The 132,500-nt window shown below is 40.8% G+C and overlaps 5 protein-coding genes and 1 pseudogene across 7 annotated transcripts; 4 read left to right on the top strand and 2 right to left on the bottom strand.

Annotated features, from left to right (window-relative positions):
* The first annotated feature begins 4,452 nt into the window (after positions 1–4,452).
* On the top strand, positions 4,453–19,290 carry LOC133995138 (ARF GTPase-activating protein GIT2-like; annotated as a pseudogene).
* A 3,144-nt stretch (positions 19,291–22,434) lies between these two features.
* On the top strand, positions 22,435–25,911 carry LOC133995399 (glycolipid transfer protein-like). The gene is made up of 5 exons (XM_062434782.1): positions 22,435–22,585; positions 23,088–23,146; positions 23,830–23,963; positions 24,055–24,205; positions 24,896–25,911. Exons 1-5 carry the CDS (start codon positions 22,483–22,485, stop codon positions 25,076–25,078), a joined length of 630 nt encoding a protein of 209 aa, XP_062290766.1. The 5' UTR covers positions 22,435–22,482; the 3' UTR covers positions 25,079–25,911.
* A 3,152-nt stretch (positions 25,912–29,063) lies between these two features.
* LOC133995773 (protein FAM222A) lies at positions 29,064–38,529 on the bottom strand. The gene is made up of 2 exons (XM_062435251.1): positions 38,406–38,529; positions 29,064–30,472 (listed from the first exon to the last, which is right to left on the bottom strand). The coding sequence occupies exons 1-2, from the start codon at positions 38,527–38,529 to the stop codon at positions 29,064–29,066; spliced, it is 1,533 nt and encodes a 510-aa protein (XP_062291235.1).
* Positions 38,530–55,792: 17,263 nt separating this feature from the next.
* On the top strand, positions 55,793–73,097 carry cplane1 (ciliogenesis and planar polarity effector 1). Its single transcript, XM_062434552.1, has 50 exons — positions 55,793–55,901; positions 56,112–56,260; positions 56,362–56,494; positions 56,576–56,695; positions 57,185–57,421; positions 57,578–57,677; positions 57,755–57,911; positions 58,018–58,121; positions 58,434–58,616; positions 58,879–59,128; positions 59,231–59,431; positions 59,609–60,387; positions 60,500–60,690; positions 60,816–60,896; positions 60,981–61,145; positions 61,362–61,526; positions 61,610–61,841; positions 61,943–62,079; positions 62,170–62,387; positions 62,473–62,637; positions 62,731–62,878; positions 62,955–63,064; positions 63,151–63,300; positions 63,404–63,515; positions 63,830–64,145; positions 64,261–65,358; positions 65,583–65,728; positions 65,811–65,896; positions 65,988–66,037; positions 66,193–66,463; positions 66,538–66,912; positions 67,006–67,689; positions 67,784–67,965; positions 68,073–68,160; positions 68,262–68,340; positions 68,569–68,703; positions 68,936–69,004; positions 69,119–69,207; positions 69,351–69,588; positions 69,707–69,963; positions 70,080–70,167; positions 70,309–70,488; positions 70,749–70,791; positions 70,924–71,055; positions 71,144–71,324; positions 71,414–71,469; positions 71,551–71,718; positions 71,910–72,031; positions 72,156–72,436; positions 72,631–73,097. The coding sequence occupies exons 2-50, from the start codon at positions 56,180–56,182 to the stop codon at positions 72,784–72,786; spliced, it is 9,789 nt and encodes a 3,262-aa protein (XP_062290536.1). The 5' UTR covers positions 55,793–55,901; positions 56,112–56,179; the 3' UTR covers positions 72,787–73,097.
* A 763-nt stretch (positions 73,098–73,860) lies between these two features.
* LOC133995278 (WD repeat-containing protein 70) lies at positions 73,861–114,233 on the top strand. The gene is made up of 18 exons (XM_062434615.1): positions 73,861–73,912; positions 75,401–75,451; positions 75,551–75,634; positions 75,734–75,839; positions 75,959–76,172; positions 76,620–76,679; positions 76,868–77,001; positions 78,021–78,174; positions 81,953–82,029; positions 89,236–89,410; positions 98,850–98,949; positions 99,354–99,438; positions 99,539–99,677; positions 106,500–106,600; positions 107,276–107,355; positions 109,051–109,167; positions 111,903–112,065; positions 113,390–114,233. Exons 1-18 carry the CDS (start codon positions 73,888–73,890, stop codon positions 113,475–113,477), a joined length of 1,953 nt encoding a protein of 650 aa, XP_062290599.1. The 5' UTR covers positions 73,861–73,887; the 3' UTR covers positions 113,478–114,233.
* A 4,895-nt stretch (positions 114,234–119,128) lies between these two features.
* On the bottom strand, positions 119,129–122,484 carry gdnfa (glial cell derived neurotrophic factor a). Of its 3 annotated transcripts, none has more exons than XM_062435026.1 (3): positions 122,280–122,484; positions 119,489–119,710; positions 119,129–119,458 (listed from the first exon to the last, which is right to left on the bottom strand). In XM_062435026.1, the coding sequence occupies exons 1-3, from the start codon at positions 122,482–122,484 to the stop codon at positions 119,148–119,150; spliced, it is 738 nt and encodes a 245-aa protein (XP_062291010.1). In that variant the 3' UTR covers positions 119,129–119,147. The 3 variants fall into 3 exon arrangements, with proteins under 3 accessions (XP_062291010.1, XP_062291011.1, XP_062291009.1); XM_062435027.1 differs by having other exon boundaries at positions 119,129–119,434; positions 119,492–119,694; positions 122,396–122,484; XM_062435025.1 differs by having other exon boundaries at positions 119,129–119,710.
* Positions 122,485–132,500: the final 10,016 nt, after the last annotated feature.

The following is a 132,500-nucleotide window of genomic DNA, read 5'->3' as shown; positions in this document are numbered from 1 at the left end:
AAAACTGAAACGGGCAATGCAGAAATAAAACACAACCAACCTCTTTCTTCACATTGCGCAACAATCTCTGACGCGTCTCGGACTCTGTCACAGGAGAAACACACAATTAATAAAGCCTCTCATGAGCTGTATATCGTTAATTAATGATGATGAAATTCTCACGACAGCAAAAAACAATAACGGCGGCCGTACCTCCCATCGCTCCTGCAGGGTGTATACCGGCTGACACGCACAGCTTTTTTTGCACAATGTCTGGATAGTGATGTAGACAACACTGCTTTAATTAAAAATATATATTAAAAAAAAGGCAAAGAGGCTCCGAGATGTACGATGTGTTCTTAGCGACTAAATCAAACCTATCTGCTACCTCTCCGAGAACCAACACCCCTTTAAAGTCACAGTAACCTATTATACATTAACAACGTCAACACCTACACATTCCCCCAAGGAAAACTCACTTCTGCAATATTGCAATATTCAAGAAGTATTGTGCATCATTTAAAAATATCTTTTTTCAAGTTTCTTTGTCACATTTTAATATAAAATATTCAGATCCTCATCCCCCCCCCCCCCCCCCCCTACAGGTGCATCATTGTGTATGTGATAATTAAATAAATTAAAGTTAATGAGCCCCAGGTCACACCAGGCCTCATTAAATTAAGTTACTGTAATTAAAAAGTGCAGGGAATAACAGGAACACTTCAGTATAATGCATATAGCCTACAGTACAACCACCCCCACAATAGGCTATATACATGCAGTATAATGCTGCTCCCCGCCATTATCCTCCCGGGTCAAACTGACCCCGTCTGTTTTGACTGTTCCTTCTTTCCTCCCTTCCTTCCTTCCGTCTGTCCTTCCTCCCTCCCTCCTTCTCTCTTTCTTTCCCCCCCATTACCTTCCTTCTTTCCTTCCTTCCTACCTTCCTCTTTTCCTTTCTCCCCCCCTCCTTCCTTCTTTCCTCCCTACCTTCCTTCCTTCTTTCCTTTCCTCCCTTTCTTCCTCCCTCCTTTACTTCCTTCCTTCCTTCCTTCCTTCCTTCCTTCCTTCCTTCCTTCCTCCCTTCCTCCCTTCCTTCCTCCCTCCCTCCTTTCCTTCCTTCCTTCCTTCCCTCCTTTTTCCCTCCCTCCTTTCCTTCCTTCTTCCTCCATTCCTTCCTTCCTCCCTTCCATCCTTCCTTCCTTCCTCCTCACTCCCTTCCATCCTTCCTCCCTTCCTTCCTTTCCTTCCTTCCTCCCTCCTTTCCGTCCTTCTTCCTCCCTTCCTTCCTTGACTTGAGGACAACAGGAGGGTTAATATTTCATTGTTGAAACATAACTTATGGCATCACTTCACTTTTTTTAATGATTTGTTTGGAATCATGTTTTTTCCTTTCATTTTAGCCCATTATATTCTATAATACTGATGTTGTGTATATCAGAAATATGCAAAACCATTTTATTTCTGTTTACCCTTTGAAATACTATTATTACACTGGAAACTGTTTACAACCTGCTTTGGTAGTACTGTACTTAATTATAAACTTTTCATAAAGAAAAAATTGGCATTGGCAATTGGTGCATTGTTGAGGCTATAGCTTGCTGTGTTGTTGCACTTACCTGTACTTAACCCTCCTGTTGTCCTCGAGTCAAGGAAAGAAGGAAAGATGGAAGGATGGAAGGAAGGAAGGAAAGATGGAAGGATGGAAGGAAGGGAGGAAGAAGGAAGGAAAGGAGGAAAGAAGGATGGAAGGAAGGAAGGAAGGAAGGAAAGATGGAAGGAAGGAAGGAAAGATGGAAGGAAGGAACAAAAGATGGAAGGATGGAAGGAAAGATGGAAGGATGGAAGGAAGGAAAGATGGAAGGAAGGAAGGAAGGAAGGAAAGATGGAAGGATGGAAGGAAGGAAGGAAAGATGGAAGGAAGGAAGGAAAGATGGAAGGATGGAAGGAAAGATGGAATGATGGAAGGAAGGAAGAAAAGATGGAATGATGGAAGGAAGGGAGGAAGAAGGAAGGAAAGGAGGAAGGAAGGATGGAAGGGAGGAAGAAAGAAGTAAAGGAGGGAGGAAGAAGGAAGGAAAGGAGGAAGGAAGGATGGAAGGGAGGAAGAAAGAAGTAAAGGAGGGAGGAAGAAGGAAGGAAGGAAAGATGGAAGGATGGAAGGAAGGAAGAAAGAAGTAAAGGAGGGAGGAAGAAGGAAGGAAGGAAAGATGGAAGGATGGAAGGAAGGAAGAAAAGATGGAAGGATGGAAGGATGGAAGGAAGGAAGGAAAGATGGAAGGATGGAAGGAAGGAAAGGTGGAAGGATGGAAGGAAAGATGGAAGGATGGAAGGATGGAAGGAAAGATGGAAGGATGGAAGGAAGGAAGGAAAGATGGAAGGAAGGAAGGAAAGATGGAAGGATGGAAGGAAAGATGGAATGATGGAAGGAAGGAAGAAAAGATGGAATGATGGAAGGAAGGGAGGAAGAAGGAAAGATGGAAGGATGGAAGGAAAGATGGAAGGATGGAAGGAAAGATGGAAGGATGGAAGGAAGGAAGGAAAGATGGAAGGAAGGAAGGAAAGATGGAAGGATGGAAGGAAAGATGGAAGGATGGAAGGAAAGATGGAAGGATGGAAGGAAGGAAGGAAAGATGGAAGGAAGGAAGGAAAGATGGAAGGATGGAAGGAAGGAAGGAAAGATGGAAGGAAAGATGGAAGGATGGAAGGAAAGATGGAAGGATGGAAGGAAGGAAGGAAAGATGGAAGGAAGGAAGGAAAGATGGAAGGATGGAAGGAAAGATGGAAGGATTGAAGGAAGGAAGGAAAGATGGAAGGAAGGAAGGAAAGATGGAAGGATGGAAGGAAAGATGGAATGATGGAAGGAAGGAAGAAAAGATGGAATGATGGAAGGAAGGGAGGAAGAAGGAAGGAAAGGAGGAAGTAAGGATGGAAGGGAGGAAGAAAGAAGTAAAGGAGGGAGGAAGAAGGAAGGAAGGAAATATGGAAGGATGGAAGGAAGGAAGGAAAGATGGAAGGATGGAAGGAAAGATGGAAGGATGGAAGGAAGGAAGGAAAGATGGAAGGAAGGAAGGAAGGGATGAAGGAAGGAAGGAGGGAGGAAGGAAGGAAAGAGAGAGAAAGAGGGAGGAAGGAAAGAAGGAAGGAAAGAAGGAACAGTCAAAACAGACCTGGGTCAATTTGACCCGGGAGGACAACAGGAGGGTTAAAGGGTGCTCCCTCTGTGATACATTTTTATATCACATGGTAGGCCTACATGTAATTTGGGTCATCACTGCCATATTAGGTCAAGAAACAATTGGATGAGAGGCAAGGAGTACTTATTATACTGCTTCTAACAGCAACATGAAATTAAAGGGGAATGTAGGTAATGTTCATGGGCTGCAGACACCACACAAACTCATTTCCTTAATCAATGCATTAATAGACCACAGGACACACAGTCTAAATCAGACAGGAAATGATAAGCTAGTGGTTATGGCTAGGTCTAGACACTTATCTATAACTGCTGCAAGGCTGGTCCAAAGATTGAGAGCTGTGAGAAAAATCTTTGATTCAAATTAATCTTTCTTAATGATTCTTGTACAAGCAGCAGTCTTGTAATTGGAGGTATTGTATCATAGCAGTAAACAGTATGTTGCAATGAACTCTATGAAAAACAGTGAAATCTAGGAGGATGTGCAGCTATGTTATGCAGACTTACAGTATAGGTGTTAAAGGCAAATCAGAAAGGAGGAAGTATAAATATGGTGAAAAAACAGATTAGTATACAGTCACTGGCCACTTCATTAAGTAAACCTGTGCAATCTAATTCAATCCAATACAACAACTCTTCCATAAATTCTACTTTTTTGAAGTTTACACATTTTCAGTTGTTGTTTACATTGTCAAAAAGTGATAATTCTACTTTATGTTTATTACATTACATTATTACATTTTTGTAAACGATGATCTTTTATTTATATAAGATATTTCAAGATGAATCATGGTCGCACCACATGACTTTTTTTTTAAGGCCAGTGCCAATTAATCTTGAAAAACCCTCAACTAAAATCACTTTCAAATGTATAATATGAACTTTCAGGTACACAACTTTCTGAATGTTTGAACTACTGCATTAGATATGCTTGTTTTTATTATTCTAAAATTGAGTTGTTAAAAAATCCTTATACGTTATTGACCCATATATTACCACAAAGGTCCATAATACCTAATCGATGTACTGTGTGTAGCAGCAAAGAGTGGAAGACAATCGAGGAATCAAGGAAACGATGAAGGAAAGCGAACGAGGAGGCAGCGCGAGGAGGCAGCGCGAGGAGGCAGCGCGAGGAGGCAGCGCGAGGAGGCAGCGCGAGGAGGCAGCGCGAGGAGGCAGCGCGAGGAGGCAGCGCGAGGAGGCAGCGCGAGGAGGCAGCGCGAGGAGGCAGCGCGAGGAGTGTTGGGATGGGACACGGCTTTGTTCAACAGTAGGGAGGGCAGACGGGCTCTAGTAGTCGCCTTTGCCTGCTATCGTTCACCACTATCTGGCGGACTGTCCTGTCTTATCTTAGTCTAACTGTGTTGAAACGTGTTTTTCTTTTTGTAATTACTCGTCTTTTCTGGACTCTTGAGGATTTTTTTTATAAGGGATGTCAAAGCGAGTGCGAAGCAGAGAGGTCTGCGCTGATTGCAGTGCTCCGGGTATGATGTCAAACAAGCTAGCTTTTTAGCCGTTAGCTAACCAGCTAGCCCTAACTGCCACCTAGTTAACCTTACATTAAATACCTCAAATGATAAATTATTGGCTGGATGGCTAATGCTAATGGTTGTACATTTTCTCCTTGTCGATGTATTTGTCTTTTTTTTATTCGTGTGGTGATATTAGGTTGTCTGGCACCCCCAAAACTCTTGGTTTGAAATGTCTTTTAATTAGTGACAGTTTTTAAGCAGCGAATCTAACATTTGGGCTTCTGAGAAACATTTATTGATAATAAGTTATGCTGTAGAAAACTACAGAGCCAATGCCAGGTTGAATGTGTGATTAAGATTTCGGATTTGTCGAAGAAATTAGGAAGCAACTAGCCACAAGTGTTGCTGTCATTTACGGATATCTTCTTTTGGGCAAGAAGTGATAACCACAACTGCTTTTTAGTTTTAGTCATACATCTGCTGTTAGGCTTATAGGTCAACTAATGCTACATGTTTTTATTACAGAGCCTCGCTGGGCCTCTGTTAACAGAGGTGTGCTGATCTGCGATGAGTGCTGTAGCATCCATCGAGGTCTAGGACGACACAGCTCCCAAGTCCGACATCTGACTCATTCACCATGGCCACCCTCCCAGTTACAGGTGAGGGGGGGCAGGGGGGCAGGGGGGCAGGGACACAACCCCCAAACACACCACACACACCCAGATGCAAAGGGGGGAGAATGTGTTTATCATAAGTGAAGTTGCACAATCAGAAAGTTAAAGGGATGACATTTTTATAGAAGGTAAATTGTTGTTTTTTTTCTTCTGTGCTTACTGGTTTTTAGATGGTTCAGACACTTTATGGCAATGGAGCCAATTCCATATGGGAGCACAGCCTTTTGGACCCTTCCTCTTCAGTGAGTGGGAAACGCAAGGCCAACCCACAGGACAGAGTTCAGTAAGTGTGTGTGTGTGTGTGTGTGTGTGTGTCTGTTTTACGGGTCAATAACGTATAAGGATTTTCAACAACTCAATTTTAGAATAATAAAAACAAGCATATCTAATGCAGTAGTTCAAACATCAGAATGTTGTGTACCTGAAAATTTTAGTGGGGGTTTTTCAAGATTAATTGGCACTGGCCTTAAAAAAAATAAAAAAATAAACCTAAAAATATAGTGCAATATACAATTTAAAGTGAATTCAAAGTGAATTGAGTCCAGTCTGTGGCTGTGAGGGTCCTTTTCTTGGCCCTGGGGACAAAATGAAAGCAAGGCAACTCTGAAACTGACTGACTTAAATTTGACATTCTGTGCTTTCTATCCACAGAATAATAAGATGAGAGTTTATTGACTTCTGTTGTATGTTGCTAAACGTGTCAACAACAAGATCCTTGTCCACAATTCAGGTCTGGTACATTTCTCATTAGTGGAGCTGTTACATCGGAAAAATATAGAAACGTATTAAATATGTGGGTCAATGACGTATAAGGATTTTCAACAACTCAATTTTAGAATAATAAAAACAAGCATATCTAATGCAGTAGTTCAAACATTCAATATGTTGTGTACCTGAAAATTCATATTATAAATTTGAAATTAAGTGATTTTAGTGGGTTTTTCAAGATTAATTGGCACTGGCCTTAAAAAAAGTCATGTGGTGCGACCATGATTCATCTTGAAATATCTTATATAAATAAAAGATCATCATTTACAAAAAATAAATAAAAAAAAAGCAAATACTTTGTTTTCAAACACTTTATATTACTGAAAAAAAAGAAAAAAAAGATGTGAAGCGTGTTAAGTAAATTAATTTATTTCAAGATGAATCATGGTCGCACCACATGACTGTTTTTAAGGCCAGTGCCAATTAATCTTGAAAAAAACACTAAAATCACTTAATTTCAAATTTATAATATGGATCTTCAGGTACACAACATTCTGAATGTTTGAACTACTGCATTAGATATGCTTGTTTTTATTATTCTATATAATTGAGTTGTTGTAAATCCTTATACATCATTGACCCTTACATCTGACTCTTACCTGAAGAATTTTGATTTGTGTCAGTGCTAATCTTTGCATGCTTGTTTGGACTTTGGTAAGAACGCTCTATTGGCAACATTGATTTTCATAGTTGCGGTCAGTGAACAGGTATATGTGGTCCTGTGTACCGTGAACATGATTCATGACCAGTCAGTCACAAGTAACTTCGAGGACTGAAGTGATTTGATCAGTTGGTATGCATATGAAGAAATACACAACAAAACAAAATTCAGTTAAATGAATGCAGTGTATCCTGATCATGTCAGTCATATGGCACCGATCGGACAATATAACAAACAGCATCTGAAATGTATCCTTTTTTATCTTCTATCATTAGTTAATATAAACCTAATTAGTAGTAATTAATGGGTGAACTACATTGAATTATGGCCAATACCAGATGTACATGGACAGAGATAATGACAAAAGCAGGGGGGAGATTAGAACAAATAAAAAAAAAAAAATCTGTGGGGCAGAGAGATGTGATGTGATGAGATGTAGTCACCCACATTCGCTGCCAGGTATAAACACTGTGTCGGTCTGGTGTCTGGCTGGTGGAGTAAAGATAAACAGTCAGGCACATATAAACATAGCCGTGCTGAGTTCGACCCTCACACTCAGAGCAACAGGACAACACCAGACAACAGACAGAGAGAGAGAGAGAGCAATGCGTTAAAAACAGGATCCTCACAAGTTTCACAGAATACCAAGAACATTTAGAGTAACTCAGGATTTTAGTATATGGGTCAATGACGTATAAGGATTTACAACAACTCAATTTTAGAATAATAAAAACAAGCATATCTAATGCAGTAGTTCAAACATTCAGAATGTTGTGTACCTGAAAATTCATATTATAAATTTGAAATTAAGTGATTTTAGTGGGTTTTTAAAGATTAATTGGCACTGGCCTTAAAAAAAGTCATGTGGTGCGACCATGATTCATCTTGAAATAAATTAATTTACTTAACACGCTTCACATCTTTTTTTTTTTTCTTTTTTTTTTTTTTTACAAGTTTTCAGTAATATAAAGTGTTTGGAAACAAAGTATTTGCATTTTTTTTTTGTTTTGTAAATGATGATCTTATATTTATATAAGATATTTCAAGATGAATCATGGTCGCACCACATGACTTTTTTTAAGGCCAGTGCCAATTAATCTTGAAAAACCCACTAAAATCACTTTCAATTTATAATATGAATTTTCAGGTACACAACATTCTGCATACTGCATTAGATATGCTTGTTTTTATTATTCTAAAATTGAGTTGTTGAAAATCTTTAGTTCCATGTGTCAAATACATTCAAATTTGCAGATATTATGTCTCATTTCAGTATTGGACACATGGATGTCCCTAGTTGGGTAATAATTTTGTAGAGTGATTACTTGAACATGGCATTGGTGTCTGGATATTCCTGTCAAAACAAGATGAAAAGCATTTAGCTAACATGAATTCTTCACTGTCCAGTATTTCAGCACTTCCTGGTTTCAGTTATGAGCATGTTTTTTTGTTTCCAGTCCCAACAAGACAGACTTCATCAAGGCCAAATACCAGATGCTGGCGTATGTCCATCGGATGCCTTGTCGGGAGGATGATAGTGTAACCGCAAAAGACCTCAGCAAGGTAAGAAGACATTGTTCTATTTTTGTTTTTTGTTGTTGTTAATTCCTCTTTATTTGCCAACTTTTGTACGATGTAGTGCAATATTTGTTAGGAGGCTATGAATCCAAAGGCAGTGTGATGAAATAAAACCAGATGTTTATCTTTTATACAACACAGTTTGCTCCCACTGGCTGTTTGGTTTTTATAACAATATTAAAAATAATAATAATAATAACTTCATTTGTATACCATCTGTCACATAAGAAATGCAGCTCAAAGTGCTTCATGTGAAAAGGACCTAAAAAGAACATTTTTGTAATATAAGATGGAAAATAAACCCACTTGATGACTTAAATAGAAATCAAATGAATAAAGTGAGAGTGCAATACATTCAGTGGTGGTAATTTAAGAACTATTATCCTAAAAGTATTTCGCTGTAATATCGGACCATTTCATGTAAAATTCAGAAATGGCTTGGCCTGTTTATAAATGCATTATTCACCGCTGCTGCTGTCGCATTCAGCCCCTCACATTTTCTCATACTAGTCACGCTAGGACTAGACTATGAAATAGAATAGCCTCTCTGACCTCAGGCTGCCTCTATTTTCACACTCTTCTTGGATTTGTGCTCTGAATTGTATATTATTCCTTAGAAATAGCTGAACCACAAGCCTGAATTGTGATTTAAAGGGGGAAAACTGTGTGTAGGTGAATGCAAGGAAGGTATAAAAATCAATTTTTTGTCTTTAATACACCCTTAAATGTATATTTTTGTGTCTGTGCACCTTTTAAAAACATATTTCATTGGTGTATCCATTCATTGCAATGATGTAATCATGTCACAAAGAACAAAACACAGCAGATCTTAACACAGCAGAGCCATGAAGTTTTCCCCTCATGGTTATGCACATAACAATTAAATTAAAACTACTTGTGATTCTCCATACAGCAACTGCATTCCAGTGTTCGGACAGGGAACATGGAGACCTGCCTAAGACTCTTATCTTTGGGAGCGCAGGCCAACTTCTTCCATCCAGTAAGTGGAATAAGCCAACAAACTAATTATGTTTGGTTGTAAGTTGACTAATAATGCTAATACTTAATTAATGTGTTTGTCTTTTTTGGGGCCACAGGAGAAAGGAAACACTCCACTGCACATAGCAGCAAAAGCGGGGCAAATGTTACAGGCAGAACTGTTGGCAGTTTATGGAGCTGATCCCGGAGCTCTGGACTCCAGTGGGAAAACCCCCATTGATTATGCAAGGTAAAACAGGACTTATGTTTTTAATGTAATGCTTGTTAATCTGTTTATTTGCACTACTGAGGTTTTTGATTGGATACTCTGTACCAACACCACATAATGTTAATTAACACCTTTTATTATCTTAGAGATGCCACAATGTGGAACTAATTGTTTTGAAGCATTGAAGTGCATTGAAAGTCATATTTAGGCAAGTTCAGTGGCCAGCTAGCGATGTGGCACCTATGACCACCATATAGTGTGGTTTCACGCCATGTCAGAAATAGACACACAGCAGATCTCACTGTTGGCTGTGCTACAGGAAATGATATACATCCTTTAGAGATTCAAGCCTGTAAATAGAAACGTACAGATGTGTGAGTGCAATATGCATGCTATGTATGTATTGATGGAAAAACGTTGCATATTTTAAGTGACAGGAAGTTCAACAACTACATAAAGGTTTGATAGAAATATCCCTGTTACAAAACCAGAAAAAAAAACCCAGCTGAAATGGCTGAAATATTTTCCTTGCCTTGCACTACAATGAACACTGGACACAGACCCCAGTGGCATTATCTCAGTGTCTGACTAATTCAATAAGAGTGTGACTAACTGAGGCAGGAAGGGAAGGAAAAACTCTGTAGCACAGTGAGCTAGTTGACTCAGCTTGACTAGTTTAGTTTAGCAAAAGTTTGAACAAAGACCTAGAAATAAAAGATAAAAAATAATATAAAAGGCAATGTACTGTAGCTGACTATGATTTGTCAGACTAGTAGTATTTTCTGGTGTTTCAGGCATTACAGAGGCTTGGTGGTGTCAGAGGTTTTTGCTTTTTCACCATAGTCCACTAACACCAACAGACTTTTTTTTTGTGAACTTTATGGAGCGTTTAACTAATTTAACCTGACACATTTTTAACCTTAGTGCAGTGCTGTATATCTGAAAAACAATCTATTCCTAATATGTGCAGACAAGCTGGGCATCAGGAGCTGGCAGAGCGGCTGGTGGAGATCCAGTATGAACTCACTGACCGGTTAACATTTTACCTTTGTGGTAGGAGACCAGGTAAGTTGCATCATCAGTAACATCAAGCATAGCTATTTCCTGGATTTAAGAAAAAAGAAAAAAAAAAGTTAATTGCTCTCTGTTATGTCCTTGTTGTGTTGCAGATCACAGAAATGGGCAACACTTCATCATTCCACAGATGGCAGACAGGTAATAGCTATGCACCACATCACAGCAGGGTTTTTTTTTTTTTTTTTTTTTTTTTTTATTCCTCTAATGGCGCTTTTCCACCACACAGTTCCAGCACGACTCGACTCGGTTCTTTTTGCGTTTCCACTAGGGAAAGTACCTGGTACCTGGTGCTTTTTTAGTACCTGCTCTGGTGAGGTTCCAAGCGATCCAAGCCGGTACTAAAATGTGACGTCGACACACTGCTGGCCGCTGATTGGTAGTTGTCGCTGGAAGAGTCATGAGCCGTCCCACACAAGTATCAAACCCGGCATTTTTAAATACCGGCAGCAGCGTTATAGTCATACGGCTCAATTTTCTTGCTTTGTGTGAGACAGAAAGCCTCATACAGCAGCAACTACACCACTGCCTCAATGTCCTCCATTGTTTATGTGTTTTGTGTCGCGTATAAAACGAAGTCACGGCAGTTTCGCGGAGCCGTGCTATGACGACCCCGTTAGGTACTTTTTTGTAATGGAAAAGGTCTGTTCTGGAACCGTACCGAGGCGAGGCCAGCCCAGTCTTGCTGGAACTGTGTAGTGGAAAAGTGCCATTAGTTACAGAAATTGAAATGTTGTATTACACAGTGATATTATCAGTTCCAGCAGGCTACTGGCTACTAATCAATGCTATATGGGTTACTTTGAAGGCTGTATGAGGGCAGTTAAATAGATATTCACAAAAAAAAATCACACTGCAAATTACTTCTTCCTCAATCTTTTTTTCTTATGCTGCGTTCTTTTGATGGATAAGAAATAAGTAAGTATATTTGTACTTTGCTATCGTATGTGGGCCTGTTTGTGTGGAATTCTGTTAGCAGGAAAATAAATAATTTAAATCTTTCGCCCCAAAGCAGTCTGGATTTGTCAGAGTTTGCAAAAGCTGCAAAGAAGAAGCTCCAGTCTGTAAGTCATATACGTTTTTTTTCCCCCAGTAAGATCCAAAATAGAGTCTCTCATACAACTTCCTATTCAGCTGTTCTACAGACGAACCACAACAGATCTGCTTTGTTTTGTTTTAGCTAAGTAACCATCAGTTTGAAGAACTCGCCATGGATGTTTATGATGAAGTTGACAGAAGAGAAACAGATGCAGGTAAGATTCCAGGAATGGTAACAAAAACACACAGTACTTCATTTTATATTCACATTTGTCGTGTCTTGAAAGATGTGTGACAAACTACCAGTGATGTGTATTATTATCCTGTAAGTATGTTGTGTTGCTTCTTTTTTTCCCCCCTAGTGTGGTTGGCCACTCAAAACCACAGTACACTTGTAACAGACACCACAGTTGTGCCTTTTCTTCCTGTCAATCCTGAGTACTCATCTACCAGAAACCAGGCAAGTGCTTGCACCAGTTTGAACTTTAACTTCCACATACTGCTTACTGTATTTAACAGTACTGACATGCTGTTGTCACATTTGTTTCCTCAGGGTCGTCAAAAATTGGCAAGATTTAGCGCTCATGAATTTGCCACCTTGGTCATCGATATTCTAACTGATGCTAAACGTCGGCAGTGGGGTAACTCTTGTGATAGTCCCAAAGGTACAATATGTTTCAGCTTTCAGTTTGTAGTTTTGAACTTCTTTTGCTGGCTAATTGACTTTTGGGTTTCAATTTGGGTTTTTATTAATGTTTCTATTGCAATAAATGTCCTGTTAGACTGAACGCAAAAAACAGGAGAAAAACAGAGAATAAACAGTGAGGAAAATCAGAATTGGTTGATGTAAATAAAATGCAGAAAGTCAGCATTGAGTTTTGCATTCAAATGTGCACCATGTGGGCTCAGCTATCGAAGGCCACAATTAGAATCTAGGCCATGTGTGCTGATGTTTGTGCAGGAAAGTGCCAAACACAGATTATTATTTACGGCCTTAATAATGAGAACTTCTGCATTCTGTAAGTTATAGCAAACCACATTACAGCCTGTTTACTTCCTTGTGCATACTTAAGGAAGACTGTTAGGGGCGACTTCTGCATGTGAACATAAAATGTGGTCCTTAGCTATTTGATTTAGACTGCTGCCTCTAGCCAGCGGGGCTTGTTTGATCCCTAATCCTTTGATCTGATGGTCTGCCTTCAGAGAATGTGGAGCTGATCCTTCAGGGAATAGACAGTTGCCGTAACAGCGAGAGCCAGGACAATGACCAGCCAGATTACGACAGTGTGGCATCAGACGAAGATCCAGTACACGAGGCAACCTGTGGGGACAGCTGCAATGATGGGAGGACTAAGGTGAATGTTTTGAGTTTTTTTTGGAATCTGCTAATATTCTGACCCCGATACTTAAAGTTTTTAAACTGATCAACTGATTCTTGTCTTATGTCACCTGTTCTGCTGCAGAGCTCCGAGTCGTCCGACCTCTCTGACGGACCAATAACGGTGCAAGAATTTATGGAGGTGAAGACCGCCCTCACTGCATCAGAAGCCAAAATACAGCAGCTTCTTAAAGTCAACTGTCACCTCAGTGACGAGCTGCGAATGATGCAGAGCAAGGTCAGTTAATTCACATCATCCATAAGCAAAGAGTTTGTTTGTTTGTTTGTTTTTTGCAGGAATGCATTAACACTCAGCATCTGTGCTCTGTGTTGTGCATCATACTCATAATTACATTTCTGTCACATTAATTAGATGGTAGCACATATTAATATTTCAAGATCTATAATAAGGAGCCCTTTGTAATGAATTAATGGTATTTACATCCTCTCAGATACTTATTGCTCTTGTTATTGCTCAAGCATTACAAACAATACGCCTGGTTGTGACATTAATACAAAGGCCAGTTATTGATAACACTCCTCTTTTTACTTCCCCCATGAGTGCTACGTACGAGATGAGTGAAATGCATTTAACAGTGTTAGAAACTAAATTGCAGTCAGGGTTAAAAAGTCATCGTTCTCCATGTCACCAGAAACATGTAATTTGATTTCACCCTTGGACATTAATTATTTATGCCAAATTCATGCCAGTTTGAATGTGTCAGGCATGGCCTCTAACCCTAACCCTATTTAAAATGAAACAGTTAATGCATTTGTAGTTGCAGGGAAGACCATATTTTGATATATAAATTAGAAAAAAAGTACCATAGGAGATTATAATTCAAAACCTGTTACAATTTCAACTGCAAAATACTTCTCTACTAGAGAAAAGGGCTGCTATGTTTCTGGATGGGGTAAAATTCCTGTGCTAATAATCAACAGTCACCAGACTTCCTCTGCTATGCCATTCAGTGAAACAGCAAAACGAGATTGGATGTTATATTTCTTTGTGCCAAAACAGAACAAGGATTCATACAAAGGTCCAATTCAGATGTCAGAAGTATTACTCCTCTCATGATAACCACCGAGGACATTAGACTCGATCATCATTAATCTACAGGACCATTAAACAGCGACCAGTCACCAACCCCCTTACTCTGTGCTCGCAGACATGTCATCGAATTGGGTCCATGACACTTCCAGACTCCTCATATAAAAGTACTGCCAATAGATTTTTTTAAAATTCCAGACATACTTTCTCATCAATCAATTCTTTATTTCTTAGTAGTTCAAAAAAGTAGATTTTCCTACTTTTCCCCAGTGGTATTTAGAAAATGCACATAGTTTTACTTGCTGAGGTTTTGAGGAAATCCTCCTCTGTTATTAAGATTTCTACCACAACTGAATAGCAGTGTCTGTCCCTAGAAACAATATCCTAGTTATTCAGCACAATACATGTACCTTGGGGTCCCAAATAACTGGGGGTTGACCGGATTTTATGAAATGTGGTACTTTGGTGACAGTACAAAGCATTTGTGCCATAATATCGAATGAATTAAATTCTGTCCTCAGTTGCTCCTGCTCGACACAGCACATGCTTATATTGCAAGATGTTTCATCTTTGCAATAGATCAAATTTTCATCCTTAGAAAATATGAGAAGATTAAGCTAACTATGCAGCCATTTTGGAAGATTGCAGCATATCATTTGGTTTTTGTTCTCCACAGCCCAGTTTCTTTCTTTCTTTCTTTCTTTCTTTCTTCTGCCGGCAGAGAGATAGTGTTACACAATGTACTGCCTCCTCCTGCTGGTTTATTTACTCGTCAACCATTCCGCTTTTTCCCTGACAAAGTAACCTTCGTCTACCCGCAGCCCGTATTTTCATGTCATTTCTAAGACACAAACCAGCTCCAAAACATTTTACTAACATGTAAGTTTATCCAACAAGCCTTTTAACACCTCTTAGTCCAGAATCCACGTGTTATTTTCACAGTCTAGACAAACTGAGACAAAGAACCAAACTGTAGGCAACAATACTTTTGTGTTAGCCTGGTAGTACTGACCTCTCCATGACCTCGATGCCTCTACTCTTGGCGCTCTTTATAGGTTTTATAGCTTGTTTGTTGACTTTATATGACATATGACACAATGGTATATACATAATACATAATAGTAGGGACTCTAAGTCTAGACAGAAAGCTATACAAGTGAAGTTTCTCATTGCTCTTTTCAGTTTCTAAGTGCAGGTTTTGTAAATAAGGGCACCGGCTTATGCAGCACTTTCTCAAGGGGTCATACACAAAGTGTCAGCATTTTATCTGCCAAAGAAACAAAATATTTATTGTGAGATCAACGTAGAGGAGAAACCAAAAACAACACCAAGGTGAAGAGGAACTCACAGGAGGGTTTAGCGGTATACTACTCTATTATTGATGTCTGGCCAGGCTTTTGTAAGAAGATCATCCCCCAGCCAGAGCTTGAATTGAAAGATGTTTTGTTGTCCTCAGCTTAACTGCCTGCAAACTGAAAACACATCCCTGCGATGGCAACCTCCCAGCGGGCAACAACACCTCCAGGGGCCCTTTGGTCGACACCTACCCCGAGGAGGTCGAGCCATGTCCATGTACGAGACGGGTTCTTCTCCGAGGCAGTGCCCCCACCGAGGCGAGACGGCTCGGCAAGAGGACGGAGTCATTTTACAACCGTTCCCGACTAATGTAAGCACAGAAGCACCAGTGTTCCTGCTCAGTTGTCCTCACAAGACAAAATAATGATGCCTGGCTTTGGGGCTGGTGTTGGTTTTTCATTCATTGATTCATTCAGTCATTCAGTCATTCATTCATTCATTGCATCTCAATAGAGTATGCTCAACTTGATTTGACCCCTTTCTAGATTGGGAGGGGTCCTTTGGGGACGGCTGCTTCCTCCCTCCCTACCTTCCCCTCTTCCCTGTCCTGGTCGTGGGATGAGAGATCTCGAAGGGTTAAGTACTGAAGTTCCCCTCGGTTCAGAGGCAGCCACAGGGGACGGTGAAAACTGTTCCCCTGCTCGACCCCACAGTCTTCTCTCTCCTGACTTGTCTTTAAGCTGCTTTTTTTTATCAGTGTCGCCTGCCTGCCTGCATGCACCACAGTGCATCTGCTACAGTTCAGTTATCTGAACAACCCTAGCTGTTTTTCTCCACAGGGAACCTCAACCAGAGCTGCTTTGACTCAAGTAAACATCCGAAGAAATGATGAAGTGCTGCAGTTTGAATGATCAGAATTCAGGGTCCGATATCCAAAGATAAATAGATAAAATGGCTCATCACAATGTGCTTATTGGTCTTGGCTACTGTTAAGAGCACCCACAGTTTACATCAGGATTTCTTTGCATCTACTAATACGCACTGCGTTACACCATGGACACAACATGGTTTTATATTTTCTTTCCCTTTCTCTTCATCTGCTTTGAAACCGAAAGTATGATACTGTGAACTTGGCTTTGTTTTCAGAAATGCATGATTCTGATTTGTTTGTGCCTACAGCTGTTCTGGTAATACGTTTGTTTTAATCATACAGTGTATACTTTATCATCTGATTGATGGTAATCCACTCATGTCCCTATAGGGCTGCAGTCTGGAAGGACAGAGCACTATGCTGGAGATCGACTACGACACGACGCCCAACCACTCTGAGCTGGAGGAGTCTGGGTAAGATCTATTTGTATTAACTCTGTACCCTGCTGTGAAATTCACTGTAAACACATTTTTAAAACCAAGACTGTTTTCTCTTTGAAGAAACATTTACACATTTCCATCACTAATATATATAACAAAAATAATCCACAGTTCCTTCAGTAAAACCAACAGATTGGTGCTTTGAATTAATAAATTAAAAAAACATTTTTGTTATAGACCAACTGAGCAGTGCAGGGGGGGGGGGGTTAACATATTGCTGCAGAAGGACTTTGCACCTGTCTGACACAAGCAAGAACCAGTAGCCTCTGGTTCTTTTTCCATTTCTGCACATGTAGTGGTGAATATAGTCACTGCAATTGTGTATTTGTTCAGCAGCTATAAAATAGATTGACCCAGTTTTCTATTTTTTCCAACAAGAAAAGACTAACAATAGCAGGTAGTTGGTAGTTAAGGGGAGTACTATTGTATTTTTTGGGGTATTTTTTTCATAAAGATGTGGTTTAATTCAGTCAGTGCACTGCAAACCAGAATAAATCCCAGTTTTAAAATATGACCACACTTCTAATGGACTGATAAAGTCTGTGTACTGAGTTTCAGTACGTATTGCCGTAATCAGTGATAATCTTTTTTTTCCCCCTAATTTTTTAGCAGCCCCCTTACAGCCTCTGAAACCGTGGAGCTTGAAGAGGAGGGTGAGGAAGACTCCACCCTGCCATGCACAGAGGATGTCATCTGTAAGACGGAGCAGATCACTAAGAACATACAGGAGCTTCTGAGAGCTGCTCAGGAGACCAAACACGAAAGGTAGTTTATGATCAGTGTATAATTTCATGTTTAAGGTTATAATAAAAATATATTAATAAAAGTCATTTCTGTAAATCACAATTTACACCATCAGTCCTCAGGCAGTTTAATCTCAAATCTAAGAATCTATGTTCTCTGTCTGACCTTTTGAAGAGGGGGAAAAAGTGCTTTATCTTCTGTCTCGGCTACTTCTAGGTCAGTGGTTTCTAATAGTCATCCTCAGGGCCCAGGACACTGCTGGCTTTCTTTCATTCTAGCCAGCTAACCAGTGACTGATTTACACCGGTGTAGCAAGGCCAATGTAGCTAATAACCACATAATATAGAAACCAGCAGTACTGTGGTCCCAAAAAACAGGATTAAGAGGTCTTTGTAGACTGGCCTCTATCCTGGTGTCCTAGCGACTGTATGTCTGCTGGGGGTAGGCCCTGTTTCTAATGCAGCTGACAGGAAACACTGCCAGATCACATATTCCCTCATGATCGGCCAAATCCTTAGTGATATCCAAATTTAGTTAATTTGCCATTTGACTTCTTTAATTTAGTAAAATATACTGTAGCTGACATTTTGCTTCATGTTGTCTCCTGGCTTTACTGAGTTCTGGTGGTTAGAAAATGAGTCCTGACCAAACCACACAGCCCTCCCCCCATCTAACAGTGCTCCTCAATGGGCATAAATACTAAAGTATTAATATGAAACTTTGAACAGCACCTTTTAATCTCTATATCTCTAATCTAATGCAGGCTTTCACAGCTTGATAATTGGCTTTTACTGTGAGGATATTGGTCTCTTTGGCCAAATAAAATTGCTCTCAGTTTGAGTGTAAGTCAAGATGTTGAAGGTTGCACTAACACCATGCATACAGTATGGTTAGTTACACCATCAAATACAGTAGATATGCAGTGGGTCAAACATTGAAAATGCACTTTTCTATTTGGTGACTTTAGAAATGTATTGATTTTATTTATCAATATTCTTTAGGACAAGATAGGACAAGTAAATTCCCTCAGGCTGCTCTTTTTTTTAAATGTTCATGTCGAGGAATGTTTACGGTTGTATTGTTTTGTATTGAGGTTTTTAAACATGGCACCGGACTGGTTGAACAACCACTCAGCCTTTTGTCCGTTTCCCACAGCTTTCTGCCCTGTTCAGAAAAGATCTGCATGGCTGTGTCGGAGATGGCTGCCCTGTTTCCCAAGGTAAGATGACTCCCACCAACAGCTTGGCGTCCCACCCCCTGAGTAATTAAAGGATTAGTTGTATGTTTGGTAAACAGCTAAAAGGAATCTAGCGTGACATGTTTAGATAGGTAGCTTCCTTTTCAGTTTTTTTGTTTACCTTTTTTTTTGGATTACTTAGTTTCATGTTTACCCACACACACACACACACACACACACACACACACACACACACACACACACACACACACACACACACACACACACACACACACACACACACAGTGCCCATGAGCCTGTTGACCACAATTAGACACTATTTGTGGACGTTGACGTGTCAGTCCCTTATCAAGAGTCCGTCTTCCCTCCTTTCTCTCACAGAGGCCGTCCTCGGAGGACCGTGCGAGGGTCTCTGTCTCTGCTCACTTCAAGCGCCAGCCGGCTGCACGGGGAGTGCTCGAAGGGCCGCAGACCCACAACCCCTGCCCGTCAGACATCCAGCTGGTCACTCAGCAGGTCATCCAGTGCGCCTATGACATTGCCAAAGCTGCCAAGCAACTTGTCACTGTGACAACCAAAGAAAACAACAACTAAACCCCCCCCCCCCCCCCCCCCCCCAAAAAAAAAAAAAAAAAACACTTCTGATACACCTAAAAATACAACTTGAAACAACCTTAAATGATGTTGCTAATTTCAACTTAATCAGTGTTACCACCAGTTTTTTTTGTTTTCCCTATATTATACATAGAAACATTCACTTACATTCCTTGAGATGGGAAAATCTTACAATGCAAAATTACTGATCAATCAAAAGCTTTATTTATTTTTTTGTTTTTTGTATCATGGTAATACGGAGTAAAGCTGTTATCATTCTTTACCTCACAAGGAGTTAACAGTTTCATCCACACAATTTCCAAAAGTGCAATGTTGTGTGTGTGTGTGTATATAAAACAAGTAGAACAACGAGCAGTTGAGCCTTCTACATTGTACTTTTTATACCATAATATTTTAGTGGACACCAGAGGCCATCAGTTGTTCTTCCTTGAGGTCTGTGTGTCTGGCATGAATGAGCTGCCAAAGAGGACCAAAAGTCTGCAAGACACCTGACATCAAGGATCAGAATAGATGAACGACACCAGGTTAATCTTCCTTTAGCCATTTTAAATGTTTTTTTTGTTTTTTTTAAAAGATGCAACAACAGTATTTAACCTTGAATCATTGTGACAACACTTGCTCGGAGTTCAAATGTTCGTTTAGTAAGCCTACTGTGATTATGAAAACAGCGCATCAGTGCATCGAGCACCGTGTTAAGGCCAGCGACAGTGTGCTAACTTTTATTCCATCCAGCAGCTCCAGCAGGTGATCTCACTGTTCAGTCCCTCCATGCTGGTTGAAGACGTGTTTATAAGTAAAAGTATCAGTCATTTTTTTGGAGTTATAATGTTACAGCCATACTTCTGATGTCTTATATGTGTGTGTGTATGTATGCGTGTGTATGTGTGTGTGTGTGTGTGTGTGTGCGAGAGAGTGCAGTTGTCCTCTACGACCCATGTGAAATCCATTTTGAATCAATTTTAATAGCATTATGCAAATATATAAAAATGTATGTATCAATGTAATTCTTTATCTAAATAATCCAAATGCTATTCTATTTATAGACTGTATGTCATACCTCTAAGAAAATATCAATGTTTATTTTCATAAGCTTTTGTTTTAACATGTTGCTCCTTGTTCTGAGGTTTGGGACGTCTCAGCTGGCAGTTATTTGTAGGCGACTTGTGATTTTTTTTTTTTGTTCATTAAGTGTGGTGCTGTAACTCCAGTGTGTCAAGATGCTGCCTGTACCGCCTATGGTTTACAATCAATGATGAAGTATAAATGTGCCCCTCAGAGTTAAGAGTACCTGTTGTAGAACTTGGGTCTAATGTGTAACTCATTGTTGTGAGCCAGATAGTTTCAAACAGGGGTTGGAAAGAAAAGTTGAATATCCTGCCTTAGGAGGAGAACTGTAGCCAATCCAGTATGAATATGTGACCCCCCCTCCCTTAGTCAGTTAATCCAATTCAGCCTCGTCAAATTGGTGCCTTTTCTCTAGATGTCTTAAAATGCTCTAAAATGGTCTTGAATACAGTATTAATGTCTTCTGTTCACTTTCAAATCTTCAAAAATGATCATTTGTGACTAACTCAATACATACTTGTTAGCTTTTTGGTCATACCAGACCTGTTAAGGCTGTTTTTTAGGGGGCGGGGGGGCCTGACTGCAGTGAATTGAGCAATAGTTCTTTTTATTGCTTATGAATTCAACTTTTCATTTGTAAGGTGGAAAATGTTTCATTTCCTCTTTTTAAAAAGTTAAAGGACCAGTGTGTAGGATTTAATTGCATCTAGCAAAATGCAACCAGCTCATCACCCCTCCCCTTCCTCCTCCTCCCCCCCCCCTTCCCCCCCCCTTCCAAGTGTGTAGGAGAACCTACAATGGCTGTGAAACTCATGTGAGATTTCCTCTCTAGAGCCAGAGCCAGTGTTTGGTTTGTCCTTTCTGGGCTACCGCACAAACATGGTTGGCTCTGTGGAGGAGGACCGGTCCCCTTTTGTAAATATAAAGGCCTCATTCTTAGGTTGGGTAACAAGAACACAATGATTCTCATGTTCAGGCGATTAAATACTAATTAAAACATACTTATATTTCTGCCAAGTCTGTGCCACTAAATGATGCACTACACCTTTAAATCTTGGACCAAACATCCTGATTGGACCATGAGAGCATCCATCAAACTTAATTTAGTAACCAACAATACTAAAATACTTCCAAAGTGGATATATATAGTCACAGATATAGACTAGACATATAAACTACAGTAAAAGTAACACCAGTGAGTGCATGTATTCAGTTTCTTTCCAACCCTGGTTTCAAACTTGACATTTAATTCCTTGTAACCTATAGCCTACCACTGCCTCTGTGGTTGAAATCAAATCCCTGCCTTTAGGTCTAATAAAGTATAATTCATACCTCAACTGAGCTCATTGTCGTGTGTGTTGCGTACGTGGGTCAGTGACGTATAAGGATTTGCAACAACTCAATTTTTAGAATAATAAAAACAAGCATATCTAATGCAGTAGTTCAAACATTCAGAATGTTGTGTACCTGAAAATTCATATTATAATTTGAAAGTGATTTTAGTGGTTTTTTCAAGATTAATTGGCACTGGCCTTAAAAAAAAGTCATGTGGTGCGACCATGATTCATCTTGAAATATCTTATTTAAATAAAACATCATCATTTACAAAAAAAAAAAAAAAAATGCAAATACTTTGTTTCCAAACACTTTATATTACTGAAAACTTGTAAAAAAAAAAAAAAAAAGATGTGAAGCGTGTTAAGTAAATTAATTTATTTCAAGATGAATCATGGTCGCACCACATGACTTTTTTTAAGGCCAGTGCCAATTAATCTTGAAAAACCACTAAAATCACTTTCACATTTATAATATGAATTTTCAGGTACACAACATTCTGAATGTTTGACCTACTGCATTAGATATGCTTGTTTTTATTATTCTAAAATTGAGTTGTTAAAAAATCCTTATACGTCATTGACCCACATTCAGCGTGTTTGTGCATTATTTCCCACCTGTGGGAGAGGGAGGCATTTGGTGGCTGGTAGCGCCTCCCCGCCCATCTGACAAGAAGATAGTTCCGGGTTTGGGTTTTTTTTTTTTTTTTTTTTTTTTCACTTCTGCTGCTCGCGACTGCTGCTGCTTGTGTGTTTCAGCGTTTAATACGACAGGAGGACGACATGTCTCTTTTACTGGATAACCAATTCAAAGAGCTGCCTCCTGACAACTCTATAGACACGAAGCTGTTCCTCGAGACCGTCTCTCATCTCCCGTCTTTTTTTGGTAAGTATATTTACCTCCACCTGAAGTCTAATACAGACAGAAAGAGAAAGCGCGAGACAGCGCGAGGGAGAGAGATGGTGGGTGGACTGTTGCTGCCGTCACAGTTAATTCTTGGCTTACTTGTTTCCTCATGACATACTGATACAAACTACTTGTCACTTGTGTCTTTCACCCACGAGTTGTTCCTGCTTATATTTCACATACAAGTGGAGCTGCTGTGTCATGGTGTGGTGGGGGGGGGTGGGGGGGTCTGAATCAGCTGCGGCCGTTTTTCCTATAGAGAAACTCTTTGTTTACACATTGAACACAGCACACATTGACCTCATTGTGACTTTACTGAGACTATGCATTCAATGCCCCCCCCCCCCCCCCCCCAACCCACCCACCCCCTCGCGCGCTATATGAAAAGGGCTGATTTGTATTCTCCCACCCCTCTGAGCCATGAGTGATGAAGTCATTAATATTTTATTGCTTTACTCTCAAATGTCTTTCTCTCTTTCAGACTGCCTGGGATCAAAAGTGTTTACAGTCATCAAATCAGACATTAATGGCAATATAATGGTAAGATACAGGGGTGTGTGTGTGTGTGTGTGTGTGCGTGTGTGTGTCTGTGTGTGTCTGTCTGTCTGTCTGTGTGTGTGTGTGTGTGTGTGTGTGTGTGTGTGTGTGTGTGTGTGTGTGTGTGTGTGTGTGTGTGTGTGTGTGTGTGTTTCTCATGTTGTGGGGACTCGCCTCCCTTATGGGGACAAAATGAAAGTCTCCGTGATGTAAATAATTCATTTTCAGGACCCCAATTTTTAAAAGAAATCAAATTAAAGTAAGTTTTTAGGGTTAGCTGAAGTTCGGGTTAGGCCTGTGGCGATTGTGTAATGACTGTAAGTAAATATAATGTTCTCTGAAGTGATAGAAATACCACTGTGTGTGTGTGTGTGCCAGGCATTCTTCATGTTCTATTTACACAATCCTGTTATGGGGACTTGCCTCCCATATGGTAAACAAAAAGCAAATCTCCCTTAATGTAAATCATTAATTTTAGGGTGCAGACTTAGTTTAAATATGAGTTAAGTTTAGGGGTTCTGGGTAAGGTTAGGATAAGTCTCCATGAAATGAATGTAAGTCAATGTAATGTGATAGAAACACATTGGGAGTGTGTTTTCATTTAAATGCATGTTGGAACATGATGGAGAGTATCCTACATACAAACTCAACCCAAATGTGTCTTTTTCTTTTTTTTCTTTTTCCAGAAAATTAAAGCAGTATATCTGAAGGATCCTGAGAGGTATGTCACCCTGCAGCACATTTTGGAGGCAGAGCGTCAAGACAATGCTGCAGAATGGCCTAAAATCGGTGCAACATTAGCTCTGATGTGGCTGAAGAGGTGAATGAGCATGCCAGTGTCATTATGTTGAACTTTCAGCTGAAAAACTGTAGCAGAAAAAAGAAAAAATAATGCTGAATCTCTCCTGCAGGGGTCTCCGTTTCATACAGATCCTGCTGCAGAGTATGGCAGACGGAGAGAGAGATGAGAACAACCCCAACCTTATTCGGGTCAATGTCACCAAAGCCTACGAACAGGCGCTGAAGAAATACCACGGCTGGCTTGTTCAAAAGATTTTCCAAGTGAGGAAACTATAGATGTGAAAGAAAAGTGCCATCTTTCGTGTTATTCTTTATCATTTATTGAATGTGTATGTAAGTGTTAACCCTCCTGTTGTCCTCGAGTCAAGGAAGGAAGGAAGGGAGGGAGGAGGGCAGGATGGAAGGGAGGAAGAAGGAAGGGAGGAAGAAGGAAGGAAAGGAGGGAAGAAGGAAGAATGCAAGGGAGGAAGGAAGGAAAGGAGGGAAGAAGGAAGGATGGAAGGGAGGAAGGAGGGAAGGAAGGAGGGAGGAAGAAAGGAAAAGATGCAGGGAGGAAGGAAGGAAAGAAGGACAGAGGAAAGAAGGAAGGGAGGAACGTAGGGGGGAGGAAAGAAAGAGAAGGAGGGAGGGAGGAAGGAACGACAGAAGGAAGGAAGAAAGGGGGATGGAAGAAGGAAAGAAGGAAGGGAGGAAAGAGAGAGGAAGTAAAGAAAGAGAGAAGGAGGTATGAAGGAAGGACAGACGGAAGGAAGGAAAGAAGGAACAGTCAAAACAGACGGGGTCAATTTGACCCGGGAGGACGACACGAAGGTTAAGCACATTTGAAGCTGTAGTTTGTGTTGTGATAATGGAAGGCATCAAATAAGATGTTTTTGTTATATCCTCTCGTGTACTTACCCTGTATTTAACTGTTTTTTCTTCTGTCTAACAATGTGGTTTTTCTTTTTGCAGACGGCGTTATATGCAGCTCCTTACAGATCGAACTTCCTCAAGGCTCTGTCGAAAGGAGAGGAAGTGAAAGATGAGGACTGTCTGTCGAATGTCAGTCAGTTCCTGGTGAATTACACAGCTACTGTAGACGCCATCTACAACATGTACACAAATCTGAATGCAGAGCTGGACTACACGGTTTGATCACCGCTGGACCGGAGGTGCAGGAGCATCCTCCACCCGGCATCCCTCTCAGGTGTTAGTCCAGTATTTTAAAGGTTTTTCTGATGAGATTTTCTTCCTTCCAGTGTGATATTTATTAATTTGATTATGCCTTACTAAATATTAATGCTGTATATTCGGTCTTAAAATGATGCAGATGGTTATTTTTTTTCATTCTTGTATATAATTTCAAGTAATTACAGGATTGTTACAGCAACAGTGCAGCTCTAACTCTTATACAGGATTATATGACTGTGTGTGGGTTGCTGCTTTATTTTTTGACACAAATAACACAAACACTGTAAACACTGTTATGTGGGTTACAGGTTACATCGAAATTGCTGTTAATGGTTCAGATTCAGATGTTCTGAGCCTCCTGAGGCCTGGACTTACCTCTGCTGTTAACCTGGGAGCAGCAGCCTCATGGGTAATTTTACATTTTAACAGCCCATTTCAGTTGTTTAGTAATTGCTGGAATCCACTTAGTGCCTTAGTGTTACTGAATAAAAAAACACAATGTTTTCAAATTAGCATTTATATATTGGCCTACAAGACAAACGCTAACACAGCCAGAGCTTTTTCCTTCTATTGAGGGTTTTACCTGTGTGGAGTTTGTGGTTTGTTCTGCATTTACTTGCTGTGGAGGGTGTGGTCGTTTGTACTGTTCCTATTGTTTCGTGATCTGTTATATAAAATATTTTTTTATTTTAGGAGACAGCACATCATGATAATGACTCATTAATTAGATTGACATTTTCTGTGTAAATACTTGCTGTTTGATTCTGGATATGATTATGATTAAAAATTCTTATCGACATCTTAGTAGTTTAATGACTCAAAATGATAAAAATCACACTCAAAGTTCATGAATTTTTTCTCCAGGTGATGATACTGACTTTCTTTTCGTCTCACTTTTAATCACATTTGTGGTGCAGCTACTGCATGAAATGGTGAAATCATGTTAAGTGATAAAAATCGAACTATACTATGTTAATTTTAGTCTCTGCCAAGTGAGTTCTTCAGTGACTCTAAAAAAACATTTTAATTCATGTATAATTCTGCAAAAGCAGGTTATGCGTTTTCAAAAGCTATTTTGGTGGACCGAAATTTAATTTGCCCCCCAGCAAAAAAAATGCGTTTGAGGGTATGGCTGAAAAAAAATGTTGATAAATCGGAGTTTAACGCTTTTGTTTTTTTCTCCAAACGTCAGCAGTAAATCGGGCAAAAATCCCCTCTCTTCTTCATGCCTACTAATCCCCCAGATCAACCATCCTCTTCCTCTGCCCAGTCTTATTTATCTGAAGTATGTCCCACAGGCTGGAGTGGCTCTGGTTCCTCTCCCAGCGGAGTCCAGCCTCAACTAATCGTCTCACAGCAAGAACAAGAGCAGCACGTCTGTATTCCTGTAGGTTTATCAGCAGAGCGGCCTGGCCTGACTCCCGACAGATAGATAGGATGGAAAAGCTCCAAGGGGAAGACAACACACAATAGGCTAAGGACATGAAATCATTCACAACAAAGCCCTCAATGACAAAGCCACTGACCTTTTAACTCTGAAATATTAGTTACCCTGCAACGAGCTCATCAATCAAATATTGCAGTTTTATTCCCAACAGTGCATCTAATGCCATTATTTATGCCATCTAGGTTATTTGTTTTGTAATAGACTACTTAACATGCGTGTGCATTATACATCTGTGGTGATTTAAACGACATTACTGCTATAGCATCCAATTTAGGAGGACAAATGAAGCAAAATAACGGGTGCAGGCAGGCATACCATATAATATTAACCATTTAGTAGCTGGGTAATAGCAAGCCCATGTCTTAATAATGCAAGCACTAATATTCATGTGGATTTATCTTCAAGAAAAAGTATTTTTCTTATACATAAATGTAATATCACGAGAGAACGAGAAAGCCTGTACATTTTCATTTACATGTGTGTATTGACGGATTCAAATCACTCCTGCCTCAAGCGTCTGCCGTCCATCTAGGCTCACATAATTCACAATGGTAACACAATTATCCCTTCCAAGTTGCATCATTTATAGAGGAAATATTTCAGCTAAAGACTGACTTCACTATCATATTATAAACCGGAGATCCTCAAGTGAAAATTTGGATGTTAATCAAATGAAATCTATGGCTGAAAAAAAACCTTCCTGGCAGTTAAACCTTCCCTTTGCATAAATCCAGGAAAATATCTCATCTTTCACACACACACACATCTCATTTATCATTCATGGATATAATATAACTGTCTTCTCAGTTGCGTGTTTGGCAGATAAATAAAAATAATATGTAATGACACAAAAACTATTTGCTTGGTCTAGAAAATTTCATTTACTTGACAATCCTTATTAAGAAGAGGCAAAAAGGGTGAGGGGGATTGGGGTCATACATTGCAAACGTAGTTATTTCAACAACATACTTCATGAAGAGCGCTCACATGTTCATATATAATAATTGCACTTTATAATTATAGAGACGGTTTTTGCCATAATAACTCAACAGGCCGATATAAATAAATAGTATTACAGAACCAGCGCAGACACACAAAGAACTACTCAGTCATACATTTCACACCGTCAGAGATAAATGATGAAAAGAAAAAAGTCAACACAACCTCCTTAAAATTATAAATGTTACCAAAAAATACAACAAAAGGGCACATCTTGCTTGGCCTGAATGCCACAGTGTTGATTCAGATATATGCAAACAGTCCTAACGCGCTGTGTTGAGCATGACTACCTTAACCCTCCTGTTGTCCTCGAGTCAAGGAAGGAAGGGAGGAAGAAGGAAGGAAAGGAGGGAGGAAGGAAGGATGGAAGGGAGGAAGAAGGAAGGAAAGGAGGAAGGAAGGAAAGGAGGGAGGGAGGAAGGAAGGATGGGAGGATGGAAGAAGGAAGGAAAGGAGGGAAGGAAAGGAGGGAGGGAGGAAGGAAGGAAAGAAGGAAAGGAGGGAGGAAGGAAGGGAGGAAAAGAAAGAAGGAAGGGAGGAAGGAAAGGAAGGAAGGACGGAGGAAAGAAGGAAGGAAAGAAGGTAGGAGGGATAAAGGAAAAGAGGAAGGGACGAAGGAAGGAAAGAAGGACAGAGGAAAGAAGGAAGGGAGTAAGGTGGGGGTAGGAAAGAAAGAGAGAAGGAAGAAGGGAGGAAAGGAGGAAGGAAGGAAGGAAGGAAAGAAGGAGGGAGGGAGGAAGGAAGAAAGGGAGGAAATAAGCAACAGTCAAAACAGACGGGGTCAATTTGACCCGGGAGGACGACACAAAGGTTAAAATCATTTAAGATGTTAAATAACACAACCTTGAGTATGACTGCACTAAAAAAAAAAAAAAAAACATTTTCACATTTGTATGCAAATTATCAAAATATTTCCCCTTTCAGTGACCAGATTTGCATCATATTGCAGAAGCTGGGTCACTGTGCATGTCTGTTAACACAAGAGCCGCTGAAAAGTGAGCAAAAACTAAAATCGAGGAGAAAGCAGCAGCCACAAAAGTTCAGGTAATAATGAAAGAATGTTCCCTCTCACAATTTTATGTAAAAATATACTACACTGTATATTCACCAAAACTGTCCCAGATTCAAGTAATTGCTTTTTAGACGGGTGCCGATTCTTATTTCAATAAAGCAAGTTTCCCCGTTTGTAAAGAGGAGTCGCCCCTCTGCCAAAATATACAGTTGAAATGTAAATGGCAAATTGTGATTAGGTATTAAATGAACAGCAGGCATATTTGATGGCTGTGTAAGATGTGAAAATAAAACAAAAAGTCCATAAGATAAACCTGTATCTTAAGTCATGATTATCATTAACCATTTCAGGCTTGTAACAGTAAGCCTTCTACAAATACAGTACATGCACAAACTAAAAAGGCATGTCTCATTCTCATAGATAGTCTAAACTGACATTGTCTATAAAAAGGTTTTTCACTTCTGTTTCCTGTTGTGTGGCGGCACCGTGTCTTATCTATAGACGGGGAGCTGGATGTGGCTTTGCTGGTGGTGCTCCAGTAGCTGAGGCATCCCCATGGCTTCGTACCCGCGGCCCAGCATGTGCTCTTTGATGCAGCGGGGGTGGATCTCACTGATGAGGCACTCCAGAGACTGCAGGCTGCTGCTCAGTACTGCAGCGTGGCACAGACTAGGATTGGGGAGCCCACATGCGTTGTAGGCCTGGGTGTGAGGAAGAGGAGGAGGGTGGAGCTGTGGCTGGTGATGCTGTGGGTGTTGGTGGTGTTGGTGGTGGTGGTGGTGGTGTTGCTGATGGCGGTTAGGGTGGAGATGGGGATGAAGATGAGAGAGGCCCAGGTCTCTAGGCCTGGCTGAACATGTACCCGTTGCCAGCACCTGAGAAGTATAACAGTCGCTATTTGGGGTGGCCACGACACTGTCCCAGAGAGGAGCAAAGTACTGTCCAACAGAGAACTCCCCTTGCATGCTGGCACAGTTCACAGAGGAGCCGCTGACTCGCTCCTGCCCCGTGCCCACACTGGGGGGATGCAGCCTATAGGAAAGCTGTGAGGAGCACGCCAAAGGGAGGCCGGTTTCAGGAGACTGGCCAACCCCGGTATCAACCGCTCTGTGGCCCGGAGCGCCACTGTACATCCTCACTGCTCCCTGCTGATAGGGCTGCGGCTGAATTTGATGTTTGTGCTGCCACACTCTGTAGTCTCCTTTCTCCAAGTACCCAGCTTTGGCTACGTCTGCGCTCTGCGTAGGCAGCACTGCCCCAGTGAATGCCAGACTGCTCTGTGGCGGCACCCCCAGAATAAAGTCAGAGTCTGAATGTGCCACAGCAGCCACAGCCTGAAGCGAGGGGCTGGCTCGCGCTTCCCCCCCAAGCTGCAGGGCCTGGCTGTGGGGAACTCTGCTCATCTCTCTCATGAGGCTTTGAACCTCTGCCAGCTGAGACTGGGGGGCCAGGCTCTGATCTCCAGAGGCCATCCCAGCGCTAGAACAAAGTGTCTCAATGGGTACATCAGGGCGCTTACATGAGCTTATATGATAGACCTTATGCCCATGTCTGGCTGTGTAGCCATTATTCAGAGGATTATTATACGGTGCCACAGAAGTCTGGGTGTTTGTGTGTTTAGTCCTTCTGCCCTCATGGTTTTTCACCACACTTTTGACCACCACAGATGCCTTGACGACGGCCAACAAGCCCCGGGAGCCTCCTGAGTACGGGTGTGAATAGGGGCTATAACGGCCTGTGGTATCTAAACCGTTGACTGTTTTGTTAAGCTGTTTGTGTTGCGGCACCCGGACGTCAGATGGAAAGATTTTGATGGACAGGGGGCTGTTGGCGGTCTTCTGGGCGAAAGCATCCAACTCTGCAGGAGAAGGGTACCGAGAAATCATGGAGGCTGGCTCCCCTGAGAAGAAAGCAGACAGAAACAAGTGATTTAGTCTACAAACAGCCTCGTGTTTTCTGTTGTTTTTTTTCCCCTTTCAATCTCAACCAGTTTTAGGGGATAATGGCAGACATCAACGTGTCTTATAAACTAATTTTAGGGAGGGAAACACCTCCAGCACTGTTTGATCAGTGCTTAATGAAACTAATTTAATCCAGAATTAGTTTACCCTGGGAAATCAAAAGAGGAGCAGTGGCAACACGAGGAGGGAGAGGAGCTAATTTTCCTGCAATGGCTCCAATGAGATTTGATTTTGATGACATTTAGCTGTTAAACCACAGCAGGAGGAACCAAGCAGAAGCAGATACTGGTGAAAAAAAAAAAAGAAAAACACGTCAAAAAACCCTTAGAATAGCATTTAAGGTTAATTGTTTGCATAATGATGAATAGTTCTGTAATTTGCTTCACAGCTAGATTTCTTTTTACAATAGCTTCGCTTTTGGTTGTTTCTCAAATCATTCAAGCCTTACCAGTTCCTGCCTCTGAGATTTTGTTCCACTTTATGCTTTTATGGACCTGAACTGATTATACTGTAAAAAGAATGACGCCTAAACTGAAGGAAAAGTTGTTGCAGGTGGAAAAAGAGCAATCATCAAAAGCGCTGTTGATTGAATTGTGTGTGTGTGGAAAGGCTGACGGGACCAACTAAGAATGGATTTAAACACTATTATTCAGGCAATTTCATGGCTGCTTAACTCCCAGCGACAAAGGAAAGGTGGAAAAGGCGCTCCATTTAAAAACAATAAATCACCAGGTAGAAATTACCGCCACCTTTCCGAGTGACACTTTTATGGAATTCCAGACATAAAACAAAAAAGCGGCAAAACTGACCTACATCAGACTGCAAGTCTGTGGGAATCATAGCAGGTGAAGGAACAAGGCTGTAATCTGCAATAAAAAAAAGGGCGAAAAATAAAAGCAAAACACTTCATTTCATTTTCAATAACAAAACCAATTCCAGCTTTGCAGGGGAGAGCTCACTTGTTGTTCCCATTTGAAATTGATTTGGGAGTTCATTTCATTTCTGGGGCCTACAGTGAGCCTCCGACTGTGAAAATGATTCAATCTACAAGATCCATCTCATGAAAGAAATAAATTGGGTGTTTAAAATGGAGGGAAGAGGTAAGGTGGAGTGTTCAATTCATCCAGCAATCTCCCGGTGGAGCAGAAAGAACAGCCCCCATGGTGCCAGGAGCATGAATGAATTCTACAGAGAAATACAACAAAGCAAAACACTGCTTATTAGGCATCACAGTGCAGTGCTGCTATAGAAAACAATGACTTCTGGGATGTTGGCGAGGTGTTTATACTGTAAACGGCATTGAGATGTGAGCCTACCCTTCTCTAGTTTCCCATAACCCTAATCATGGAGAGAGAGAGAGAGAGAGAGCGAGAGAGAGAGAGAGAGAGAAGAGAGAGAGAGAGAGAGAGAGAGAGAGAGAGAGAGAGAGAGAGAGAGAGAGAGAGAGAGAGAGAGTAGAGAGATAGAGAGGTAACAGGAAAAACCAGCTGCATATTGCCTTTGGCTATAAATTGAATATTTATGACCATCAATTATAAGAGTAAGAGCTTCATATCTTTGTGAAAGGAGCTTAAATGATGAGAAGCAATGAAGCATTTAAAAATTATAATCAATTCTTGCATCACAACTCACACCAGGATTGGCAGTGCAGCACAAAACAGGCCCTGGATAGTGTTGCTCAATTACTGATGATAGATAATATAGCAAAATAAATCAGAGACAGTCTTGTTGAGTTAAATGTTAGTGTTTGGCCCTGCACGCTGAGCTGGGCTTGCTGCTCCACAAACACTTCAAACACTCTGAATGCTCACACGTCTTCGCAGGGTGTCTGATATTGTTAGTCCAGAGATTACATCCCCTGTCAAGAGCCACGGAGACACAACACAGCTGCACTTCCCACCGTAGCTGCCTTAATGCGGCGCTATGGAAATCTCATTAGCAAACAGGCCTTTCCCCATTCTGCATCCACGTAATTATCAACCACTAACTGTGTGACATGCGGTTTTGTTTTTTGTTTTAAAGGGATCATTTTAGCTGATCCTGACAGAAGCCTAGCTATTGCAACAGATCAGAAACAACATGACCAGCATTAAAACTGCTTTACCTTACAAGCAGAGGTAATTGTTTCAATCTTAAAGACTTAAACACTAATCTGTGGTGTTAAACTGCAGTAAACTGAGCATTGCACATATTGTTACTAGTCAGTGGCAGCTTTCTCAAAGCATGTGGTAGCAGTAATAAAACATTTCACTGGGCAAAAACACCCCAGTCAAAGCACACCTAAAAATGTGTGGATCATTAATGTCAAATCTGGCACAATGAGAGCTGAAGTTTCCCTCTGAAGGTGCCAAGAAGGGCCATAATGTGTAGAGGCTGCTCTCTCACCCAAACTCAACATGAGGGTGCATACGTAACCAGCGAGAGTGATAATTGACGACTTGCATGAAGTAAAGCTTGCACGGCACACAGCAGGCGTCCACATTTTTTTTATTTATTTGCACATTTAAAAATCAAGATATGTTTTAATTAGAAAGCTTTGAGTCAATTTGACAAACAATTACAATGCTTTCACTGTGCATTAGACTGTTTTAAACAGCTGGTGTATTTCAAAACATGTGCTTCAGTCAGTCATATCCAGCTCATTTTGGTCTTCAAGTGTTCAAATGACTCCTTTTTTTTCCTTTTAGTGCTGTTACTTAGTATTACGCTTACATCAATTATATTCAGTCAGTTATTTAGTGCTTTTAGATCCCAGGTACTTGAGTGACAGCACATGAAATGTATGATTCCTTTAATTAAAGTTGGTTTGCATTAATGCAGGCTTAATTTTTAGGACATAATTGGTGCGTAGACCAGAGTAAATGTTCTGTATGTACTAAAAGACAAACTGAAAGTGGTGCAAATCACATTACAGCTTATCTTAGTGGTTCCCAGCCTGGGAACTGGGAAGCCTCAGTCGGTTTCAAGATGATTACCAAGATATGAAAGAAGAAGAAACAATTCTGCACCACAAAATTAAGCTTAGTTTTTCTGATTCTCTCTCTCTCTCTCTCTCTCTCTCTCTCTCTCTCTCTCTCTCTCTCTCTCTCTCTCTCTCTCTCTCTCTCTCTCCTCTCTCTCTCTCTCTCTCTCTCTCTCTCTCTCTCTCTCTCTCTCTCCTCTCTCTCTCTCTCTCTCTCTCTCTCTCTCTCTCTCTCTCTCTCTCTCTCTCTCTCTCCTCTCTCCTCTCCTCTCTCTCTCTCTCTCTCTCTCTCCTCTCCCTCTCTCTCTCTCTCTCTCTCTCTCTCTCTCTCTCTCTCAAAAACCTGTTTAAACTATTAAAATAAACAATGTGAAGAGGGAACATCCCCCTTTCATCTTTTGTGAATTAATAAAAATCTGTTTCTCCTTCTGATAGTCAAGATTTCTTTGTGACATGGTGTCTCGTGCTACTTCGAGAGGCACAGCGGTCACACGACAAAATTCAGCGGTACAATGAAAACAAATCTGATGCAGTTCACATGACAACAGGGGAAATTGCAGCTGTGTGTTGTCAGGTAGGGAATGGCAGGAAGATAATTAGCAGTCTGACCTTAAGCACTTAATCACCCTGAACCTGCAGACTGCACGCTGTTTCACTCCTCAGCCCTGACAGAGAGCAGAGGCAGACAAATAAAACCCTCCAAAACAACAGCAGAGAAAACAACATCAGCCACTTTTGGAAAGCAACCTTGGCTGAGGGCATCACGCAGTGCGAACAAATTTAAATTCTGTGACCTTTCACCATTTTCCTCCCACATGCTTTTAGACAAGCCTGATAGGTTACATAGGATTGAAAAGCTTGTTTGTATTTTTCTTTTCCTCAACAGTCACCGTAATGACACAGATGTATCTACAACCCTAGATTGATAGATTTAATGGTCCCTACAGTCGGGCTTGAGTGATTTCTTGGTTGGAATGGGCTTCCTACATTACACATGCCTCTCAACTGTTGTGGCATCATGCTGAGTGAAACTGGCACACTTTCACAGGAAACACCTAATCCTGATTTCCTCATTCCATGCCAGCAACGTGCTTGGAAAGAAACAGTTGGGGGCGGAGGGCCAATCATAAGCTCTCAATCATCACAAGGCCTAATTTATTGCGTGCGTGCGTGCGTGTGTGTGTGTTTGTGTGCTAATGTGTTTTTGTGATTTGGAGATTTTATTAATATTAGCATAAAAAATATTCTAGAGGGATAAAACATTGGGTGCTTACCATACTGTGGGTTTCATAACCCTGATTCCACCCCCATACAAACCCACTCAACGCTTTCTGCCACTTTAAAAAGGGGCTAATCTTTTTCCCGTGGTCACACTCGAAGCCATTTCCCCCCCAGATTAGAGCGGGGGACCTCATTGTTTTGGAGCCGTTTGAGTTAATCACTAATTTATAGGCAAAACAAGCCCCAGAGGCAGTGCTGAAAACAGGAGTTGGACAAGCTCATTGCGTTTGCAAAACCACGGCTTCCAACCGTTAAAATACCCAGAGGGCCAGCATAAGGGAGCCATTAGAGCGACCGCTAGATGCAGTTCCCACATGAGATAACACTAAAAATTCATAAATTATTCCTCGTTAATATCTATACATGTCGGCTGAACTGCCAGGCTAAGAACCCCACAGGTCTTTGATCTTATGCTGACGACTTATCGGGGAACACTTTTGTGAGATAACATGTTTACGAGTGTCAAATCCTCAGTCGAACGTGGCGCTGGGAACTGGCAGCTAATTATTGGAACAGTGCTTCTCAGCAGGCATAAATACTTGTTTGGCACACCGATAATCCTGATATTTAAAATAACAAACCAGGGACTGAGCTCAGCACATTCACAGCACATTTACAAACCTATGTCTCCGTTACCATGACAACCTCCTCTTATGCACCCAGTTGGCCCAATAAGCCCAGTCATTAGAACCATGTAATTAATTGGCCCTGCCTTCATTCTGCAATTGACTATCTGCTGGTTAGACAATGCAAACTAGCAGCTCTTGTTGCAGTTCAGGACACGGAGAGAAAAAAAAAAGAAAATCTACCTTTCTTTGTTTGTTTTACATCATTTACTTAATTGTATGCAAATTAAATTTCCAATCATATTTCAAAACACTGATTGTAAAACATTCAATCAATACAGTTTGAATCTGCAGAAAATGATTAGGATGTTAAGTATACTAGAGATTGCAGATTCACACATCCAACAGGCACAGAGCAACAGTGCCATTCAAATGTAAGGCCAATATTCCCTCTTCTTCTAGCTCTGATTTGGTCTACACATCAACTCCTGAAAAAAGCTCAGCTCAAAAGCTCGTTTCCTGAAAACGGCTACTGGCTGCTGCTGCAAACAGAGTTGACAACTCTTTAAATGTGCCATAAAAAAACAAAACAATGACCGGAAAGGGTCTAAAAAGCAGGTTTACAACATGTTTAAAGAACAACATGAAATTCAGTATGAACAGCTTTATGTCAAAACATCAATATAAAGAGTCATTAATATTTATCTCCTCTAGGGTTCAAAGACAGTTGCCAGTTAATGGCCCAATGTGGTTTCCTTAACCTAACCATTAGATACAGCTGAGTGAAGTGGAACAAGTAGACACAGGACATGTTGATACCCGAGCAGATGCTCTTAAATTTCACTCACACTGACCTCTCTATTTACGACCTTCTTCCATAAACACACAAAAATAAAAATACAGACTCTCATTCACCCCATTTTCACATGCCTCCTCCTTTCCATGTAAGCAATCTCTACATGAAGGGTGCTTCACAGAGTGACCACAGGGTTGAACACTTAGTTATGTGTGCTGGAGGAGGCTCTGGCGAATACTCCTTTGCACCAGTGTCACTCCTCATTTGTTTCTGTGCCGCTTGGCCCAGCTTGGGCAAAGTTTCCCCTCTCAAAGCCGGCCCAAGCACAGGCCAGCAGCGTGGGAAAAAAAGCCTTTCCAGCCCCTGCTTTCAAGCTGAGATAGCAAGAGAAGAGCGCAGCTCTCATTCACTCTCATCACATAATTCCTAACACTCGTTTCACAGAAATCTTTTACATGGGTTTGTGTGGCTGAGAGCTTTCATGTCCACTGCCTTCCATTTATTGATAGCTAAAAATGGAAATGGCTTTCAAAAGCACAGCGGCGACTAAAGACTATCCCTATTTAACTCGATCCAACAGTGACTCATTTAATGAAGAAGCCTGGGCCACACAGACTGAGCTCCCATCAACTGTCTATTCCCTCTGGTGGTGCTTGAAATGTCAGGCTGGAGCTGGAGGGTGCACTACGCACAGTTGTTATAAAACTCAAGGGGGGAGGAAGAGGCCCTGCAGGTAAACAGGATGAGAAATCCACCCCTGGCTCTGCCTGAGGCAAAGAAGCCCTTCTGTTCCAGCATTTAGTAGACAAGTGCTCCACTGATTCCCAATTAATATTTAATAAGAAAAAAGACAAAGACATTTCACCCAGGGAGACAGATGGGAAATGAGGAGATGGAGCTTACGAAGGAAGGAGTTTCCAGCACTTCACATTTAACTGACTCTCCTGTAAGCCGTGTTGCACCTGTTGGATTAGGACAACTTTTATGGTCCTTTTAAGTATATGGAGTCTGGTGACCTCAGGAGTTTTACAGTGTGACTCCAACCAACTTCAACCTGAGAAAAAGTCTAATTATCCAGACAGAATAAATGAAAACACCTGTGTGCAAGTAGGAAGTTGATGAATTAATCAAACATCTCTCACTGAAATCTGTCTATGCTTTCCATACATCCAAAACATTAATTTATTATGCAATATATACAGTTTATGATGCATAAATAAAGAGATTCTGTATGAGAATGCACAGGTCCAATGCAAAGGAACAAAACATTCACTCCTAAAAGGAGTAGAAGTAAGATCATCCCGATCAAGGCTTTTCTCTGCAGACAAAAGGTGCAAATATATCATAGAAAAGGTTCGTATAGATAGCTAAAGCTTAGCAATGACCTGAAAAATATGAATGTTACAGAGCAATATTTGAATGCTCTTGCTTTTTTAACTAGACCAGTTTGAGTAGTACTGTACAGGTGGCACAAAAACATTATACTTAACACAACAAACAGCAAGACCTATCTCTAATGGATCATAATATGTAACGCACACCCAGCTGAACCATTGAACTGTAAGTAGTCATAGAGGTCTGATTTAGCTTCAAACCAGACCCAGCAAAGAAGTATAAGGTATCCACATTTTTTTAAAGCAATTGACAATAGGAAACCACAGTAGAATAACTTCATTTGTGGTACTATAATCTCATTATGTGAGTCTAGACTGTCCAGGAGGGGGAAAAAAAATGTTTGGACTACAGCACAAAATAACTTGGATGAAGAGTAACCTACATAAAGAAAGCAGTATCCAGCCAGGAAATAAATCTGCAGTGACATCGCATTCAATCAATTAATTGAAAGAAATCTAATCTCAAATGTCAGTGCAGGTCACTCCCGAAGACACCCACTCAACCTCTCAGTGAATGCAATATAATCAGTGGAGATGAAGGTCAAGCAACACTAACACAGAAAGGTTTCTGCGCAAAATGTGAACATCATTAGTAACCCCGTGTGTGGGAGTTGATTAACTCTGTAATTTCAGCGTCCACTTTGACCTGCACGCATTTCGCACTGCAGGAGCTGCTGATTAGTAGCCCAATTAAAAGGAATCATCATCAGGAGGCCCATTATTTTAATTCAAGGAGCTTTCACAGCAGTTGAAATCTCTGCACGCCGCTGAAAAACCTGGCATGATCTTAATGTGCACTCGGAAGCAACAAGGTCACGCTTTACACAACATGAGCATGACCGACATGACCAAGATCCTGCGATATAGACTCACCTTTGTGGGTGCGTGGCTGCAGTACTGGCAGCAGTAATGGCGGTGGTGGAACATCGAGGCTTTTGGGTGTGCAGGCCAGACGCTGCGATGAGAGGTTCTGCCGTCTCTGGATACAGGCCAGCATGATAGTTGGTTAGGGCTGCACACAGCCTGGGTAAACCTGCTAGAATAAACGACAAAAGAAAAAGACATTTTGCTTTAACCTCACCAGAAATCAACTGACGCCCGATAAGTTTTGTTCTACTGTCATTTGATTTCAAAAGTTTGTCACTCCCGAGGCCACATTGTTCAAAGAATCACTAGAGAGTAAGTAGATAGCAACTTTTTGGTTTGGAAAAACATCACATTATAAGCAATACATTTGAACTCTTGCATCAAACATCACTTTGATGTCAGAAGAAAACTGCAAGCTTGCTGTTAGAGAACACTTAAACCCCCATAGGTGGATCTCCTCTTTCAAAAAACGTCTTTTCCACATTACTTCTGTAGCTTACATATCTAAAACTCTGCACTCACTCGGGTCCTTTTAAACACATTAAAATTCAGGAGCCCCACTTTGAACTGCGGAGACTGTGAATTTGAGGAATTAACATCACTTAATGACGGCTCCATCTCCTCCTTCTGCTTAGCTGTTATGATGGCTTTTTCCTGCCATCAACCTTGTTCTGTCGGTTGCAATCACACAGATCGTTTGCAAGGCCTCCTGTAGCCTCAGGCTGGGCGTTTCAATTTGTAACAAGCCCTGAGACCTGCACTTCTCGTTCCGTAAATTTACGGCTGTATTGATCAGGAGAGAAACCCAAAATCAACTCACTCCCAAAAATAGGCTGTGCTGTTTGCAGAGATAAGTATTGTCAGAGGAAATGAGAGGATGTGTCTGAAAGAGACAGAAACTCTCAGCAGCTGTGCTGATTGAGGCAATCACTCTGCAAAGAAATCCTTGCATTGAGGGAATATTTCATTGATAATTGCATTTGACATTCCCTTTGATTATCCGGAAGAGTCAGCAAATATGAATGCTAGTGCAGCAAAACTAAAAAACCCGGGGCTACCGTATATACGGATTACTGTATGTGAATCTAGTATCTTGCAAAATATCACAGACTTACAGGCTATTAATAGTTAATCAATTCAATGATTACAAACGGAATGAAACACAGTATTTCCATTACAGTGCGGTAGTCCCCAGCAAGGCTATTATAAGCCTGCAGCAAACAGCTTTCAGATTGCCTTTACCTCGTTTTCTTCTTTGGTTTACGTTTTTTTGGGGGGGATTTTCACTTTCATTTCTCCCTCAGGTTCCAGAGGGCAGCTAAAGCAAGTCAACCACAGAACAGACTGTTCAGTGATGAGCTGCAGAAACATGATTACCTTCACCTCAAAAGGATGAAGAGACAAGAGTGGCTTTCATTTTACTCAGGTGCCAGCAGAAAGAAAAAAAAAATCCCTCACTCTCCCCTTTTTGTCATGTGCCCGCTCCCCTCCTCCACTCAACATCTGTCCCATGGTGACAAGCCCACTTCAGGCTGCTCAGTACAACCTGTCTCATCTGAGCACACACATCTGAAGAGCTGAAAGCCTCAGTATAGTCAGATCCCATTTTTAAAATAATGGCAATTTCACAACAACCCTTCCATTACCACACATTTGTCAAGAAAGAAGTGCAAAAAAGGGAGAAGGAACAAGAGAGAAAAGGCATCTCTAGGGAAATCCCTTTACTAGCAGAACATGAGACATGAATTGGAATACCTTCCATTACTCCAATAATTTGCAGTTGGAAGAAAATACATCAAGGAGGGCATTATAATTCAAAGGGAGACCAGTGGCTCCAAGAGAAAAAGTTTCACTGGGAGCAGAAAAACTGAGCTGGAAATGAGACATAAAGTGCAAGTTATAGTGTTTCTTTTTCATCCTGCTTTCTAAATTTTAAAAGAGATTATATGAAAATTTAAGTTTAAAATGGCCTTATCAGTCTTGTGCAGGATTATGTGAAAAAGGGAAGAGAGATATGAGATCAAAGGGGTTTCCCAGAATGCATGATATTATCTCGGCTAAGTTCTCCAGACATACATACGATGTTTTGCTCTTTTTTTGTATTTTGTCTGTTTTTGTCTTTTATTCAACAGTCGAAAGCAAGACTGGAAAAAGAGATTAAAAAAGAAGAGCATGCACTTCTGCAGATACTCAGTATATGACAACTACACACTAATTGCCAGCAATGTTAAAAATGGTATCCATCAGCACAGATAGGTTCAAATCAACCTTTACAATTAAGCTCATAGATCTTCATCATTAAAATAATGGTCAGTGTTGCTCCACTTCCAAGACAGTTCTCTTCAATCAGCAGCTAATTTGTGCCTTTGAGGTTTGAGACATTACGGTTGACGTTGTAAACCAGATGTCTAGCTTCTCACATTTCTTCAAAGCCTCTAACTCTTCTACTACTGCAGAAAAGACTTCTCTAACATGCATAATAGGAAAAAGAGTGCAAAGTTTAAGCTGCAAGGACATCTAATCCTTGCCACTCTCGGGTGACATCCATGCAGCAGATAAGCAGCACAATGGAGGTCCACTGAGAGCTTGTCAGGGAGATAAGCATTTTGATCTACTGTCCTCTATAAGGATGTTTTGGCAGACATTTTATTTTTCAAAACCCCTTCCCCATCATTGACAGGATGCAAAATGCCTCATTTTCTAGTGTGTCTTCTGTCCTGGGATCAATAGGGCACTTTGTGAGAAGATAACAAGGCTTTATCAGAAGCCATAAGGGCAATGATGGGAGACTTTATAATAGTTTTCGTAGTTTATCATCAGGCAGCCAGATGATTACTATGGCCCTGTTCACACCAGGCATGAACATATGGTTTGATCCAATCACAAATGGACAGTTCTAAGTATGTCAGTTCCTGGCATTAGAGTGTAGTCTAGCATAGCCAGACCTATCTCCACCAGTCTCTGACTAAACCCAGTATCATTCTGCTACTCTGTCTTGTTTGTGTTTCTTTAAACCAATCACAATCATCTTTGGCTGCAATAAGCCCAGGATGCAGGGACGGTGCCCTTGCAAAATCTTGTCGGGGTGGAACATTTGCATGTGGGGAGGCGAGCCCTGGCATTAAAATGGCTAAATCCCTGCAAAAGAAACCACATAAAAACAGTGAAAGATAAAAGTCGACTACGTGATACAACTTTTACTGATAAATAAAAAAAGACCATGTTAACCTGACCATTGGTGCCCTGGAGGTGAAGCGTGTCCATACTTCAGCTCTGGAAGAACTCACTGGACTCATTAAAACCACTGACGATTTAATAGCTGTATGTAGCTCTTGCAGAATGTTATTAAACCAATATCACAGAAGCTTGTGTGAAGTGGAAAGGATTGGTACAATGATCCAAATCTTTGTCAAAACTTGCCATTTTCAGCATGTAGGTCACTAAATTGGAGGTTGTTGGTGTACATAATGATGGGGATTAACACTATGATAAGGGAGAATGATAGCATCTGAAATAGTCAGCCAATAGCAGACTTATACCCACAGCCTGCATATAATATGGGAGCAGAACCTCTTTGGTGTATTCACAGCTGTCCACTTGTGATCGGATCACCGAAGAGATATTTTAATGGCAGGTGTGAACAGGACCTTTAATTGTGAAGTGAATTTTAGATAATCTTCACATCCTTTATGTGCCATCAAACTTATATATATTGTGTTTCTCCTGCAATAGGAAGCCTGGTTTAAGCTCCTGACAATCAATTGCTGACTATCCAAGTTATGTGAATTAAATCTTTTGAAATAATTAAGCTGGTTCTGCAGGATTACCCAGAATGATACATTACTGGGTTTAAAATTGTTTTACTAAATGTACAACCTGACAACACACAAGCATCAGTCTGACCTTCTTGAGTCTTTTATGACTTGGAGCAGCAAGTCTCAGAATCCTCAGTTAATATTTAGATGATAATGAAAAAGGTTTTAAGACGAGCACCCTTTTCACTCTCTGGGTGGATTAGCATGTGAGTGCCTCCTTCCACTCAAACTATGGAAGAGAAATGGAGAAAGGAAAAGAGCACAAAAGCAAAAGAGAAGGTTAATTTAGGAGGAAATAAATGATTAACAAATGGCAATTGGTGAAATGGCAGTGTCTGTCTTTGAGTGATCATGACATCATCTATGAATAACAATCCATTTACTGTATAATTAATTGTATACAGTCTTCAAGGTAAGCACTGCAGGAACTTGTCTTAGTAATGGAAACTAGACAAGTAGACAGAATTAGACAGCAGTGCTGCTGCAGCTGCTGGATTCATCTCTATACAACCCTGCACACACACACACACACACACACATACACACATGCACATACACACACACACAGAACCCCTCTCCCAACCCCCTCATACATATTTAATAGAATCTATTACTTCTGGATTAGCCGATAAGGGCTGGCCTGGTTAAATTCTATAATAGTTTGCATAATTGGTATCAGAGCTGCATATAAGAGACACAGATTTCTCTCTTCTCCATCTTTGTTGAAGAAGTAATATAAAAAAAGGGACACAAAGGTTCACTTACAGGATAACCAAACAACCCAGAGCCACTCCGCTCTGTGCTGCGAGAGCACTCAAGGCCCGAGGCTGATAACAGTTTCCTATACAAGTCGTGCACAAGCACAAAATGTATGTAAATGTAATCGTTTGGCAATAGACAGACAAATGTCCGGAGCATTCAGTGGGATGTAAATCATGCAGCGTTAATAGCTGGGTGTCTAGGAAAAACATCCCCAATGCTCATGCTCATGCAAAATGTGATGTAGCTGCTACAGGACAGCAAATGGTAAAATGTGTCTGATTCACAGGTCCTCAATTGTGTATCTACTGACAATCATCCCGTGTCGATATCAGGAACCGTTTCTCCACAGTCATCTACATATTTCTTCACTGTTGCAAAGCATAATAATAGGAAACGTGACTGCATATATAATTCATATATAAATGTGTGCATTATTATTGTTCTCTTCATGTTCATTAAGAGTCTGTAAATTGCAATCTTACCTCTGCACATCCACCCCCCCCCCCATATGCTGCTTTTCCAGCTTCATGTCATGTGTTTCCACTCCTGGTATTGTCAAAAGCAATATATGAACTGTAAGCTGTTGTATACTATTATGAAATCTACGTCAATCAGAATTGCATGTTCACTAGGAAATGTCTTGACAGAGTGAGACATTTTTCTGCTACCTGCAAAGAAGCCCTACAGACACACACGAAGCTTGTGATTAAAGTTTCCTATACATCTTTTTACTCTCATTAATAAATGGTGGAGAAAAAAAGTACCTAATCGCAACAATGGGAAAATTCTCCACCAATTTAAAGTTAAAAGCTATATTTTACCCTGCAGCAACAAATGGTTTAAAAGGAAAGACAGTCCAACTCCTTGAGGTCTGAGTTTTCTAAGTTAAATGCATCAGCAGCAGCCACAGCTAACGTCTGCATCAAGGATTTTCTCTATGAGATTTACAGTTTTGACTTGACATATTGCTTTGCTACACGTCATCTTGTTTGATTTCTAGGAACACAAGAGGAAAGAGGCTGCAACCGGGCTTTAACGTGGATTTGTTTGTTTGGAAAAATACAAATACTGACTTTATGCATTAATACAAATTCTGTGCAATTAAGTCTTATCTTTGACAGCAGCTTTGGTAGGGAGTATAAAGCCTTGGACTGACCCGAATCTGCACTTGTACACAGACGCTGCCAAGGTAAAAGAAACACACTGCATGGGGTAAAGTCTGGCCAATGCCAAGGTAGCATTAGAGGGTAAACACAGCCTTATCCTTATCCCAATATGCACACCAGACACTGTCAAAAGGACTATGGGTATGCTGTCCAGCCTTTGGAAAACCTTGACTTCAAAAAGATAACAGATGGCGAAAGAATGAGATGAAGATATTTGTGGAGAGATACGTTGTTCTTCAAAAAGATATCAATCTAGGATTTTAATTTCATGTCGAGGTCTGTCAGCCAACTCAGGCATGTGCGTTATTTTCAGTCTGTCATTCTCATCAACTATTATTAAAACCACAGAAAAAGATATAACAATAACTAGAGTTTATGTTACACAGATACACAATCTTCCCAACCCCCTCTCTCCCAGCCCTATCCTCTGGGCTGTTTAGTTTCAATGTTAAGGGTCACCGATTCTTTCAAGTCATTAAAATCTTCCAGCAAACATAAAACTCATTAGAAACTGTGGAGAAAAGCTCCCCGTATGGCTCCTATGTGGGAGATAAGCTAATGATAAGCTCACTACCATGCATCACCGAAACATCAAAATGTTCTTTGATCTCTGGACCAACTAAAGATGTCATCATCTTGCTACCTTTCCATTTCAGGGAAATGATGATGCATCAATTGCAATTTGGCCATCTTATTCATTAATTTGAAGTAATGACTGAGCACTGCAGTGTAGACAAAATAAAGATTACTGAGTTCCAAATAACCCCGGCAGTCCTATCCCCTCCCCAATGACCTCGGAGGCCCAGTCCTTAACCTCCCACCCTTAACCCCCCATCTCACTACCCCTTCATCCTATTAGAATGAAAGACCAATTAGACAGATTTCAAAAGATGGCAGACTGCCTGTAATTAAACATGACATCTCTTAGCAGATAAAAAGATTACAAAGGGTGAAATGGAGCAATTGCTAAGCAACCAAACTACGGACATTGAAGACAGGCAATGAAGTTGGGTATCATCACCATCTCATCATTCAGGTTTCATACCCAGACTGAAAACTCACTGTACGTTTTAACCCAAAATATGAAGCTACGTGGATGACATGGCAGAAAAAAGACATGACCTTAATCAGTCCTTGCACTGGCCCGGGTAATAATCATCCAAGAAAAGGTCATTCTCGTGGTGAGCCGCTTCCTTCATTCAGTAACCGAGGGGGCCCGGAGACTTGAGCGAGCCCGGGGAAACTTCACAATTAATCAGAGCTCAGCTTCGCTCCCGAGAAAGCAAAGGGAAGCAGGCAGCCAAATGACAAATCCCTTCTCTTCACAGAGTTGGAATTACTGCTGGGGTGTGATGTGAGATCAGAGGGAAACCCCATGGGATACCTGCGCATCAACTGCTCATAATACATCGCAATTTACAAGCCTCTCAGGCAAGTTCAGACACGGGCAAAACACACATTTCAAGCAAATAGCCAAAATATGACTAATTACAGTTGCTACACACATTTTCTATAATGTGTAAACATGCCGCAGTAAACATTCATTGGCTCAGTTGGATTTTTAGAATGAACACATCCAAATGATAGATTGAATATCAAGCCAATATACTTGATGATGAAAGGAAGTTATTATGATATTTGACACTGTGGTAAATCACAGGCCACAATGTTATAATATGAGTGCATTTACAGTATAGGAAATAACAAAGAGGAAAGATAATCTAAATGCCTATTCCTGATAGTCACATGCCTCAGAAAAAAAAACTAAAACCTAGAAGGGGGTTGACATTTATCTCTTTTGGTCAGAAAATAGCCAGGAAGAAACAGTAAATTGCAGGCTTTTCTTCTCCTCTGCCTCTGGTGGGAAGCTGTGACATCCCATCTCTCTTGGTAATAAAGGATCTGGCACAAACAGGAAAGCATGCAGGGTAGAATTTCACACCTGGCCAATAATCTATAGGCCCCTCTGCTGCGGCTACAACCTTCAACCTCGGGCTGCCACCGGTGCAGTGAGGTGCGATGATCCCACCTCCGGCTTCTAGACAATAGAAGTGGAAAGCTTCAGAGGCAGGCTCTGAATGACCGATAATATACTTCAAAGCACTTCCCGTATCCACTGAGATGCTGACACAAGAGCCTTTCACTGCGCGCAAAGCCAAGCTATCATCCATCTCACACATGCAGACAGATTGTAGGCTCACAACAGAGCAGTTTGGAGAGAAAACCCCCCATTTAGAAACTGCAGATGTTTGTTATGCAAATGTGACTTTAACCCATATCTTAGCCTACTATTTCATGCATAATATACACACACACACACACACGTTTCAAGGAACAGTCTGCTCCTACATCAATTATTCTGAATGTAAATAACAGAGCTGATAGTTGGACTCAGCCCATATTAATACACATTAGCCAATAGCAGGACAGTGATATATTATAAGGGCGAGACGTTCCTATCCATTAGTGCGCACTGGGCATATTTCACCACTTTAGCGCTGTCGACCTAAAATCAATGCAGGGCGAATCCTTACATCATGCACTGAAGCATCTTTACACCCTTAAATCTTAAATCTTGCTCTGTTATTGTTATGCAGTCTAACACAGCTACCATTTAAAAAAGGCAATTGAGCTTTTACAACAATATTCTTACACTACGGGAAACATTTTTCCATGAGCCCACACAGATGGAAACAGGATGACTGGAGAGAAAAAAAAGAGAAACATAAATCCATGTCTTACAGAGTTTTGTCTTATCATAAGGCTTGTTTATCTTTGGTTCGCCACGGTTGTTCTCCTCGTCGGAAGGCGTATTTCCTTTGCGATCTCGCCACTGATTTCGCGATGAGCACTGGAAAGCCCTGGAGAAATATCCATTGATGAGGCTGGCTCCATTAACTGTGCTTCCTCGTCATGTTCAATACGGATCAAAAGTAAAAGAATATTGTTATAATTGTTGTTGTTGTTATTTTTTTTTTTTTTTACCGATTGTGTTTTCCTTGCATCGGCTTGTGTTTCATCCCTGCAGCCGAGCAAAGCTGCGTGCGCCACAGAGAGTGATGTCGGAATGGAAATGAGTCCCCTGCACTGTTGAAACCGGCTCCGGGCCAATCAATCAGGGCTGGATTTGAATATTCCCACGGCTCGGCCAATCGTAGGGAAGAGAAGGCGGCCGCTGCTGTGATGCCAATCCCGTCAAAGCCATGGGTCAAAGTAAGCACGTTGCTGTTTCGCGGAAACTTTTAAAGGAGAAGAACATCGGTTATAAAATTTAACTCTATCCTGCAAGTTTGTGGTTAATTTATTGACTCGATGGAGAAATCCACACATCAACTGTGTTTCTACAGTTCAGTCAATCAGCAGTGCAATCAACCCTTAATTGGATGCAAGGGGCAAAAACCTGCATCTCTTTTGGGCTGGATTGACATGGGAGCAATGATGGAATCAGATCCTTGGAAAAAGGTTGTAATGCAACATGGTAAACATGCTCAATTACAAGTAAAAGTATTCAAAATGGTACTTAAATAAAATGACTTAAGTATTATCAACATAATGGGTATCAAAAGTAAAAGGTTCAGATGTAAATATTACAACATTTAATCATCATTTTCAATGTATTGACATGTAAATAGCCTATTCATGTAGCTGTGAAGGCTGATTTGGGTAGTTTGAACTATAGGCTAACTGTGCATCACATACAGGGGTCAATGACGTATAAGGATTTTCAACAACTCAATTGTAGAATAATAAAAAAACAAGTATATCTAATGCAGTAGTTCAAACATTCAGAATGTTGTGTACTTGAAGATCCATATTATAATGTGAAATTAAGTGATTTTAGTGGGTTTATCAAGATTAATGGGCACTGGCCTTAAAAAAAGTCATGTGGTGCGACCATGATTCATCTTGAAATAAATTAATTTACTTAACATGCTTCACATCTTTTTTTTTTTTTTTTTTTTTACAAGTTTCCAGTAATATAAAGTGTTTGGAAACAAAGTATTTGCATTTTTTTTTTAAATTTTTTTGTAAATGATGATCTTTTATTTATATAAGATATTTCAAGATGAATCATGGTCGCACCACATGACCTTTTTTAAGGCCAGTGCCAATTAATCTTGAGAACCCCCCCCCCCCCCCCCCCCACTAAAATCACTTTCAAATGTATAATATGCATCTTCAGGTACACAACATCCTGAATGTTTGAACTACTGCATTAGATATGCTTGTTTTTATTATTCTAAAATTGAGTTGTTGAAAATCCTTATATGTCATTGACCCACATGTCAAATGGTTTAAATCTGACTGTTCGGTAAAGTTCTCTCTCAGCTAAATTCTCTAATAAATGTAGCAGCATAAAAAGTACAATATTTCCCTGTAAAATGTAGTGAAGTAGAAGAATAGTGTGGCATAAAAACACATGTACAAGTACTTTAAAATAAATGAAAATTATACCTAGTTTCTATAGGGAGACACAATAGGTTCACTTTAAATTATAATGCAATCCAACACAACAGCATCACAAATTGTAACCTCATAAATAACTAAAGCATTGAATCAGCACCTAGTTGACACAGGCAACATAGATCATGGATGACACTACGTAACCCCCTGTGGTTTCTCTGGAAGCCTTTTTTGATCCCCAAAACCTCTTTCTTTCACTCTAGAGAACCAAGGTTCTGCACAGTGAAGTTAACCTTTGTGTCGTCCTCCCGGGTCAAATTGACCCCGTCTGTTTTGACTGTTCCTTCTTTCCTTCCTTCCTTCCTTCCCTCCTTCCATCTTTCCTTCCTTCCTTCCTTCCTTCCTTCGTCCCTTCCTTCCTTCCTTCCTTCCCTCCTTCTTCCTTCCTTCCTATCTTCCTTCCTTCCATCTTTCCTTCCTTCCTTCCTTCCATCCTTCCTTCCTTCCTTCCTCCCTCCTTTCCCTCCTTCTTCCTTCCTTCCTTCCTTCCTTCCTTCCTTCCTTCCTTCCTTCCTTCCTTCCTTCCTTCCTTCCTTTCCTCCCTCCCTCCTTTTCTTCCTTCCTACCTCCTTCCTTCCTTCCATCCTTCCTTCCTTCCTCCCTCCTTTCCCTCCTTCCTCCTTCCTTCCTTCCTTCCTTCCTTCCTTCCATCCATCTTTCCTTCTTCCTTCCTTCCTTCCGTCCTTCCTTCCTTCCTTCCTTCCTTCCTTCCTTCCTTCCTTCCTTCCTTCCATCCTTCCTTCCTTCTTTCCTTCCTTCCTCCCTTCCTTCATTTCCTTTCCTCCCTTCCTTCCATCCTTCCTCCCTTCCTTCTTTCCTTTCCTCCCTTCCTTCCTTCCTTCCTTCGTTCTTCCATCCTTCATTTCTTCCTTCCTTCCATCTTTCCTTCCTTCCTTGACTCGAGGACAACAGGAGGGTTAAAGCATCATTAACACAACCTAGTATTTAAAAAAATGTACTGGTAAACCATCATGATGAGCAATGTGTCCTGACACTGTGAATCCTGTATCTCAGGCTAGACATATCCCAAGATGAGAGTTTGTCCCAATTTGTCACTTAAAATGATTTACGGTGCAATTTTCACAGCAGACAGTCTGACTTGTTTTTATGATGGAGACAACAGGTGTAGTTAATATAATAAATGGGGGGTTTTGGTGCCAATTAGGTCTTCCTGTTCGAGTTTCTTGGTGTTGTGCTTGTTGGTGCGGCTTAGTGGGACAATTAAATGGAAGGCAGCCATCATTAATGTAATTAGTTACACCTGTGTTTTTTCTTTTCTTTGCAAATATGATGTCTAAATATCTGCAGGTGTAGCGTGTGTGCGTGTTACTGTTGTAGCCATCACTATGAACATAATTTATTTTAAACTAAATCCAGTTATACAAAAAATATCAATGTTATATATTTTTTTTAAATGCAGTAACAGTAGGGGTTTTTCTGTGTTTAAATCATGAATGTATTTTTAACCCTCCTGTTGTCCTCGAGTCAAGGAAGGAAGGAAAGATGGAAGGAAGGAAGAAAGGAAGGATGGAAGAAGGAAGGAAGGAATGAAGGAAGGAAGGGAGGAAAGGAAAGAAGGAAGGGAGGAAGGATGGAAGGAAGGGAGGAAAGGAAATGAAGGAAGGGAGGAAGGAAGGAAAGAAGGAAGGAAGGATGGAAGGAAGGAAGGAAGGACGGAAGGAAGGAAGGAAGAAGGAAAGATGGAAGGAAGGAAGGAAGGAAGAAGGAGGGAAAAGAGGGAGGAAGGAAGGAAGGAAGGATGGAAGGAAGGAAGTAGGTAGGAAGGAAGAAAAGGAGGGAGGGAGGAAAGGAAAGAAGGAAGGGAGGAAGGATGGAAGGAAGGAAGGAAGGAAGGGACGAAGGAAGGAAGGAAGGAAGGAAGGAAGGAAGGAAGGAAGGAAGGAAGGAAGGAAGGAAGGAAGGAAGGAAGGAAGGAAGGAAGGAAGGAAGGAAGGAAGGAAGGAAAGAAGGAACAGTTAAAACAGACGGGGTCAATTTGACCCGGGAGGACGACACAAAGGTTAAGTTGTATACATTTGGCTTTCTGGTGTGGTTACACTGAAATTAGAGCATTTATCAATATAATAACCTACTGTCTTGTTATCCTTGAGGACATAACTTTTGTGATGGCTGGTATTAAGATGGAAATTGCTATTTATGCTTGAGTACTCACCTGTCTTAAATCTAATAATAGCTCCCTGTGGTTGTGAGAATGAACATGTTGTAAGTCTTAATGGCATCACAGCATGAGGTGAAAGCGTTACAGGGTGGAGGTAAATGTACCTGAGCATTTATACAGCTGTATGTGAGTATCTATGTGTGGTCTGTCATAGGCTGCTTTTGGGGACACATTTCAGTCTGAGGACCAGTTCATTGGGAATGGCTTGTCCACCTCGGTACAAAAAGCCATGTTGCAAAGTAGGAAAAAGCTGATTTTTGGGTCAGTGGTTATGGTTAGGATACAACATTCAAAACCAACGTCTATGTAATGTCCCCAAAAGTGACCATGGTCTGATGTGTTTCTGTGTGTGTGTGTGTGTGTGTTCACTGAATATATACTGACATGTCACACTAGGAAAAACACAGGTGTAAATAATAAAATTAGTGGCGGTTGAATTCCATTTAATTGACATTTGATTTTAGATGCAACAAGAAAGCCTTCACTGAAAGTCTCATAGGTGGAGAGAAGATTGAAACTGTCAGTTCCTACAAATATCTTGGCACTGTTTTTGACAACCAGCTTAAATGGGATGCAAATACTGAAGTGTTGGTCAAACGTGGACAGCAGAGGATTCATCTCCTTCGGATGTTGAACTCCTTTTCTGTCGTTTTTATCAGTCATTTATTGAAAGCCTTTTAACTTGCTCTTTTATCTGTTGGTTCAATAATCTGTCACTCAAGGACAGAAACAGTCTCAACAGTATCGTGAGAAGCTGATCCAAGATCATTGGACTTAAGCAGAGAGACCTAAGTTCCTTATGGGAACTACAGGTCATGAGGAAGTCACACAACATTTTGAATTCTTCCGGGCATATCTTAAGAAATGAATTTTCATTATTGCCTTCAGGGCGTCGCTACGCCCAACCCGCATGTAAGGGTAACCGACTTTCCAAGTCTTTTATCCCCTCTGCTGTCCGACTGCTGAACAAATGAACAAATCTTTATGAGGTCCAGTTGTATCGGTTTGTTACTGCAGTGTACAGCTGGATACTGTGGTGCTTTTTTACTTTTTTTAAAACTTTTTTACTATTGGACCTGCTGACTTTGCACATTGATTCTTGCACTTTTGCATTTGCACTTTTGCACACAGCTGCCAACTCTTCCTCTACTTCTGTGTTTTCTATCTTGTTATTTATGTGTATGAGTATGTTGTGGTGCGAGCTGTCAAATGAATTGAAGTTTTCTTGAATCTTGAATCTTGACTCTTGAATTTAGCTGCTTAGATCCTGTTATTGGTCCCTGGATTTGAACCAGAGTCACCATTAATGTAGTAAAACCTGTATTTTTCCTGCTATGACAAGTCAAAATGTCTGCTGTGAAAAAAAAACCCCTATTACCTCCCAATTTCACCAGAAAACATATGCCAGATGTGCAAACACAGCTGCACTCACCTCTGCTCTTAAAGAAATAGTTCAACACTTTGGGAAGTACGCTTTATTTACGTATTCCAACCTTGTCAAGAGTCAAACAAGAAGATCTGTAGCACTCTCATATCTGTCTGTTAAATAGCCTGAAGCTAAAGTCAGCAGTCAGGTATGATAGTGGTATTTATTGTCTCATCTATCTCTCGACAAGGAAGATAATAAGCATACTGTGGAAAACTAGCTTAGGGGGTGGGAAACAGCCAGCCTGACTGTGCAAATATTTTTTTAAAGCCTATCTATTAACACCTAAAGCTCAATAAATAACACTTAATGTCTTCTTTATACAATCAGTTAAAAAACCCAAAAGTTACGGAGGGTCATGTTTGGGACTGTTGCTAAACATACAGTCAGTAAAATGTGTGGGACAATACCAGAGGAGACTTCAGGAACTCAATAAGCCAGCCAAGAAATCTTCCCACAGTTTGCTTATTTTCATTCTTATCAAAAGATTGATGAGATAATCGATACAACACTCATACTCATCTAAATCTGGAAGTAAGCAAATAAATGTTATTCCTAAAAACTCTTCCTTTAAACGTATAGATGTCTTAAGTCACCCTCAAATTTAGCATCCGTTACCTCACATCCCTAATATCCAAATAAGTGGAAACATACCAATGTTTCACCCCCAAATTAGACTTTGAACAATCCTTTTTAATGTGTCAATATTTAACACACAGGTCTGTGCTCTGGACCCTGAACACCAATAAATATTCTTAACTATGAACCAACCATATGACATATCCAACCCCTTCAAAGTCAGGTGTTGGTTGTTTGTTGCAATCGGGTGCATACTGAGCATTGAGATTTGAGCAGCAGATGTACTCTGACCTGCTGCTGCTGCTGCTGTAAAAAAAAGATTATTAAAATTATTTCTTGACAGCTCCCCGAGTGTCATTTCTCTGTATGAATGGGGCTCGCAGATGGCAAATCGGGTTACCATGCCAACTGATGTTTCTAAATTGAACAGTGAAGACATAGATGGGGAATTGTTTTTCTAGTTAATGATATGTTGTAATATGGCCATGCAGTTTATTGAAGGTAGAAGGAGTCCTCCCTTAGCATGTGCTCCAGCATATGCAAACATGATACTCTGTGGCCCTAACACACAATAACATCTCTAGAGTCCACATGTACTAATTGTTTAGTTTGTAAGATCATCCACAAATTACAACTTAACAACCATCACCATGTGTGAAGACTTGTTGCAATATTCTTTGAGTAATTGCAGAGTACAAGATACTTATTTAAACTCTTTCTTTCAGCAGATGTAAAAAAGAGGCTGTTGTGTTATTGACAGACTTCCTTCAGTCTTAAGCTGCTCATGTGTTAAGGTCAGTGATTAACCAGTAGGTACAGGATTTGTGAGGAAATACTGTTTACTTCCTTTCAGTGATGCAATTAACTACATTATTGACTTTTGATTGACTGAAGACAATATCAGACTAACATAAGTCATACAATCTTGCCTTTGTAACAAATGTATTTTTATATGAGAATTAACTGAAAACATGTAATAGGTTTGCAATTAGTATTCAGATGACTTGTGCATTTGGTTATATAGAAACTAATGCTTCTTTGAAACAAACAGCCATTTTATATTGTGTGTTCTTTCCACGTTTGCGTGAGTTAATCCATCCTGTATCTGGCTGTGTAATGACCTTTTACAATGACTGATGACTGATGTCAAGACTAAAAGATAAATTCATACAAACAAACAAATGCAGAGGGACTTAAATATCACAGCAATAGGCTAATACTTAATGAAAGGATTGTGAATGCATGCATACATTTGTTTGCATGCCCACAAACACATACTAACGTATACAAAAAAGCCTTACTGAGTTAGATTTTTTCAAACAATAAGCTCATAAACATGACAATTAAGTTAATGCAGTTTTCCCTTTATTGAAATAAGATCAAACAAGACTGGTTAAGCTAATACTGAGAAAGCAAAAAATCTTTATACGGCTGTAAATTTTTATTTCCTGAACTCGTCCTCTTCCTTGTTATGATTGTTCTGTTTTGGCCATGTCACCATGTCCTGATATGATGTCAAGCTCTGCCTCTTAAGGCGGCCCTCATCAGATCACAATGAACCTGGCAGTGACAGTAATAAAGGGCTCCATCTGTGCCTGGCAGGCAGAGGCAAATGAACCAATTAAGGTCTGGTGAAGTCTCCTCTTTGACCTATTGGCAATGGCTGCCGTCATCTCCATCATGATGAAAAGGAGAGAGTGCAAGGGTAATTAAATACCAGCAGGGAGCCGGGGGGCAAAACTAATAACTCACTGTTACAAGCCAATAAGAGACCGTAGCATGTTAATAATGAAAGAGCCACTTACTGCATACAAACAATCAGATAACTAACAGGCATGAATGTTTCTCAGAGAAACTTGACCTTGTGGAGCGATATCTTCAATAGTTTGGAGACAAAGCACAAAAAAGCCTCTTATGCCACAGTTTATCTGCCATGTGATCTGTTCTGCTCCAGTCAGAACTGGCTTTCATGTGAACTCAAAACGCTTTGAAAAGCTGGAGACACATTGTTAGTGGTGATCCATATTGTAGCATATCGCCATCTGCTGGAAAATGTATGCTTGTGCAACAATCTCCTGCATGTACAGTGCACTGTGTAATGTCCTGTTGTTTTTGGGTACTGCCACAGAAATCTGTCATGGATGTAATAGGAGGTGATGGAACAGAGTGTAGGTCTAATGTTCTCAACCCTCAAGTGTTGAGTTTGATCACTTGTGTTGTGTCTTTGAAAACAACATAGTAGGCAACATAATAACCTGACACACTACGTGGTTAACATGAGTCTGTTAATTAAATTTTAGGGCCTTTGCCTTTGGCACCTGCCCTTACTTAACCCTTCATTTCAGTTTCTGCTGGAGGTTTTTTTCCTTGTTTGTCCTCCCTCCCCCAGAGTTTCTGTGCGAAAATAATATTTTTGAATATTTTGTAAATAAATTATGAGGGGCGCTTAAATGGTCTCACAGTGCAAATTAAGCACATGCCAGACTTTTGACTTTTTTCATGAAATATTTATTTTATATTCCCAAATATACATGAACTAATGAATACATTTTCAAATGAGAGATAAATATTGCTTTATAAGAAATGATCTCCCTTATACATCATGTCAGTATCCATGAAAAACACCTGAACTTATATTTTGGTGGTCTTAATGGGTACACTTAGCCTAAAAACTGAAAACATTCGTAATAAGTTACATTCCTTTGATTAAGTAATTGAAACAGTTATATTACTTATTACATTTTAAATAGGCTTACTAGTAATCTGTAACCTATTACATTTCCATATTCCCAGCCCTATGTATGATCAGTAAACTACACAGGAGCTGTTACGTCACAACATCTACGTTCCTACGGCAACGCGTTGAAGCTTCCTCCAAGAGGATCATGGGAAACAATTCCTGCTCTGGAGCGGAGGGAGTTTCGAAATATTGTATGTTTAGTTACGGTATAACATGTTATACCACAGTAATATGAGCTAGTAGGTGACTAATAGATGCGAGTGAAACATGTGAGCATAACCAATGTGGTGGAAAGATACTGGTTTGGCTTTTTTTTCCGGGAGTGAGGAAAATTAGCTGGGTGGCTAATGCTAGTTAACGGTATGATTTAGGTAGGTAATGTTTTTGTTGGTTCAAACAAGAGTTAGTATTACCTAAAACGATGTCTTAATGTTATCAGTACATGCCAGTTATTGCTGGAAACGTGTAACGGTTGAGTCTCCCTTTTAAGTTTTATGATAATTGTGACGAGCTGACATAATTGTAATGTTTATTTGAGGAAATTGACTAATGTTACCATATCGGTTTGCTTGTCCATATAGCGGATTGATTTCGATAACCCCTTTCTGGATGCATAACCGCAAGGAAAAACGGATACTGTCTTTTAAACATGGAGCTAGAGCTAGAGGTTGTGTTGTCATCCAGCATCAAAAGGAAGAAACCATGGCCGCGATTCTGCTGGCTCGGGCAGGTAAACAAATGACCAATACTTCACATTTAAGAAGGTTACAGTGGCTTTCCTATCATTACCAGTAATATAATAATGACTGCAAACCTGTGTCATGTCACTAGGAGAAAGAGTCTGTGTTCCTGTTAGATGACAAACGGATCAGCGAGATCAACATGGTGTCTGGCCGCACCAAGAAGAGGACCCCTAAACTCCATCCCTTTCTCAACAGTGTGGTGACAATGGCTTCATCCCTGAGTTTATTGTGCCAGCTCATAGCAAAATACTTCTGACACTTGTCAATTCTTATAACACAATACTTGTCTTTTCTTTTTCCAGGTATGTGGCTTTGTGGACTATTGGTCACGGGAGAGCTGTTTCTGTGGAACAGGGATAAAGATTTGTTGAAAACTGCTGCAGCAGTCCCAGAAGTACTTCATATGATTACTACTTTTCAAGGTATATAATCTATGTATACATAAATGTAAGTGTCATTGCAGTGTCAGTAGATGAGCAATGACTATCCCAGTGCTAAGAAAAACATTACCCATTTGAAGGAGCTCTGGCCAGCTGCCTTAACATCAGCGAATGGATTTTGAGCATGCAGTATGCACACTATCTACACAGGTATTCTCAATTGTGAGACTGTAAAGTGCTGTGACTTACAGAATGTGGCTTGTGCAATTTGTCAAAGATTTACTGAACCAGTCAAAAGTATGGACACACTCTCTCATTCAAGTGAATGGAAACGTGTACAAACTTTTGACTGAAACTGTACCTGCTTGTGTATATATTTCCGAGGATCACAATGACAAGAAAAAGTGAGTGGGTATTGGTACAGTGAGTGTAAGTTGAACTGCAGATTTGCTAATTTCAGTTATCTGTGGAACAATTTGTTAAAATATCAAGTTTTGAATCCATGCATGTATTTGTGTGTATTTTCCACAGGGAATGCTACAAGGCTGTTACTCCAAGTTTCAGGAGATGGGATGCGTGTACTCCTGGTAGCCATTACAGGGCAAGTGTTCCTGTGGGAATGTATGGACATCAGAGATTTGACGGGTGTACGAGATGGCACAGTCAAAGGACACTGGGCACATATAAAGCCCCTTGAAGATACCATTTTGCCATCTTCACAAGACAAAGAAGCATCCCAACACACCATCTTTGTTAAGACGGAGGTTTGTATTCTTCATAAGAATATGTTTGACAGATTGTGTCATGTTTTAAATGAATGACAGAATTTAAAAAACCTGCACTCCATTTCTGTTTCACTATCGGATTATTTTCTATTGTACTTAAATCCTATTTATATCTCTCTCCAAACTCCTTAACAGGCAGTGGGTGATACCTGCTTATCAGCATTTGTTTTCACATGTGGGAAGAAGCTAATCCTCAGCTGTCTGAAAATCCAATGGGAAGAAAGACATATGAGAGTAGGGTGAGTGAACAGGTTTATGTAACTCAGTTCTCCCACTTGTTGTCACAGTAGTTACAAGTATACATTTCTCTGTGTAGTTCTGTGGGATACAGCATACAGTGGGCCACCAAGACATACCCCATGTCGAGCCTTACCCCAGCATGCCAACCAGTGAAGTCCAGGGGTGCTTTAGTGTCAGCCTTCTCTCCTGATGGCCGGCTGTTAGCCATCGTCCTGAACCAGAGACAGCCCAAGGTAAGCGTATGGCCTCTCTTTCTCTTCTTGTCACATCTTCAACAGTTTTTTCCACGTCCATCCATACTTCCATGGAAATATGACACAAGATATGTTTTGATTGCAGGCTACACAGGTCCTCTTTGTGAGCACACAGAATTTTGTCTCGGTATCAAGTGGTCTGGGCGGATGTGGAAGCAAAAAATTGGAGATCCCCTCTAAATACATAAGGTACAGTATGGATAAATAGCAACAATAACAGGTGTTGTGGCTGGTGTTGGTGTGATTGGCTGACTGCTGCACACAGGTTTAAACTGAATTCAGCACATAATTTTCAGACTGTATGAATAAAAAAATATACCAGAGAGGAATGAAAGGAAACCACAATGTCTGTACCGCTGTATCAAGCCGCTATTACCTCCACAAAAGGCTGTGTTACATCACCCAATGTCTGTCTGTTGTTAGAACTACTTTGAAATCTTTGTTGGAGAAGATGGGTTTTTTAAAAATGTCCAAAGATGCTTCACTTATCTTCTCTTTTAGGTCGTACTGGGTCGGCAGTATGACCTGGTCACCCGGTGGCCTTTTCCTGGCCTGTGTTCTGAAGAGAGGCTCACTTCTTATGTTGGCTCGCCTCGGAGGGCTTGTCACTCTAACAAGCTCCGGTTGCAATGTTGACTTCGGACCGGCACAGTTCCTACCCCTGCACCCTCTCATCACTTACCGGTATGTCGTAAATTGAGGCAATTTACATTCATTGCTCTTATTAACTCTTATTACAAGTTATGGATTTTTTTGGGCTGATGTTCTATGGTAAGGTTTTTTTATATGGATTTGTTCACTGTCATGTTACAGCATGCGAGTTAAGAATCTCTCATTCTTTTGTGCTTAACATGAATGAAACCAGTGTGAAACATGTGATGTTGTTTAACTATAACGTAGTTTTTTCTTGCTTTTTGTTATAAAAGTTTTTCGTTTCCTCCTGCAGGCCACCAATGTCTGCAGGGAAAGGGGAGGCCTCTCTGTCCAGCTCTAGCATGTCTGTGCGGGATGTCCTGAGGCAGCGATATTCTGTGACCTGGCATCCACGGCTGTTCTATCTCATTGTGTCTGATGGCTACATGGCCACAGTTTTGAGGGTGCTAGATAGGCCTTCTCCTGCACTGCTGCTGAAAACGTTACTGAGGGACACCAGCAAGGACCTCGAAAAAGCCAGCCGGATCCTGGATAAATCACAGGTGCTAAATCAGGAAATTGAAGCAGTAGAAGAGAAGAGATTTTATTCAAATTCAGCTTTAGGTTAATTATTTATTGAAATAATTCAAATGTCTTATTTTCAGATTCATGTGAGGGCATGGTTGGAGTCAGTATCTTGCCTGAATCTGGACAACAGCCTCAAGGAGTTCAAACCTATTGTTACACATTTACCCAACACCACAGACTCTGTCATTTCAGCAGCCACAGATAGGTCCACTTTACCTCTTTTCCTGCAGGACCAAGGGACATTTGGTGGCACCAAGGAGCTTCTTGAAAGAGTACAGGTCTGTCAAATACTGTTAGAATATAGAATATAACTTTAGACCCAATGTCAAAATGTTCAAACTACTGTACTGGATTTGATTACATGGAGTAATGTTGTATTGTGCCTACTTTATCATTTGCTTTATTCACTTATGTTACCAGTCTGTAACCTGGTGTTTATGTGTTTGGTTTCCCAGACATTCTTTGAAGATGATTCTGATGTAGACGGACCTCCTGTTGGATCTCATGTAGAGGATGGCGGACGTCTGGAGTTTGCCTCAATGTTTGACACGCTCCACGCCCTCGACACCAACACTGCACTTGTCCCAAGCCCAGATAATGAAATCATGAAGGACTTTGCTGAAAGAGAGAGGAAGACCCCTCTTCTACATCGTGAACTTGGGAAGATCCAGAGCAGGCTGTTAACAGCCTGGGCTTTTAGCATGTCTCTAGGAGACACCGTGGAAAACAAAGCTTATCTGCTAAAGCACATCCTCAACTGTGTGGTGCGGCTTGCTGCTTTACTTCATTTGATACCTAGCTCCACGGTCAGCACGGGGAAAATAAATACCTCAGATTCTACTTGCCTCCTGCACCTTCTCAAATCGCTTCTTTCTTTTCTTCCATGGGATAGAGCTAACTCAGATGGGCCACACTGTCTGGGGCTGATGGTAGAGCTCAGTAAACGGATGGTACACCTGCTGCTGAGCCCTCATCCTGAGTCCTACCAGACTGGTCACAGTGCGCTATCATCTCATAGTCTATCCACAGTACTGCTTATCTTGCAGCTGGTCTCTGATTCCCTTGACCAAACTTACAGCCTGCATCAAAGAACTGTCTGGTCCTCAGCAGAGAATCAGCCACCACACCAATGGCCTTCAGATGTACACTGTGTGCCTCTACTACAGGATGAGAAGGAAGAGATATCCAGCTTTGTATATCAGGCTCGGCCTGTCCCCCAGCGACCGTCCAGCAGGTTGAGACAGTCTCTTTGACTTTTCACATATAAGTGTTTATGAGGAAATAGTCAAGTAGTTGTTGTTGTTGATGCCAGTCAGACAAAAGTTGTGATTTTCTTTTTTGGCCAGAATGTTTGGCGTGTGGCAGCGGTTCTATGAGATCACTCAGCAATATATGGAAGAATTGAAAGGCTTTAAAGGTTGTGATGGCTGGGAGGAGGAAGAGCAGCAGCTGTCTGTCATCATGTCTCAAATCCAAACAGCTCTGCAAGCTACAGGAGAAAGGCTTGAGGAGGGTCCTGCACTGCTGAGTTACCCAGGTCTGAAAAAAATATCTTATTTGTGTACAGCACCAACCAAAGCAAGTGTGATTGCATCCTAACCTAACTGTCTGAACTGTTATTTTTTGTTTTTAAAATAAATATTGAATTCTTCTCCCCTTCAGGGGAAGATCTTTTCCTGTGTGGCTTCTACCCAAAAAGTGCTGACACATGGCGGTCACAAATTTTGGAAGAGAGTAAAAAAAGTAAGACCATGTTGTCATTTTCCCCGTTAGCAGAAACAGTACAGTAACATACAATCTGAAATAGTAATCGTATATCTCTTTTAGGTTCTGATCGTAGTGTCTTCCAGGAGACTCGGCTTTGTCTGGCACTTCTATACAGTCTGTTGTCCCAGTACCATCTGAGAGAAGCCCAGGAGTTGGGAGACCACATGGCCCGCTTAATACTACACAGGGCTGGACAACAGGAAGACAGCACAACCTACATAACAGGTTAGGCATTGTCAACAATTACTCAGTCTTTTAGATGATGTTTATGTGTGTGTCAGTTTATGGAATCAAGTTATTAGCATTTTCATATTTAACAGCTTGATCCTTGATGGCTAACCCTTTATTTCTGATTATGTTTAATTACTCAAAACGACAAGTGTACCTCCCTGTGAAATAAGAAACGTTCGTTATTAGCTTTGCCTTTGTGCCCTACAGCAGACTCCCTTCCTTGCCAGTGGCTGCCAATGGACCTTCACAGTGACACAGCATGTGCAGTGGTTCAGACCCTGGGAAGATTCATGGCTGCTTATTTCACCAATCAACCGCTCTACATCTTGCCCCCACACAATGTGGGCATCCTGCCTCCACTACACCTACCTCATGGTGTGTTTCCAAAATCATTTCTTAGTTTAAATTATGTCTTTTTTAATATTAATATTACTATTTGGTAATATGTTCTTTCTCAGCCCCCAGTGTTGGGCGTTTGGTGCCGCTGTGCCAGGAGGAGGTGGCTAGAGCAGTTAGACGACAGCATCTGTCAGAAGTGTGGACTGTAGATTACGCCCAGGACCTGCTCCTGCTAGGGGGTCTGATTCCTGAGACTGTGTGGTTGGCTTACCATCTTGGGGACTGGAAGACAGCGGCCTCTCTGAGCTTAGCCTACACCAGTTACTGCGCTGACCACTTTGACTTCACTAGGTCAGTGTGTTAGCATAAAATATAATCGAGGAATGGATGAGTGTATTGGGAATGTTTCCAAATGTTACAATTTGTAACTGTTGCTAATCTTTATATAACAGGTTTAGGAGAAGAGAGCTCCACCTGCCAACAGTTTTAGAACCAGAAAGCATTTTTCAGGCTGAGTTGGAGTGTCTTTTTGGCAATAAGGCTGACTCCCAAGAGGGCAAAGACGAGGACAGTGACAAGAGCTTTACAGGTTAGTGAAACCTGACAACTATGAGATGACAGCAATGCACATAGAGCCCTTTAATTTGAATCTATGCTTTGTCTCATCTCCTATTACTAGATCCCTTGGAAGGAGAAGACTGGGACTTGTTACATGTTTCCATACAGGAGATTCTGAAGGCGTCAGTCATGGCTGGAGTGAATGTTACATCTTCACCCTTGTCCTCCTTGTTGGACGCAGCCAAAGACCTGTGTTCTGGCCTGCCTGCATTTGTGCCCAATGGACTGTATCTGCCTTCCCCACCTCTCTATTGTCCTCAGCCTTCCCCCAACACGCAGGTACATACACAAAAGATAGACTGTTACATATGTTTACATATAAATTCTCTGTAACTGTTTAAGAAAAAGTGTGTCTCATTCTTAGGACCCAATAGGGACATTATGGCAGTTTACAGAGGTTGCGTCTCGTCACAAAGTGTCTGCGGTTCTCCAAAGATTACTGTTACTCCTGAGATCAGCTCATTGTTGCCATCCAGCTGCCCAGTGGTACATCAGCCATCTGCGCCGTGCCAGACACCTACTGCACAAGGTACTTTCCAGGGCTGAAATGTTTTTAACATGTGTACTAAGAAGCTTAAAGGTCTGTGACATTCATAGTGCAAATATTTGATGTTGTTTTTAGATCAAGAAGAAGTACTCCTATCCATCAGCTGCTGAAGAGGAAAAGGCTTTCCCAGAGGGTCTCATGAAGTTTGTCACCCGCTCTGGATTCTTCAAACGAGGGCCTAATAAAGATGGTCACTTGGACTCTGATATCATTCAAACTATTAGTAAGATAACACACATAGTGCATCAATCAATTATCTAATTTCAACATTTTTTTATTTACTATTATTCTGCTTCAAGTCTGTTTCAGGGAGCTGTGTGGTTTATGCTGGATGCTTCACGTCAGGGATCAGCTCTCTATTTCCTGCAGGAAATATCAGGCTGCCAGACAGAGTGGTAGAGATGAACAGGTATCACATTTGCATTTGTGACATGTTTATGTATAAATATCCTCATGGATTCCCCATAAGTATTCGTGTATATTTGTATCCCTTAGATCCCTGGTGATCCAGAAGTGAATTCTGCCTGTGTGGATGCTCTCCACTGGGCCTGTCGTTTTCTACCTTTCTCTCATTTCCTCAATGCCGAGGAAATCCTCCAGGACATACTGCTCAGCCTCGTGTCTGAACTGCCTCCTGTGTCTCTGGTGAAAACACATTTTCTTGCCTTTTCACACAGACGTTTATCAAAGTAAAACAGAATGACCTTGACTGAGTGCATTTCTCACTCTTGGCTGCTCTTCTTTTTAGGTGGCAGACACACTGGCACACGCTTTCCCAAAGGAGGAAGAGTCTGTCAGAGTCCCTCTAAGAGAAAAGTATAACTCACTGCTGCAGAGATTGAGACAATGCAATGTCCTTGGTATGAACAACTCTATTCACTCACAAAGTGCTTTGAAATACTTTTTGGGAGATTTATGCACTTTATAACATATTGTTTACGTTCCCTGGTACATGTATTGAATTATGGATTTTTCATTTTTAAATTATTTGAATCTGTATTTGAAGTTCTGGTCACTGTATGCTTATTTGATCAATGATAACATTTTTAAACCTTCCTGGATCCCTTTGGGTGAATGGATAAATTACTTTGATCCTTTACTTATTATGCATTGCCATTTTAATATATGTAATATGTCTATAAATGTATTCTGTCACATGCTGTCTGTTCTGTAGAAGAGGAAACACAGGAACCAAATGAGCTGATGATCATTCTCCTTCAAGACAAACTCAGGCAGAGGAGAAAACATCTTGGGCGTTTGAAGAGGCACCTTGCTGCCCCTGAGCTCCATCTGTGGGAGAAAGAGGAGGAAGAGGAGGAGAAGGGAAGCAAACATGGGATGGCCATGTTAAGACAGCTCTCCCTGGGTACAAGTCTGAGCACCAGCACTTTAACTGATTGTGGGTTCCCCCCGCTGTGCAGTGATGTAGACACAGCAGAGAATACATCTGAGGCTGTCTCTCCTGAACAGAATAAGAGATCAATAAACAGGTATCCAGCGTGCAATGAAAGCTCATCCATTACTTTGAGGAATTGCTCACATGTGGCTTATTCTGTGATGTTGTTCTTTCAGGGGCGAAAAAGCTAAACTACGAGACAGAGAGAGTGCAAAGAAAACTGTTAAGATTGAGAGGGTGATCCAGGAGGAGAGTCATGCAGCCAATGCCAAAGAGAATGATGACCAACATAATGTGGCTCTACCCTCCTTACCAGTGGTTGGCACCTGGGAGTTTGAGCTGGAAGATGAAGAATATCTCAATTTCCTGGAGCTCTTCCTCAGCTACGTTCTTGAAAAGGATAGTACTGATGGAGGGGACTCAGGCAGTGAACTTCCTTTGTTGAGAGGCTTCTCCTCCAAGTTGAGGGAGAGAGAGTTGCATTCTCTAACCTTTGATGTGCTCACAACTATACATCGACATCAAAGAGATGGTCAGCATCCAGCAAGAAAACACTGGAGCAACAATCCTCCAGTGTTCAGAGCTGGCTGCTGCTACAAGTCTATAAAACAAGCTACAATACCAGAGCCACAAAATTCCATCTGCAGCGAAGCCCCCATATCAAGAACTAGCCTAGCTGTCACCTCTCTTCCTGGGTTCAGAAATGGGAGGCAAAACGGTCTGTTTAGCCTCCAACAGCAGAGCCGTGTGCCTTTAGTCCAAAGAATGAGGAGAGCCTACTCTGGTTCTGATACTAGCCCTAATCAAAGTGCTTTTCCCATGGGTCAGTCATCAGATCGTTTGGTATTTGGCTCTTCAACCTCTGTGGAAACCGTGGTAGAACTGCAGCAGGGCCTCGATCCTAAATTAGAAGCTCAGTTCCCAGAGCTTGGCAGACTGCTGGAGTGGATGGTACGATGGGCTGATAGGAAGGTGCTTCTGGGACATCATGGCAAAAAGAAGAAAGCTAAGGGAGATGGGATCAGAGGAGCAGTTAATGAAGGAGTAGTGATTCGCATAAAAGCCTCTGCGCCTGCTGTCCTCACATCCCTCAGTCTGCTGGAGCACAGGTACACTACTCTACTTGGGACCGATCACTACAGTGCCCACATCCAGATTCCAGAAACACAGTGGACTGTAGTCCCTGTGCTGCAACCTGAGGTGGAAGAGCTGAAGAGAGAGAGCAGTGTTGATACAGGCTACCCTGGATCTGCCAACACTCCCATCACTGGCCTTGATCACAATCTACAACAAGAAGAACTGTTCATGTGAGTGCCCCATGTTTTATTTGGCTGGCTGAAAACAAGCACACATATATACAAGAAGCTGGTTTGAAATCAGCTGCTAAGAAGTGCCAAATATGTTGGAGGCATTTCAAGACAATATATGAAATCGGGATGTGATCTGTCACTTTATGTGTGGTTTATCATAATACAATTTACTGAATATATGAAGAATCTACTGTATTGATATTGTATTTACGTCCCTGCAGAGATTCTCACACAGATGAACCAGAGGAGCTGACGTTTCACAGGACACCTCTCCCCAATGACCAACTTTCCGTTGACACTCAGATGAGACCATCAAGTTCACTCCAGCTGTCTCTTGGTGATTTAGATGTTACACCTGAAAAAGAAGGTATGATGCAAGAATAAATTGGCTGCAAATGCAGACGTGTATAGCAGAGAATATTAATTAACATGTTTGATATTTGTCTTAGGCAAAAGTAGTGACGGTGAGGATGTGGAGGTGTCCTCTTCTGTTTCCGATGGGAACATCTCCGGAAACATCTGCACACCTGAAACAGTGAATATTACTCTTAATTTTTCAAGTTTTTTACACGTGTCATGAAGGTTGTCGCAAAGCACAAATAATTTGTCATTTTTGTCCTTTTCAGAGTTTAAAACTTGCAGATCTAGACTACTCAGAAAAAGACTCCACCTCTCTGTGAGTTTTGAGTGAATTATTTATTAAAAACGTATGAATGGGTAAAGGGAGCCGTTACTGTAGTATGTTAGTGAGAAAACAATTTGTACATTTGCATTTGGTTTTGAAACCCCATGTCAAAACCGAGTTAATCATTGAAATTTCCTGTTCTGTAGTTTAAGCCACAGTCATACTAGAAGCCAACAAGCCCCTCCACACCCAGAGCCAATAGCTCTTCCCATCGTCCAGGCTGAGGCAGTGGTCCATGCAGAGCTCCCTGATCCAACTGGAGTACTGCTCCCCAATGCACTGGAAGATCCCCCAAGTCTTCAGCCACAAAGCTCCACAGCCAGCGCACCCAATGTGGTTCCTACTGTCCCCAGCCAGACATCATCCACTCCGCCAATGAGACAACGTCTGGGTGAAGACTTATTCAGATTGGTCCAGGTAAGAACAGACAAATGGACTCTATTCTTTCAGAAATGACTCGTAATTTACATGTATTTGTCCTTGTTTTGCAGCATATCAACCACATGAGCCTGATGGAAGTTTTGGGAGAGTCATTTTCAAACCTGCAACTGGCTCAGCAGAACTCGTCTTTGGCGCAGTCTAACACAAACCCCTCACACCCTAATGTGCCATCTTCTTGTGCTGCCAATTTCACACCTCGACAAAATGCCTTGTCGGCTCAATCCACAATTTCACGGGCCCCTCAGACACAGGCATGTGTGCCATGTTCAGAATCCAGCAACACTCAGTTTAGTCAGGCCCCTGCATGCATGTTTGCAAACCAGCCTGCCACACAGAGCTCAGGGAATCTCTCTCCAACAGTTGATCAGTGTCAAAGCACCAGGAATCTACCCTCCATTGCCAACGGTGCAGTGGTAAATTATCAGGTATTGCTCAAATGTATTGCTACATTGTGACACATTCTTTCTGTGTAAACAATACTTAAATGACAGCTGATTATGTTCACTCTTTTTTTCCAGGAAATGCAACCGCTCTCTGTCCAGGCAGAGTCACCAGAAATTCAGTTTAGTCAAAGTAGGAGATTAATCCCCCCCTCCCAAGGGCTTCTGGCCACTACTGACACCAGCCATGCAATTAACAGTGCCCCTGTGGTAGTGCACTCAAGTGTACAATCTGACCATGCTTCCCAGGTCATGGGCCTGAAATTACTCCAGCTCCATCGTCCTCCGTTGCCCCAGCAGGGTGCCCCACGCTGTCCCCCAGCCCAAGGATTCCAGATGCCGCTCACTGCAAACCCTGCTACTCTGGAACCATTTCAGCCTCAGCTTAAACACAATCACAAAGCTTCCTCAAAGAAGACAGAAGAGGAAAAAAGAAGTGGGTCTTCAGTTCCAAAAAGGCGACTCAGTTTTAACAACAATCCTCCACATGATTCTACTCCCAGGAGCTATCATGTGCAGAGTCAGACATCAGAGAGATCCAGGGTGCAAGACTTCTCAGTACTCCCTCCTGCTTTACCAGCTCATGGACCTTCACCAACCCAGGGCATTCGTCTGCTGTGCTTTCAAAATGTTCCACAGAGAAACATCACATTCCCCCAAATACCCATAGTGTCTTCCTCCAGGCCCTTTAATGTAATTGCAGCGCCAATAGCAGAAACCCCTAGCATCAAGCTTCTTTGTATAGACTCTAAGCCAAAAATGGTAAGCTACTCTACCATTACTTGAAAGATCTTTCAAACGAATAACACCAAATGTGGCATTGCAATTTATGCTCAGATATCTGTCTCTACCACAGATGTTGCCCCAGGCAGCTGCTTCAGCCCAGGTGACCCGTCTCTTCTCTATGGAGGAGTTGAATAGTTCAGTGACAGAGAGGCAGAAGGCTGATGAAGCTCGACTACGGTTGCTCAGAGTTGACCCACCCATTGAAAGCAGTAGAAGAGCTACAACCTCTCCCAGCTCTAACTCCATCAAAAGGCAAACACATATCTTAATTTTCATGCTATTGATTAAAAAAAAAAAAAAAAAATAAATAAATAAATCATTATTGCACTCTTATTATATTTATTGTGTTTTATTTATAGGCAAAAAAGGAGAGAGCAAAAGGCTGGGAGGGCAAAAAAAGCAGAGGTCACATTTAGGCCAAATGAGTCCATCATCCCTACACAAGAGGTACAACAATTATAATCCTAGTAAGAATAATTTTGTACTGTCACCGATATAAAAAAACCCCATTTCACCACTGTCATTTGTTTGTTTCAATGTGTTTTTAGCCAGCAGATGAGCCTGTGAATGATGAGCCAGCAGCTGCAGAAGAGATCACCCCTAGACAGGATTTTGCTGTTCAACTTGGTTAGTGCCAAATACATATTTGAGTACACTTGCCTGTTGCAGTTATCACCAGGAAAAGCAATAATCCATACACATCTTTAATGGCAACTAAAATGTTGTTTTTCATATGTCAAACATAGCAGGAAACTCACATCACTATGTCTCAAAGGGACAACAGAAATCAGCATTCTTGAAAATGTATAGTGACCGGATAACAAGTCTACTGATTTTTTGTTCTTTAACTGCCAGGATCTGTTGACTCAATGCTGAGTGGTCAGAGATTATTGGACAAGGCAATGTCCACTGCAGCCGAGCTCCATGTCTTTGCTGCCACATGTAAAAGACCCCCAGAGTGCCATGATGCTTTCACAAACACAGACCCAGGTGAGTACAGGTGGTGGTAAGATTTGATACAGACTAAGATTGTAATATTTTTTAACAGTTGTAATTTAATTCCACTGTTGCTGCTTGTGTTTGTAACAGGATAAAATGCTTTCATGTGTTATGGGTTGGCTTTCTTGATTGATCAGAGAGTATTAACTTTTTTCTGTTCTGTCTGCATTTAATGAAAAATGTAAAAATGTTCTAAATGTAAATTATGATATTTTTCTTTCAGCTTGTCCTCCCAGACTGGTGGATAAAGCTGTGTCTGCTCAGGCCTCTGTGACTGATAGTAGTCCTAAATGTAAGTTGATTTGAAATTGCTGGTACAAGGACAACAGAGTGCTTTTTATTTTTGTGGACATAATGACGAGTTCAATTTTGTGTGTATGTGTACACGTGTGTTTTCTCCATCCAGCACGAAGGTCAGAGAATCAGCAGTTTTACAATGAGCCCCCTGTCCAAGACACTGTGAAGACTTCACAGACACCACAGATGAAGAATCTGGTAAGATGTCAGACATACAATGTGGACTCCATACAGTATGGTGCAGCACAGATTTTATATTAAATGTGCATTTTTGCAAGTACTCACTTTAAGCAATGCATAGTTTAATTTGCCTCTCTGTTTTTTCCATCTTTGTCTCTCAGGATCTGCATGGACGCCACTTCTTAAGTGTTTTGGATCTAGAAGACCAGATGCAGCACCAGGATTTGCCAGCCTCTCTTATCCCAGGATTACAGGACGTTCGTTCCGTCCCTTCTTCACCTACATCTGCTCAGCTTCATGTACTTGCGACTTCTGTTATCAGTGGTGCTGCTCCTGTCGCTGATCCACAACCCTCATTCACAATTCCAGAGTATATCCTGAATCCCTCCACTCACCCAGGTCTTTATATGTCTTTATATATAAGGTTTTATACAGTATGGGTGTAGATTGAATAAATTCAAACCTGTGGTGAACAGTATTGTCAAAATGTGGACTCAATATGTGTTGTATTTTCTAGATATCCTTGAAGAGACCTCACTCAGCTACATTGAGCCCAGGTGGAATCCAGAGAGAGTTGCTCCACAGGATATAGTAGATCCATTTGACTCGGAAATCTGTCAAGCCATAAAGATCCCGAATGCTGAATTTAACAGCGCCCCGTACACACCTCCTACAGTCTGGTTCTCATCTCGCCTCTCAGAACTGGATGTACAGTTAGCTGCGCTACAGAACATTGCAGACCATCTGGAAAAGGACTTTACCAACTCCAGGATGGTAAATATGCGTTTTGTTTTTATATTTTCAGTGTTATCCAAATTTACAAATAATCTTGTAAGGCTGACACGTATATGTAGATGATTCTTTGCTTGTCCTGCATTGTTTATGTGTAGTTGGTGAACACTATAGAAAAGCTCAGCCCAGTCTTGGCTCCGAAGACTGCAGGGAAAAAAACTGTCAGACTGGCTGTCCCACAGGAAGGTAAGACCCCAAAAAAGTCATCTATAAAGATTGAAAATAGTGCATTGCATTTTAATTGAAATGCAAGTCCAAATTATATTTTTTAATTGAGTAATGTTTAAAAATCCTCTTAGACTGTTGTGTATTCTCTGTGTCTCTCAGCATGGACGCCAAGACTTGCCACTGTAACAGAACCAAATGCGTATGAAGATGAAGAAAATCTGGAAGAACAATATGTGGTTCATAATGACTCCTGTACCACTGAAAGAAAATCTTCTTTTCTTTATTCCACTTCTTCTCACAGTACCAGTGCTGGTCCTTACCACCTTCACACTCCTCCAAGTAAAGATGCACTTTAATCAAACTTCAATTCAATTGCCTTAAAATTATTGCATAATTTAAAAAAAACTGACTTGCATGGTGGCAAATAAAATCATTTACAGTTAATGTGTAGATATTAAAACAGAGTGCTGAATGTGGAAGCAATGTAGGCGTTAAACATTTTCTGGGTATTGCAACAGTAATATTTTTGAATGCCAACTGCAGCTAAAAGATGTGAAGCATAACATTTAACTGTCACAGTGTTTGTGTTTCTCTCACAGGAATTACACATCATGAGACTGAAGCAGCTGAAATATCTCAAGTGTAAGTTAAAATAGATTGGAAATATTTTAAGCATTTAAAGATTTATGATATTTGTTTTGGGTGTGCTTGGTGCACTGTTATTTTGTCCATTCTCTCATGTTTTACGGTACTGTCCTCTCCACCTCGCTCTAGATGGGCAGATGAGAATCTGGGTCAGACCGGGCTATCTGATACAGCAGAAATCTTAGACGAGTTAATGAGAGAAGGATATTTATCCCCGACTGACCTGGATTTGTCCACTTCACAGACTGCACACCATAGCAGGTACAGTGACTATAAAAATGAGAGCTATTCAAAGGACTGTCTAAATAAGTCTGATTATCTATGAGCTGAAAAGTAATGTGACCCACAGCGCACTGGAGCAGCAGCAAAGTAGCTGGATGTCACAGAGACGCGTCCTTCCGGAGGATGAGAGGAGAGAGCTGAGGATTTGGATGAGAAAGAAACAGAGGGAAAGACTGGCTGTTTATCACAAACACAGAGAGAGCCTGAAGGAGAGGGAGCGCAAGCCTTTTTCTACTTCTGGGACAACTGTGAGACAGCTCAAGTTATTATTGGAGTTGATGTTACATATTATTGTATCCACATTGTTAATCATCTCCTATGTTCTTGCTCGCTACAGAAATCTACAAACAAAAATCAAGCATCCATTTGGAGAACCAGAGAGGAAAAAGAAAAGTATGTGTCTGTTTACAGTGTTTGTGCACAGGAGAAATTAATGTGCATTTATGCAATTGACATTTTAATTGTGATTGGCAGGGCAATGCTTCTGGAGCAATATAATCAGAGGACTCATGAAGCCCATTCTTTGGCTAGTGATTTTTTCACCGGTCCTCCAATCCTGCTTAGTTCTTCACAGCCTGAAGGTGCTCCGATGAACTCCACCACAAGGTCCATCTCTGCTCCACCTTCTGGTATCGCTCACAGGTACCTCATGCAACAATAGTCTGACTAAGATCTTGTCTTATTAAAGAATCATTGTGATTGGATCTAGCAGCTGAACTAATCATCACATTTAATTCATTGAGTCAAAATATTAAGATTATACCACAATGACCAGAATCTGCACAGACAGCCTGTATGTTATGTTTGATAATGGAGTAATATCTTCTTCTTAGGACCTACGCTATATATCCTAATGATAAAAGAAGTCTTAAGTCTGAATCAGGACAAGCTCAGCCCCACCTTCATCCATGGACTGCTGAGGACCACCACAGGAGACTGGGACTACATAGACCAGGTACCAAAATGATATTCAGCTAAACTGATGTTGTGAATATGTTGATATTAACTCTGTTCTCATAAAATTGATAATATTAAATTGACAAAATGTATCTATGTTGACTATGTGACTTTGTTGTCAGTGACCTCTCTGCCAAAGGACCGCCTGTCTCAGGTCACCAGACGTGGCATGCTCGCCAACACAAAGAGCCACAGTAAACTGCACACAGCCAGCCAGGGTGAACAACTGCAGAGAAAGATGGGTTTGAACAAAAGTCCTACAGGAGGGACTGCTGTAGGGAGAGGGATTCAGAGGGAGCAGACCAAGATGGAAGAGAGAGAGGAGAGGGATGCGGTTAATCTGTGGGAGACCTCTTCGGAAATGTTTAGGCTGTTTGGACCAGAGGAGTCAAAGTCTAACATAGTAAGAAAGGCATTTTTCATACACTTGAATCTAATTTTTACTTTACATGAAAAAAAACCTCTCAGTCATCCTCAAATGAGTGTCTTGTGCAAGAAGAAGGAATTTGTTTAATTAATATGAGGATAAGAATACTGTACTATACTTTGTGGTTGATTGATGATGTCTAGTTTAATACATTGTTGTGTACCTCTCAGGTTTTGGCCGGGCTGTTAAATGCGCAGGATGATGGTGCCACAGCTGGTGTGTCAGGGATGGACTGGCTGGACAACCTCTCTGAGAGTGCCGGCAGCAGCCTCAGCAAAATAGACTGGGCTGCTATTGAGAGGATGGTAGCTGCTGAGGATGACTGAGTGTTTAAAGAAAAGGAAAAAACAATGTTGTGCAATGTTGACACCTCAATAGATGGTTTATTACTTTAAAATTATTTCGAGGATTTTATGTGCCTGTTGAATGTATGTTATATAATAAATTCCATCAACAGTGATATTAAATATATCACGACACAATCAATTTGTTTATTGGTAAAGTAAATTACATGTGCTGTAATCAATTTCATTTTCATACATAGTATAATTAACATTTATTGCACTGACATCTGCAGTGATGTCCTCTTTTTGAAAATGTAGGCTTGTGCCATCTGCGTATGTAATGTTTTTCTATATTTATACTTTATTTTTGTACAGACTTGAATGTCACTACAATAAAACAAAGTTTAAGTAGTTAAACGCGGTTTGTCCCTGTTTTAAATTGTTAAAGGAAGCTATCTGTCGTCATTGTTGCATGGCTTCACTGTGGATCACACAATCATTCTTTACAAAGCAAGGAACAATGTGATAATACTGAAACATTCCCGTAATGTTTAATGTAAACAGGCAACTTAAATCATTGACCTCCCATTGTCAACTTCAACACTGGATTTTTGCAATGGATCAACAAACATCTCCCACTTTACACACATCACAGGATTTTTATCTCAGTAAATATCATAAGGTGTCAAATCCACACATATGCCGCACTTAAACTGGGTATTTTTAATTATTTATTTATTAATTTTTTTATCACATCTATGAGACAGACACCAACTGTTGGCCTACAGGGGATACTCTTGTGTTCATTAAAATACGCTCACGGTTTTTCATACCAATCATATCCATTAGAAAACACTTGGGGGCACTCTGCGTCAACTGTGAGCCTTATATTTTCCTAGGATGGCAAAGGAATGCCACCCCCCCTACCTCCCCACCCCCTCTTTCCTGCCTGTGAGTGGCTAGTACTCGTTACCTTCGTCTGTTAGAAAAATAGAGGGCACTATAGTTAGAAATACAAGGTAAGCCAATCAAATGTAGAGTAGGGCGGGTCACTACTTCGCCATCCTAGGAAAAAAAATATCGCTAAATGACTACAGCAAGGAGAACTTCCGGAGGTCAAAGTTAACCGTTGGATTTGAAAACATGGACCCCAACAGTATGGATGAAGGTACCAACGTTTTCTCTTTTTAAGTTTCATATAGCTGTTTTATACGCATTACTTGAATGTACAAGTGAAATAGGTTATATTTCCAAATGTTCTTAATATAAATCAGCCAGCTATACGTAGCAAAAACGTAAACAAACTGATGCAGTAGCTGTTTTTGTGCTAGCTTATTTTTTTTTTTAGCTTCATTTATGTTCGCTATAAAAAATGTTTGTCTATTTTTCATCCCCTGGACTTTTAGTACAGTTTTTTCTTTAGCAAGTCATAGCTTTAATTGTCCTTACAATGGGAGAAAATGATGCCGTTTTATTGTTAAAAGTATTCATCTCAATCAAGCAGAAACGACATAGCATGGTTAGCTAGACAGTTAAGGCTATAAAGTTATAGTTAATAGTTAAGGTTCAATATTTTAAAGTTTTCAAAGCCAACATTACAGTCCAAGTCCGAGGATGTCAAATCCAGCTTTTTGAAGACATAACTATATATTTGACATAGGTTAACAGTCAAATAAAGTGACTTAATGTCACCCATAGCCATAGTGTTGTGTATGATAGGACCCTATACATTGTTACCTTTCCATAACTCATTGTTAAGTATTCATTCAGTTTTACGAGTCATTTCCCCTAAGTAAAATGTATAATAATAATAATAATAATAATAATAATAATGCATTATATTTAAAGACGCCTTTCAAAGCACTCAAGGACACCTTACAAGGCACATAAAACACAACAACAGTACATCAAACAATATAAATCAGGCAACATTTAGTGCAAAGATAAATAATAAATATGAATGTGACTATAAAGTGCATCAGTACAATAAATAAACAAGAACGTGATTGCATAGTTAGTGTGAGACAGAGTATGCCACTCTGAATAGGTTCGTTTTCAGGCGGGATTTAAAGGTGGAAACAGAGTCAGAAGTGCGAATGTCTGGTGGGAGAGAGTTCCTGAGGCAGGGGGGCAGATCGGCTGAAAGCTCTTGACCCCATGGTGGTAGTTAAGTTGGCAGATGGGGCAAAGAGCTGGTTGGCAGAGGAGGATCGGAGAGTTCGGGAGGGTGTGTAGATGTGAATCAGTTCCGAGAGATATGATGGTGCCAGGTTGTGAAGGATCTTGTATGTGAGGAGTAGAATCTTAAAGTCAATGCAGGATTTGATAGGAAGCCAATGAAGTTGCTGCAGGGCAGGAGTGATGTGTTCAATAGAGGGGGTTCTGGTTATGATACGGGCGGCTGCGTTCTGGACCAGCTGGAGTTTGTGAAGAGATTTCCACGGAAGACCAAAGAGGAGAGGGTTACAGTAGTCCAGACGGGATAGGTTATAATAGATTGTGCTTCCTTCACTGAGGGGGCTCCTGTTGTTGAGTCTTCGTAGCTTACAAAGAAAACACAATTAAAAGAGCTGTACTTTAAAGCATTCACATGAAAAGGAAATTGTAATTACAGTTTTTATGATAAACATACTTTTTGTCTCTTTTGCAACATCAGGAAAGAGTGGAGATGGAGACATTTCATCTGTCATGGGATTCTCTGGGTTTGGTATGTACAGCGGAGCAAAATGGACATATGATATATGATAAACTGACATTATGAGTTGAGTCAGGCATTGCTCAAGTGAGTTTTGTTTGTTCCTTCCAGGTAAGAAGGCCCGTACATTTGACCTTGATGCCATTTTTGAAACAACCCGACGAACCGCCATTGAGAGGAGTCAGCATGCATTAGGTAATGTTTTTTTTAATTAACAACAAACATGATACGCAAGTTGTTTAGTAATCATCTTTATGTCACAGTGTGTGAAATTGTAATCATTGCTTTTTTCAGAGGAGAGGCAGAAGACTCAGACGGAGGGAGGCGGGGAAAGCTCCAAGTCAGTCAAACCGTCAATCAACACACAAAAAACCAAAGCTGCTGCTGCTGCTACTTCTAGGTAACGTGATTTAGTGACTAATACTATATATCACAGTTTGATCAGACTGAGACGCAATTACATGTTCGCTATTAAAGTTTTTGCTTTGTTTGACAATTGTGTTTTTTTTTTTTTTTTAGAAAACAGGAGAGTGACAGCAGCAGTGACAGCGATTCAGACTCTGACTCTGGCCTTATTGGGCCTCCCCTACCTCCTCAACATACAGCCCAGGATGACGATGATGATGATGAAGAGCTTGTAGGACCGCCTCTCCCACCAGGTTACACAGGCAGCACAGCTCACAGTGATGAAGATGATGAAGATGGGGAGGGACAAGATGACGACGATGATGATGTATGTCTAGAATGTCCCTCTTGTCCTCCTGTCTACACAAATGTTGTCTTTTAAGATTTTACCACTAGATGGCAGCACAAGAAAATATAGGGAGTGGACAACTAACATTTTGTGTTGCTGATCAGTAGTTCAGTTGTGTCCTGGGTGATTTTTCCTGTTTTATTTCTAAAGCCTTTCTTTACCACTTTATATGTATAAGCATAGAAAATGTAGCACTGCTATGCATTGGTTTAAACAGTCTAATCAGATCCTGCAAATGTGGCAAGTTATGGGCAAGTTCCTAACTTCATATTCAACAGTGTGACTGTAATTTGCAGCTGATGACTTTGATTTCAGAGGTTTTAGTCACTCAGTCTATTTAAGTTAAAAGGTTATGTGTGATTGAATGTTAGGGTGAAATACTATGTTATAAATACACACCTTATTAAGCCCTTTTTTCTTTCATAGAATCCAGTGAAGAAGATTCCAGACACTCATGAGATCACTCTGCAGCACGGCACCAAGACGGTAAGGCCTTCTTCTAATTTTACTTTTATTTTAGCTGCTTTCAGAGGCTACTGTTTAGTGACAAGTACTCTGAGTAGCAGAAGCAAACTTCCACAGTTGGTTCGCCTCCTATGGATGATCATCAATAAATGAATTGTGCAGACTTATTGATTGTATTTCATTTGTAAATGAGGCAACTGCGTCCCCAGGTATCGGCTCTCGGTTTAGACCCCTCTGGAGCCCGGCTGGTGACTGGTGGATATGATTATGATGTGCGGTTCTGGGATTTTGCTGGGATGGATCAGGCACTACAGGCCTTCAGATCCCTGCAGCCCTGTGAATGGTGAGTGTACTTCTGAGAACTTAACACAGAATATCAACACAGTTGCTTAACATGTGGGTAATTAGTTTCATGCAAACATCCAGGAAGCTCACTGTATTTATGTGTGCCAAAGTGTACACACACACACACATTTGTTGAGGTTCAATGAGCTTCATGTTGACTCCAGGACATCCTTTCTTTTCATTCAAAATGAGCCTTTCAGAAGCAGATGGTTGAGATGCGTGGGTGTTTGTATGTCTGCAGGTGTTTACTCCGTTTCACTGAAGCCATCATCAAAGTTTAAATTCTTTATTGTTTTTTGGGAACCAGTGGGCTGAGCAGGAGCAGGCTTCCCCTTATTTACGCTACATTTATTTTGATTACAGTGTGATCCAGTAGCCTCTATGGTTTACTGACAAGCTGGGTTTCATAGAGAACTGTGCTGTTGAGGTCCGCTGTTCGTCTTTCCTGACCCAAAAAGGCAGCACCTTAGTTTGGTCAAACTGGAACAGTGAGGAAACTGAGCATTTGGTCCAATTTAGTGAACCTTTGAAGTTTCCAAAGAGCACTGATGTTAACCTCACTTTCATTTCAACAATGGAACTTTTAATTCAGTGCTGTGTTAATGCTATTTGATATTGACCTGAATTGCTAATCTCACTCTGGGGAAGTGGTGCAGGTAGTTGTCCACCTCCTCACTTGCATGTGCTGTCCTGTATCCTAGAATGATTGTGTCTGTATATGCTCACAGTTATGGTTTTCAGTCTCTGTCTGTTGCCTGTGCTAGATCAAAGAGACAAACCATCACATGTACATCAGATGTTATGATGTTTTCCATAGTCACGTGTACCTACTGTTTGTTTTGCCTCTGAACCCTTTACATGATTAAAAGCTTCTTATATAACAACGTTTTGTTAACAGTCTTGTTCAGTCACAGTTTGCAGATGGCTTGCAAACAGGCACTAAGACACTTATCAGAACTTCTCAGCAATGCAGAACTCTTCATGTGTGATATGTGTGTGACTTGTGTGTCTCCTCAGCCATCAGATCAAGTCCTTGCAGTACAGCGTCACTGGTGATGTCATCCTGGTGGTTTCTGGCAACGCACAGGCCAAGGTGTTGGACCGTGATGGCTTCAACGTCATGGAGTGTGTGAAGGGAGACCAGTACATCGTGGATATGGCCAACACTAAGGTATTCTATATTTACATATATTTCAGGTTCAACACAACTTTGGACTTTTTTTTTGGTTTTTATTGTTATATATAATATATTGCACTCCACCTCCACCCACTACAACCTCAACAGTAAACATAAAGTAGATTTATCACCTTTCTGACAATGTGGACACAAATTGAAAATATATTACATTTGTAAAAGTAGACTTTATGGCAGAGCTGTTGGATTGCATTAGAGTTTGCAGGTGTTCTTAATAAATAGCTTGGTGAGTATATATCAGACAAAATAAGACATTTAAAGATGCCACCATGAGCTCTTAGAAATTAAAACAACAATTAATGGGGAAAATAAAAGTCAGATTAATTGATTATGAAAATAATCATTTGTTGCAGCCCTAAATAATCCACCATTGCACAAGAAAGCTGTGTGAGGTCTGGTAGGTTAGGGTTAGGGTTAGAATTTGGTCTGTAAACTTAAATGAATTTTTATAACAGACTTTTCCCTTCTATAGCAACAGCAGTATGCCCAAGAGAGACTATTCATTTTAAGCACAGGCTGGATACAACATGTCTGATTTCAGGCAGAGAGTACTTTTAATTTCATATAATACTTCATTCAATACATTGTGCACATTTCCTCATCACAAACTTTCAGGCTCACAAATCTTTTCTTGCTTTAATCCCTATGCTCCTCTTTTCTGCTCTATGGGTGAACCCTGCCAACACATAATGGTAGCAAGGTGTAGCCATGAGCTGCTCTGTTTTTGTGTATGAGGATAAAGGTCTCTGCTGTGTGACCAGCCAGAGGCACTCTCAGAGGAAGAGGAACACCAATTGCTTTCAGGACTTTTCGTGGTTCATCTCTTCCTTGTACCTGAATCTACAAAGGATGATCCTTATTTAGTGTCCATGTTTGGATTTTACTGCGGTTAAAAAAGCTTTATTGTTGGTTACTAACCATCTGTTACAGCTGCAGTGCATTTAGACATGGTTTATACCGCCCATATGAATTACCTGAACAAGTGAAGGCCCATTGATTGCAAGTAGTGTTTTCCTGGATGTCCCACATTCTTGTCCTGCTCAGCCCCATCTGGAGCTGATGGGAGAGTTTGGTTCAATGACAATGCGTTTTGGCCCACCGACAACGTCCCAGCGATTTGCTGCGTCTCATGTGATAATTAAGTCCCTGCCTCTGCTCTGCCGCTGTCGACAGACAATTAATTCCTTCCTAACTCATCCCATTGTGTACACAGAGATTTGTCACAGAGGCCTAGACACACAAGTAGTAGGATTGTATTAAATGTTGTTTTTTTAATTATGATATAAAATCTCAGAAAACAGTGAACAGTGTTTTGTGCAACCAACAGTCCGAAATCCAAAGGGAGAAAAACAGAGAGAATCAAATCCTCACATCTGAAAAGGTGGAATAAAAGAATAGTAAGCATTTTTCTTAGTAAATCACTTATTTGATGATCAACATTTTGAATTTGTATCAATTAGATATATTGATTCTTTGAATATCCTGCTCCAATTTTCAGTTGATCAACTAATCCATTAATCAACTGATACTTTCCGCAGTCCCAACCTGGACCTAACAAATCCAGAAACCTGTTTAGCCTTTTCTAAATGCAGTTACAATACAAACTATGACAGGTAATGCATTTATTTGAGGAAAGAAATGTTGCCCTGTTTTTCTGAATGAACAAAATATTTATCTTACAATTCTGAGAAAAAATCTACTTTGTTTTTCTGAATTAATGAGATACATCAAAGTTTTGACTGTGGTAATGTGAGCTGTGGAATGCAAATCTGTGGTCAAGCCAGCCACTGTCTGAACTTTTTTGCACCTAAAATAGAACAAATATGTTAAGGACGGAGTGAGGCGAAAGATAGGCGTTTTCTCTCATGTTCTTTTCTGAACATTGTGCATTATAATTTTTTCCAAGTTTTATTTTGCCTATAGGTCACGAGATAAAGCCTAAAGATTTGTGGTCCAGATGTCCTCTGTAATCCCTAACAGTATTAAAGTTGAGTCATCACACTGTACCTGTTTGTGGAAATTGCACACTTAAATAACCTCTTAGCTCTGTCGGCAGTGTGGTGTGTTTGTTTCATGTATTTTTGGACTCAGATAAAAAACATTTTGCCTGTCCTGAGATGCCTGACAAACTAATAATAGCAATGCCATCTATATTACTTGAAGGGAGAAGTATATCCTAATGTTTCAAACCAAAACCAAATTAAAACTGAGAACTTCTCTTGGGATTTTTAGGTATCTCATTAATTCAGAAAAACAGCTGAATTTTTTTCATGAAAACTTTTTTCAGAATTCTGAGATAAATATCTCATTAATTCAGAAAAACAGAGACTTTTTTTTTTCCGTCAAATGAATGCATTATTCTTCAGTAGAAAACAAACTGCAGAATGCCGGATTTGTCCCAAGATAGTCAGTTGTTGTTTTCGGAGTGACTTCTTTTCTTGGCTCTGTTTGTCATTAACATGTTCTATTTTTGTTTGCTGTTTGTATGAACTTAAGTCTGTTTCTGTTTAGTCATTGGCAATTTGTTGTCCTAAACAGTTGAGGAAGAGGAAGGTATCAGCTCCTTCACCCTCATCATGAAGCTCTTGTGATGAATGATTCTGTTTATTTTGATGTTATTGCACAGAGCAGGGAGGCAGTCGAGTCATTCACAGCCCATTTGAGCTTTAACCTCATACGTTGAGTGTGTTTTTTACCATAACACTTAACAACCAAGCAATTTGTCATTACTTCTTTTTTAGTCTTTAAACAGCAAGACCTCAGCAGTTTCCTTCAATTGATTATTAAAGCAGTGTGCTTAAAGTATTTGACGGGGAGCAGCCAGTGCTCTCTTCCTGATGTACATACCAATGTCATTTGGTCAACTGCTGTTCATGCAAGCCTCTGCCTTCTTGAGCATCCTGTCAAACAGTGGTATGTCATATCTGAAACCTCTTTGCAGCACATTGAAGTGTTCCTCTCTGACCTGGCAATGAGGGGAGGCCTCCCCCTGTGTTATCCCACTTTGAAGTCATTTGTTATGAGTAATTCTTCGTAGGACGACTCTAACAGCGGAAATGGTTAGAAGTTACTCTGCTAGGAGCTTGCTGTTTGGAGCTGTGACCTCTACAGCCTGCTGCACTTCTTCAGAGTTCACTCACTCAGTTATACGACAAGGCCTAAGTCAAGATTGGTCAGAAGTCAAGGTTACAATATGTTGAAATTAAAGGTCCAAAATACATCCTGTCCTCATGGGAGGGCACTTTTAAGGTGCATTCAGAAGAAATGACAAAATTGGTGCCTCCTGGGAACTTTTTTGTGCTTTAGAAGACTTGTTTGTGTTGTGAGGTCTCACAGTTGCCATGACGATTACACAACTGTAGTACATTGTCACAAAAACGTAATTAAACGGATGACTTTTTGCACAGTCGTTTTGGCTCGAGAGCAGCTGTCTTTTGACAGATTGCAAAAGAAGTCTTCATGAATGTTTCTTTATTGGTTCCTCCTGGTAACATTTCCCATGTTATGTTTCCATCAGCTCTTACTGGCTACAACTGCTACAGCTGGCTTTTAAATATCAAATGGGTTGGAAACTGTCATATGGTAAATGGCAACCTTAGATATCCTTTTTATCGACTGGATTAACATTAAACCACATGGTTCACAGGTGTGTGCTGCATCTGAAAATGACGCTAGCTACAGGAAGTGGTTAGCATCAATCTAGAGCCCGTTAAAAGTCTGTAGTTTGTTAATTTTCCCTTTTTTCTCTTTTAAGGGCCACACAGCTATGTTGAATTCTGGCTGCTGGCATCCCAAGATTAAAGAAGAGTTCATGACATGCTCCAATGATTGGTGAGTTTTAAATATGTCTATAATGTAATGCAGTGGATCAGCGAGCTGCAGGCAGAATCTGTGTTTGTTGTAGGTTCTCTGTGGTATATAAGCTTAAACAATCTTGCACATTTAACAACATGAACCAACATGCAACATACGGTTTGCATTTTTTGTTTTTAATACCAATTTTCCTGGTATTAAAACACAATTACACTTAAATTTAAATGTCCATAAAAATTAAAGTGGAGTGAAAGTTTATGAATCAGGACATGCTGTGATTATAGGTATTTCTCTGAGGCACTGTAAACTGCCAAATCTAATTTTCAGACATTGCTAAATGTTTAACTCTAAGCAATGAAACTATTGTATTTTGTTGTATCACCCTACATGACTTTCCAGGATGTGCATAAAAAACATCTTATTTAATGGTCTACTGCACAGTGACATCCAGAATCAACCCAAAAAATCCCTTCATCTCATCAAATGAAATTCTTGAATAATATGATCACTTGTCCAACATTTATTGTGAATCATCTCATCCCTGCTGGGCAAGGAACTAGAGAACGCATATCCAAGGAAAACACTTCACTCTCATCTCTGCTGTCGCCAGCAGGGAGTCCTCTAGTCCAGACTATGCTTCTGGAAATAGTAGTTTGGCTCCACTGCTGTGCATTGACACATGGCACATTTTCTACTGGATGTAGTCCAGATGCAGACCTGTATTTGTAGGCAGTGATTAGGACCAGAGCAATGCTGCAGGAGATAGTAAGATGTGACACACACACACACAGTTAGAATAGTTTTAGCAGGATTCTGCATACTTACAGCAGCATGAGTCCTGTATGCCTGCAGAAGCCGTAACCCCCCTTGCCGTGTGTATAGGTGTGCATGAATATTTGTGAGTGAACATGTGTGACGAAAGCATAGTGATGAGTCTAAGTGAGTGTGACAGACAGCAGTGCAGAAACCCAGGGCTATCATCATCATTAAGTGGAAACAAGGGTCTGGCTTTGTGGGCAGGCCGTGGCCCAATGTTTACCAGTGTTACTGCTCTCCCAGATGTGGAGGCTGGTTTATTTAGCTCTTATTGAGGCTCTGGAAATCCTCCCCTGGCACGTTAGCACTGGGTGTTGCCCCTGGCCGACTCACAGGAGAACAGCGGAGAGGAGCGCACAGGGAGCCATTCACAGGCAGAGCAGCTGCGTGTGAGGAGGGTTCACACCAACAGTGCAGGTCAGCAAAGCAACCTGAGTCTTATAGATGGAAAGAGCCAGTGACCAAGAGAGGGAGGGATCGCTCAGAGTGATTTACAGGTGGGAGAGGTTTTCCATATAACCCCATATTGCACTTTTACTTATCATCACGTAGGTAATGTGCAGCGCAATACAGGGGTTACTTGCTGATAAAGTGCAGTACTTCACTTTCCTGGTTGACCCCACAACCCTCCCTCTTCAATCTAAAGTGTTGCTCATTCCTCCATTAACAACAGAATGTAGCCTCCAGGGTTTTAAACCAAACATACAGATCACATTATTTCAATCCTTTCTGTGCTCTGGTAACACATCATTTTTTAAATTAAGTGTTTACGATACAAGTTTTATGATTTAGTACAGTTTTTTTTTTTTTTTTTGCAGATTTGCACTTAATTGATTGTTTCCTTTATGTCTGTTCAGCATTTTCTAAACATATTTTAGACTAGTTTGATATAAAAACTAGTCTAAAAAAAGAGTAATATTTAAAAAACAAGGGCCTTTTTATTCCCGTTTTTCTTTATATATATATGTGCATATATATATATATATATATATACATATATGCATATATATATGTGTATATGTATATATATGTATGTGTGTATATATAATATATATATATGACATACACATACATCTCAATATGTCACTTCTGTAATGTGAGACTTGGTTGGGGAACCATTAAAAAAAGATGGATATGCTTGGGAGTGTGTTTGCTCGAGTGTCAGTATCACACTTGGCTTTTCTCCATCTAAGTTCCCTCCGCTTTGCCCAAATCAGAATTTTCTGGTTTTAGTAAAAGCTAAATTTATGCGTTTGCGAAAACCAAATGTGAGCTTAAAACATGCCCTTTGGAAAGCATAGCGGAGAGTATGTCCCGGGCCCTGCTCTCTATGGACTTCAACATGACTTTCTTACCCTCAACTGAAACATGAACTCAAATAAAAAAACACGAACAAAAGACTGGCTGCTGTAAGATGTGTTTTTGCATTAATGCCGAATTTGTTCTGCTGCCTGTTGTGCAGGCATGAAACAGAGCTGTGACACTGCAGTCCCTTCATGGGTGGACCTTTTGTGTTCAGACATAATGTAACCCTATGGACAACATTATGGAGGGAGCATCTCTTTCGAACTTCAGTAACATCCTTTGAATTATAGAGTCTGCAGAGGCCAGATTGTGGTCAGTGGGCCTCTTCAGAATGGACCAGTAGTTGGCCAATAGTACCAGTCGGTGCTTGCTACTGGCTGTTTCTGCTTGAACATCAGACCAACACTCCTGTCTTTCTTCCTGTGTCAGCCTAGTTAGAGACTCTTTGTTGTGTGTATTTGAATAGGTTATTAAGCATGATCACTGGACCGCCCAGCTCCTTAATTAAAGGCCCCCCCGAGTTGTATGGAATCTCATTCATAAGAACTGCCTCCCAGCTCCTTGAATGATTTCATTAACCCAGCCTTTTTTCTTGAGAGGAAGTACTGATGAGGCAGTTAAATAAAGCAGCAGTAGGGTGGTTGTGATTGTCCTTGCACACTGAGGTTTGAATGGTGCTTCAGCAGGACTGCGACTCTCACCCAACAGTGAAAAGCAGTTCTGCTGAGACTGGCGCGAATGTGTCAACATTTCACATTCCTCCCCATTCTGTTTGAGAGATTGTGAGACTATAAAACGGCACAATATTTTCCAGCATTATTCATTTTAGATCCAAAGAGGCCAAATGCGTATTAAGAATAGAGCCACTTTAACTAAGGCTTTGCTGAAAGACTGAACACCTGTTTGAAAACTGCAGATTTATTTCTCAGAAAGTGAAGGCAATATATGCTGGGTCTACTCCCGGTGGAAGTATTTCTTTGGCAGGATTGAACTTAAAGTAAACTAAAAATATGGCTGGGACTTTTATGTCAGTGTTTTTTTTTTTTGAGAGCTGGAACCTTTTCTAATAAATGAAATCCCAAACAGTAGTGGCTGAAAAATCCTCCAGCACTGTTTAAACGTTTTAAAATGGTAATGAACCGTACTGTAACTAACTGTATGGAAGTCTATTCCTTGGTGCCTTCAATGACATGACATTGCTGATTATTGGTTTCACTTTGAGTCTTTTTATGGCGCCCCGGAGAACCATCAAAAATTCATATTATGCTCGTTTTGCGACTGAAATTTCAGCCAGCAGAGCAGAGGACAGGACAAACGGCGACTTCCTAATTGAGCCCACATGTTACTTCTGTTGAGCCCCGAGACACACTCGCAGATGTACACACACAAATACACACAATTTGAGGAATGTTTCCAGGAGGTTTGAATGCCAGGGATTCCCTTCCTGCTGGCCTGCTGTCAGGGCTGCAGCTGGACTCGGATGTGTTGCTCTGTGCAAGGAAACCCTGAGGACAACATGGCAGAGCTTTTTACTGCTGAGGAACAAACTATTTGTCTTTATCATGTGCTCAAACCAAACACATGATGTGATACATGTGACATGTTGAGGAATTACCTTCGGAGAGCATCCAAAAAAATAAAAGATGTTACACAAAGCAGATTCATGATCTGTTGCTTGGTTAAATCCTCATGATCAATGGTGCTTTTTTTATTTTGCTACCTGTGGTCAAAGTCTTTCTTTATAGCTTTATATGAGTCAGTATTTCTTTCTCTTTAAACTTTTGTAACCCGTGTGTCTAAACAGATAATATCTAACATACTATATACTAGTAAGTAGGTCATCTATTTTTCATTGCTCTCAGTGAAAAGCTTGGTGATAGCTCACTGTAGATCTTTTCGAGAGGAGTAGGGCTCTGCTGATCTGCGTGACAGAACAGGGATGCAGAGTGAGGACAGACTACACAAAGTGTGTGTGTGTGAGCATGTTGGGGCGATCCACAGTTTGACACATCAAGTTCATCCACAGTCCAGCACGTCTCCAATTGTTGCTTTACAATGCTAGTGTTCCATATCCTGCCCAAGAACGCACATACCGTACCACCAAGGAGTGCATCTGTCCTCCTTGTTCAATTTACAGTCATGGCTGAATTTTTGACTGCCAGTTATTTTGTAGTTGTTTAGTGAATGAATACAGTATCTTACTCAATCAGCCCATTTCATTATGAGGAGGTCTGATCGGGAAATGTTTTGCTTGACTAAATTTTAAGAGCTGTTTTAACTTCTTTTAGTCCTCGAGTCAATCATTTTGTATCCTGTAGAGTGGTCTCACCTACTCAGTTTACACCCTTTTAGACTGATCTTCCAGCTTGCAGCCACACTAATAAAGTGATGAAGTTTCTTGATTCAGTATCTCACAGTAACCACAGTGCATCTTTACTTAGACCACAGCGATTCCTCTTCAGCTTCCTTGCTTGAGCGCCAGTGTGTGTATGCCTCCTCCCAAATCCCTCTGTTATTTCCCCCACTTTATCTTCTTCAGCTGCAATGGAACATGGAGCATCTTCTACTCCTAATCCCCCTTTTTCAAAACACCGCCCCAGTTAGTCAGTCAACCGGCCATCAGGCAACACAGCCTGTCCCCATCACCGGAATTCGACCAATAAACAACCTTATACAAGTTGTATACCTTTCTTTTCCCTCTCTCTTCTTTATCTCTTCATCGTGGAAAGTGATCCTAGCAACCGTCAGCTCCCCTTGGTCTGTAACCTGACAGACAGATAAAATCTGGGGCCCGGGGAGTTGTCACTCCTCAGTTGATGTGTGAACGACTGCGCTACCTCGTAAAGTGCACACGCATGACTGAGGATGTATGGGGCTCATTTTATTGCATTCACCCCACTGTCTCTGAAGCATTTGTGTGGGAAAAGGGGGCCGCTGATTGAAGGGAAAACAGGGTTGCAGGGATAAGGAAAGGGGCGAAGGTATTGCCCCTGAATGTTTTTGCCAGTTTCTTCCTGCTGCATATGAATATTTTGACTTATTCAATGCTACTACTTTCCCCAAACAACCACCTCCTCTGATCGAGTAAAGATAGGTAAAGATCCTTCGAGGATGTTTCCTCTTTGGAATAAAAGGCACAATTGTCCCAATGAATTAAATCCAAGACTTCAAGTTGAATTTTTGTTAGTTTGATGGTGCATGGAACGTTTTTACACTTCAGTTAACAATTTTAGAGTACAAACAGCTTCCCCTTCCCTGCCCTGCTCTGTGTCTTGCTTCTGACAGATGAGGGTGTGCAGTCTTCGCCTTGTGTTTCGTGGTTGGCTCAAGACTGGTGGGCTCCAACCTCCCCGCTCTGTCCCCCCTGACAGCCGGCAGTGCCATGTTTTGGAAAGAGCCCTTACGATAAATAGCATTCCAGGTTTTGTGTGCTACGCAAAAGGTTATGTTGTCTTTATTGTCCTGACAGACGCCTACAGTCTTCTGTAAACAAAATAGAGATGTCTGTGTGAGGCAGCAGGTGGACCAATTTGTCATCCAGTCCATGACTATCACTCTTTCTCATTCTCTCTCACACATGCATTCATGTTAACACTCAGTGTACAATGCAGTAACCTGCACATTGTACTTGGCAACCCCCTCATACATACAGCTTTTGCACCCTCTTGCAGAAAGAGAGTTTTTGATTTATTAACAGCTATGGTTTATGTGGATTTAAGCACAACTATGCATCAAACAGAGTTTTATTTGACCCTTGCCAGTTCTTAGTCAAACCATATGTCTTCAGTTGGCATTTGTATCACATTGTTAGACTTATCCAAACACAGTTGAGTGTGCGTGTCTGCGACTTTGTAGCCGGCCATGGAGGAATCCTTGCCTGGATGTTAGTAGCAGCCCTGACTGTGTGTTTATACTCCTCTGCCGACCTCATGACCCAAAGGTCACGATGCTCACTAAAGCAGGGAGTGGGTCACACACACATTTGGACACGTTCTGTCTGGCGTGAGGGTGAGTTTGGGTGTGTGAGAGGTTGGCTAAACATGTTTGTGTGTAGTTCTGTCTTTCAATAAGTAAATGTGGACCTTTAAGTCTGACTTCCAGTAGTGATAGGTACCTATCTTTATCATTATTGCTGCCTTCGTTTTATGTGTTTAACATATTTTTTTTTTTTTAAAGTTTTTCATTGCAGGCTCTGTTATTAACTTTGTTTTGAGTTCTGGTGGTTTCACAAAGGCCCTGAAAAAATAAAGAGCTAGCTGAATAAAAAAGACGAGTGATGCTAGTTTAGGTGGGAAGAAGCTATGTGAAACATCTCTTGCTTGGACATCCTCTACTGTATACAGCATGTCATGCCAGCAGGGTCAAAGGTGAAACGTTCCACCTTGTTTTAAGTTAAACAACTTGATGTTCTCAGATAATTGTCCACTCTACTTTGAAATTCAAAGCATGCAGTAATACTGACATCTGCTTTGGCTGATTTTTTTACTTCATTGTTTCTCTTGTTTTAACAGATTTTTTAACAGATATTTCCCTATTTCTTTCTGTGACTGATACTGCATCTCTTCATTGTGCATACTTTATGTAAATATATGTCCATTTTTTCTGGTTTGCTGGGTAAATTAAATGCAATGATATTGAAGTAATTAGTCTGTCTTTTAAATAGCACAATCAAAGTCAGTAAAATGTACAATTGTTTATATAAACTCAGTCAGGGGCTCTTGTTGGGCCTAAATTAGAACAATATATAATCAAATCTCATTTGCATGTATCTGAAAATCAGCGTTTAACTTCCTTTGCCGTCAGTGGTCCAGGTGGTGTAATGTGTCCAACAGATGTAGGAAAGAGAATCAGGATTTCATGGAAGCTTCAGACATGCCTGTCAGACTGATCTACTGTTCTACTATTTGCTAACTCCTCACCCTGTAACACATAGCTGCCTAACCTTATGTTCATGAGAGTGACTCGGGCACACTGTATCTCTATATGATTCTGATTTATGGTGATGATGGTGTTAATGACCACATATGTTTTGAGGAACAGATATGTTATGATTGATTTGTGACAGTTGGGGTGAGGATAAATTTATTTTTTTTCTGTCCACAGCACCGTGCGCACATGGGACCTGAACTCAGACAAGAAGCATAAGTCTGTGTTTAAACCCCGCTCTGCCCAGGGGAAGAAGGTCACCCCCACATGCTGCACCTACAGCCGTGATGGGAAGCTCGTTGCAGCAGGCTGCCAGGATGGCACCATCCAGATCTGGGACAGAAACCTCAGCGTGAGTCTTAAAACACACACACATACCAACCACCACAATGTTTTGTCGGTTGTAAACATAGGATGTCTGTTTTGTTATGGCCTTGGGTACAGAGTCATGAGACTTGGGTCATCTGGTCACAGGCCAGAGAAGTCAGAGTTCAACAAGTCAGGAACACAGAGAAGATGCCTGGCTTAAAATGCATTTGTCCAAACTTTAAGTACTTGAGAATATTAATAAATAGCCTTTTCTGACCCGCATTGACTCTGTTCTTACACTGACTCGGTTACATGGTAGTGATCCTGGGCCAGAGTCGCTGTCATTCTGCCCAGTCTCTTTAGAAACTAGAGTTTACAGCCATGGTAGTGGCTCTGTGATGCTGCACTTTGGCACAGCGTTGCTTTGAGCTAAGTTATAACGTCAGCATGCCAACAATGACTATGCTAACATGTTGATGTTAAGCAGGCAGGTTTACCATTTCCAGGATCTGTTAAGTATTTAGTCATAATCTAAAGTATTGGATACTTTAACTGGCACTAGATGAAAAGTTAAGGGAATGAGTAATTACAGTTTATCCTGAGCGGGACTTCAATGTGTGTAACACATTTTATAGCAACATATCCAATAGTTGTTGAATGTTTGTGTGACTTTTCACACGAAACTACAACGTGGGAACCTCATGGTTGTGATACAGAAAAAGTCAGGGGATCATCAGGATACACCATCTGGGAACCATGAATGTCTGTATAAAATGTTGTGCTTGTACATAAAGTAGATGTTGAGTGAAAACTTTGACCTGCTGGTGGTGCTAGAGGAAAAGCCAAAAGTAATGACTGAAGTCATTAAGCTTCATCTTCCGGGAACCATGAATTTCTGGACCAAATTTCATGGCTATCCATCTGAAGTGTATTGCTATAAAACAAAAATGTCACGCTTCTGATGGTGCAACAGGAAAAGGTAAAGGATCAACAAAGTCAGTGGGAAACCAGAGTGTGTGTTCATGATTTCCATGGTAATCCATCCAATAGTTGTTGAGATATTTCAGACTGAACCAAAGTAGTGGACAGACCAACAGAACCATCCCTTGGGCCACATTGCTAGCACAGCAAAAAACTAAAATTATGTAACTGAATTAACTGACGTGTAATGATTGAGTCGAGTTACATGGAAGTTGTTGGGAGGCCCGATCACAATTTCCCTCTGTACATTTTCCACTATTAGTTAATGAGGCAATTAGTGATCAAAGTGTACATTCCATTCTTTCAAGATTCACATTGTTGAGGTAATAGTTGATCTTGGCTCCAGAGAAGCGTTGCTCTCACTTGTTTGGCTGTTTTCACTTGAGTTATTTGACAAATCGTCACTGTAGATAAAAATGACTTCCATTCAGGCCTGGAGAATGCCTCTCCTCCATCTTTCATCAATTAGATTGCCTGGGAGAATGTTTTATGACTGCTGGTTAGTCCTTAACCCGTGCCTTCCTGTATACCCACAAGTCTTTCTTGTTGATGACTGCTAGAGTGACACATCTCTGGTCAGTGTCTGGGCAGGAAATAACTTGCTGTTGTTTCCTGTGAAAGGATCAGAGACAGAGTAGGTTTGGCAGTTTATTGCTCACAAGACTCACCTCCATTGCACAGATGGGAAGGGAAGGGGGGAAAAAAGGGTGAGAGGTGCATTTCTGCTTAAGAGGGGGTTTTGGGGACCCACATCACTCATAATTCAGTATTTCTAAAGGATGACATATTGCAGGCATCAATTCAGTTTGGATTTGTTTTACATTAAATTTAGCTCCTTTGCAAACACAGTTTCACACGTTGCTGTCTCCACTGTGTAAGAAATACTGTGTGGACTGGTTACTCACCTGAGAGTCACAAAACTCTATAAACCAGCAACACTTTAATGTGGAAAATAAATTTGATGGAGGACTGCGCATATACAATATAGATTTAAACAATTGAGTGTGAGTGCATTTTCTGCCCCTCAGCCTTTTAGTACATTTCTAATTCTTTTGTTACACTTCATATCCTTTCATCTGTCCAAGCCCACATGTGGACAAGCTTGAGTGCTTCTGTTATTTCATATGAGAATAGTGACAGTGACAATCAAGCTGTAGTTAGTGAGTTGGAACAGCTTGATTGGACAGAGGGGCTTATCTAGATTAGTCAAATGGGAAGTAGGCTACATTATAATTACTCAACTTTGTAATTATAGGACACACAAACAATGTAGTTATATGGAGGGCTTTGTTTTCCCTGTAGCTATTTCCCATTGTATCTATACTGTGTTTGTGCGTTCATCTACCAATGCTGTATAGACTCCCACCTCTCTCCCACTCACCCATCATCCCACCCCTGGTCTGCTCATAGCACCAGGCTCTGAATGATTGGGTTAAAGCTCTCAAAATTTATTGCCCCTCCTTCTCCAAACTAAATATTTACCTTGCGTCCCATAGCAGCTTACAATACTCAAGTCTGTTGCCTGACCACTGGAGCCTGTCCTGTCTGAATGGCTCAAGAATTTTGTAGGTGCCCCCTGCCCTAATCAGCAACCTGTGCTGCTGACTCAAGTTCAGCCACGAGCCTAAAAAGGAGTCAACCTCATGCTTTTATTGCTGCTCCCTCCCCCAGCTGAGGCCTATCTCCTGTTGTATGACCACTATTACTCATGGCCAGAATATGCAGGAAGATCAATCACGATCAATCATGTACATGACCTTGATCTAAAGCTCAGCCTGAAGAGAAGCTATTGAGGATGACACATCGTGCTCTTGAACCCTGACATGAGCTGATTGATCCTATGACGGGAGTCAAGTAGGTCTCTTTTAGTGGACTGCCACAGAGAGTGATTGCATGCTCGTTCTTTGACCAGAGGGGTCGGTGCCAGAATTGCAAGGCTTCATTTGCATTCAGTGGTTGCCAGGTAATGTGCACTCTGTGATACTTTGTGCACTGGGGGTTCAGGTCTTCGTTCCAAAACATTACCACAGAGACCGGTGGAATGTTATGATGTCAGTGGTGGACTTAGATGTTTCCAGACTACAGAGTGGGACCCCAACAGAGGTGGTTTTGATAAACTAAGTCTCTGGGGAGTGTTATCATCAGATGACACGGAAAACTCTCTCTTGTTTTCTGCACAAGGTGGCTTTTTTTCACAGCGATTGATCGACAATAATGAGAGGAACCACTCATCAAGGAGAGTTTTTCAGTTCATCTGGAGCTGAATTTCAAATTTTTCATCCTTTGTGATTCTTACTTTCATCCAAACTTCTACTTGATAAAATAAATTACAACTCCAGGCTCCTTTTCCTTCACTTAACACCCTGTTTTATTACATTATACTCGTCACACACAGTTTATTGTCACTTGCATTAATTGATCAGGTCAGCACATCATTTAGAGTCACCAACCTAACAGGACCCTCTGCACAGTATCACTGTAAACTGGTAACTCCATTTGTGATAAAAAAAAAAAAAAAAAAAACACACAACTCTCATCATGTGCCTTCATTGAAACGTGTGTGCAATCTGGTCCATCGGGCCATCTAAAGACGGCTTGATCTTAAATATTTACACCAGATCTCAGTCTTCTTCCATCAAAGGAATACTATAGCTTTCAGTATTGGATCCATTGCTTACCCACCTCTGTTTTAACCAGAACAAGACTTGGATAATACTAAAGAGTCCTGCTTCTCTTCACTCCAGTGTGATCCACGCACACACAGCCATGAAAGATCAGAGTAGCCGTTCAGGGCTGTGGTTTGGCCACTTGATCCTCAGAAAGCAACAAAGGTCAGAGTGAGATGTTACAACTGACTGCACATTGGGCATCATCAAGTCTTTCACAGGTGTCCGGTTGTAAAAGTATTGAGGTTGGAGAAAGGCAGAGCCGTGCAGTATTTATATAATGATACTTGGATAGCTTGGTTTGGAACAGTTGGCGCTGTGGTAGATTGTTATCATAGGCTACCGAGGATGAAACCCAATGCGGTGTTCCTTCAGCTATTTATGAACTGCTGCTGCCGAATGTGTGTAGACCTTGATAACAGCTCTGTGTATATGTGTGCATGTAAGTTGTATAAATGATTATACGTGTAGAAAAATATTCACATTGGCTCACTGAATAATATTATGACAATTTAGCCTCATGCTCCTTGGCCAGAGAAGAAGGGCACAGCTTACAGAGGATGTCACAAGACATGAGAAAGGTTTCAAACAGTATATGAGAATCCGGTTTCACAAGCCGGCTGTGTAGATTAGCACAGGAAGCAAACACCATGGCATCTACCAATGCCAGCCAACATCAGGATAGTAAATAAACACGCAGCCTTTCACAACAGCATTATATGATCTAGAAATAGCTACAGTGGGTGTAATAGACAGCTAGAATAACCACTAGCTGCCTATTAAAGGCACAACCTTCTCTGATTGATAGTTATTATTAAGATTATCAAGTTTATTGCGAGTCTTTGTTTCTTTTATATTCTTTTTATCATTACCTCTGAAGTTGGACAAAGGTTATATCTTTTATTTATTCATTCCATTTGTCTGCTTGCAGAATATTTCCTTATGCAGACATTGAAGCCAGCGTAACATACCACAACAATACAACATAAAAAGAGCTCAAATATGGCGTGACCTAACAGCAGATGGTGTTAATCTTAGAAAGAAAGATATCAGAGGAAAAGAGTAATAAAACCCAAACAAGACAAGTTGAAGACAAGACAACAAGTTGAACAAGAACCTCTAACTTTTCTTCCTAGTTGACCTCAGGAAACCTGTGGATATGGCAAATAAAAAAAAGTTGTTTTAGAAAGAAACCAGATTTGCGTAATTCTCACTGGACAGTTATGTAAAGCAGATTTCATCACCTTCTCTTTGCAATATATTCATGCAGTAATACCTACATGTGTTTGGTGCACTCTCACTCTCACTCTGCACCTCTCAGACACTCAACACTGTTATTTTCCTACAAGCCATAGAGACCAGCCTGGACAATAATCACTATGAGCTAAAAATGCATTCATGATGTGCCATTTAGCATTTTGCAGAAGCTCATAAGTTCTACTGTAAGACAATATAATTCTTAGAAAATGGTTCATCAGTATACCTCCTGTTCATAGTCAACTGACCCCAACCAACCCCTTTGTCCCTACCTCACATTAGATGTGCCTGCACTTACATGAATGGAAATAGTTTGCTTGGATACGCTCCCTTTGTCCATGTGCTCACAACACAGTGGCAGTGGTCGTTGTGATTGCATAATGGAAAAAAGGTCAAAACAATGTCTTTGTTTTGAGCTTATATATTAAATTCCAATTATCGAAGCCCAGCCAGTCACTACACATCCTAAAGGTAGAATATTCTGTGTTTGACGAGGTTTAAACCTTACACTATAGACGTCAGATAGCCTGTGGCCCAGCTGTTTCAAACCTGCTGTAAGATTAGAAAATGTAGTCTTTATATTAAATTGCCCTCTTGACTTTTATTTCTCAACCAAGTCAATTTCAGTGCAGTGCATAAAAGAATAAGTAGATAATCAGAGATAAGAAAGTAGGGGAAAATGGCTTTGAGTCAATGGTAATATATGAGTTAAATGATGATGGGAAGCAGAGAATTATCCCTGGAGAGACTAAGAGGCTAAGTGGCCGAGACCTGAAAAAGTGGAATCCATGTTATCTACAGTTCAAGGTAACACTGTTATCTGTCTCGTCCAAGTTAATAACTTCCCTCCATTTACTCTGGAGGTGAAGTACGGCCTCGATTCCTTCTTTGTATCATAAGGACACATCACTCATTCACCTCATGCTCCACTCTCCTTTGCTTTTTTAGTCAGTATTTCTCTCTATTTATCTTATCTGTCTTCCACACTTTGCACACTTAAAATTCCTTATCCACCTCGCGGAGTCAAAAGCCTGTATTGCTGCAATTCTCTTTTCACTGATTTATTTGCATTCCGTTTAGAATTAATGAAAATGTGGCTGTATAAACCAAGGTTATGTTTGTTTGAGTGTTAGCAAGACTACTTCCCCAAACTATTGCTTCACCAGCGTCTTTTAATGATCGATCTCTGTAATCTGGCTTTAGTCTGCAGAGGAACACTCTGGAAGGAAGAAGTAAGAAGACACAGGAAACTCATTTTAATTAGTGCTGAAGCAATTTAGTTAATTAATCAAATAGTCGATGTACAGGAAATTAATCCAGAAAATGGGCTTTGGCCTGCCGGTCAGACAAATTAATCAACAATGAAAAATAATAAATCTTTTTTTAGCTCTAATTGTCATATTTGGAATAAAAACTTGACTACAGTTATTTGTTTCTCTGCAGTTAGAGATTATTTTTTATAAACTTCAGGTTGAGAATAACATGATTTTTCACGTCACTGAATTATTATTTTTTTGGGTTATTGGTTATCACGTTTTTTCATTGCTATTCATTGCCCACGTTTTTAGTACCTGTGTACTTTTAAGGAGCTTTTCTTTTTGCTGTTCTTTTGTATGTGTGAGAAAGATAGAGAGAATTGTGTGTGTGTGTGTGTGTGTGTGTGGGGAGGGGGGAGGGGGGGGGGGCGGGGGTTGAGCTGGGTTATTTCCAGCCTGGAGCTTCAGACCTTGGCACACACACTCCCCCTGCACTACAGTAGTACACCACTTACTCAGAGTAAGCACTGAGGACGTACATCGAATGGCAGGCCATTTTGGAAACTGCTGTTTAGACAAGTAGTTAAAATGCTTCTGTGTGCAGAGGGAGCGCGACTGAAGAAGAGGCCGGAATGAATTAGGAATATTTTGGATATTTAGGATGAGTGTTTGGCAATTTCCCATTGTTTCCAAAATATCCCTAAAATGCCATCCAGCACACACACAGTGACATTCCATTCCCCCCTAGCTTTTGTGATCAGTCTATTCTTACCTATATAATAACCCTCAGCTGAAATGTCATTTAGTCTACTTGGTTTTCAGTGATACATGCTGATCATCCCATGTTTAGAGCCAAGCCGTCTAAGATCACATTCTCTCATAGCAACATGCTGTGGACATAGTTACAAGGACAGAATTATACAGGTGATTGTATTTTATATGCCTAATACCTCCAAGTATTATTCCATAAATACCTGGGAGGTTTTAATATTCAGTGTGCAAGCTGCCTCTATTTTTCCATTGTAGGCTAAATATAGTCCACTGCAGCTAAGAATCACATGCGTTATCGATTAATCTGCTAATCATTTGGAGAGAAAACCCCCAATCCCCCTCAACTGGCTCCTTATGCCACGAAGGAGCAGCAGCAGCTCTACTCCGAGCTCCCACCAGGTGTCTGAGCACTCTACCCTACCTCTAGGATCGAGCCCAGCCACCCTACGAGCTTGTATTTTTTATCTCATTCTTTCAGTCACAACCTAAAACTAGTAACCACAGGTGATGGAAACAAGCCTGATGGCAAAGCTCTCAATTGTTTACCACTGTGGTCCAGTACAACCCCCACATTACTGCTGATGTTTCACCGGTCTGCCTGTTGACCTCACGCTCCATTTTACACTCACTCGTGAACGAAGATACTTGAACTCCCTCACTCAGGGCTATGACTCACTCCAAATCAGGAGGGAGCAATAATCAGTTTTCTTGCAGAGAACAATGGCCAGACACAAGTCATACTGTGTCTGTATATAAAGGTTATGTAAGGACCAAATGGCTCATCGTGATGGCCACGGAACCACTTACTCCTGCAGCACCCCACCCCCAACAAGACAGGGCTCACTGGTTATCATCTGAAATGAACCCTATATTCTCTCAGACCAAACACAACTTGTAATTGTGCATGCTCATTCCCTGGCATGGCTTTCTGAGACAATTAATGAAGTAAAATATGAGCCGTGAAAAGGGCCTGATGTCCATATTTTCTAATACAAACAGCAAAGTTAGCCATGGGCTGCAGTTAAAAGGGTGTCTGTTGCTAAACTATACAGAGCAGGAATAATATACTACTATTTCAGGTAGGAGGAGAAGTCAAAATACCATTTGTCAGACAAGGGCTTGCCAAGTTAAATCTCTCACGGTCTGTAGTCTTGTTAAGGATGGTGGAGGGTACAGTGTGTAACATTGGTGGTATTTCACAGGTTGCAGTGGGCTTCATAGTTGAGTGTATAGTGTGGTGTTCATGGAGGAAATAGAAGCCGTGTGTTGTTTTGAAGAGACAGAACAAAAAGGTTAAATGTGTGCTACTGATGCAGAGCATTGGTAGTTTCACACTGTAGTACATCTGGAGACATCAAGAGAATTGTGTTTTATTATTATTGATGATCAGTAATGACCACAGCAGCGTGTTTATGGAAACTGCGAGAGAGAGAGAGAGCCAGCTGTACTTTTAATGTTGTTTTAATTAACGAAAAGTTTTGGCTAGTTTTTTTTTCTTTCTGTTTTTGTCCACCACAAGGTTGTATTTATTCGTGATAAATATCAACAGGATATAAATAAATAAACTCATCTGTATTTGCTCAAGAATTCCTATTTTTGTCACATACACATATTTATTATTACACACAAACAGAAGTGTATTGCTGCTATCGTGGCCTCTGTACTAGACTTTCACTTTCATACACAGGCTGTGCACATGATATGGAATAATGGCATTTAACCTTAACTTGACACATTCATGCCAGTCTGTTGGTCATGGGATAATGAGTGAGTGGTCATTACTTACACTACCACTCAAAAGTTTGGACACACTTTCCTGTTCCCTTGAATAAAAAAGTGTGTCCAAACTTTTGGCTGGTACTGTACATGGGTCAATGACGTATAAGGATTTTCAACAACTCAATTGTAGAATAATAAAAACAAGCATATCTAATTCAGTAGTTCAAACATTCAGAATGTTGTTTACCTGAAAATCCATATTATAAATGTGAAAGTGATTTTAGTGGGTTTTTCAAGATTAATTGGCACTGGCCTTAAAAAAAGTCATGTGGTGCGACCATGATTCATCTTGAAATAAATTAATTTACTTAACACGCTTCACATCTTTTTTTCAGTTTTCAGTAATATAAAGTGTTTGGAAACAAAGTATTTGCTTTTTTTTTTTTAATTTTTGTAAATGATGATCTTTTATTTATATAAAGATATTTCAAGATGAATCATGGTCGTACCACATGACTTTTTTTAAGGCCAATGCCAATTAATCTTGAAAAACCCACTAAAATCACTTTCACATTTATAATATGAATTTCCAGGTACACAACATTCTGAATGTTTGAACTACTGCATTAGATATGCTTGTTTTTATTATTCTAAAATTGAGTTGTTGAAAATCCTTATACGTCATTGACCCATATATCACCCTGCAACTCTAGTTGTGTTTTACATAAATGAAAAAAAGCATAAAACTATGTAAAAACCAGCTTAGCAGAGTCATGATGCAAGTTCATATAATGTGTTTATACCCATTCTTAAGAGTTTTTTTTGTTTTTAGGTCCACACAAAGTTTCACTGCCGGCAAGCCCACACTCCAGGATCAGACACCTCCTCCCTGGCCTTTTCCTACGATGGTGTGACTCTAGCGTCACGTGGGGGTAAGAAGTTGCTTTCATCAACAGTGCAACTTAGAGCTTCTTGTTTATTGGTCTTAAGTGTGATCACTGATCCATAGTGATGGTTTTTAAAGCAGAGAAGTAGCTTGTCTGTTCCCTGAATGTGCAAATAAACAGGGACCACCACTAACAAAACATAGAACTCTCTCAATAGATCACTTGACTTTCTCTTTGGTATGTAATCTAGACAAGAGAGTTTTAACACAAAGACAAACAAGAGTAACTCTGTATAAGAGTCTTTCACTCAACCTACTGTATCCCTGTAATGTAAACGGAAAATGCAGTAAAGTAAATATCCTTTAAGAAAGTTCCACTGTGTTGACTTTCTGTAATGTAAATCTCACAATTTACAGTTTACCTGTTGCCTTCATCTATTCTTTTTCTAGGTGATGACACTTTGAAGTTGTGGGACATACGTAACTTCAGGAAGCCTGTGAATGTTGCTACTGGACTGACTAACTACTTTTCTATGTGAGATTTTTCTAACTTTTATCTTAATTACAATCTGCCTGATTATTATGATGATTATTATAAACTCATTATGTTGTATCTGTTATTTTCCCCATATTAGGACCGACTGCTGTTTTAGCCCAGACGACAAGCTTCTTGTAACAGGAACCTCAGTGAAGAGAAACGAGGGAAATGGGAAGCTGGTTTTCTTTGACCGAACTTCCTTCCAGAGGGTCTATGAAATAGAAGTCACCAATGCAGTAAGTTCTACTTCAGCCCCCACAACCACATCTGCTCTCATTGTAAGATGTTGTTTTTTCAACTGGTTGGTATATGTTGGTTTAAAACCAAAATGACCCAAAGTGGTGCATAATGGACAAAAAAACATAATCATCCACAATGAAACTGATGCAAAGTATTGGTCTGGAAGTAGCCTAGCCTGAAGTAGTCTGGGCAACTGCAAATCATTTTCGTATGATTTTATCTCCTTGAAAACACAACAGCAGTAGCACATTCTGGCAGTTGTAAACATATGAATGCCTGGTTTGTTTGTACATTTTATTTTAAGCATATTGCATTCATCTGGATTTATCTACAATTTGCTTTTTTGTTCAAATTGATGACACACTTTTCATGTCTCTTAATACTGCCTGTATGATGTTAGAAGTAATAAGCACTGCCCACACACACACACACAGCTTTTAAAAATTAATCCAGCTTTAATCTAAAAGTCAATTGAGTTGACCTGTGTTGAAAGCAAAACCAATATGAACCCATATCATGTATTTTAGTCAGTATGTATTTAGTAACTCTGACAGCAAATATGAAGTAGTCTAGGCTGCACTGCAGTTTGGAGAAACAGAGCTATGCAGGCAGCAGTCTCTGTTATGTTTGATTATGGACTAATATTATTCACTCAGAAACTGAATTTAGTTTTGTGTGACTGAAATCAATAAGACCATCCCTCTGAATGACTTGGTGTCTTAAGGTAGGAATCAAACTGTTGTGGTTTCCCAGCAGCATCACAGATTATGTATTTTCTCCTTTTTACCCCAGTATGGGTGATTGTATTCTTCCAGTACAGATTAGAAGAGTTATGGAGGGCACTGAAGGCAAAAGGATGAAACTTTTTTAAAATACGGTTAGAGCTGGAGGAGTGGAGTAATGTGACCTTTCCTTAATGCAAGTCTTTCCCACAAACCCTTGACAGGACCATTATTGACGCTTTTATATGTACTGCCTTTGAGTTATATTTGAGATTAAATTATTTCAGGACACAATCAGCTTGTTCCATTCACATGCACTGACTACACTCTCACACACGTAAGCATACTACGCACTTTATACTAATCCTGCTTTCTCAGAAATCCATTTGGTGAAGGCAGCCAGCCATAGGTGCTGAAATGAAGAGTACAGTACTGTCTTAAATAGAAAAACTTTTTGTCTTTTGTTGCTTCCTGCTCTTCCTCTACTGTCTCCTCTTCTTCTTGTCCTATTCAACACATTTAGCACTGTGTATGTGTAGTCATAACAGTGAGGTCCGACAGAGGATAATGGCTTCTAACTTGGTCTCTCTGGCAAAGGCATGAAACTTTCACACGAGCCATAGAGAGAACATGTTGGAGAGAGGGGGAAAAGAGACAAAAGATGGGTTTGTGTGTGTGTGTCTGTGTGTCCCCCCTTCTCTGCCAGCCAGCTGCTGTTAGCTTGCAAACCTTGGCACTGGATTGCATCCACTCTAAGTGCACACCACGCTGCACATTTGCGCTAGCTGAGGGGAGGAGGCAGTCTCTGTTTCGGTTGACCCATTTTATCTGTGATTTTTACAGCAGTGAAAATGTAAAAAAAAAAAAAAAAACTTTTTATTTTTCTTTTATTTATTGCAATTTCCTTATTTAAGTATGACCTGCATTTCACTCCACATTTAAGGTGTAGATCATGGGGTTATAGTAAACTTTGATGTAACAAAATGCCATTCAGCTGTCAATTTAAATGAGAGGATCACTGGTGAATTCAAAGTTGAGTGTAAGATTTCAAGTCTGGAGCTGGGTGACCCTGTCAGTGCAGTTGTCTGAAATTAGAATAAAGTGAATGAAAAACAACACTGCATTGAAACAGAATTGATTGAGTGGTTAATTTAATGCCTGATAAGTATTTTTAACCAGCATACTCTGACCGACGATAATTTAGTGTAATTACCATAAATAAACAGCCGCTGGCCTTATTTGTTCAAATATTTCTCAAAAATGAAAACCACATTTTCCTTTCTCTTTTGATAGCTAGAACTCCTGTTTTACAGTAGTGAAAAGATGACCATACAAACCTGACAACTTAACAGTTTCTTCTCCAACCTTACTTTTTGGGTGTTAAGTTTTAACGGTGTCACCCAGAGACAGGAAGTGGCATTATTCAACAAAACACAATCCACATATCTATCAATATTATTTAGATCAAGCAGGTACTTATTCTTTGTTGCACTTAAGTTCTTCTTGCAAAGTCTATGAGACTCTTACAAACAGAATCAGCTGCAGCGTTTGCACCTGTTTTCACTGTGGTGACGATGTTACAGCATCAAAGAAAAGACCTCAGACACTGTGGGTCAAAGAGTGTGTTCAGAACTGAACAACCTTCATCCTTCCCTGCATCACCCTGTGGACGTTCGTCTTCTCTTTGACTTTACTGAAAAGGGTAAACATTTGGAAGTGATTTTTCCATTGGCCTTTTTACTCGTTCCACCATCTGCCATTGTGAGATGCCCTGAAAGCTTCAGCTCAGTTTCACTGGAAGGTTGGCAAAACCTCTTCCTCTTCCTCTTCCTCTTCCTCGTCTGTTCATCCTCTGTGCTCTTACAGAAATGCAGCAGATTTCCCATAAAATCCAACCCAGTGCCACGAAAAACAATGTAGTCTAGAGACTGGTACGAGCTGCCAATTGTCTTGGCAGTGGTTTTATTTGTGTTAACCTCTCAAAATGTACAGTAATGATTGAAGTACTTTTGATTATGTTTTTTTATTCTAAAAATGTTATGTTGTGAGGGGACATGAACGACGCAGGGGCACAGCAAAAAAAAAAAAAAAAAAAAATGTTGGAGAATTATATTATTTGTGCATATCAGTCCCACTAAATTGCATTTTAGTTTATTTTTCGGCATTTTAAAATTTACTGGACAAATTCCAATAGATATGTTTAGTTTTAACAGGGAAGGGTTAGGGTCATTTTGATGCCCTGCATTTTTTATTGGTTCCTTCATGGTATTGTACATTGTTCATTTTTGATGTACAAAGTTGTTTTCATACCCATCAGCCGTCACTCTAACAATCAGATTGCCCACACCAAGCATATTTTGTAGCCTCTAATATAATTTTGATTTAGTTTTTGAAACAGATCAGTTTTATCTGGTTGACATGCACTCAGTGAACCTGATGAATGCGCTATTTACTATGTTTACATCAGCCGTCTGCCTCTGGGATGGCCCAAGAATTTAAGTGCAGTCTTTATAAAGTGGCGTACCAGGCAGGCAAGTGAAAGGAAGGGCCACCAATCATTTCTAACTTAAACAGTCTACATAACCCCAGACCTGGATTCTGGGGTGTGCTTGAGAGTGGAGGCTGTTTAGGCCCGTTTGGTAAATACTTCAGACACTCTTAAGCTTATCTGAGTCCATCAAAAAGGGGCAGGAACCAGGTGAGACCCTGCTGACTGGCAAAGCACTGAGCCCTTGGCTGGATTTCAAATGGAGACTCACTAAAACCTGCAGCCCCTGTTCACTGTCTGTAATGTGTGTGTGTGTGTGTGTGTGTGTGTGTGTGTGTGTGTGTGTGTGTGTGTGTGTGTGTGTGTGTGTGTGTGTGTGTGTGTGTGTGTGTGTGTGTGTGTGTGTGTGTGTGTGCCTATTTCGGTACATGTTCACATTTCATAACATGTGTATGTGTCATCCGGTGCTGTGTAATTTGTGATTTCCTGCATATTTGCACTGTTTGCATTGAGACTGGAAACTGTAATATTGTGTTGAATATTGCTGAATGAATTGTGACACACACTCTGTTTTGCAGTACATTACTTGTTTTAAACACTTAACAGAAGGATGATGCACCAATTTAATACACTGCATTGATTCTGCTGCTGATGCTGCTGTTATTAAAGGACAGGGTATTAGCCAGATGTGTTGTTACTTTTGATGATATTCAGTTTGACTTCGAGGTAAAAGAACACTGAATAATCAGCATGACAGTCATTGATTGTCCAGCCCTACTAAGTTTTTCTGCATGGATGGAAAACCATTTTTCAGTCACCTTGGCTAGTTGTAGTTTGCTCATACTACTCCTACTATCTCATGCATGATGGCTCTTTAACAATGAGCTGCTCCCTGTGCCATGCTTTTCAAGGAAGCCTTTGATATGAACAGTCTGTCTTTCATCCTCAGTAAGAGCAGCCAAGGGTGAAGTGTAGAAGGGAGGCCTGAACTTTCTTCTTTCTTGTGCATTTTACCAAGTGAATCCTGTAAGATGTAAAAGCCAGTTGTTCCAGGAAGGTAGTTCGTGGTAATTACGGACTTGTTGGGCAGTTGCACATTCATTGTGCAGCTGAGGTGGGTAAGAGTTGTGTTCTCCTTTCCCCTACTGCATGGATTTGGCTTGTGTAGCTCAGTCTGTCAAAAGCGGCGCACATTTGGATCCACTCACCAGCGACTAAACAAGGAACGCAGCTGTGACTGTTGTGTCCCATTAGTGCTGCATAGCTTTATTTCATAGTCAGCATACATATCAGGCAAGTGGCTGTCTTATTTAGCTCTAATCAGCCTTTGGTATTTTAATGTGATGAGACATAGAAGGCTGCTACTGAAGAACGGACTGATTAAAGTTTCCTCCTGCATGATGTGATGTAATTTTGTGGACGTGAAGCCTAAACAGGGGTTCCTAGAGTATAAACACACTGGTCTGAATATCTGGAAAGCAGTCTTAGTGTTGGACAGACTGAGCTGTGCTTGGCTATGGACTTGTTGGTGGATTCAGTTGGGGTGGGCCCCACTGAACTCTTCTGTTTTTAGGCTGCTCTCTCTGCTCTTTCTGTTTGAATTGTTCCACAGCCAAGTAACTGGACTGCAGTTACTTTGGCTGTATTGTCCCTTTTATTTGGGTTTTACTGCCTGATTTGGGCTGTTCTATGTTGTGTTGCCATACCGTGGATCGGGTGGATTCCTCGAGCTCTGACACAGTACCTGCGGAGTGTAACAGAATTCCTGTCTGTCGTCTCTCTGCCTTCCCTCGCATGTGGGAACTGTCCGTGCTGCTTTAGCTACCTCGACAGGGCGATTTATAATCCATTACACATTTACACTTCAAGCACATCCACAGGGAATCGACTTTTATCTTTTTTGATACATAAATCTGGATACATGTTATCAAAAGGGTTAGAGCTTTCTTTTCACAGTTCAGGATTGTGTTAAATTAAGAGTTTTTATGCTTAGATAATACAAACGCAGTGTCCACAATGAAGGAATATTTGCATGTGTGCTTATTAAGTAATTAATTAATTAATTAATCATAAATGTTTTAATCCATCAGCCAATATGGGAATGGAATATGTGAGACTCATGTTAAACACATCCTGTTTATAGCATTTTCCAGATCTTTCTGTCAATTATGGCAAGCTCATGATGTGGTTGAGCAGATTAACCCTCATCTGTCTCATGAGCTACAAACCGCTGAGCTGCTGGCCTCATAGCGTAGAAATGAGCTTATTTCATTAAAAAATAACCTTATGTTGCATACTTGCAGGATGATATTAGAAATTGACCTTATTTTTTAAAAATGTTTATTTACAGCACAGCGTGATAGAATTTAGGTATATATGTAAGTTATATAGAAAATTAGTTGTACCAAATGTTTTAAGTGATCCCCTAAACTTTATTATATATTTTTGATTGAAAAGTAGGATTGCATTTTCTCTATGTGTGCAGGACTGCTTGTCTGTGTACGTGCCTGTCCTCTTGTCTGCGTGTGTGTGTGTATGATTGTGTGTGTGTGTGTGTGTGTGTGTGTGTGATTGAGACTCCTTCCCCTGGTATCCTGGTGGGAAGCTGAACAGCTGGACGTTAAGCAGCTTTCACCGTCACTGAATCTGGACATCCCAGTCGTAGTCCTACCCACCCCCATCCTACACTCCTGCCCCAGACCCCTGCCCCCCAGACTGCCTTCACTGCTCCACATACAGTAAACGCAAAATGTTTTAAAAGAAACTGCAGATGCCCCTTCAACACAGCTCATCACAGAAGGTTGTGATAGAAATGAAACACTCCAACTCCAGCAAGGAGTCTGGAGTCTCTACTGTAGCTCACATATCACAGAGTGAACAGAGGGTCTACATCATTATCCAACAACTGTGCTTGTATTTCTCTCTGTGTCCCTTTCTCTCTCTCTCTCTGTCTATCTCTCTCTCTCTCTCTCTCTCTCTCTCTCTCTCTCTGTCTATCTCTCTCTCTCTCTCTCTCTCTCTCTCTGTCTATCTCTCTCTGTCTCTCTCTCTCTCTGTCTATCTCTCTCTGTCTCTCTCTCTCTCTCTATCTATCTCTCCCTGTCTCTCTCTCTCTCTCTCTCACTCTCTCTCTCTCTCTCTCTCTCTCTCTCTCTCTCTCTCTCTCTCTCTCTCTCTCTCTCTCTCTCTCTCTCTCTCTCTCTCTCTCTCTCCCCACACACACACACACACACACACACACACCTCTGGATAAATGTGGTCACATTTGCCTATTGGCACTGGGCCATCTGTCACACACAGACTGAGGGATCCAGCCCTCATCCCAACAACCAAATATAGTCAACTAGAGCAGCAGAGCACGCTGGGACTGATCCCCACTGTACCACAACTAACCTGGGTCACATACTCACAATACTTCCAAAATAAGATTGTTACCTTTGATCAGTGTAGAAGCAGAAAGCCTTTAAACATTCTCACAAATGTGACCCACAATACAGAAAGTTGTTCACAACCTGCTGACTCCTTCCCTCACATGTATCACCTCCATCAGTTAATGGACAACAAACATTTAACTGCATCTTGTTTGCCTTTCTGTGTGTGTATTGCAGAGTGTCGTCCGCTGCCTGTGGCACCCAAAGCTCAACCAGATAATGGTGGGAACCGGGAACGGACTGGCCAAGGTCTACTACGACCCCGTCAAAAGTCACAGGTATAATGAGATCAGAACTTAATAGATAAGTCTGGTATGTCATTTATCTTCTTTTTAACAAAAAATCCCCTAATGATACTAAAACAAACAATGAGTTAATCCTTCTAACATAATTTGGCGTATGTTTAGTTGATTTTATCATCACAGCAATGTCATTTATTCCTCTCAGCTTGCTAGCAAAACAGTGTAAATATGAGCATAATGCCTCCCCAGTGCAAAGGTCCTGTGAGATTGAAAATGAAGTCACCAACTTGGCAGAAAAAACACTAAAGCAATTATTTGACCCAAATATTTGAAAATACTGATTAAGTTCATCATGTCTCTGTGGTGGTCGATACAGATAACATAACTGAATTATTCACTGCTGTTCCCAGTGAAGGAATATGTCAACCAGACGCTATTTATTTTGGAGTGATGCAGCCTTTTTTATATGCATCTTTAATTTTTATTGCCATGCCAACACGTTGTGAAGTATGCATACCTTTGACGACCACAGTCATAAAGCATTTAAATTAGTTTCTAATTCACTCTGTGTGTGAATTAGTGATAATGATGAAAAGATTAAAGAATTCTAGGACAGTGCAATACATCTTTTAACACCATATTGACCTTTTATTTCTTATGATACTGTACTTTCAAATAACTTCATTGATAACCATGTGTTTTTTTTCCCAGGGGGGCTAAACTGTGTGTAGTGAAGAGCCAGAGGAAAGAGAAACAAGCGGAGACGCTGACGCAAGATTACATCATTACACGTAAGTTTCTCCTCGTCTGCTCTCTTAGACGCAAGAAGAAAATAATTTGCCACTTAATGAACTTTGAATTTAATTCCTTGCTTTGTTGTCTTGTTTGTTCATGGCATGCAGATTCACACATCTCTCTCCCTTTAATCAGTAAACAGTTGGCAAGGTGATTGGTGGTGGAGTGCTATTCTAAAAAGCCCTCAGCAGTTTAGTCCACCTTGAGCCACTAACCCATCTGTTCAATATTGCTGTTCACATGATACAGCAGTGTGAGACAGACATCACCAAAAACAAGCCAGCCATCTTCCAAATGCATGATGTGATATTTGGAGCGTTTTCTTACTATAATCGATCTCTGACATAAAGAACAAAAATACCAATCCCTCTTTCTTGCTTCTCATGCACACAGAAACATTCAAAAGCTATCTCATACTATCCCGGGGGGGGGGGGCTTTGCGAGGAATGAGAGTGTGTTCAGGGCTTTCACAGGCCCATTAGCTGATGGAGTAGGGTGTGGATGAGAGGATCGACAGCCGCGGGGCACTGTGCCACGTGGCGGCCATGTGGTTCCAGTAACACCAGATCACGCTATGGACAGCCGCCTCTCCCACCGCTGCTGGCGTGATCTCTTCCTGGTCCACACCGCACACACGCTACCTGTCACCCTGTCATATCATCCACACACGAGGCTGTCATCTCTTTTGTGCGTGCTTCACTCTCCTCACCCCCAGACTGAAATCACGAACCCACACGAACAGAACAGCTGTCGGGCACTTGGTCTCTGATTGGCTGTGCGACACAATTCAGACCCCATTTATTGTTTGGGCTACGGCAGCCTTTTCATATCCATCATGTGATTTCATCGCCATGCCAACAGGGTGTGAAGTAGGCAGACATTTGACTGCCACATGCAGCGAGTGACGCACTTGATGCCCTGGCACTGGAAAATTAGAGGGGACAGGAAGCAAGTGATGGCCCATTGAGAAAAGCGAGGGAATCTGTTAACAGTAACCTTTTTGCTTAATGTAGCGTGGAGGAGAAGAATTAACACTGAACAGCGACAGGGTTCCTGAATGGAAAATCACTTTATCTAACCCTTTACTAAAGTGTCTCTTTGTTACCCCTGAGGATAAGAGCAGAGCATACACTCACTTTACACAAACACAAACGCTCATACACACACACACACACACACACACACACACACACACACACACACACACACTCTCCTTCGTGCACATCTTTAAGGGCACTCATTCACACTTACTCATGCACACATTCACTCACACTCTCGTGGCTTTAAGTGCTGGGGGCCTTTATTGTGATAGTGTTCACAAAAGTGTGAAGAGTGGTAGAGCGATTGTCTGAATCTAAACATGGGGGATATAATGAATATGTTGGTGTGCACTATGGCAGAAAGAGTACACAAGAGGGGAGATGCTACCAGAGGTCAACAGGTGTGTGTGTGTGGGTTTTTTTTTTTTTTGTTGGCTTTGCATAACTGCTGCAAGGTGTAGTAGTAAGTGAGATTATAAGGACATATTCTGTCTGCAAAATCTCAGCTTTTCATTTGTTTTCATTGGACTCCAAACAATGAACATATTGTCAGGTGTCCCGTTCGCTTATTTGTGCGTCTGTGTTATGTGATCTTACAGTTTGAGTTACCTAAGCAACTTGATTATCCTTGTTTACCTTGTGTGTCTCCAGCTCATGCCTTACCCATGTTCAGAGAGGCCCGACAGCGGAGTACTCGGAAACAGCTGGAGAAGGACAGACTTGACCCCAAGAAGTCCCACAAACCCGAGCCTCCTGTGTCTGGACCAGGTAACGTGCATTTCTTTTGTTTTTTCTCGCTTTTCTCAGTGCAAAACATGATATACGAGGCAAATTATGAGACAAAAATAGACGAGCTAAAAACAAAAAATGCACAACAAATGCTGTCATTAAATATAAATCCAGTAACAAGAGCTGTAGCTACAGTCCTGCAGTTGTTTTTGAAGCATATTAGTCATGTTCTTAACTGGATGAAAACATGATTCTGTTTGAGGCAGATGTACAAATCCACAGTTGTTGATGTGTTCTCTATTATGCAATCCAGCTGAAGTCAAGTGCTATAACAGCAATGCTCCCGCTTGGCCTCTCAAAGATTCATTGTAGGCTGCTGTTGCCTCATATTTTTTAACTGCTGGGAGATAAAGATGCATTGTGAACTTTGTGGTTGGACAGTTGATATTTTTACTGTAATACACACTTTCACCGATGCCACACTGTATGCATGATGGTGGATACAGTTTGAGCTTGGATCCAATAAGCCAGACAACATTTCGTGCTTCATTGTGTTCCAGCTGGCTCATTGCTGTTGTTTTTTTTTTACTGTCACTGTTTTTTCACAGCAAAATTTACTCCACAATGCAAAAAATAATAGTCTGGAACTTTTGTTTATTTTAAATATTTAGACATGGAGCAGGGGGGGAAAAGGGGGATTATAAAAAAAAATAAATCTTAAAATAGGAAAGTAACTAAAGGATTAGTCTAAAAGGTTATTTTTCAATATATCTATCTATCCTTTTTCTTTTCTGCTCAGCCTCTAGAGGGTTGTGACAGAGCTGGAGTCAATCTCCTTTCACATTGTGCCAGATCGGACAGGTTGCCAATCAATCACAAGGCAAACATATAGTACATAGACAGGCGATCCATTCACATCTACAGGCAATTTTAGAGTCACCAATCAACTCAACATGCATGTTCTTGGTTCGTGGGCACGAGCACCTGCAAACTCCACACAGTTGGTCCCCAGATGGCCGGGGGGTTCAAACCCAGAACCATCTGGTTGTGACGTGACAGCGTTAACAACTATTTTTTAATATCTGTGTTTCCTTCATCCTTCTTTGACAAGTTGTCCAGGTTACGAAATACTAAAGAAGTATATATGAGAGTATGAAAATGAGTGACAGAGATTGAGAGGAAGAGACAAACATGAAATGGTAAAAGACTGCAAATGAAAAAGGAACATTTGGGTCAATTTTATGGGAATAAGTTTGATAGCAGGGCAGTGGTTTCTGTAGGAGAGGCTGTTTTTATATTGTTTATCTTCTTTGTGAATTCACTTTCCAGAAGTTCAAGGTAATGTTTGGTGGTTGGTTCAGTGTTTACAAGCAAAGGAAAGAGGTGCCTCACAGTCCCTCAAAAAAAAAAACCCCATTGCCCAACTAGATCAGGAAGTCTCTGTGTTTAAGTATGTGAATGTATGTGTGTATGTGCATGTGCTCATGTCTCTTATCCTTGATCATTTAAGACAACCATAATAATGTTCTCCCTGGAAAGAAAGAGTTTTTCCCCTCCAAAAGCTCCATTAAAGGGGATCTATTATGCTTTTTCTTATTTTCAGTCATGTATATAAATGTTACAATGTCGGATGTTCATGTTCAATGTAGCCAAGTGTCAAATAATGAGGTAAACATATGGAGAAGTAATCCCTGCGAGTAAAAGCACTGGTCTCAGACTGCTCTGAACACCACAGGAAGGATCAGTGGAGCTTTTATGCCGCAAATCACAATAAAACTGTACAAAACAGACTTTTACACAGTAAGAAATACAAACCTCATAATGTGATGATCCACTAAATGTACAAAAAAAAACAGCACATAACTCTTATGCACAACTGAGCATGGTATAAAGTAATGGTAAAACATAATACAGTCTCATGACATTTAATAAACTAAAATATGTGATTATCAGTCCAGGTGATTACACCATTGAGGTAACATTACATTTCATCCTTATTGAAATTATCTGTTGCATTGAAATCAAGTTCAGGATCTCCATTTAGTTCTCAACAACTATCATATGGATGAAACTTGATACGTACAGTCCCGTCCTCCTCAGGATGAATTGTAATGACCTGGTGAACCCCTAACTTGACATTTATTATCATCATCATCATGTCAAAAAAACCAAATCTGACCAGATACCTACAAAGATAATGACATTGTCATTAGCCCCAGCTTTGTGAAATGTAAAGCAAACCTTTACTGAGATGTTAGCTAGTAGGTAAGCTAGCTATTTTCTGGTCTTTGATGCCTGGTGATGTCAGTGTCTATAGACTATAGGAGATAACGGATGATGACATCATCTGGCATCAAAGATGAGCCCATAGTGGACACCTTCAGGTCAGTCTGCTCTTCACTGGTGAAAGTCAGCCTTTAACCAGATTTTGGTTCCACTGCTCTTCTAATTTTCCATTATGTATTTTTTCAAGTGGTTTCTCAGAAGATGGACAACAATGTACTTTTCGGTCTGTCTCCATGATACCAACACTGAAGGCACCAAACTCAAGATTGCTCAAATTTATAAACACAGTGGCTTTAATTTAAGTGTTTTATGGATTATGGGTTACTTTTTATAATTATATTTGTGTGTGTTTGTGTGAGTTGCTTAAATAATACATCATTATGAAGTCATGTAAATTGTGTTTAATATAAGAACAGTTCCCTAAATGTGTTGTTTTTTTTTTTTTTTAAATGATCTGCATCTAATCCAGTAATCATGTGTCCTGACAGGTCGTGGAGGCAGAGTCGCAGCTCATGGTGGAACTCTGTCTTCATTCATTGTGAAGAACATCGCTTTAGACAAATCAGACGACAGTAATGCCAGAGAGGCCATCCTCCGTCACGCCAAAGAGGCTGCTGATAACCCTTACTGGGTCGCCCCGGCATACACAGAGTAAGAAAATATATGAATCATTCACATACTCTCATTTATATGTTTATCACTCATCTTGTCTTATTTCTGGGTTTGCTCTCATTTGCTGACAGTGTAAGATGAGTGCTGCTCAAAAAATTCATTTTTGGAGATTTCTGTCAAAACAGCTTTTTATGGCAATTAGATGGTGAGCACTTCTGTTCTGCAAATTGCTCAGTAGCCCCCGTTATTGTCATTATACCTACGAAAACCTCCTCTGAATGTTCTAGGTCTCTAGTTTGTGGTTGTAAAGTTTGACGAGGCTGTGTTTATCCTAGAGGTCACTTTAGGTTGTTTTATACAGTGAGGTCAAAAAATAATCTCATTACAATTAAATAGCTACTGTGGGGACTAATATTATCACACATGAATACAATTGGACTCATTGTACCCTCAAGTGTCTCAGCTTTCTAGGCATACCAAATGTATATAATTCTAAGACTGTTTAGGGTCTGCAGTAATGTTCAAATGCACCATTTTTAGAATAGGCATAAATAACACTTTCATACTGCAAACGCTACATTTATGCTAAACTGGCTTGGGTTAGCATAAAGTGGGTCTGTATGTAAAGGGGTGTCTCGTGGGTACCCATAGAGCCCATTTTCATTCAGATATTTTGGGGTGAGAGGTCAAGGGACCCCTTTGAAGATGGCCATGCTAGTTTTTCCCTCACCAAAATTTAGCCCAACTTTGGAGCATTATGGCCCCCTTCCTGATGGGCTAGACCTGACGTGGTTGGAACCAATGAGTGCCTTAGGTCCATCTTCACTCTAGCTTTAAAAGTGAGCCCACGACAGCCTCTGAAAGACAGCGATGTTGGCTGAGGACACCGGTGGAGTTTAAGAGGTTAAAGAGCTGCACAGTTTCACAGGTACACATTCAAACAGCAGAGAAGGAGATTAATGAACAGCTTTAGATCACTATCAGATTCAGACGGCTATGCAAGCACGAAACAAAGCTGTGAGCCAAATCTGTGCGGTATGTTTTAAATACTGCAAGCAAACCATCATTAGTTAACTATAATATACAAGTGATACACTTGACTGTAGATACATCAGATGAAGTACACCATTTTAGCCTGGCTGCAGGCTTCTCTCAGGCAGTAATGGTGATATCACTATCACTGCTCTCTGCTCTTTAGGAATTATATTAAACAACATTGAAATTCAGTGAAAGGCAGAAGGCAGATCTAGATTGCTCTGAGATTACATTTGCAGCCTGCACATCCCACCACTTATAAGCTAATATCAAAATAATAACCATTCGTTGTTCGTTAATGGAAGTTCCTTATTGTGAATCCCTTTAGGACCCAGCCAGAGCCTGTGTTTGCAGAGGAGTCGGACGAGGATGAGGAAGCTGAAAAGGAACCGGAGTGGAAGAAGCGCAAGATCTGAGGCTCTTGGATAGCAGTCAGGGTGGGCTAGTGGTTGGATATACAGCACGCTAACCACAAGGTCTCAGGATCAATCCCAAAACAAAACTACTGTCAGACACTCTGCAAAGGAGCATCAACTAAATGACTCAATAGTCCAGACTGTCCTCCTTTCAGCAGTCTTTCTTTAGGGTGTATGTACAGTATTTATGTACGTGCTTCTGTGTTAAGGGGCAGCACATAAATATGCTCACTGTGCAATCACAATATAACGTAAGTATCTGCTCCTTTCATGGCAATTCATCAACCACTGAAAGAACTTTTTTATGTCTGTTTTTTACTGTGTGGACTTCATTTCCATCATGTGTGTTGTCCTCTGCTCCCACATCTTTAAAAAGTTTGCTAATGCCTCATAAATTGCCTCCAGATTTTGTGGTCTGGTGCTGCCCATCAAAAATTTGCCAGTTTGTAAAAAAGTAAATTGCAAATAACTAAAACTTGCAGAAAAATGTACTTTTTGTTTTTAAAGGGTTTAGTTTTTTAAACTATGTTGTTTTGTTGGCTGTGATACAAAAAACCTTAATTCAACCATCTGCAAATTTAGATTTTTTTTCTACTTACTGTATTCCCCCTCGCAACCTAAATAAAGGAATTTATATATTGTTGTTAAAACAGTGAAATTCAACGTAAAGTCTAGAATCATAAATCTGCTTTTATTCACTAATCAAAGAAATTCTTTTACCGAAATGTTTTTCTTATGTAGGATCAAATCTGCAGATATACAGACATTAAAACATCAAAGCCAATAATGAGTCACTACTTCAAACAAGCTATTTTACCCACAATTGTTAAATTAGTTACATTTACTGCAAGTGCTACAGCCACTGATATATGAATCAAGGTTTGAGTCCATGAGATGTAACTTAAAGTACTACTACTAATCCTATAATAGTAGTCATAGCAATAGTAGTGCTATTATAATCAAGAATTAACTTCCAAATGGCTCTTATTCAATACAGTATGTGTTTATTACATTGTGTAATAACTAACTCTTCTGTTGTATGACAGTTCAACCTGTTATTGGCATTAACTACGTGGCGTGGCAGATCTCGGAGCTCTTTTTGAATTCCTTAAACGACCTGCACAGCGTCTATAAATATGTCAACTGACAGAGAAAACCACAACATACAGCTCTAATGAAAGCCATGTTTGTATTTTTTATACATTTGTCTGGAATGCAGCTTCTTCCTGCAACAACATACTACAGACGTAGCGCTTGTCTCTTAAGTACAACTCTTTAGTTAAAGGAGACGTTTGAGTCATATGGTAAAATTCAGCTTCATAAATTCTGCTCTACCAGGTTGTGACTCTTTATCATCTTCATACATTACATATCAGTGATTCAGCTGATGTTGCTGCTCGGTAACCTTCAGAGGGTGAAACTGTAGCTCTCTTAAATTCCTAGCCAACCAAAATTACAAGCAGACAATTGAATGTCTCGGATGTCCTGGCAATTCTCCCGTGGCTGTAAAAAACGAATGAGACAGAGACATTCTAGGATAAGAAATATAGGAAGGACTAGAACAATGAGCGATGTTTTTATGAGCAACTAAAGTGGAGAGGAGCTCAACTTTAGATATGGGTGTTTGGGGGTGGGGGTGGGGGTGGCGGGGGTTGGTCGATGCTGACGTCAAGCTCTTTTTTGTGAAGAAGAGTTCTCTCCAGCCAGCAGCAGGAGGTGAATAGTCACTGCTGTTTGATTCAAGTGGGTTAATCACTCCACCAGCAGCAGCAGGGAACAGACAGGGGAGAGTGATGAACCAGTTGGCATGTGGTGAGGAGAAACTGGTGTGACTGCCAGTGGTAACTAACCATGCTGAGATTTACAGTTTCACCTTTAAAACCTTGCCAACACCACTCAAACATTAAAAAATTACATTTGACAACAGGACACATCAAAAAACATGTGTCCTGGTTATTCAGAATAATCCACAGACCTCGTAAGCACCAATTACTCCCCCAGGTATATCGAGTCTAAAATCACATTTAACTTAACTTAAGAATATAAAAATGTTGAACCCAGATGTGTTGATGTTAGTGTTGTTACTGTTTCCAAATCCCTTTAAAAAAAGACCAAAACTAATCAGTTTGTCTTTTGATACTTTCTGTCTTTCTTTGCCCTCTCTGTGGTTTTCAGCCAAAGCCAATATGTTCCTTCTTAAGGCTTAAATCTCCAAAAAAAAATGCATCATGAATACACAACAGCTGGGCACTGTACTCACAGTAAATTGTTTATTTATTAGGGACTATTTTCAGCCACAGATTTGGTGAACTTGGGGAGTATTTATGGCAGAGGGACAGTGTACAGTATGTAGGAGTGACTCAAAAATAAACTACAGTGCCCCCCATGTTTATCATCATTCATGAACATGTCATCCAGAACGACAATGTGGCTATTTTCTTTTTTTTTTAAATCGTTTTCTGAATACAACTGAATAAGGAATGAGCTGTTCAGGCTTTAGGTACACATGATGATATTTGTTAATTAATTCATTTCTGGTTTAAATCTTTTATTGGAATTTGTTGACAATATAAAATAAAAGCAGAATTATCCTCGAAGTCACAAACATTTGGACAAAATCGAATAGTTTTGACCTAGTAAATTCCCCGAACTATTGACCTCAGCATGTAAGATATATTTCATAGTGTTTATGATCAGATTTTTAATGGTCAGTATTTATGATAACATTTGAAAATGAACTTTGGACTCGCTATGACGGGGAGTTGTGACTAGACTTGGAGATGACTCTAAGCTATACGTTGTATACACACCTTGAGCCCCATGCTTAATGACTCACCGTCTGAACCTCTGCCATTTTCTCATCAGCATTTACATATCTTCTTTGCACAGTGGAAACATTCTTGAGCTCCTTGATTTACAACTCAGTTGCGCTTTACAGCTAGCTTTTGTTTACTGTACGACCCCGGGCCGGTGTTCAGGAATGCAGAACAGGAGGGGACACCGCGCAGTAGAGGCCATCTCTCAAACCGTCCCCACAAAGTCTCCATTTAACCCAAATTTTCATCCTCAATTTTTACATGATGCTTGTGTAAACATACCCCAGGCAAATTAGCACCATCTGGCACTGAGGGGGGGGGGGGGGGGGGGGATTATTATTATTGTGCGTGGCAGAATACCAGACGAACGCTCATTTAATAGAAACAAGTTTAATTCTGTAAAAAGTTATAAAATGAATATTGTACAAAAATAAAGTTTGCCGAGAGCTTTGGTTCTGTAACACAAAACAAGTGAGACGACATGACAGGTCATTTTTTTTTCACAGAGGTGTTAACACAAATGCAAATCCTTTTTTCTTCTAATATTAACACTGAGGATTCCTTCGCGTCGTTACCTTTCCGCTCGTTTACCTTTTGCATTACAACCAGACGTGTAATCGCTAAGAGACAGTTGAGCAAACAGTCATGAAGATGATGAGAGAGCTAGTGGTCACCGTTTACACACTTTAACGTATGGTATCGGAGAGTAGCGAGGTGCTCCGAGGCTTCTGGGAAGTCTCCTAACTGCACATTCTCATCTGGAAAGGCTTATACACGAATCTGTTGTTAAAGGGGAAGATGATCCAATTGATGAGGTATGCTGTGATAAAAGCTAGAGGTTTTTTTTTTTTCTCCCTTCTCTGTGTAGTGTTTGGCCTAAATTCAGCTTGATGCAGTGGATTTGTTCTGTGTGTGCAGGGGGATTACACAGTAAAGCTGGCTTGCTTGCTGCTGGGTGGGCACAGATACCTTGGTCCCTAATCCGTGCTAACATCAAGACCTACCCGAGGACTCTCTTTGTTCCACTAAAGCGATCCCCCTCGCAGGGTCTCGATGGGCACAGCAACATACTTTCAAAGAGTCTTCTGTTATCCCGGTTGTATATTTCCGCTACGGTTTGGGAATAAACTTGGCCGAACAAGTTAATGCATGTAAAAAAAAAAAAGCGGGTTGAGCCTACTTATTTTCTTCCCTCTGTAATTCAAAAACATAATCTCATGTTGAAACATCCAGTCTTGAGATCTTGACATCGGTGTCACGACGACAGCCGCTACAGTAGCTAAAGCTTCCTTAACCTGCCTTCACCAAAATGCCTTTGCCAGCGGGGATATTTGGTTAAGACTCATGTTAGAGGATCACTTTCAAATCCCCTTTCAGGGAATAAGACCTGTCTGTCAGAGCTGAGACAGAAACACAGTCAGTCCCGTGAACTTTAAAGCCTATTGGGACAGTAACTGCTACAAAGCCTTTGCTCAGACTTGGTGCAAGGCCAGAGTGAGGTTTCGGGTAACGCATGCTGATCGGCAGGCATTCTAGCAGCTTCTGTACTTTTATGACTCAAAGGATGGATCCTCAAAGGCACCTACAGATCCTCAGAGGCCCACTACTCTCGTGTTGACTTTATATTTCAATTAGAAGATGTCATGGCTCCCTATAAAGCAACAATTCTGGTCAGTTGTTTGGAGTGAGACTACAACTATTCTAGATTATGACTTTGAAAATTGTGAAAAATAAACAGCAGCAGAATTGTATGCCTCCTTGTAAACATATAACGGCGTGTGATTGATTATGAGTCCCAGGTGGTGTGAGTTGCGTGGTCATATTGGGGGGAAATGAGGTTAACGTCCCCCCCAAAATGTTACAAAAAGATCAATTCTAACAAAAAGCTTCTATTGGTCCCCTCCTCTGTGTCTCTTTCTACCTTTTGCTTTACTTGATAGTTAATGATGATCTTTTTTTTTTTGGATGTATGGGTTGAGATACTCTGGAATCTAAGTGAAGTGAATAAGTGTTATTAGGAGTGAGTGTTTTGCAGTTCTGGATCACCTTGTAAGATTTTGTTGAGAAAAATGCTCCATTTTGGCACCATCCAGGACAAAACAAAGCTTTTAAATAAATAAGAAAAATGACAATTTCTTTCATAAAATGGATTGAAATAAATAACAATAAGTTAATTCCATCTTAATAAATATACCTCTTACACACATGTGTATATATATGTATATAGTATATATTTATATAAATGATAGGATTTTATGCAGATGCGTTGCACCAAAAAGTCTTTGCTGAACGCTGGTGTGGTACTTCTCATCCCTTGGCTCTGAACGTAAATGTCAATATCCAGACTACGCAGTGGAAGTGATTTAGGTTGCAGCTGAATATACTCCTCCAATCCCTGTGAGTCTTAGGAGCCAGCTATGGAAAAACTGATCTTCCCGGGAAAATGAATTCTTCCAGACAAAAAAGAAAAAGCCAAAAGTTTTCAACACGTTTTTTCTTCACTCTCACCTTTTTTAGAAAAAGCCCAGTGAGCAAATCTGGAAGTGTAACAGTATTGTTTCTTCTGCATTGGTACACACCTCATACGAGTACAGACTTGACAAAGTTAAATGTACAGTTTACAGTTTTTTAGCGGCTGCTCCGATGTCTTTCAGGTCACAGAAATGTCAGCGAACTCACCTGTGTGTCTGCTTTGATGATTACTGACAAAAATGAGACACAATGCATTCCCTTTTCATCCTCGTGTGCACATTTCCAACAGTGTTTTTTCCTGTGTTTGCAGCACCAGCTTATAAAAAGGTGTTCACTGGTGCAGGGTCATGTCTGTGATTATGTCACGTCCAATGTGACTTCCTCAGACACAGCCACACTTCCTGGCAGAATGTTTCTTCAGTGTGTGATACACCACGTTGTCGTCCAAGAAAGATAAGTCATCGTCGAAAGCGATCGGTCGACAGCAGGTGCGAGAGGGTGTGTCTTTGTCCAACTTCTTGTTGTGTGTGAGGTTGTTGAGGATCTTGTCGTAGTTGGTCTCCGCCTCCACGCAGGGGCCGCTGCAGTACCGGAAGATCAGCTCCTCTTTAGTCTGATAGCCCAACCCCAAGTCCGTCACATTGAGATGGACTTCCTTCAGCAAGCAGCCTCGAGTCTGCACTGATATCCTCTCTCTCCCCCTCTCGCTTCGGCCTCCTTTACTACCTCGGCTTCCCCCTCGCCCCCGACCTCGCCTCCTGTCGCCATGTCCTCTGCCCTCGCCTCTCGAGCTTCCTGTGTTTGCTGCTCCTCTCTGTCTCTGCTCCCTCCGTCCCCTGGGGCCCCCGCCGCTGGGATCTGATGATCTCCGGAGTCTGCCGATGGTAGCCTCTATAAAATCCATTACATCATCGAACTGATCTGGATAGGGACCTGTGATGTCATCTAGAAGATAGAGAAGAAACAGGTTCACTTATAGAGCTGGTATTAAAATCTAAATAAAGGAACACCGTCTGTGATTTACTGTGATCACAAGCTGTATGAGATGTGAAGGCAGGATGTTAACCATCCATGTGACAACTATTTAATACAAATTATAACACAGCTAATGTATGACATTGCACATTAATGCACATTAAAATTACATGGTGCAGAAGTGCAACATTATAGACTTGCAGAAAATACAAAAAAATGAAATATAAGTTGTATTTACATAAATGTACAAATCCAGATAACACTGTTTATGTACCTGGACAACTAATAATAATTCAACAAACCATCTGGACTGAAATGCAATTTGTGCAGAAAAGAATGATGAATACTGTTGTTGACAGAACATGTTATACATGGTTATACGCCTGGCTAAAGGTCCAAAAAACACGTGCTGACACAAATGCAGACAAAATCCATAAATACTGAGAAATGTGCAGATCAGAAATGGTACATGCTGATTTATAGATTAGTCTCAGACGGAGGAATGCAGGAGGCAGTCCAGGGTTTGTTCACACTGACGTACAGGTGCCCTGCTGTAACTCCTTCCAATATGGCTGAGAGTATGTTGAGGGGATGAGTTGGAGACTGGAGGTCAGAGAGTGTTGTCAGTTCCAGTTAGTGATTTGCTTTTGCCAGATAGGAAGACAAAATGTGCACCTGTATTAATGGGATGAGGGCAGATTTGAAGCTGCATTAACAACATGGCCAGATGATATTTTCACGTGGCACAGACCAATCACACCACCAAGAGAGATGCAGTGTGACTTTTTTTAGTTATTTAAATCTTTGATGAATGTAATTTTAGAATCCTGAGACTTCAAAGGCCAAATAAAAGGAAATCATATGCTTTGAGTCATTTAGATGCAGTAGATTGCAATCTGCTTGAAACTCAAAACATGCATCAGCACAGCTCTCAGCCATCTGCTGCGAGAAGCGATCAGGGCTCACTGAAAGTCTTAAAACCCTCCTGCATTACACGCTGATTCTATTATAGAGAAACGTCTCTCCTACTCTGATGCCTGTAGGTCTGACGGCAATTAACTATGAAGATCGAGGAGGTGTTTTCTGATATGAATCAATTAGTCTAATGTCTGTGCGTGTGTGTGTCATCATGCTACATGTGTGTCAAGCAGTCAGGGCAGCGGGGTGCGATGTCTGGCAGGTGGTGTTGCGGTTAACGTTGCTTCTTTATTGCAGTGTCACCTAACTCTCCTCTCTTACCTGTTCCTCTGGCAGAGCACGGGCTACCTGATCCGCCTGTGCTACACAGCTGATTGGGCTGCCGCTCACATATCAGGTGATGCAGGGCCAATCTGTTTAGACACACCTGCCCTTTGATTTAGACACCTCCTATTGTATGTCAGTTGACAGGCAGGGTTGCTACAGTGTACACCTGCTGACAGACTGGGCTGGTGGCAGCAAATCGTGCAATTCATGGCGCAACTCTTGCAACTCGTTTTCTTTTAGCTTGTTTTTCTGTTGCCTGTATAGATTTTTGTCTTAAAACTAAAAACCCTCCCTGTTCTCTGACTTTACGCGCAAACCGAAAGACCCTCCCCCCTCTTTGAGCTACAGTGTTGTTTACACTATTAGTGCATAGTTAATGGTCTTGGGTTACACAGCAGATCAGTGATGTCACTGCCGTCCAAACAGAATATGAGGTGGCAGGACAAACATTTGTCCAAATGTTCCATTCCTTATCTAGTTCTTGGCCGCGTTTACTTCTGTGTGAAGATGATACAGTGTCACATTGATCTAAACAAAATAAATTCCTGCCCACCATCGCTGTTAAAATGAACATAAACACAGAACTCTAACTTGATGCTTCAAACTTTCCAGTGTTGACCAGTCTCTCTCCTCAGAATCCCTGTGATCTGGTTCACCCCGCCGTCTCTAAAACATGCCATGATTTCTGACTTTTGGCAGAGGGGAAAAAGGTCATGGCTCTCTGAGTCGCAGAGAGGCAGAGGTGAACATAAACAACGGGAGAGAGGTGAAAATGTTTGGGATTGGAACTGTTCGTACTCTTATTCATGCTGCTTGCTTGTTTTGACATCAGTGTGATGTAACCCACAGCAGCAATAAAACACAAATTAAGATCTTCCGTCTGATAACCTGCCTTTCTGACAGCCTTATCAATGTAGGACTCTCCAGCAGCGGCTCACCCCACTGCATATCACTGTATGTGCAGTTTCTCAAGTGTAATTAGTCAAGAAAGGGCAAATTACTTCCCAGTAAATCGACTAACACACATGTCTGAATTGCTCTGGTAACAAAATGCAACTGTGAGGTAATGTGGTCCTGACTGATTAAAATCCTCTCAAAAGTCAAAACATGGCAGTGCATGCTAACAATGATTTCCTTTATGTCTTATTGTTACATGCATGTTGCATGAAGTTTGCACAAACGGTGCATGTCTATAGTGTGATCCCCATATGGGCCAATTATCCACCATTCAAGAGACTAACACAGTGACTGCACATCACTAAAAGATTCTGTCCGAACATGCCGTGTGCATTACATTGATCTTCCATGGAGATCTCCTGCAGGTTGTGGTCTTTGCGCTGGAACTTTGGCTCGTCGTCCTCCACAGACAGGGACGCAGAATCACTGTAGCTGTTGGGGAAATAAGTCCTCTTGGCTGGCTGAGTGTTTTGGTAGAGAGGCCGTGTAGCAACAGAGCTCAGGAGCAACAAACACGTGGCCAAAACATCCCATAACTTCATCTTAGACTCAGTTCCTATGAAGAAAGCTGCAAAGAAGAAGATTTTATTTGAAATAGGGAGACAAAACAAATCAAGTAGAAACAAAACAATTTGAAACATTTTCTAAACTCACGCACAATAAGAATGTAGGACAGCAATTGTTTATCATGGAGTCAGCAAAGTGCCTGATATTGTGTTGTGGCCAGAACTACCCTGACTCATTCTGTATTAATAACTATGTGTCATCATGTCAAATCTTTGATCATTCACTTTGTCTCCTAGTGGGATTTGTTGTAAATACCACTGTAGACACACCAGAAATCCTGAGTCAATCAATCAAAATGAGAAACGGCCCATAAGAAACTTAAATCGATGCACCTGATGTAACATATCCACACACTATGAAAACAATAATGCGTAAATGTGTGCGTAAAGTATTGCATTGTTTTACAATTACAAACAACATTTGTGATTAATCAACAGCCCGACACTTTTTTATTCTCTAGTGAGGATCAGACCTATTAGTATTATATGGTATATAAGTGTTTTGGTATTAGGCCAGCTCTTGCTACTTGTAATGAGGCACGGAGGGTGCGCCTCGCACAAAAATGCGTTGGTTAAAGCACGCACCAAAGCGTGTTGGCAACGATAGCCTAAATAATGGTGCAAGTTGGCCAGATGGCGATCGCCAAAGCTTACGTGACTCTGTCTAATGGCATGTTGAGTCTGCAGTAAACCTAAACAGCTATGCATGGATAAATACTGGGCTTAAACATGCTATACAAAAGTCCTAACAACTGTCTTCACAAATGCACAAGTTGCATTTCTCATCTTTCCACGAAAAGCTCTAAAGTGAGGCTCGTGTCATTGGCGCACAAATAATCAAAGAATATTAAAGTATTTACTTTTTCACTTAGTAATTTTAAAATGTGTAATGTCTCACTTACCTTAAATATGGCCCATGCAGACCTGAAACTGGCTTGGCTGTTGGTGTTAAAATCCAAACAGAAAACGCGACTCATTTATAGCGTCCCAAGCTCAATCAGCTATTAAATCGTTTTAACAGCCACAATCCGAAAATCTCCTTCAAACGGGTTCAAATTCAGTTTGTGTCCAAATAGGAGAAAAAAGGTGAAAACCCGCACAGGTGTGTTTTTCATACTCCGACCCAGCGCACCAAACCATGCGTCTTCCCACACTTTGGAGTCCAAAGGTAGGTGGTGGATAGAGCGGACCAAGTGCCACTGCGCCTTTGCGGGGTGCAGTTGCAGTCGCTGATTAATTGGATGCTACGTTTCCACGTTGGAAATCCGAGAGAGATCCACCATCTCCGACTGAAAGTAGTCCAATGAAGACATCAGCGTCTCCTGCGCGTACGAGGTGCAAAAGGTGCACGATATATGTTTTTTCCAGAGTGCGTGGGGCTCTTGTTTGCCTCTTGAGAAAACAGTAAACGCGCCGTTATATCCAGAAGTGCGTTACAATTTCATAATCGCCAACATTTGACAGTATCTTGACATGGTAAACAACACACATGGGGGTATTTACTCTCCATTTTTTTTCCTGGTCAGATAGCGTCTATGTTGCTCGAAGGGTTTCTACACGCGCTGTCCTCATACTGGACTGAAGCGGGACAGATGTCTGAGCATAACACTGCACCGGGCACAGAGGGCAGTTTGGAGAGATTTATAGTTCAGTGCGCTCTGACGTTTGGGGCAGTTGGTGTCCGCCCCTCTTTTATAGATCCCTGCAAGAGCAAACAGCGAGTAACAGAGGTCCGCATATCTCTCCAAACCACCCCTGGAGCCCCGTTTTGAGGAGCGCAGTTTTCAGATGTCTTGGGGATTATGTCACACATCCTGATGTCCTCGGATTAGATTTCAGTATGCGGAATGCGATTTGGAGATGTACTGTTGCGATGCATGTTTCTAAGCTGATCTCTGCACACTGTGCGCACCGGTATCAAGTTCTGTCTGATGGCTACACACATCTCACATTTAAGAGTCCTACTTCACTTGCTATTTACTAGAACATATTTGTAAATACGCAGACGAGCATTGAAGGAACTGCAGGCACTTTGATAGGGAATGTTAGCCTATGGAGGCATTTCCACTCCAAATCTATTACACAAAAATGTAATTGACACACACCTCGGAGCATCTGGTCATTCAATAAGCAGTTTCTGGTTATAAGGTGAGCCTGGGGCAACGCTGCACACACTCCACAAAAGAAGAACTAAGCTGTGGTGTGGCAGCTGAGAAAGGCTTTCCATCAGCCTTCATGACTTACATACAAGCCACACTCACCTTTCATCCTCTGCAAAAACTGAATTCCACAAGTTACCCGAGTCCTTCAAAAATAGAGGTAATTTGTGTTCATGTGCCAGAAGAAACCAACTCCTTCCAATAATACACGCTTTCCAAAACAGCATTCTGGTTTTTAATGTAACATGCAAAATGCTGCTTACGATGGCTGTTCGATGAAAGGATGACAATCCCAGCACTGACATGTTAAATCCACACTGGCTTATGTGTAATTCTTTGGTATTAAGGTTCATGCTTGTTTGCTCTCAGGATGAAACTTCTTGTCAATACATGTTTTCTTTCAAGCATTGATCTGCGCCCTGCCCATTCTAAAAGTATCTGCATAGCACTGAGCCAAGTCCTCATTGTATGGATTCCTTTCTGTCATGTTCACACATGGCTTCATTGTGTTGTTTGACAGCCTCTGATGTTTCATAAGTGTCTGAATCCATATAATTTGTTTGTGTTTATAGCCATATGCTAGTCTGAATCATACCTCCTTTCAAAGAGTGTAATTACTTCAACACAAAAACAAATGTGGTGTTTTTGAATGGGTTCATGTTTGTTTTACATGTTAAGTCTCAGTAAAGATTCATCATCTCATTACTGTCCTACTCTTCCCATCTTCACCATCAACCAACATCTTGCAATAGGGATGCTCTAAATGTCTTCATGTGGCATTTATATATTACAATAAAAGTAATATTGTCTTGTAAAAAAAGACTTTTCTCTCCCTTTAGGCACTGGTGGTAACAAAGTTATAACTGAATACAAATTTAACAATTTGTTTGACATTATAAAGTTGTCCACACTTTTTACTTGCGATATTGAGATATGACTTGGATAAACTGTAAGAGCTGTTCTGTCATAACTGAAACTGAGCCCAGTCCCTGTGATTTAGGTGTTGCAGCGATCCTTCCCATCAGCGGCCGTAATTCACTCTGCCCTCCTGATCTAATCACTGAAGCATCACACTAGTTCAGAAAAAAGTAATAAGTGGACAATATGCATTACAGCTTTATTTACATGTGTTATTTCTTTAAACTAAATAAGAATTCTTTTTTCCTTTTATTCAACAAGAATGTTTTCCGAAAACAACATTCGCTGATGTTCCCTTGCCACTGCATGCTGGAATAGCCTCCAGGCTCCCATTTAACCCTGGACAGGAATAAGCTGGTAAAGAGAATGAATGAAAGGAAATCTGCGCTTATATAAACAAGCTCAAATGCATGAATGTAATGTGAACTGGCATATGGTTGATTATAATAAAAGACTGAGTCATAAAAGCAGAGACAGTGAATTTTTAGAGAAACATGAGCTGAAAAGTGTAGTTGTGTAGTTATGCTGGCAGGTTACTATTGTAATCATATTTATTACATTTAAAATGTCATTATTAATCAGTACAGAACATCTAGATATACAATTAGAATGAAATCAAGTAATCAAGTTTTAAAATCCCAAAATTAAGACCTGTCCAATAATGAGACTGCACAGAAACTTACTTTATTATTATGTATTTGAATTGTTGTTGTTGTTGTTTTTTTGGTCTTTATGGAACGGCTACTGCATATACTGTATAGTCCTAAAACACATACTGTATATGGAAAGCATCATTATATGTTAAATGTAACACTGTACTATGACATCTACTTTAATCTGCTGTCAATCCAACATAAAAATGACTTCAGCTGCATTTATAGAGGAATATTACAAGGTTAAAAATATCTTGATTAACCCTCCTGTTGTCCTCGAGTCAAGGAAGGAAGGATGGAAGGGAGGAAGGAAGGATGGAAGGGAGGAAGAAGGAAGGAAAGGAGGAAGGAAGGGAGGAAGGAAGGGAGGAAGGGAGGGAGGGAGGAAGGGAGGAAGGGAGGATGGAAGAAGGAAAGAAAGGAGGGAAGGAAAAGAGGGAGGAAGGAAGGAAGGAAAGAAGGAAATGAGGGAGGAAGGAAGGGAGGAAAAGAAAGAAGGAAGGAAAGGAAGGAAGGAAGGAAGGAAGGACGGAGGAAAGAAGGAAGGAAAGAAGGTAGGAGGGATAAAGGAAAAGAGGAAGGGAGGAAGGAAGGAAAGAAGGACAGAGGAAAGAAGGAAGGGAGTAAGGTGGGGGTAGGAAAGAAAGAGAGAAGGAAGGAGGGAGGAAAGGAGGAAGGAAATGAAGGAAGGAAGGAAGGAAGGAGGGAGGGAGGAAAGGAGGAAGGAAGAAAGGGAGGAAATAAGGAACAGTCAAAACAGACGGGGTCAATTTGACCCGGGAGGACGACACAAAGGTTAATTGACAGAATTTTAATAATCACTTGATTTTTTTTTAGAAAACGTGCCTTCAAATTACAGGCTACCGATTCCGTTCTGGTTCCAAACGTGAATATTTGTTGAATTTCTTACTCATTTGTGATAATAGACTGAACATTTCTGACTTGGTGGTCAAACCAGACAAGCAAATTTGCAGACATCAGCCAGTGGATATTTAAGCACCACGAAATACATTTTATTAATGACTTGGTAACGTGTCACCGTGTATGACATGTCAGGAAAGTGTCGGACACAGCACCCACTCACAGTTATGACAGACAGAGGCTGTATTGTTTATTGATGTCTGCAGCAGTGTCACCAAAGGACTCCTCTGTGACCCTCCTCTGTCTCATACAGGCAGAGTTGTGAAGATAATGGCCACTGAAAATAGAACCAGAGTTTCCTTTATGTGAGAGCGCTGTGCAGACTGAGGGTGTCATAAGTCCCCTGAGCTGAATACTTGAGTGACTATAATAAATATTAATTTGTTTGGAGGAGAAACATGAGTAAGCTGAACGAATCACCACCACATGGGGTGTGAGGAAGATACGCGTCACTCACACAGAGGAGCCTTCTTTTCTATTATTTGTGCACTGAGGAGAAAAGCACCTTAATTTTTGATGACGAGGCTCCGCAGCGCAGTAAAGGGGCCTTCAGATGGAAATAACAAGTACTCCCTACAGGGTTTATATGAAAATATAACAATACTAATGCAAACAATGCAAAGCAATGCAGCTGTTTCTGTTTAATAGATGTTTTAAATATGACTGACAAGCAAAATACTAATAAAGTTGTATTAATCTTAAGCGACTTTAAGTTAGACTTGTGGGTACTGCAAGGACTCTAAACCACAACAATGCTGTAAATGAATATGTCAGTTGTTGTTTGTCCTCAGTTGATTTGTTCATTTTGTTTATTGCGTCGTCTTCCTCGGGGAGTTGTTGTGTGTAGTCTTGTAATTTTTTAGACATCAAAGTAAACAGCGGGGGAAGAAGGGGAATGAAAAACATGTTAAACTAGCCTACAGATGTCCTACTTTTACCGCATATTACATGCAACAGTGACTCATGGCATCAAGAGGCGGAAAAAAACACATGAACATAACCATGAACAGGTTTTTTTTTGTAATATCACTTTGAGCTTAAACACAATGACTTGAAGTGAACTCTCCATTATCAAACACAAAGAGATGGGATACCCAAAAATTCATTAAAAAAAAGAGAGAGAGAGAGAGAGAGAGAGAGAGAGAGAGAGAGAGAGAGAGAGAGAGAGAGAGAGAGAGAAGAGAGAGAGAGAGAGAGAGAGAGAGAGAGAGAGAGAGAGGAGAGAGAGAGAGAGAGAGAGAGAGAGAGAGAGAGAGAGAGAGAGAGAGAGAGAGAGAGAGAGAGAGAGAGAGAGATCCATCTGTAACATTTGTTTTAAATTATTTTTTTTTACAATTCCATATTAACCCTCCTGTTGTCTCAAGTCAAGGAAGGAACGGAGGAAGAAGGAAGGAAAGGAGAGAAGGAAGGAAAGGAGGAGGAAGAAGAAGGAAAGGAGGGAGGAAGGAAGAAGGGAGGAAGGAAGGAAGGGATGAAAGGAAGGGAGGAAGGACAGAGGAAAGAAGGAAGGAAGGTAGGAGGGAGGGAGAGAGAAAGGAAAAGAGCAAGGAAGGAAAAGAAGGACAGAGGAAAGAAGGAAGGGGGAAGGTAGGAGGGGGGATAGAGAAAGGAAAAGAGCAAGGAAGGAAAGAAGGACAGAGGAAAGAAGGAAGGGGAAGTTAGGGGGAAGGAAAGAAAGAGAGAAGGAGGGAGGGAAGAAGAAGGAAGGGAGGAAGGAAAGGAAGGAGGGAGGGAAAGAAGGAGGGAGGGCGGAAAGAAGGAAGGGGGAAGGTAGGGGGGAGGAAAGAAAGAGAGAAGGAAGGAAGAAAGAGGATGGAGGAGGAAAGAAGGAAGGGAGGAAGGAGTAAAGAAGGAAAGAAAGAGAGAAGGAGGAAGGGAGGAAAGAAGGAACAGTCAAAACAGACGGGGTCAATTTGACGACACAAGGGTTAACCTTCGTGTTCTTTCCTCCCTTCCCTTCCTTCTGTCTGTCCTTCCTCCCTCCTTCTCTCTTTCTTTCTTCCTCCATCCCTCCTTCTTTCCTCCCTCCTTCCTTCCTTTCCTTCCTGCTCCTCTCTTTCTTTCCTCCCCCCCTACCTTCCTCCCTTCTTCTTTCCTCTGTCCTTTCCCTCCTTCCTCCCTTTCTCTTTTCCTTTCTCCCTCCCTCCCTCCCTCCTTTCTTCTTTCCTCCATCCCTCCTACCTTCCTTTCTGCCTTCTTTCCTCCATCCTTCCTTCTTCCTCCCTTCCTCCCTCCCTCCTTTCCTTCCTTCCTTCCTTCCTCCCTTCCATCCTTCCTCCTTCCTTTCCTTCCTTCTTCCTCCCTTCCTTCCTTCTCCCTTCCACCCTTCCTTCTTCCTCCCTTCCTTCCTCCTTTCCTTCTCCCTTCCTCCCTTCCTTCCTTGACTCGAGGACAACAGGAGGTTAACATATTAAGGCCAGTGTGTCAAAAACCCACAGCTAGCTTTGTTCATAAAGCTGTTGTAGAAAATGAAGTTGGGATGCAGGACATATTGTTTCGTTCATTTGTCAAGACAATTAGTACCAAGTGAGCATTACTACAAATCCATAACAGACCTCCATATATTGTTCCAGACCAGCTGCATCCTTTCATGGCCAAAATGTGCCGTCTTTATAATTCTATATTCCACATGACAAAAGAAGGATTGGAAGAAGGAAAGGAGGGAGGAAGGAAGGATGGAAGGGAGGAAGAAGGAAGGAAAGGAGGACGGAAGGGAGGAAGGGAGGGAGGGAGGATGGAAGAAGGAAGGAAAGGAGGGAGGAAGGAAAGAAGGAAAGGAGGGAGGAAGGAAGGGAGGAAAAGAAAGAAGGAAGGGAGGAAGGAAAGGAAGGAAGGACGGAGGAAAGAAGGAAGGAAAGAAGGTAGAGGGATAAAGGAAAAGAGGAAGGGAGGAAGGAAGGGAAAGCAGGACAGAGGAAAGAAGGAAGGGAGTAAGGTGGGGGTAGGAAAGAAAGAGAGAAGGAAGGAGGGAGGAAAGGAGGAAGGAAATGAAGGAAGGAAGGAAGGAAGGAAGGAGGGAGGGAGGAAGGAAGAAAGGGAGGAAATAAGGAACAGTCAAAACAGACGGGTCAATTTGACCCGGGGAAAAAGGAATTTCACAGGAAATGTATAATTTATTAAATAGTGGGCACTACGCCTAAGGGTGTGTCCACAACTGATGGAGTTTCTTGACATGATGATTTAAGAACTATCCAGATGTATTTTAACTTTTGATCACATCTTGCTGATAATGCATCCATAATCTTACTTATGTAACATTGTGAAGACTAGACTTTTACTAGTAATGGAGTATTTTTTAACATAGTTGTATTGCTACTTTTACTTGAGAATTTGAATACTTCTTCCACTGTTGATATTTGATGCTGTTAAAAAAGGACAAAGAAGGCTAACCAGCTTTCGCAGTGTGTGTTTAACAATAGGGTTAAAAATTCAGGTGATGACATCAGCCTCTGGCCACTGACAGACACAGAACCACTAATAGCACGCAGTTTAATTTTGATGTGAATAATAATAATAATGAGATAACACTACACAGATTTCAGCCATTCAGTTTTTATGAGTTTGTGTGAATGCAGTGAAATAAACACTGATGAAGCTAATAATAATAGCACTGTGTCTGAAGGCTGTGACCTAATTCTATGATCATTTCTTAAGCTGTAGTTTGCATTGTTGTTGTATTTGATTTTACTGTACTGCAAGGTGAACCTACTCTGATATTGAGGATGGGGAAAAAAATAACTTCAATCTATAGCATTGCATTATAAAGGCTTTTCCTTTCGGGGGTGTCCACCCTACACACACAAGCTCCAACTCCTTATCTCAGTGCTTTGTGGCATTAATGCTGATCAGTGGCCTTTTATTCTGTATTTTGCATGAAGTTGTGTGAAGAAGTCGCCGGTTGTCTGCCAGAGTGAGCTCAGCTGTCAGCAGGCACAGAGCCCTGAATCACCCCTTGCACAGAGGTGGAGAGACAGAGAGCAGGTAGTCAGGGCAGATACTGGAGGATTCACATAGCTTTCAGCTTATCCATTAGGACATGCTACAATTCAGATATGGCCCGACGCCAAATGCCCAGCCATTGTGGTATTCAGTCCAGTATTTCCATCTGTTTCACTCATTGCTCAAACATTTCATGAGTATTTGTTGGCATCGTTCACACGCGGATTGCATGCATGCAAAAATACCTGCTTGTGTGTGTGTGTGTATTTCTGTGTGTGTGAGTGTGTGTGTGTGTGTGTGTATGAGAGAGAGTGTGCGTGAGAGCGAGTGTGTGTAAATGAGATCACTTGGTACTATCAAAGTGCAGGCAGGACTATGACACTGTTATAAATAGAAGAGAGGAAGTAAGGAAGGTTAAATCTCTCAAACACAGATACTAAAAGTGTAGCAGGGAGCCATTTAAAAGCCTACATGTCCTTTTAGACCTACACTATTTCAATAAACACATTTAGCTTATGTACATTTTTTGGCATACCCTTGCTATTACAGTGTGGATGTTGGCTGAGGCTGTCACATCATTTATGTGTATTTATTACTATTTATCGACTATGATCAAACATATGGTATGATTTGAAAAAGTTACTTCTGTTTTCTTCTTAGGGTGAATGCTACGTGAAGGTTTATCCTGTTGTTACATTGCTGTATCCTGCAATAGCTGCAGGGTGTGTGAAGAGCTTATTATTGGTCAAGGGTGAATTATCACCTGTGAGCAAATGGGAATCGGTAAGCTCTCTCCCACGCACCAGTGACTTCACTGGATTGTGATGGAAATGATGAATTCAAGGTTCTTCAAGTGGAGCGGAGTGTTGTGTTTTTATTCGGACTATTAACAAATACTGATGAAGCATTTAGGGAATAGTTTTCCCCCCGATTATGAACTGACTGGACAGGTGGGATACATCTTGGGTTTTGACCAAATCCTGAACACTTCCAGGTGCATCTGTACTCATGAGCACATTAATTACAAAAGACAGATTGAAAAGGGAATTTCACAGGAAATGTACAATTTATTAAATGTTGGGCCAAACATGCACATAACACTACGCCTGTGGACACAGCAAGAGTGTGTTGCTTGATATAATATTTCAGTACTATGCAGACGTACTTTCACTTATGATAATATACACTGATAATACGTCCATACTTTTACTTATGTGACATTTTGAAGTTTTTACATAGTGGTGTTTCTTTTGCTTTGATTTGATTACTTCATCCAGTGCTGATATTCGATGCTGTTAAAGACGGCTAACAGGCATACTAGTCGAGAAAATAGTTTTTCTTTTAATAGTCATTATAAAGGAGGAGCAGGAATTCAAAATAACTAATACTTTGAAATAATTCT

Source organism: Scomber scombrus, chromosome 15, assembly GCF_963691925.1.
Source record: "Scomber scombrus chromosome 15, fScoSco1.1, whole genome shotgun sequence".
In the NCBI taxonomy this organism is placed as follows: domain Eukaryota; kingdom Metazoa; phylum Chordata; class Actinopteri; order Scombriformes; family Scombridae; genus Scomber; species Scomber scombrus.
Note: the sequence above shows the minus strand (reverse complement) of the source record. Positions and strands in the feature narration are given on the sequence as shown.

Excerpts from the sequence above, each read along its gene's own strand:
- LOC133995399 (XM_062434782.1), top strand. The coding sequence starts at position 22,483 with ATGTCTCTTTTACTGGATAACCAATTCAAAGAGCTGCCTCCTGACAAC. Across the intron at positions 23,147-23,829 it reads ACATTAATGGCAATATAATG|AAAATTAAAGCAGTATATCT; the intron begins GTAAGATACAGG and ends TTCTTTTTCCAG. Across the intron at positions 24,206-24,895 it reads TTGTTCAAAAGATTTTCCAA|ACGGCGTTATATGCAGCTCC; the intron begins GTGAGGAAACTA and ends TTCTTTTTGCAG.
- LOC133995773 (XM_062435251.1), bottom strand. The coding sequence starts at position 38,529 with ATGCTGGCCTGTATCCAGAGACGGCAGAACCTCTCATCGCAGCGTCTG. Across the intron at positions 30,473-38,405 it reads GCAGCCACGCACCCACAAAG|GGGAGCCAGCCTCCATGATT; the intron begins GTGAGTCTATAT and ends CTTTCTTCTCAG.
- cplane1 (XM_062434552.1), top strand. The coding sequence starts at position 56,180 with ATGGAGCTAGAGCTAGAGGTTGTGTTGTCATCCAGCATCAAAAGGAAG. Across the intron at positions 57,678-57,754 it reads GAAAGACATATGAGAGTAGG|TTCTGTGGGATACAGCATAC; the intron begins GTGAGTGAACAG and ends TTCTCTGTGTAG. Across the intron at positions 57,912-58,017 it reads TGAACCAGAGACAGCCCAAG|GCTACACAGGTCCTCTTTGT; the intron begins GTAAGCGTATGG and ends TTTTGATTGCAG.
- LOC133995278 (XM_062434615.1), top strand. The coding sequence starts at position 73,888 with ATGGACCCCAACAGTATGGATGAAG. Across the intron at positions 77,002-78,020 it reads TCCCTGCAGCCCTGTGAATG|CCATCAGATCAAGTCCTTGC; the intron begins GTGAGTGTACTT and ends GTGTCTCCTCAG. Across the intron at positions 112,066-113,389 it reads GTCGCCCCGGCATACACAGA|GACCCAGCCAGAGCCTGTGT; the intron begins GTAAGAAAATAT and ends GAATCCCTTTAG.
- gdnfa (XM_062435025.1), bottom strand. The coding sequence starts at position 122,484 with ATGAAGTTATGGGATGTTTTGGCCACGTGTTTGTTGCTCCTGAGCTCT. Across the intron at positions 119,711-122,279 it reads GATCTCCATGGAAGATCAAT|ATGACATCACAGGTCCCTAT; the intron begins GTAATGCACACG and ends TCTATCTTCTAG.